Raw genomic sequence first — 113,106 nt, forward strand, 5'->3', positions numbered from 1 at the left:
TTGTAATCAATTTTACAAGTTTTTATTTATGGTAACATTGCGCCGCATGTGGCAACTGTTTTTGGACTAAAAAGTCAGCAGAGTGAGTCGCAGTTGTCTTCGTTGCTTCTCTGCTGGTAGGTGTCCTTGAGAGACCGATTAAATAAACAATTCTCATTCGATCCTAAACAGTAAAGAAAAAGCAACAAAATTGTTGCCAGCAAATTTGCCTTAAGCTCAAACTATGCGATGAACCAGCCAACCAACGAACTCTAACCAAAACAGCAAGCGTTCAATGGCAAAATGAGACTTCTGAGAAGTGTGGAAAATGTTTTTATTTTCCTTTTATCCCATTCCCATTTTTCTCACTGTGTGCGGACTTTTGGCCGTGCTCCAACGGACCAACTGACACCTAGACACATTTTTCTGTGGCACAAATCAAAAGGCAACCATTTTCACTTTCAATTACAGCAATTAAAGCGAGCAATGATAATAACTTATTTAAGCAGGAGGAGGAGGAGGAGAAGGAGGCAGCCGGCGAGGATCGTGGACCGCGGATCGCGGATCGCGGATCGGAGATCGTCGCCAAAAGCGGACACGCAGACGCATCGCAAAAGTGAAACAACAAGGATGGAAGAAAAACTAGTTCAGGCTAAAAACAGGTCCCCCTTTCCGAGCGACCTTGTTTTCACCCCCCTTGGTGCGCCTCTGCGTCGCGGCATGCGCAAATTGAATTTTCGAGAACTATGCAACACTCATACGCCCCGTGGGTCCGCTGACCCCCTTTGAGCCCCCCCCCCCCCCCCCCCCCCCTTTTCCGCCGCTGCAATTGCGGAATAAACGTTTTTTAATTGAATTCGAATTCTGGGGCCATCGCCATCGCCTCCGCCTTCTCCCATCCTCCTGAGGATCCCCTTGCTCCTGTTGCCTCGCTTGTTGTCCTCGGATCGCTGTTGTCGTCGCTCGGTTTGAAGTCATCGCTACAGTTGGAGTTCCAGTCGCCATCGCCCAGTGGCTCACTTACAACTTGGCCCCGCTGGCCATCCTTTTTGAAGCCTCCTGTTCTGCTCGTTTGTGTCTCACTGAGCTAACTGCGAAAGGTACATTAGCTACATCAACAGAAATGTATCTAGGTACGCTAAAAGCGTTTTTAGGTAATTATAATAAAAGACTACTTTTCAGAGACTGACCTCTTATATATAACATTAAATTGTTATAAGCCTTCAAAAATAAAATAATATTTAACAGTAAAATTATACATTTAAAAGGTGTAACCTTAAAGTAAAACTTTTTAAGTCCATTTCCTAAACTTCTTTCCCTTTGCTTAGCTTCTTACGTATCTGTAAAAGCCAAACTCTCGAGTTTAGGGCATTTTATTGTCGTTATGTATTTCTTCATTTGATCAGTCCTGTTTTTGTTTCCTAAAGTTTGCTGTGTTTTTTATTGTTAATTTATAGATTTTTTGTGTGGTGGCTGCTGGTGGTTGTTGCTTGGAAGAAATGCCTTTGACTTGGTTTCGTTGTCATTAAAACGCGCGATGGGACACCGACTTGTTGTTGCAGTCAATGTTTTTGTTGGGCGATCCTCGATCGTTGATGGTTGACTCTTCCTCTTCCCGACTAGCGTGGTTGATTTTAGTCGTTCGTCTTTTAAATAAAAATAACGATAAATCAAAGGTCGGCGTTGAAGCACGCAGAACCCAGCCCAAAGATCATTTCGTGGGATTTGTTCTGGCCTGTAGCCCTGATTTCCCACTTGGCCATAATTGGTTAAGCCTTTAACTGCATCCAGGAATTCATCTAAAGCCATTTCAATTAGAAAGAAAGTCTGCCACCCACCAACAGGTGGCAACACAAAGAAACAACAACCACTTTAGATACGATTGGGAAATACCAGTCGGGTACCACCGAGCCAAGTGGGTCAAAATAGCAGGCTGGCTAAAGATGCACAGACATGTAAAGGCAGGATTAGGCAAACAACATTTTCTTATAATCTATGATCAAGGAAGGTTTGTTTGGGTAGTGTTTTATTAGTTTTATGTAAGCTGAACAGTAAGTGAATTATTCTTATACCGTACCAACTTCCTGTGTGTTTAAAACCCCCAACAGGGTAACTCAGCTGCATCTACCTTATTGTTGAGCCTCGCTCCTCTAATTTTTGAGGGGCCATGGGAACCTGGTGCAGAGGTTATCCAGTTGGGCCGAGGTTTTGCGATGCCATTGTGGGTTTAATTAATTACACCCAGTTGCCGATTGCCGCTGGCTTTCTTTCTCTAATGTCTGCAACTCCATTTGCTTGCCTTATGCTGGATGCTGTAATGTAGATATTTCATTTGCCATTTGAGACTGACTTAAGCTGACTCTGACGACGTCATCAGGCCGCCTCCAAATGCGTTTTGAGGCGGGTTGCCCGAACCCGACAACTCCGCAACTCCGAGACTGCGGTCGCCTTTGCTTGCTGCACTTAATCTCGACCGATCGTCAACGTTCCATCAGCATCATTGGCATCAGTTTACCAGTAGAGTAGCTTCCCCTCCCCGAGATTGTATCTCATCAAAGGCGCACGTTTTCGAAATTACCGTACTAAGTGGGCGTCTAACTGTGCCACAGTCGAGAGGACCCAGTGAAAAATCCACAGCCTGAGCCTGTTTCCCCAGACTTTTCCAGTGTTTCCAGTGTGCGTTGTTTACCCTTCGACCTCCCACTTCGTCCCCCTTCCTGATCCCCTTGCACTCGCTCAGTCATATTTCAAGCGCTTTTTCAAATTTTCCACGCTTGCTTTATGCAATTTCTCTCCGCCCGTCAGAATTTTCCATTAACACTTGCCAGCAAGGAAACCAAAGAAATTCCTCAGTGTCTGCACAAAAATCAGAACGGGTTATTGGTATATAGTTGGATTAATAACGTCTGAATCTTAAACTGAGGAAGGGTTAATTCATCATTGAGCAATGGTTATACTAAGGTAAGTACTATGGGAAATATGGGAATGGTAAAGCGCCGAAAGAATCGCACGTACTCCGCCATCCTGCAGTGTAGTGTAATGCAGGAAAGAAAAGCCAATTTTCCCCCGCGAATCGCATTTGGCAAATCAAAGTCAAATATGTTTTATTAAAAATATTTTAATGCCATTAAGCATTAAACATCAGCCAAGTGTATTAACCCCTGATGGGATCGAGCTTGATCGCGAGGGTTTCAGTGGGGGGACCACACCGAAATGGCTTGCTCATGACCAGCGGCGAGGTCAGATTGCCTCTTCCCGGGGCCAAAAAGCCCGGGGTTTCTGCCTCTTCGGCGTTTCGCATTTCGCGCGGATGTTTTTTCCTTTTGCCTTTGGATCGGGGTCAATTTTGGGTGCGTTATCGACGGCGAATAAAGGAATCGAAAGTGGGGAGTCGAGGGGCGACGAATTCCCTTCAAGACTACGCAAAACAAAACATTACAAAAAACAGGTCGAGGTAATTCTTTTTGTTAGAAGATGTAAGCTAGCAATAACGTCCGTTTAGATTATTTTAAGGATAATTTCATTATAAGAATGTGGAGTGGGTCTGTGCTTTCATACGATTTCCTGAAATGATAAATAATGTACCGAAATCTTTAACTTTTTCCGGTGTAGTGTAAAATTGGCTGCAAGTGTTGCATGTTTGGCGGCCCACTCGATGATGACCACCTGCAATTTTTGTTCCCCACAGTGTGCCAGACGATTTCTACCTAATTTTAGTCGGTCCCCCTTCTCGGGAGAATGTGTGTGTGCTAAGAATAACGAACTGAATATAAATGGTCAGGAGTTAGTGGAGTCTGCAAGATCACGGGATTCGTGCCTCACGGTACCTTCTCTAATGCAAATCTCAGCATCTAAATCGGAGCCGTAACAAGAGGTTGGAAAAATAGGAGACTAGGGGAAAGCAGAGTGCATTCAAGAGACAAGAAAAAATGTCTGCAATGCTTAAATAAATAAAATGAAGAAATTGTAGAATCACGACCGAGAAGCTGCAGCAACTGAAGAAGCAACTAAAGTGTACAGAGTGCGAAAAGTCCATTGAATGGCAGAATACATATTTTGGAAGAATCTTTGAAGAAAATTACGGAATGTAGTCAAATTTTCCCATATTTACTTATACTATATAAGCCAACTATTTCGCAAACCATTAGTCTTTACTTTCTTTATATAATATTATTAGGGAATAAAGTGAAGGTATTTGGTAATGAGAAATACGAGAAATTAAAAGATGAAGCTTTTCTTGATTTCAATCACTATTTTTCTATCTGTTTTGAGGCATCCAGTTCTTTCCTAGCTGCTGTTGGTATGATTTCAATGGCCGTGATTCCATTATGAGGTTGTGCAAACAAACCACCCAACAATCGCCTCTGATGAGGATTTTCCCTGGATTTTCTCTCATTTTTTTTTAGCTTTCCTGTCCCTAGCTGATGAATGAAAATTGTTGCTCATAATGCGCCGTTAGTTGAAGCTGGTTGTAAGTGGTCCAGTGCTCGAGCAGTGGCCAAAAGCAACTGCCCAACCTCTTGTTCCTGTCTACTCTGCTTTTTTATAGCCAAATTTTCACAGAGGCGACGACGACAACAGCTCGGTGTTGATCTTATCGCTGCGTTTAGCATTTAATACCAAATTTGTTTTATGCAAATGAACCACAGCATCAACACTACAGGACTGTAAAATGAACACTTGGTGACAAACAGCAATAGCCAACGGCAACCAAAATCTTGTCAAAGCGTTCCAAAGTTCGTACAGAGAAAAAGATAGAACATAATTACTTTAAAATTAGTTGTGTTATCAATAAATTGCCAGTGATCAAATCTACAAACTATTCCAATGGAATAGGGTAGTTGAATAGGGTAATGTTGTATGTTTACTATTTAAGCTAAACAGATTTCCCTACTTAGGTACTTTGGTAAATTACAATACTTTTTGAGATGTTACTTATTACCGTCTTTTTTCTCCGTGCAGCATTAGATCTGAGATTCTTTGGTGGTGCATTTTTTAATTGATGCTTAACCTTGAGGGCGGAGAATCGCGGGGCAATCGGTCGGAGATTTCGTTTCCCCCATTGCTGTGCCTGCAAGTTTTCAGATCAGCAGCTGGCGATAAGAAATCCGATTTGGATTCGGAGCTGCAGCACCGAAGCTGGTTGCCAAAAAGCTGCGATTTAATAAATCTTTTTATGAATTCAATTTATTTTTTTCGATTTTTCAAATGCGGCGATTAGCGGAGATTGCAAAGGAGGAAAAGGGGTTGTTGCGTGTTTCATATTTAATCAATTTTGGGTGCTGCTGCAGTTGCAACTGCAACCGCTGTTTTGTTGCATTTGTGGCGCAGTCACACGCTCGGCTTATCTGATTAGGCTTCAATTTCTCAATTTACCAACTGATGTGGATCAGCAGGGCGGCGCGGGGCGGTTCCCGGTCGCGTAATTTGTTGTTAACATTGAACTTTTCATGTTGCCACACAAATTCGATAGTTGCAATCGCGTTTCAGTTCAAATTAAGATATTCTCGAAAAATTACAAACTCGAAGATATTCATATTTTTGAATAATCTAATATTCTTTGTTCCAGCCAAATACTTTTTTCTTTACAAAAATAGTAATAAATATATCTTAAACATCTATACCATTTAATCACCACTTTTCAATGAATTTTTCACAAGTTCTTTTGGCTTTTCCTCTAATGATCTCAAGTTGGCAATGTGCAGATCGTGGCTTCCAGAGCGGAAATCGGACAGGGTTGGGTGCTCCCAAAGCTCATGACTTTTCCGCGAATTTCCTTGGTGGCAACGACAACACCTCTCAAGCAAACTGTTTTATCCTTACTTGAGCCCGGTGCGCTCTTTCCGAGGTCGTGATTCAAATGCCAAAACTGCTGTTCTGCAGTCAAGGCCAACAAACAAAGGGCCGGGCCAAGAGATCCAGTAGCTCACAATGGGTCTGCAGCGAGAAGCGGGGGCCATAAATTAATCAAGCCTCGCATGGATTGGCTTTTTTTTTGGCCATTCGCTGTCGTCGTTTGCATTTCACAATTGTCAGGCAGGCATCCCAAACGATTTCGATGCGACGATCCTGATCCTGACTCATTTCCCAGGCCCAACTGGCGTACTTTTGCTTTTGCCCTGACTGAGATTCGTCCACTGACAGGCTTCGCCTTATTGCGTCCTCTTCCTCGCAGACTCCCTCCTCTTTGTTCGGCTGCAATTGACAGGCTCCTCTGACATTGTCGGGCCTCTGAAGATTTGTCCGCCGCCCGGCCAAAGATAATTTATGTCCATCCCCAGCTCTTTGCATACCCAATATTCAAGTCGAGCCCATTCTACTGCCCCTTAGGTCTTTGGTAATCGCTGGCGCACTTATTTTACTTTTACTTTTCCGCGCATTTCATTTGAGGCTTCCTCAGTGGCTCGTTGGGACGCGATGACTTGGATTGGCCAGGAGGTGGCTCCGAAATGCTCCGGCTTCTGTGTCTTCCCGACTCCGGCTACTGGTACTTGTCTTTTGTGGCGCGGCGGAAGCCGCAGTGCCACAGTGCTCCCCTCTCGTTAGTTTTATGTTATATGGAATCTTCTGAAATATTGATTTTGCAAAATAACGGCAACCAAGTGGGCACACTTTATCGTCATTTGAGATGAAAAAGGATTCTACAAAATATGAAAGATTTCATACAGAAAGTACGCATTTCTGACCACTGTCACTTTTTTGGCGGCGACTACTGGGTCTGCTTTGTGTTCTTCCTGCTGCCTTCCCCCACTCAAGCTTCCTCCCATTGTAGAACGCCTTGTGGAACCCCTGTCCTTACAATCCGGAAAGATTGCTCCCTTTCATTTTTGTTCTTTTGTGAAAAATAACTCTTTTGTCCTGTCAGTCAGCTTGCAAGCGAACTTGGCTCGCTTTCGGTTTCGGTTAGTCCCCTTTAAGTCTCCGCCCGTGTCTTTCCCTGTTGTATTCTGCTTTGCATACATAAATTCATCTGTGTGCCAAGTGCAACGATCCACTCGCGATTCTCGAATCCCAATCCCAATCCCATTGCCATTGCCACAGCCAGTTGTTGCACGTTGCAAGTAGTCGCTGCTGCATCTGTCGCTGTTAGGGTTAATGTCAATTGCCTTGCCTGTGCCATAAATTCGTGGCCAGGGAGAAGCAAATGAAGCTGGAGGAAGCTCATGCCGGCCCTTGTGCGATCCTCGGACCAAATTCGATCCACCTTCGATTTAATTAGCCGCATCATCATCGCAGAGATTGCTCTCGGCTTTGGTTTGGCTTACTTTCTAAGCCGAAACCGCCAAGTGTTGACCAAATAATCATTGCTGACAATCACGAAAATCCCCAAGCAACTGGCGACAGCAACTGGCAACCCACAACACCAAGTGGCACCAGCAACTAGCAAACTAGCAACGGCAACCTGAAACAGCAACAGCATTTCAATATCGTGAGCTGGGGAAAAAACATTTTATACAAATCCAACTGGAAAAGTAACAAAATGCCAATTAATTGCCAAATAGAATGTTTATCTATAAAATCGCGACAACAACAACAACTGCGTAAAGGAGTAACAGCGACAAAAACAAAAACTGTTAACTATTAGTAAAAGTTAAGCATTTGTGACCGTAACACATTTGCCAATTGCATTTGTTGCTGCGGTGCTGCTGCTGCTGCTGTTGATTATTTGAGGAGGAAAAGACAACTAAGTAAGCTACACTCGACAAAAAAAAGATGTGTACATTACCATATAATAATATTAAACTATGTTAAATTAAAAACAAAACCAAAAACTGTAAGGTTACAAGATTCTAATAAAAATGTTTGTTTATCAGTATTTTGGGATTTAAGGTAAATTTTTTATCAGTGGCTAGAGCAAAACATTTCGCTGGTTTTAAGCACAATGTTTGCTGGTGTTTTCAATGGTCGCTGGTGGTTGCCAGTTGCTGGTTGCAAGTTGCTAGTTGGGTCAGGCAGACGCTGGCAATGGTGACGATCTAAACGAGCAGCGTGCATCGCCAGGCGGCATCTTAGATGGTCTCACACAGATACTCAAGCACCAACACATTTGCGGGGCAGGGCACACAAGTGCAAATTACTGGCTCTCATACATATGCAAAACATTATCCAGAGAAAAGTCGTGTCGCCGTTGTCGATGTTGCCTACACTCTGAGAAATGCAATCCTCAAGTAGAACTGATATTGTTTATATTGTTGTCCAAAAACTTACAATAATCCTACATTGATTAATCTACAAATCTATATTAATTATTTTTATATTTTTTAGGCAATAAGATTCGTACATATTTTATCTAAATTTTCTTCTGTGGATCGTTTCTGCAGTTGCCATTGTTGTTCTTTCGTTTTGTGGCTCAAAGAAATGGCTTCGTCTTGCGGCCAAGAGGAAAGCTTAGCGAAACGCTGGCCAGGATAGGTTGGTGGAGGAGAGGGAGAGGCGCGATTTAACTGCAACTTAAATTTTAAATGCCACTTTAATAGCATCATTTGCACGCGGCCAGCTTGTTAACCCGATCGGCCAATCTTGAATATACGGACTTATCAGGGGGGTGGTGCCATCATCAACTCGTGGTTGAAAGTCACTACATAAGTAGTGAAAAAGTCCTTATATTAAACATTTGAATATTTCTTTGGCGGCTATATTTACACTCAATATTAATACTACAAGTGACATATAAATCATATAACACACATAAAAAATCGATTAGTTTGTTCCATCAAATTCTAAGGGCGGTCTTCTTACGCAGCTTGGCAAATGAAAAAGTTTCTGTCGTTGCACTGATATGTGTAATAATCCCCGGCGTATAAATAAGCACAGTTGGCATTAGAACTCTTTTTGGGTTCCCCGTCTCGCCACTTAAGATATGAAACTTCTTTCCCACAGGCCAGAGAAATGTATTGGTGCTTATTGACCAGGTTGCTAATGTCTAGCCAATACCATCTGGCTACGAGCTGTTTGCGGATGAGGTACAGTTCATCCTCGTCTTGGGGCGTCGCCAGGTGACCGCCCATCCCACGACACTTTCCTGCGGCATCGAACCAATTCTGCCTGACATGCCTCTCGATGTAAAAATACCTCGAGCCCAACTTCTGGAATTCCGGAGGGGGTTTCCCAGTTGACATGACCTTATTGTTTTCGAGTGAGCAGTGCAGGGCTTTGTTTGCATTCTGCAATGCTGCGTCCAGATATTCTAATTTGCTTTGCATCTCCCAGTCATCCAGCAAAGCCTTCGATTGGTTTAGGCTTACTGATTCTAAAGACTTTATTTTATTTACTGTGTGCCCCACGTGACCTTCAATTTTCCCGAGTACTTCCTTGTGTGGGTTTTTTAAAATAGAATTCATCAGAGTGTTAAAATCGACGAGACTGAATTCTCCGCGTTGTTTGATTCGTTCGCTTAGTGGAACCTTGGGGCAGCTATTTTCCTGGGCTTCCTGCGGATCCCACAGGACGAACAGGTACAAGAAATAAGTTGCGTACTTGAACATATTGAGTGACAATCACCAGCGAGGGCTAATGTTTCTGACTAACTGATGCTGTGCTTAGTTCCAGACCTACAAGATCTCTTTAGAAGCGGTGAATTAAACCGTGACGAGCGCAATTAAAAGTTTGTTTGCAAATAAATCATTACACAACTAGCCTAGATTTTATGGTCATCTGTGCTTCGACCACTTTTAGCTTATATATATCATAAAATACTCAAATCTTTCAAGTATAAGACGTAATAAACACTTTACTGGCGAAAAAGAATGTAGGCAGAAAAGATGCAGTGACGCTTCTGACCAATTCACCTACAATCAATCAAAAGATCGTCGGGAAAGCGGCGGATAAACCGCTCATCGTACGGTATTGGAGCATGTGGTATCGTTCTGAGAACCGACTGCCATTCCGCTCCCTCATCTTTTTTTTTTTTTGCTTAGCTCCGCTGAGCAGCTGCAGCAGCAACAAAAACATTAGAATTGCTAAAAGATACTCAAAATCACCAGCGGACAACAAGCTGAAATGTTAAAACGATCACGTTTTCCTGCAGCAGCAACAACTTCAGTGTGGAAATCCTTGCGCTGGAGAAAAGCTAGGAAAAATCTCAGCTGCCGTTGACATTCCAGGCCTCCCCCTTCAATCCTCAGCCTCCCATGTTGTTTTTTTAAGTAAAGGAGCCTCGCGCATGCTAATTTCCTTAGCTGGGAAGGCCCAACGGTTTTTTCCGACTTATAGACGGGGCCCTCGGTGGCTAACTGTAAAAGGCAACGCAAGTCAAGTGAGCGATGGAGCATGAAAGGCCGACCAGAATGTGTGTGGTTTTGATACCCTATAGAAAAACAAAGGGTGCCGTTTATGATATATTTTTATATTAAACCATTTTTATTTATTTTTTAATAATGTGCTAGTGTAGTCAAATCCTTCTATCTGCGTGTAGGAAAAATATAAGCCAACACATATAATTAAAAAAAAAATGTTTTTGATTTGTAAATGTGGACATACTATTTTTTAGGATACAGTTACTATGAGTTGTTCAAGATCTAGCATTTTGTTTTAGTTATACGTGATTTTTTAATCCCCTTTAGCTCTCTCAATATTTCGAACCCAGGAAAATTGTCATTCGAATCGAATGATTTTCCGGCGTGTTTTTTTCGCTTTGTTTGTTTCATTTGCTACTATTTTCGTCTCTGTTTCGCTGAATGTCCCCAGATTTAATGGGTAGGAGAAAAAAGGGGATTCGAGGGGAGATCGCAGGGTTCCGAAATGCAAATGAATGCCGATAATTCAAACGATAAGTTTGTCTTTTGTCTTGTTTGTAGCTACCGTTTGTTGTTTTTCTTGGGTTTTTCTTTGTTTTTTGTTTGTTTGTACTTCTGTTGGACTTGGTGTTGTTGCTGCAGCTACCGCCTAGAGCCAACAACCATTAAGAAACCGAAGGAAAGGACAGCGGGTCGGGCGGGCAGAGCCAGGACCATGATCACGATTTTCAAGTTTCGACATTTGATTGAGTTTTTTGAACTAACGAATTTTTTCTTTATTTCTTTTTCCTTTAGTTTGTTGGAGCTGTTAGTCTTATTCAAAGAGGCTTGATCTTAGTGTGTGTGTCGTCGTGAGTCTGTGGGCGTCTTGTAGCTCGCATCCATATCTTGGGTATTGCTCCTAAAGAGCGTTAATTTGACACACAGTAACCCAGATTAGCGATCGACGATGCCGCGAAACGAATGTCTCTGTGCCAGGGGTGCTTAAAACTTATGGAAATCGTTTATACGGTTTATATAGCTCAGTACTAAGGGGTTTCACAAAAAGTTTCCCATACATAAAGTTTTGGTATTCGGCTCCTGTTTTTATAATACGAGTATAAATGGAAGTGTATAGAATATTTAATGTTTAAATAATACCTTTATTAATGGTGTTTTCTCGAAAACTAAGTCATGCTCCTAGTGAGTTTAAAAGCCAGCTACCTCAAAGGAAAACAATAAATTGGACAAGTTCCCAAGTTGGGCTTCCAACCCTGATTAGAACGGGATTTGAACTCCCTTGGGGCCAAAACGCGCAACGAAAGGAAACGAAACACAAATGTTAACCCCGCGTGTTGATAAAAATATGACAAGTTGGCTGTCATTAGTCACACAATTAACATATACAAATACCGTCGAAGGGAAGGGACCGAGTGGGGCATCCTCCGACCCGATCTTCCAGCGGCGGTCACGTAGAGGAGAGGAGACACGCTGACTTCAGCAAATTGTCAATTACTCATGCGATGAGCGAAAGGAGCATCGTCATGGGCTGGGGTTTTCGGGGCTTTCGGAGTATCCGGGGGGTCCAGGAGGAAGGACCAGACTGTCCAGTTGCCGAACCTGAATCCCAGGCAATATCTACCGCTGCAGCTGGACCTCCTGTCGTCGACGACTGCCTTTTAAAGCATCATTAGCAGAGATAATTAGCGCCGTGCATACGACAGCCAAGAGATTACCTCGAAAAAGAGACTCACAGACAGAAAAAAGTATTAGTGCATTTTTATTCTTATTCTAGCTCGTCGTTTCTTAGTAATGCTGTTAATTCAACCAAATAATTAATTTCACTGAATCATTAAAATATATTTAACTAAGATTGGAGAATCATGTTGAAATACTACATAATCAAACTTTCTTTTTGCTTAAAAAAATGTCGATGATCTCCACAAAAATATTTTATTTTCGTTAACTTAACATAATGTTAATTCAATCCCACTCTAAATAATTTGCTCTCTGTGCAAAGCCAAAGACAATCTAACCTCTTCGGTTCCCCAGCAACAATTTAAGGCTAATAAATTCAAAATGTTAAACCTTTTTTCGGCAATTTTATTTTTGCTTCGCTTTGGCAACTTCGTGAGAGATTTTCGTATCCGACGAACAGCAACAGGTTGCTAAGAAACGTGGTTTTAGGGGTTAAGGGGGCTGGAAGCCCCTGCTTCTAGTTCCATTCAACTTCAGCCTAATGCGTAAATTTAGTGAATGGTCAATAAGTGCAGACGAGAGAGGAAAACCCCCGACGTTGGTGATGTGGCCGTCACAGTGGCAATGTGTTACTGTGGTGCAGTTGCTGCTGCAACTGAGTGACATGTTAATTAGTCGCTTACATGACAGCAGTTTGCTGCCAAGGCATTGCCAAAATGCTAATTTCCACATTGGGCAACCGCTGAGACGCGGAAAAGCGCGGAATATGGAAAACGAGCCGGGTTCGCGGAGTTGTGCAATTTATAATTGAGCAATTTGCCAGCGACTGATTTATTTGTGGATCCCCAAATGGGATTAAAACGGTCTGTGTCTCTCCAATGCAACATGAATCGCTGGGAAAACAAGATCAAATGTACTAACAGCAGGACGGCTAAAAACCACCTGGTTTGAGGTTAATAAATCTTCAAAAATGAACAGAATTTTTAACCTATATCACAATTTTTTTTCGTATAAAATCGGTTAGTGTTTATTACCGTTTTAGGGAGTGTGTCGAATTACTCGTACGATACTCTTAAAAAAAATAAAACGAGATTTAGTTCATAAGTAACATTTACTCCCTCAAGTTATAATATTGAATGTTCCAGCTCGCGATCTATTTTCTATACGCCTTTTTGGCCTGCGGTCTTTATGGAGTCCACGCAAGTGATGTGTGTCCTCGAATGTCAACGCACAAGGAAGTGTGCCTTGTTGAACTAGAGCCAGTGCTCCAATACATTTCCAACAACCATAATAACCACTGGAACTCTGCTAACGCAATTCAAATAAATGTAACCAGGAAACAACTGACTAAGATTGAAGGTCAGGAGAAAGAAATAAACGACAAGCTAAAAGTAATACAGGATAATATGGAAAGCCAATTTAATGCTCTAAGACCGAAGATAAAGAATGTGAAAAATATTCAACGTGATTTGGCAAGTCTGGAGCTGCAATTGCAAGAGACGAAGATAGCCCTAAACCTTTCTGTGGAAGCCAAAAAAGTGATGCCGAAAATCGAGATTCCTACCAATTTTCAGAAAATTGGCTGGAGGCATTTTTTCATAGAGAATAAACACAAAGTGAATTGGTTTGAAGCAACGAGTAAGTGCCATAAAATGGGTGGTCACCTGGCGACAATTCAGAGCGAAGAGGAATTAGATGCTATTCGTACGGAACTTGAGGTCATTCATGAGGAAAACCCTGACTTCTGGCTAGACATCAACGACATTGCGAAATGGGGCGAATTCGTTTCTTTAACAACGGGAGGGAATCCACCTTTCTTTAAATGGCAGAAACTCAGGCCTCAGGTGAAAATTCACCAACGCTGTGTTCACTTACATGGCGGCGAAATGATGGATGGAAAGTGCAGCGATAAAATTTTTTTTATTTGCCAACTTGCAGAACATTAAAAGATTATATTATTGCTGCACACTATGTAATTAATTATTGCGGATTTCTTATAAGCAGATGATCTCTTACGCTGATGTGTAGTAAATATATGCAGTTTTCTTGCATAAAAATAGATCGTTCCGGTTTGTTACCTGAATACGAGGTGTGTAAAATTTGTTTATCAGAAAAAGAAATATGAAACATAATTGTAGAATCAGTTCGTTATACTTACTCAACATGTTCAGTTACGCGGCCTATTTCTTGTGCACCTTTGTTTCCTACGGTTACTACAGCGTTTTTGCTGAAATCGATATTTTTCAGCGTCCCATAATTCCATCGTACGATCCACTTAAAGAACTTGAAGAAATGTGTCTTGTCGACGTAGTACCAATTCTTGAGAAAAATAAAGAGCAACAGAAGATGGGAAACACTGCTAACTCACGGATTTTCAACGAAACGCAGGGAGTTCTGGACAGGATCGAAGGATACCAAGAAGTCATTGAGAAGCAATTGAAAGCGCGTCAGGTCAAAACGGAAAGTTATTTTATGGAGGTGCATTCCAAAGTGGAGCTAAAGGCCAAAAAATTATCGTTAGAAAAAGCCTTACAAAAGGTACAGAATGCTCTTCAATGTTCTCTAGATACCAGAAAAGTTTCGTCAAAGCGATCACTCCATCCAGCATTTGAGCAAGTGGGTTCAAGGTACTTTTATATCGAGAGGCATGTCAAACAGAATTGGTTCGATGCAGCAAGAAAGTGTCGCGAGATGGGCGGTCACTTGGCGTCGCCAAAAGACGAGAATGAGCTGCACCTTATCAGTCAAAAACTGGAGACCGAGTCGTATTGGATCGACGTATCCGATCTCACCGATCAAGGCGAATACATCTCGTTGGTCTCCGGGAGCAAAGCACCATTTTTAAAATGGAACAAAGGCCAGCCAAAAAAGGATAACGCACAATGCGTTTGTATAAAAGGCGGACTATATCAGACATATGAATGTTACGAGCGCATTTTGTTCATTTGCCAAGCTAACCAGAATCCTGAAAAGGAAGAAGAGAAAAAGAAAAAGGAACGGGAAAAAGAACAGAAAAGAAAAAGAGAAGAGGAAAGAAGAAAGGAAGAGGAAAAAAGAAAGGAAGAGAAAAGAAGAAAGGAGGAGGAAAGGATAAAAGAAGAGGAAAGGAGAAAGGAAGAGGAAAGGAGAAAAGAGGAAATAAGAAAAGAAGAGGAAAGGAGAAAGGAAGAGGAAAGGAGAAAAGAGGAAATAAGAAAAGAAGAGGAAAGGAAAAGAGAAGAAGAAAGGAAAAGGGAGGAGGAAAGAAGAAAGAAAGAGGAGGAGAAAAGACGAAAAGAAAAGCAGAGAAGAAAAGAAGAGGAAAGAAGAAAGGAAGAGGAAAAAAGAAAAGAAGAAGAGAGAAGAGAAGAAGAAGAAAGAAAAAAAGATGAAGACGAAAGAAGAAAAGAGGAAGAAGAAAGAAGAAAAGAAAAAAGAAGACAAGACGCAAGAAGAAAAGAAGAGCAAAGGAGAAGGGAAGAAGAAAGAAGAGAAGAAGAAGAAAGAAGGAGAGAAGAAGAAAGAAGAGAAGAGGAAGAAAGAAGAAAAGAGGAAGAAAGAAGAAGAAAGGAGGAAGAAGAAAGAAGAAAAGAAAGAAGGAGACAGGAGGCAAGAAGAAAAGAAGAGCAAAGGAGAAGGGAAGAAGAAAGAAGAGAAGAAGAAGAAAGAAGGAGAGAAGAAGAAAGAAGAGAAGAAGAAGAAAGAAGAAGGAAAGAGGAAGAAGAAGAAAGAAGAAGGAAAGAGGAAGAAGAAGAAAGAAGGAAAGAAAAAAGGAGACAAGAGGCAAGAAGAAAAGAAGCGGAAAGAAGAAAAGAACAGGAAAGAAGAAGGGAAGAGGAAAGAAAAAGAAAAGAGGAAGAAGAAGAAAGAATACAAGAAAAAAGGAGGCAAGAAGAAGAAAGAAGAATGGAAGAGGAAAGAAGAGAAAGAGAAAGAAGGAGGCAAGAAGAGGAAAGAAGAAAAGAAGAGGAAAGAGAAAAAGAAAGAAGGAGGCAAGAAGAGGAAAGAAGAGAAAGAGAAAGGAGGCAAGAAGAGGAACGTAGAAAAGAAGAGGAAAGACAAAAAAAAGAAGAGGAGAAAAAAAAGAAAGAGGAAGAGGAAAGACAAAAAGAAGAAGATAAGAAAAAAAAGAAAGAGGAAGAGGAAAAGAATAAAACGGAAAAGTGTTGGGTTACTAAAAAGGGTACGAAGAAGTGTAAAATATGTTTGACAGCCAAGAAGGGTAAGAGAAAGTGTAAGATATGTTGGATACATGAAAACGGGGGAAAAAAATGTAAAACATCCAAGAAAAAGAAGAAAGATAGTTATGACGATAATAATTCTTATAATTATGGAAGTTATGGCAAACAACTTAAATGGAGCGTAGGCTGGTGGTATTTGTATTGGTGGTATGAATAAGGACAGCGTTTAACAATATTATTCTGTTTAATATAAAAAAGGCCAGAGTAAAACTAAAATAATTAACTGTTTTTATGGGCATACAAATAGTTGTATAGTATAAAATGTGCAATGCCAATACCAATTTGTTAATTAAAAATTAAAAATCTGTTTTTATGAGTAAATAATTTTCAGCATTCGAAATAGTGGTCCAAATATGGAATGCCATACCTCGTTAAGTTCGTAATTAAAATTCCAATCGAACTGTGTTTTCGAAATATAATTCTATTTTGTTTACATTTTTTGCAATTTTTGATGGTGTTACCCCTTACAAAAAATGCGAAAAAATGGCCAAAAATTATTTTAACAAAGTCGGTCAAAAAGTGATTTTGTTAATTAGTATTGGTAATTAGGAGTACAAATATGTTATTCTTTTAAGTTTCTGACCATTTTTAGCCAAGTTATACCGAAAACACCAATTGTAAATATTGAAATTTTAGCAAAAATTGTTTTTCTGTTTTTTTGCGTAAATAATTATCAGTGTTTTTGTCACAGCATTCGAAATATTGGTCCGAATATGGAATGCTATACCTCGTTGAGTTCGTAATTAAAATTCCAATCGAACTGTGTTTTCGAAATATAATTCTATTTTGTTCTCATTTTTTGCAATTTTTGATGATTATTTTGTATTTCCTGTGTGGGAAGCCTTCCAGCTGTTCCACTTCCACCCATCTGAGCCTTCCAGTGCAGCTGCACCGCCCACACAGACTGAGAAACAACTGGGTAATCAAGGAACGCGGATACATCATCAACATTTGCGACTATTTTTGTCGGGACTCCTCTAATGTTAATGTTAATGTTAATGTTAATGTTAATGTTAATGTTAATGTCCGTTGGCGGCACCGCAATTAAAAGGCACGCTCTGTTTGTTTATGCTGTTGCTCTTCTCATTGTTGCTGCGGCAGATGAAACATTAAAATCAACGACGTCGACGACAAGCCAGCCGCACAGTCTTCGTTCCAGGCCTAAACCTATAGGCCTCATCTCTGAGTCTTCTGTCTGCAGTCGCCGCTCTTTCCTTCAGTCTCTTCAGTCCTTCCCAATTCGCTTCTAACAATCAACAAACGCGCACGATTGCGAATAACTAGGGGAACTGGGAACCCGAAGCTTCAAAAGAAGGGGCGGAAGAATTCTGTGAAGACTGAGGACCAGCGAAAAAGAGCAGAGCGACAATCTAATGTCGGGATCTGTGTAGCGTAAGTGATGTCGATGTCGCCACCTACATCTGAAATAGAGACAAGAGACAACGACAACCAGAACTCTAGCGATGCACTGGAAATAATTTTATTAAACGTCTTTAGACGTTAAAAATAAGTGCACATATAAATATGTTGTTGTTCGGAAAATATTGATTTGTATACATAGTTCTTAAGAGGTTAGTAGACTTGGATACTGTGGTGTACAGTTTATGCAATATGGGTCTTAGTCTCAATTACATATTAGGTTTTGATTCATTTTCAGTGGTAACTCTGTGGCGCAAGCTGAAGTAGTTCGATGCTGTTTTTACGCACACAATAGCGCACATAAAAGCGCCTTCTTCTTGTTCTTCGAATAATAAAAACCGTTCTTTGCATTGCTTTCCGGCTGAAATTGAGGTTTCTCCTTGAACGCGTAGTCCCTTTTTCCTTAAGCTTGGCAGAGGGCGTTGATTGGCATGGCAAAGTAAATTGCATTGAATGCTAATTTCTATGGCAAAATCAAAGCGCCATTTGTGGGTCAAAGGGGGGCCGACAATGGCGCTCCATTAATAACTGACAGGACAGGACAGGAACTCAAAACTGCGGCTCAAACAACGCTCAAAGCTCAAAAGTCACCGACAGGCTACAGAAGACTGACTCTGTAGACTGAAGACTGGAGACAGTGGAGGAGTGGGCGCATTTTCGCCTGACTAGAGGCTACAACAATAAATAATAAAATGTTGACACGACAACGTCATAACCTTTGAACGTGAAAATACCTACAGAAGAGACTTAGTCGGTTGCGTGGGTTGAATACTTTATCTCATCTCTTCTTTGCAAATGCATTCAATTAGCTCCTTTTTCTAGCCAGCGCTGAGTTTAGACCTTCACGCCACCATTACCCGACCGAGTTCAGTTATGTCCAACTTGTTTTCACTGTCCGATACGCATCTTTTCCACACAGTAGCGTAGCCCAAGGGGAGTTATTTATACGACTAAATATATTTTAAGAATGTAGCAAGGGTATAAAAACTGGAAAGTTTGCTTTTGATAAGGAACAGACACACACACCTTAAATGTATGTCTTAATTTTTAAAATCAAACTTTGAAACTTCGCACCGGAATAGGGAGCAATCGCAAAACAATGGCTTAGATATCGCTGCAGGTGGCAGCTTGGAGCCTTCAATTCAAGTTGGCAACATACAAGTTGGCAGTTGCCAATTGGCAATCGGGCACACTGGTCGCCAAAGCCAAGCGGCAATTTAGCAATTGAATTTAGCAAGTGAGCATGTTGCTGGCTCATTATAGGCAGTCAAATATCGCGGCTGCTGGCTTATGTATTTGGCGTAGCCTAATCGCAAACGAAATCGAAAAGCAAACTACCGAAATGCACTCGATTGCTATGGGGACAGACCTAAGTACACGGAAAAAAACTCGAATATCGAATAATGATAACAGCATGAAATGAAATAATGAATGCATATTGATGGTTAAAGGGCTCGAAAGAAAGTATTATATATGAAATTAACACATGAATACGAACGTGCCTTTTTCTCAAATTAAGAAACCATTTTTTTTGGCTGTACTATGTAGTATGAGATTGGATGCTAGAGGTTCTCCCCGCATTTTTCTCTTGACTCTGCGGCGGCCTCACATCAAATCAAATTAAAACGGCTGCCTGTCTATTCGACTGACTTTGATTTTCATTTCGATTTGCTGACAATTTTCAGCCGTCGAGCTTAGTTTTTGTGTGTCTTAATTGGTTGGTCCGATAAGATGTGTGTTCATGTTGATGTGGCTGGCATTTGGTTGTGGTTTCACTTCTAGATGCAGATACTGGCAATTAGCTGCGAGGTGCGGGCGACGTTTCAGCCTAATGAATAAAGCGAGTCCGAGACACGCAAAAATGTCCGATCCCAGTTGCTCGATCCCGGTTTCTCCACCATCGCACCCGTTCTATCTCTTTGCATAATTCTCTCATTAGTCAGCCGTAGCCGGGCCGTTGTTTTCGAAAGTCGAAGTTCAAGTTTTTGGGTTGCAACCAGCAACAGCAGCAGCAGCAGGAGCAGCAACATGCAACAGGAGGCCGCAACAGCAACAGCAGCACAGCACCAACGCAACACCCTCGTCGTGAGTGGACCTCGGTCTGGCCAAATACGGGCGAAATAAATCAACGGGCCGAGCACTAAACGATTCTGCCCCGGGGCAAATATGAAACATAAGCCAAATTAAGCAGCCTGCTGCCGCTCACAAATCGATCAGAGCAAGCTTTTCATTTAGCCCCTTACAATATTGTTTCCAGCTCAGATACCTATGCAGATTTTTCGCCAGCCATTAGAACAATCTGCCATGTGTGTGGGCATGTGGAAAAGTGTCAACGCTCCAAATAAAAGACGGGGAAAAAATTGAAACCAAAAGTGAGCCTGGAGCCAGATCTTTAACTGGAACTGGAACTCGCCTGCAGGCAACCAAATGTTCGCCTTTTGTTATGTAAATTGTTTGTTTCTGTTACACCCAGTAATTTGTAAGGGTGTAAAACACCAAATGTGGTTTTAAAAATAAAATCGCGCATTTGTTCGCCAAAGGACCTAAGTTTCACTATCTTTAAGTACAACAAATGTTTAGTCTCACCTTAAATTTCAAACAGTTACGGGGTACTTCAGCGCGGGAAAACACTTATTTGCATACCCGACTTCTTATTCACTTTGACTTCGAATATTTTCCATACTCCATGCGAATGCAAATTTTTGGTTGCCTCAAATATTTTGGCATTTGCGCATTAATATTGCTTGCCCCTCGAGATTCTCCTCCCAGTTTCGGTGGCCCAGTCTGAGGTTGGTCGTCCAACCGGTTGCCGATCGCCTCATAATTCTGAATGCAGTTTGTCGTGGGGCCTGAGTTGTAGGTTATTGGTTATGCGGTTACTCGGTTGCTGTTTTGCCTAATACGTGACTATCATGTCATAATAGCGAGTTATTAGAATTTAATGCGGTCACAAAGCGTTGTGAACCCAGGCTGAGAGTTAAAGAGCTGATCTCCAGTCTGGTCCATTTTAAACTGGGTCGACATCGTACCGATTTTCCAGACATTAATGCAATTTCAGAGTTTGGCGGAATGATTGCGTAAAGGTGCGAAAACTTCCATTTCTGCTTGGGGTATTCGAGGTTCCCTCTAATTTAAGCAATTGTCGCTTTTAAAGTCCCATTGGCTTAATCCTTGTTTCTTGGCTTTCGCCAACTATCAGCCTCCAGCTGATTAGCAAAGACGGTTCCAACAATTTCCATGAAGATTTCCTCTTTGATCTCCGCCTGCGATTAGCTCTAACCATGGTGATCAGCCCACCAAGATGGAAGATTAGCTCTAGGGGCAGATCGATCGGGTTGAAAGTATATCCAAGATGGAATCTTTTAAAGGGTATTTGGACTCTGCAGAAAGCTGGAACTATTCACTTAATTACTATTTCTTCAAAAAGATTTAATTAACTTGCAGATTATGTATGGGAAATATGATATAGCCAGTGTTATTTCAGTGTACGCATTTTTGAATTTAATAGAGCATTAAGAGTTCGTATTTTCTTGCTTACTTCCCAGACTGTGCTCCATTACTCCCGGGTTTTGGTGATTTTTTATGTCTTGATTAAGTATACGCCGCGTGCATATTGATTTAGTTTTAGTAGAATTAGGTTTTTTACGCCTTTTGCCGAAATTGGGCGAACAGCCAGTGGCACAGCCATTATAGCCACTACGTCGGGAACACCTGCACGATTTCCCATCTGTGATACGGCTGCATTCAGCTCGAATGACTCGAACTGAGGCTCTGACACTTACATGTTCACACTTGCCGAATTGTTTGTTCTGTCCATGGGCAGACACCGAGACTGCTGTGCTTTTTGGGAGTTTCGCAATTCTTTATTTCGTGGCTCGGTATTTTTGACAACTCCAAAGAGTGGTCTGTCCTTATAAGGGTAGGCCAAAAGATGCAAGAGGGGCCAGCGATTGGGGGCGTCTCCCCGGGCTCATTTATTTAAAACGGGGTCGGCGCAGGATGAGAGGCGTTATGTTTCATGTAGGTATTGATTTCCATTTGATTTGTCGCTGCCTCCTCCCTTTCCAATCCCCGGCTGCCAAGCCAAAGCATCCGACAATATTTCACAACATTTCACCTCATTAATCAAACAAACTGCAAGGGTCCGATTTTAACTGCAAACTGAAACTCCGATTTCCAGACTCCGAGTCCGAGTTCGAGACTTTCGGCATATTTTCGGCAAGTGTCAGCGGTTTACAGTTAGCATCGCAATCGGCCTCGGGATCGGTATCGCTGACTTTTTAATTGATTAAAATGAGAAATCGTTACGATTTGTGTGCGGTGATTGTGCGGCAAGGATCTGATTTCAAGGAGCAGTTGGAGCAGGAGGATGAGCTCGCCATTGTGTTTCGATTGGTAATGACAAGTGGACGATGCTCGGCATTGAAGCTGCACGTATGAAAAAAACTGAATTTCAATTTAAGAACATGTGGTAAACTCTAATAAACTTAATAATTATTTAAATTTAAAAAATTTGTAACCAGTGACAATCGAAACAATTTCTTAAGATATATACCTTTTCTCAAGAGATTACGCATTTTCTTCCTGTGCTTTGAGCTTTCTTTGGGGACACAGGAAATGAAATTCGATACTTTTGTGCATTTGTGTTATTGTTGGTTCTGCGAACTTCTTGGCAAGAAAGACTTGCAATAATAAGCAATAAAAATTCTCTGGATTGGGTGGATTTTGTTTATGTGCCGAAGATTTACGAGCAGCGGCGGCTTATCCACTTTGATGGGTCTGTTCTCAGGCCCCCTTACCCCGAAATCATTCGTCCTACATAGCCTAATTGTGCCTTTGATGCAACTGTTTCGCATATTTGCTTTCTATTGAAAAGAGTCCCCGTCTGTAGAGTCGACCTCTGGCCTCAAAATGCGAGCCGCCGATCGCTGACAATTTTCGTACATTTCTCGCTAAATTAACTGAATTTCTGACCTCGCAAGGGAGAGCTCCAAAAAAAAAGATGCCGAGATATATGAGAGAAGTGCAGAAAGAGAGGCTCCAACGACAAAGGCGAATCGTTAAGAGTCCAAGGATCGCATAACTCGCGCCCCTCGCCTCCGAAATGTTTCACAATCTCTCTGCGCTGCAGTTTCAACTGCGAATTTCAGAAAAAAGCCCAACCAGAATCCCGAATTCAAACCCGAGCCAAATGTTGCCCATTTCAACTGCTGCAGCTGCTCTTTGGCAGGGGAAAGAAAATATGCGCAAACTGCTTGATGTCCACTTAAAAGTGTCAACGTAAAATTCTTGCCTGCCCAGTCAAAAAAACAAGGAGAACGCGATAGTCAAGTTCCTCGACCATCAGTTACCCCTTACTTAGTGAAATAGAATCAAAAAACCCATATCAAAAATGTAGCCGTAGGCATCAGAGTGGACTTAGCCAAAATGATTTTAGAATATCGATAAAAATAGGCAAGGCAAAAACAATGTAACAATTTTTAAAAATCAGATAGTCACATCAACTCGGATGGTGATCCTGATCAAAAAATTATGTATACTTTATAGGGTGGGAAGCCGTTCCTTCTACATGTTACACACTTCCTAACTAGTCTGGCATAGCCTTTTACTCTACCGGGCAATGGGTATAAATTTAAAAAACAGCCAGCAAACTCAGTGAGTGTTGGCAGTACTTACGGATAAGGCGGGCAAGGAGTGCTCTAAGGTACTTGTTTTTGACGTCGACTTCTGTGACTCTTCCTAAAGGGCATATTATTACGGAAAAAGAGCACAAACGCATTTTAATATGCCCAAGCAGATTAAAACAAATTTACATGATGCTCAAAACCGGGAACAGTATAAGATGATCGTTTTATTTTGATCATACTTTATTTTAGAAAATGAAATAATCCTTTCAAGTTGCTCTTCCTTTTCATATTGATTCAATGTTGGTTTGAGAATATTAAGGCTTGGCAGGTATCATTTCCTTATTTTGTTACATAAATTGACATTTGTACTGGTGCAGGGAATTTTTAGTTCGTTTGCACCCAACACAATTTTTGGGGCTTTTGTTATTTGTGCTCCCGGTGGTGTTTCCCCTTCTTTCTATATATGTATATGTATATGTATATATATATATTATTTTTTGGCAGTTGAATTGCGCCTTTCGCCAAACCAATTCTGCTCATTTATCTTGAACTCTTCCTCCTTCATTTGGAGCCTCTGTTTCTGTTTCGGATTCTGATTCTCCACTGCATTTCTGTTTGTGGCTTCTCTCGGCCAAGAGTTGCAGCATTTCGGGAATTTGGGTTGCTCCTTCTTAAACAGATATATGCCTGTGTCTGCCTGAATCCATGTGAGCGTGTGTTTTGGGGTATTTCTGTTGGATTCATTTTTTTCTTTTCGTTTGGGCTGCTTTTCGTTTTTGGTGGGCAACAAAAATATCACACGAGTATAATTGAGTTTGACACAATAAATTGCTCATCGCGGGACAAGAAGCTGCGGCCAATCCCCTCTACTGACTGGCTGTTGTTGTTATCGCTGACCTTTAAAGCCGCCAGCGCGCTGATTTATAAATTGATTCTGCTTAACTTTGTGGCACAGCGGGTAGCGCTCCTTGGGCTACTTGTTCGCCTCCTCTTTCGAGCCCGCATGAGCCGCAAGCAACGGCAGCAGTTGCAACACCACCAACATCAGGCGCTTTTGCTGCAACAGTTGTCCAAACTGGCCAATCTGCGCTGCCCCTTTTGATTTTGGCACATTAACACATTTGATGGTGAGGTCTGCTCGATTGTAATGCCTAAGCGACTCGTTAATGAGTCCACACAATGGGCAATCATGGCCTAAAGTCCTGGCGATCAGCAGTTTCTGCACCAAGGAAAAAATGCTAAGATTGCTAATACTTATAATATATATATCTATAGTTTTTATTTTGAAAAGTATTTTTCATAAGCTTTGGCATATAATCTTCTTGATTAAGTTTAGTTTATTATTTTTGTATATGTGTATATTTATTGTTCAAATTTTAAACTAGCATATTTTTCCTGTGTGATAACATCTCAAAATCCTTGGAATCGCGACTGACACTGACGACTGCACGAATATTTCAATTAACTGACAATCGCTTGGCCGAAACTGAAGCTCACTGAGCACACCCCCTTCTTTCGACCCCCTAAGAAATCGGTGGCGGCTTGAGGAACTGTCTTCGCATGTCAGCAATGCTTTAAGAGAGACAACGAACGCGGCAGACGACATCCGCTGGCGAGCAAAATGCGATAAAATGCAAATCTCTCTTGAAGCTAAAAGGACACCAGCCAGCAATTGAAATCTAAAAAACGAAATAAAAAACAAAAACCGTGGATGGTTACCGAAATTCCAAGCCAAAAATCCAAAGGCAAGCGACAAAACAATGGCAGCAGAAATGGCTTCGCTTGTTGCAATGCTGCTGCTGCTGCTGCAGTTGCTGTTGGTGGCACATCAATGTCACGGCGTTCGACAGAGGTGCTGGGGGTGGTGGTGCGGTGGTTTTCCAGAAGCCGGCAGACAGGAGACGGGCTAATCTTCATCAGCCGCCGTTTGTAGTTGGCGCAAAGTGTAAGCTCACACAAATCTCCAGAGAAAGAGACACGCAGGAAAAGCGCAGCACTCGCGAGTTTGGAGAAAGGGTGAGGAAAAGCAGGGAAGACAGGGAACAATTCACGGACACAGACGCGGATGCGGATAAGATGGATGCAGCTTTATCTGCTCGATAGATGGACATTTGGATAGATTGTTCTTGTTTGGCTTTGACGTTCGCCAGCAGTCTGCCACCTCCCCCTTCCAAAGGCCCTCGATTTCCCCGATCCGAGGTTGCATTATGAGATTCTATCATCGCTTCGTCGGTGTGTGTCCAAATTGCTTGGCTACAGTAGCAGATGCTGCTCCTTTTGTTCCCGCCAAAAACACAGAAAGAAATTTTGAAAGCCAAAGACCCAATAGATAAAAAATATTTACAAGTATTGGGTATATGTCAAATAAATTCTTCAAATATTACCATTGATAATATGGTTTATACTTTAATGATTTAGAAAGTTTAAAAACTTATATGAAAACAAACTGAAGCATTTTTTGTAACATAGAAGTTTTAAACTATTTTTGCCTTAATATCTTATAATGAACTGCCAATTGGAATTTCCCTTTCAAGGCAGTTTTTTTTTTGCCGTGTAGCCGTCAAAAGCACCTGAAAAAGAACAACTATTATTATATTTTAATGGCTACCTTTGTTGCAGCATTGGGATTGGATTGGGTTCTTTGAGTGGATGGATAGACGGATGGTCTTATAGTGGTTGGTTGTTCGGTTTGGAGGATGATTCTATTGCCATTATGGCCGCGAATGCGCTTGTTCGATTATGCGGCGTTTGCTTGTCAGTCTCTAATGGATTCTGGATCCTGGATCGTGGATGAGCGAGGAAACACAATCTTTTTGACTGAGATTTCAACGGACAGTGGCCCCTCTTTGGTGGGTTCATGTATAGTTTTTTTGGGGTCTTATGTCGGCGCCAGTGCAGTCTCCAAACGTATCAAATTACATTTGGCGTCTGCTTTTTTTTCTTTTTTTTTGAGCCGTCGGTACTCTATTCTTTGATGCAGTTCATCTGCGATCTCTGTGATCTCTTATTCAGGATCGGTTAGTCTCCAGCAGCTCCTCCCACATCAAGCGGAAACGGAAATTGCCAGCTGAGAACCCGAGAGGCGAAACGACCGCAGGAGGCTTTCTTGGGTCGGTACAAATTTGTATATAATATTATGATTGTTCTCTTGCCCGGTATCCCTCTTCTTGACCCTCGATCATATCCAATCAAGCCGGCAATTAGCGATAGGCAGCAATTGGCTTCCAATCCTCTCCCACCATTCTCGCTTTTATATCGTGGAAGCAATTATTTTCGCATTTGCTGGCCACTTGCGAATGCTAATGACAATGAACTGGGACTGCAATCGGAATCGGAATGGCAAAGGGATCGAGAATGGGTTTTCGGAATGAAAAGGGAGAGGGAACATAGCTGGAAACGAGCTTATTAGTGCAGCCATTGCCGTTGCCATAACTTTGGACAATAACACGCAGTCGAGCAGGGACTTCAAAGGATTCAAAAGTGTTAAACTGACATGCGAGATGAGAGGCAAAAGCAGTTGGGCAAGATGCCACGCATGGGGTCGCGGTGGTGTTGGACGACGAGGATGCGATGGGGCGGTTAAAGGCTTTGGCTATAACTGTGCACTGGGAAAAATTACACAGAAAAGTATGAAAAACTTTGGAAGGTCTGATATAAAAATATTTAACAAATAGATAGCTTCCAGCATTATTTCTGTTAGGAAGATAAATTTTGAAGATAAATGATTTTTTAAACTCACCGTTCAGTTTTCCAAAGTGTGCTTTTGGCCAGCCGCTGAGTTAAGCACCGATGACGGACCCTAAGTCCAGCGGATTGGATTGTGGATGGCGGCTTGGGCAGTGCCCGGCCAGTCAGTTTAGCGTCACCCCCTTCGCTCGACGCCCCTGCGCTGCCATAACTGACACTTGCAATGAAGACATTAGCCGCTAATGGAATTGTTATTAAGCCGCAGAAGCGCGCCTCTGGAAGAAATCTGTAAATCTGCAAGCGGCATCAAGAGACTCTGCGGATCTGAAGAAAGGCCCAAATTGATGTTCGGCGCGGATGCGGTTCATACGTTGCTGCTGCAGCTTTAATTTGCTCATCAGTGCGACCATTCGAGTTGAAATAAAATTATTTTATTTCATTTTGAATTTCATATGAGGGATTAGATCTTCCTCTTCGCTTCACCATACAGTAATCACTTTATTGTGAGCTTGATGTATTGACAAATTATAAAAACATAAGACCGGCCGGAGGATGCAAGAACTGGAACTGGGAAAATCTACAGCTGAATTGAGCCTTAACACGCATTCCGCAAATCACTTATTTTGCAATCAGAAGAGAATCCAGCAGTACTCGTACTCGCCCAGCAAGCACCACTTGCATCACCACCCGGTGATGGTCTCTGAATTGGGGAGGGCCGGGGCCGTTGGTGGCGTAGCTGTCGAAGTTTCCGATTTGACAGGCCAAGTGAAAAATGCCCAGCCCTAGAACAATGCCAAGGTACGATCTACGTGCACATACTTGGCGAGCCACTTAAAAGGCTTTAAAAATAAACCAAGTCAGAGCCACAGCTCAGGTCAGTGCACACGGGAAAAAATAATTCGAGAGTAATTTACACTAAAGTAAGATAGACATTCTGTGATCAGTAGGAAGTGTGTATGGTGATTTTTGTTTTACGATTAGTAAATTGGATTTGGGTTTGCACATTTCTGAACAGTGCATTTAAGACATGGGCTAAGCCTGAGCTTTTTGCCTTTTCCGGATAGAGCCCGTAACAAATTAAGGCTTTTCACTTTCCATCCTTGTTGTTGTCTGGTGTGTACACACCCCAAATATGCGTATCCTAAATGAATACCTAGGCAGCTTCAACAACCCATAATCATAATCATCATCATCATCGTCGTCGTCGTATTGCTGGTTGTTCCTTAGCCTCGATTCTTGGTATATCCATATCCAGGTGGCTTCGTCGTTATTTGTATTCGCTGCACTGTGAATTGACTGCTACTAATAATAACCACGAGCATTTAGATGCCCTCCTTCCTACTAAGGATAGTGCAGAACTTGCGCTCCTGCCAAATGAGTCCAAAAAAAGGAGGGTAAGCTATTCGTGGATCGAAGTTAAAAATACCCAATATATACAAAAGTACATATGTTTTGACTTTTTTACAAAAGTAAGAAAGTGTTTTAGTTAACTATACCTTTCGTCAAGTCAATTTATTTATTTATTTAAAAGGCTAAACATACAAAATTCTCAACAACTAATACACCCAACTTAAAAAAGGTATAGGCAGAGAGAAAAACAAATTTCAGCAGTTCCAGCACAGTATTGTTGATCTGCTGCAATTGATACGACCGCGAGTCGAAGACTGGCAAATGGAAATAACTCAACTGGACCCCAGAATCAAGCACGGCACAGGGACTAAGATTCGGAGTGAAGCTGCATCTTGGGCTGGTACTTGGGACTTGGGACTGGGGCAAATAATGATAATGACGACAGGACAGGCAAGGGCAATCGCACGGGTAGGTGGAGTGAAGATCCAAGGTGGAGGTGTGGTGCAGGCCAGAAATCAGCCACAAATAAATGAGTTCATGCAACGTCTTTGAAATGAAGACAAAGTGGATGTCGGTTCTCGGTTGTTGTGGCTTACGGACGCAGATTTCTCAGACGAAGTTGGGGGATGTCTGTGGGGTGTCTGGATGAACAAAGAGGCAGCATCGAAACCAGAAGTCCAGATCTCCACTTCGTGTGTGAGCGTACTGGTCAATAGTTTACACATTTTGCCAACTATTACACAGAACTTCTAAGGATTAGTGTGCACCAAAAATACATTTAAACAGAAAATAAATGTGCAGCTGCTATTGACAATATTTTAAAGTATTTTAAAGTACTCTGTGTAAACACTTCTCCTTTAATCCTTTTTGAATGGGCGGGTCGGCCACCTCTCCTCGCTTTTTTAACTGCCAAAGTGAGAAAGGTCGACCAGTACCCAAAACTCCCATCCTATCCAAGTGAGGTCCCCCGTCCCTTGCTCACAAGAGCAAATTATTCAGAAATTCCAAGGTATTTTTGATTATTTCATTTCGATTTATTTTAGTTTTTAAATATTTATTCTCTTACTTTCGTTTAGCTATTAAAAACTATGGGCTTAGCAGATAGTGGATCCTTAGACTGCTTAACATTTTTACAGTTTTTTGCTAGAACGTAAAGAATTACACAAGTAGCATCACACACAAGTGAACATACACTATGATCCATAGCTATACATGTACATACTATATATAATAACTAGTAACTAGGCTTTACTTAAAAGAATACTTAGATACATTCTTCGTTTTTACTCTTTGCTTCGTTATTTCATTTCAGTATTATACAAGGGTGTCTTTTCTTTTCCCCCATTGATTACTAAAAACAACTTTTTACAATTTTTCCCATCTCACAGTCATATAGAATGGAATGGAAATGTGAGATGCAGCCTGATCTGATCCCCTTTAAACAGGGACTAAGTGCACTTAGTTGGCTCTGATAAAACTAGTTTAGTCCTACGCTACTACTACAGTTATAGATTCTTATAAGCTACGGATACAGATTCGAGTGTATTCGGTTCGAGTTCGGTTGTTATTCTAGGCTCTAAATGCTTACAACGTATGGCTGTTCCGGCTCCTGCTGCTCCTCGCTTTTTGGCTTTGTGTGCACGCAAGTGAGTTTCAGAGAGTCTTTGTTGGCTTTGTTGTCGTTACTGCGATTGCATTGCATCCTTGCCCCACAGGAACCGGACTTAGGGTGGTTAGCTTGAATTTTAAGACGAATTTAAAGTGATTACTTTTAAAATTTGCGCCATGAAGGACAATGGGGTTTCCAATACAATAATAGGCTTTCCAGTGGGGCACATAGGCTTTGCAATCGTTACTTAATGGGTAATGTATGTTATATATACAGCAATTTAAATAAGTGTGGGTGTTTCGATGTGTGCTTCTGTGTTTGTATATGGGTGAGTGGGGTGGTTCAATTAATACTATATGGATATACAGCTCCAGTGCCCTATTACATCCGTGTTCCCACATTCCCCCGCTGACTGGGCTGAGGGGCATGACCGTGGCGGGGCAACGAGACATGAGGCAGATGCGTGGGTGGTCCCGCCCCCAGAGGCGAAATGGATGGTGATCTGGTTGCCAACGGCGATAGAGAGGGTGAGAACGAAGGTGACATTGCTGATGAGGTGCTGAAGCTGCCACTCGCCTCATGTCCAATGGGCGATCTGGGCAAATGGGCTGGGGCCAGGCTCAAATGGGGTGGCAAGCGCATTGGCAGGTTAATGGCCCTTGGTGCCACATTGGTTAGCAGGGGGGGTGGTATGTGAGTGGGTGGTGCTGAGGGTGGTGGTTTGAGCACCACACTTCCCGCTCCTGCAGAGGAATGTGAGGAAGAGTGCTTGCTCTTGGCGGACGAGGAAGCCCCACTGCCACTGTGCTCCGACAAGGTGTCATCTTTCAGTCTCGCTATTTCGGAAAACACATGCGCAAGTGGCTGATATTGCGGTCCCCAATCCAACAGGTAGTCCCAGTTGTAGCTGCCAGTCAATTCCTCCTCACTGTGAACTATGGAGCTCAGGGAACCACCCACATTACTGCCACCCACCACAACCGGCACTGGAACAGGAACTTCTCCATAACTGCTCATCACGCCATGGCCATGGGTGATAGCCGTTCCGATGGTTCCGATAGAGCCCGCAGTGGTTCCCGCGTCATCTGCACTGCTTCCTATTTCTGAGCCAGCACCTGTCACATCATTAAGTTTGGCATAGATGAGGTTTGTTATATCCGACCGTGCTGTGGCATCATCATCGTGATACAAGTGCATTGGGTGACTTGAACCGGCCATACTGGAAGCTCCTCCTCCTGCGCCACTAGGATCGTGATCTACGATGCCCAAACGAGCCAAGTACTCCTGGGTATTTTGCACAGATATATCCGATATTCGGCCATCATCGCTGCCTGCCCCAGCACCACCATTGCGGTGATGCAGTGGTCCCTCGTTGATCATACGAATCTCCTCATCCTCCCCATCATCCTCCGCAGAGCCTCGGCCACTGGAACCGGATTGTTCGGAACCGGACAACTCGGAGGTTGTGGCTGCTCCGGAGCTGCCAGCATGAGCTCCAAACGGAGGAATTTCGTCGTACTTTGGAGGGGCGAACTGACCAGATGCCGCTCCTGCAGCACCGCCCGATATGCTACCTCTTATAGGAATCGTATCGAAAGCACTGGGGTCAACATAGCTGTTGGTATTTCCCACACCCGCTGTGTCCGTGGCAAGATGAGGCTTGACCGCATTCCTCGGTTTCCGGCTTCTCATATGGATGAATAGAAAGATTCCGGCGGCAGCGCAGAGGACTAGAAGAAAAGCTACCAGTAGACCAATAGCCCAATCGCCAATGGATCCACCTGACGAACCACCTGCACTGGCGAGGTTTGTACCTGGATGTGCCAAAGGATCTAAGGCTATCTCGACAACAGCCATGCTGGATAAGGAGTTATGACGCCCCGAGGAAGCTGAGATAACTAGACTGATATCTCGACCATCCATATACAGATTACCGTCTCCGTCGCCATCCAGTTTGAGTTTCCTCTTGATTAGAACAGCTCCACTGCTACGGTTTACCTTGAAATGCGAGTGTGGAGCACTTAGTTGATAGACCACTCTTCCGTCTGGGCCACTGTCACTATCAGTGGCAGTCACTTGACCCACGACGTAGCCTTGGGGCAGGGCCACGGCGGCTGGCAGGACAAATCTGTAGGTGCGCTCTGTGAACTGCGGGGTGAACTCATCCCTGGACTCAATCTCTACCCGCACAGCCACACCGGCCTTCTTACCGCCCATATCGGATGCCAGCAGCTCCATGTCATAGCGCTGTCTTTGCTCATAGTCGAATACGAAAGCGGATGTCACCAGACCAGTTTCTGAATCCACCCTGAACATTTTCCAAGAGCTCTCGTCGCTGGGAGCAGGACCTATGCTGTAGTTTAGTTGTCCGAAGGGTCCCTTATCCAGATCACTGGCATGAGCACGGAATACGGAGCTGCCAACGGGCTCGTTTTCAGCCAGGAAATGAACATATTCAGATAGCGGGAACTTGGGGTCGTTGTCGTTCTCGTCGTGGAGTTCCAATCGAAAGGGTTGCAAACTGCAAAGTGGTCTTTGATGATGACTATCGCAGGCTCTGATAATAAGCTCGTAACTCTTGGCTCCCGAATCGTAATCCAATCGATTGTTCACAAAGAGTACGCCGGTGACCAGATCTATCGTAAACATGTGCTCATCATTGCCTGAGGTTATGTCGTATACCACTTCCGAGTTTGGGGTGTTCTCCTGATCGGCATCAATGGCCTGCAACTGCGCTATTGAGTATCTCAGAGGAGCAAGTTCGCTGATCTCAGCCTCGTATTTAGCGCTGCGATCGAAAATTGGGAAGTTATCGTTGGCATCCAGGATTGTTATGATTACTGAGATTCCTGACGATGAATTTAAGCTTGAAGTAAGTGGAGGCCCATGGGGATGGCTTAGAACCAATCGCAGTTTGTAGAGATCATTCCGTTCTCTGTCCAAGGGCTTAACCAAAACAATTGCTTTGGATTGGAGCAACTCAAAAGTAGATTCTTCGTTTCCAGCAATAATCGCAAAGGACTGATCTAGAGCATCCTGTCCCAGCTGGAGAACAACCGATCCCAAAGGAGCCGACTCGCTTATCTGCGCCCTATATTGGTTCTGTAGGAATTGCGATCGTCCGGAACCGTTGTCACTTGCCTGTACTCTCAAAAGTGTTGAGCTTTTCAAAACTGGTTTTCCTGCGTCCTTGGCTATAATTCTTACAAAATAATCTCCGCTAGGGGATACAGCCGGCTGTAATCTGGTCATATTAACAGACACAACACCGTTTGATGAGTGCACTGTGAAACCCTCCTGGGGAGGTTCAATGATATACATAACCTTTGAGTTGTTGCCCTCCGAGTCCGCGTCAGTGGCGTTGACTGTTAGAAGTTCAAAGTCCACGGAAAGACTCTCACTGATCTCGGATATGGCTGGTAGAACGGCAAAGTAAGCCGGAGGCTGTTGTGCCAGGAATACTGGTGCATTGTCGTTTTCATCGTTCACTCGCACAGTGAGAACAGTACGGGCTTCATGGGCTGCATCCGAAGCAATCACGTCGAGTTCATACTCCTGCTGGAGCTCATAGTCCAGCCGACGTTTTAGAACGAGCTTCCCGCTGTATCGATCCAAGGCAAAGATGGACATGTTTTCTATATCCACCGTGGAATCTGCGCCAAGGCGGTAGGTCAGAGCGGGGTAAGTGTCCACATCGTTGGCTGAAATAGAGGTTATTACGGCTCCGAGTTCCGTAGCTGAATAAGAAAGGAAATGGAATAATGGTAAAGGAAATGTATTACATTGTATAGATATATGTGTCATATATTAATCTCTGGAATATTTTTAAATATTATGTATTGTATAAGCAACACCTACCTTCACTGACAGTGACGAGATTGTTGGGCGGAAAAGTGGGCTGGTTGTCATTCACATCGACGATCTGCACTCTGATAGTGGCCGTACCAGTCATTTGGGGCACTCCCTCATCGGTTGCAATTATCTTGAGCTTATATATATCCCGAATCTCCCGATCCAGCACTATGTTTGTCCTCACTATGCCACTGAAGGCTGGTTCAATGACGAATGCATTGTCGTGGTTGCCATCAACGATATGATATCGCAGACGTGCGTTAGAGCCTGCATCCGAATCGAATGCATGAACTTGTGCCACAAAGGTTCCCTTGTTATTTCCCTCTGAAACTGTAGCCGCAAATTGCTTCTGCGAAAACTTTGGGCTATTGTCGTTCTCGTCTTCGAGCTCAATCACTAGTTCCGCATAGGTGGCCAGGAATGGAGCATCTGCGGTGCGAGCAACTAAGACCACATGTATTTCATTGGGTTGGCTGTTGGTCAGAGCGAAAGATGAGGACGTCAAGGCTCTTTGCGATCGGGTGCTATTATTCGTATCCTCCTCCGATGATTCGTTTAATTCCTCCTCATAATGCAAAGCTCTGCCACGGTTTAAGGCTGACATTGAGGGTGTGGAGAACCGATCGTAATCAAGTAAATGGGGCTTATTCACCCTTATTTCACCTGAGAGTGAGTCTAAGGACAAAATTCCATCTTCATTTCCTGCGCCAAAAGAGAATTGCACCTTTTGCCGCCGGCCATCACTGCGCAGTGCAACTACTTGAAGAAGTCTTGTACCTGATGGAGAATTCTCCTTAAGCATTACTCGATAGGTTTCGTTTTGGAACCTAAGAACTGGAGTTCCTTGTGGTGCTTCTCCTATTAGAAGTTCAATGAGGCCCAGGCTGGATTGAGGCGGAGTTCCCTTATCCCTGGCAATGACCTCCAGGTGTAACAGCTTTCCAGATTCACTGGCCAAACTCTGGGAGGCACTCAAGGCACCCGTGCTCGGATTTATTCTGAACTTGGCACTTACTGCTGAATTTTCAGCATTGAGGGAATACACAATCTCGGCATTCGCACCCAAATCAGCATCTAGGGCTTGAACCTTCAGCAAAGTCTGACCAGGTTGGATGAGAGCTGGAACCTGCCCTATATAGGGATATCGTTCGAATACGGGTCTGTTGTCATTAATATCCAGCACGTTGATCTGCACCGGAACCGTAGCTGATCTCACTTCATAACGTCCTCCGTCCATGGCCAATACCATGAAGTTGTAGCTCGCCTGCAGCTCGCGATCCAGTTTTCTGCAAGAAAAACAGAGATAGGCAAGAGGGAAACGATTCAATTAATGGCCCAAACACGATCACTCGGCGATGGGCGCCGCTTGCGACACTAATTAGGTATCTCTGGGACCCCCTGCTGTCTTACTACAATATATAATCGAAATCCCACCGACAATTAGCCACACGAAATGATTCGCAATGGATCCAGTCAGAAAGAAAGATCTGACGAGTGGGAGACACTGAGAGAAATGTGTTTTTATTTGATATGAAAATATATATGTTGGACGAATCATTACTAAAGAGGTCTTATGCTGAACATGTCATTCGCTTTAAGCTCTGTACTGTTTAATATTATGATAATATGATTACTATAAAGCTATAATACAATACAAATCCTATTTTCCTCTAGTGCATATAGTTGTTGGGCTGTGTGGTAATTAAGTCATTTGTTTGTGGTCTTCCCACTGGGGATGTACACTCGCATTAGCATTCGCTCGGCTTGAGTTTACTTGATCTGCGGCCTCAGTTGACTCGTCTTCTTGGCCAGAAAACTAATCCCGGCAGTCGGGACGCCCTGCCTATCGCTATCACGCGGCTCTCGTGCTCGTCTCCCCTGGAACATGTTTGCTGCCACAAATAATAAACCTAAATGATTGCAATCCTTCGCAGTTGAATTAAAGTCGCTCCAGTCGGAAGGCAGTCGCCGCCGTTCCATGCCATTCCGCGCTTGCATGTTGGCCAATAAAACGAATTTAGTGAATTACAAGCTCATCCCGGGCAGAGGGCCATTTTATGAATTGAATCAGTCAAACTGAAGTGAAGGAACAGCGAGTTGGCTCGCTCAGAGCTCAGAGCTCTGTTCTCAGATCTCCTGGGTTCTATGGTCCACCCCCCCTGTTTTTTTTAGGATGAATGTGAAACAACAGCAGAAATGCTTTCAAGGGTCAGTCATCAGTCGAGGTTGTTTTTGTTACTGTTCTTGATCAACGGGCGTGGACTTTGGGCTTGTGGTTGCGAATGAAGGGGTCGGGGTACGGTTTGGAACTGAGGGATTGGGCTAAGATATGTCCTTCACTGAGGGAAGTTTGGTTGCATGGGACTTTGTATACTGATTTTGGAACTAACTCTAAATGAATTCCATGCAGCAAAAGTTTGCATGTACTGTAGGCATTTGTAAAAATAGTTTTTAATTACTTGAAACTAAAAGGTACGAATCGTAGTTGTTCTTCATAATTTTCTTCAGTGCAGCGGTTAGCCCTAAGCTCTTGACTATGCTTGGCTTGTCCATCGCCAGTCAGTCAGCTACAGCCAGAAAAAATAAAATTAAACCTAGCAACATCGGACTAAACAAGCGGCAGGCGCATTTTTGTCTTTCCCCCTGTTTTGTTTCCCCGTTTCCATGTAGACTGCCAGGGCGAGTTTAGGTCCAGATCCGAGTTTCAATCCAGGTACCAAGTTCCGAGCTCCAATACCGATTGCAAGTCCAACTGCAAGTCCAAGACTAACAACAACGTCACGAATTGTCTCTCCGTCAGTCTGATTGTCTGCTCTACAATTCTGGACTGTGCGCTATTGCCTTGCCATGTGAAGCTTCTTGATCTTTGTTCTTGACTCTGGTCTTCTTGTGTTTTTTTTGTGCTTTTCGGCGGTGGCGGGTATTTCGTTTTTATTGTTTGCCGACAATCAGTGAAAGATAAAAATTGGTACATGACAGCGGATCGCGTTTGTATAAACGGCAACACTGACGCTACTGTCATTTCAAGTGCCCCCTGCTCGGAAACTCCCCTTCCCATTTATATACCACCCGGTTCTTCATCATCCGATCTCCGATCTTTCTCGGCCGGAACTGAGCAAGAGCTATGTCAGACGGAACAAGCAATTGTTGTCATCATTGATTGTCAATAAGCATAAATTTTGCACCAGAAGGAGCGCAGGAAGGCCACAAAGAAATGCAGAGAGAAAAACTCTCAAGATGAAATTCCTAATGAAATATTTGAAGAAGTAAGAAATATTGCCTTTTCATGATAGACCAGATATTTTTCCTTGTGCACGGGCAATAAGCAAGAAACACACTTTTGAGGACAGGGGCTCATTGAGGATTCACGTTGGACTCCGATTCGAGTTGAAGCCCCACCTTAAGCTATTTATAGGATTGTCTGTGGGAGGAGATGGCGCAAAAGTGCCCAAAAGCAGGAGGAGAGAAGGGCAGTGATGACAGGAGACGGATTCGAAACATTGTCGATGGTTGCGTAGGTTGCTGATACACCTCGGATACCTCGGATACATCGATTTCCATGCCGCATTAGCTGAGGAAATTATGGCAATGGGTTTTTGTCGCGCGTCCTTGCTTAAGATCGGTTTTTGAGATAAGATCAAGCCAAGCAATGACCCACAGATACACAGATACCGAAGAGATCACCTAAGTACAATCTGAAACTGAAACTTACCCCACGGTGGTGATTAATCCGCTCTGGCTGTCGATGGCAAACTGCCATTGCGTTTCATTGGCCAGGGAGTAAACGAGTCTGGCGTTGACGCCCAAATCCGCATCCACCGCATTAATCTGCAGCACACTGGTGCCCAGTGGTGCGTCCTCCTGCACACTGCCCGTATATTTGCTCAGCTTGAACCTTGGGGCATTGTCGTTCTGATCCTCGACGAATATGGTGATGTTGCAGTGTCCTTGCCGGCTCTTCGGTTGCCCCCGATCAGAGGCCTGGATCTGCAGGGTGTACCGGGAGTGCTGTTCTCTATCCAAAGGTCGGGCACTTAGTTCTCCTGAACTAGAATCAATGCTGAACTTGTTGCCCAGATTGCCGCCTATAATGCAGGGGATATAATAACACAATGTTACAATTACTTAAAGATTTGATTAAAGTGCCTTTAAATATAAAAAACCTAACTAATTTCAAAAATATAATTGAGTTTATGTTTTTCTTTTGTCTTACCCGTAATACTGTAAATAAGATCCGCATTCGGACCTTCGTCCAAATCGCTGGCCACCACAGTGTGGATTACACCGGGCTCACTGTTTTCTGGGACAGATAGACCATAACATGACCCTGGTCGGAATTCCGGGGAGTTGTCGTTGACATCTCCTACCGTTATGTAAATTGTGGCCACATCGAAGTGCTGGCCATTCGATGCATCTCCGATGCTGTCCGATGATCGTTGCTTTCTCACCACTGAAGAGGACAACGTCGACAGGCGGTTGGCATCCCGTACGTAGACGGGCAGGACGTAACTTGCCTGGGCCTCCCGGTCAAACTGACCCCGGGTGGTTATGATGCCCCTCTGCCAGTCCACGTGGAAAAGATCATTCGCCACGCCCGCGGGAATTTCATAGCTTAAATTGGCTGCGAAAATAGGTGTAGGAATAGTAAGAAATTATAAGAACGTGCGTTTTTTAAAATTCTTCTTCACTATAAATTTTAAAAATGGGTGCGTTAAAGTACTTACCCATTTCTGCACCGTGCAGTGACTTGGCAGTAACCTGCAGGACAAAACTTCCGCTAGGAACGTTCTCCAAAATTGTGGCTCTATAAACAGCCTGAAGAAATCGGGGTGGATTATTGTGGCTGCCTTGGACGATAAGGTGCAGATTCAGAGAGCTTTGCTTCGGCTCCGGTTGACCATGATCTTTCGCATTGATGATTAGATTAAACCGTCCACCCTTTTCCACATCCTCGGTGGCCGGTGGAAGGGACTTAACCAGCTCAATTATTCCCGTTTGGGAATTTATTCTAAAGCGACCTTCGCCATTGCCCCCCGTGATTTCGTAGGTAAGTCGTCCATTATCGCCGGAATCTCTATCCACGGCTACAATATGCGCCACAACCTCTCCAATTCTAGTTGCGTCACTGATGGAAAGAGAGGCCGTTTTGCCACCACTTGAATTGGGTGAAACAAACTGCGGGGCATTGTCGTTGGCATCTAGAACTCGTAGTCTCACGGTCACCGAAGTCTGCAGTCTTTCTGTTACATTTGAGGATTGATCCAATGCCTGTACAATAAGAAGATACTCCTGCACAGTCTCGAAATCCAAAGGAGCTTGCAGACTAAGTGATCCCGTCAAGGAATCCATGCTAAAGAGAGTCATTGCCTGCTCTTGGCTTTCATTGAGTTGGGGGAAGTATCGGATCAGTCGATACTGTAGGTCTCCATTTGTTCCTGTGTCCGCATCCGTGGCCGTGAAGTTGTGTATTATTGTACCAACGGGAGTGGCTTCGCTCACCTGAGAAATATAATTTATATATATAATATATAAATAAATATTTCCTCATGTTTTGAACATTTTTGTTGAATTTAAATCGGATTAATTAGTAAAAAAGAATTTTACAAAAAAGTTACCTGAAGGTCGATAGGATCCTGTGGCCATTCAGGGGCATTATCATTGACATCGGCCACCTCAATCTTAACCGTGATAGCGCTGCTCTGCGGATTATTGGTAGCGGTGGTGTCTAAAGCCCTAATTTCCAACCTAAATTCGGATTGAACCTCTCTGTCCAAGAGACGGGCCACGACCAGGTTGCCCGAATGACGATCGATGTCGAAGGCAGCCTCGATCAGGTCCTTGGTCAGAGGATTTAGAGTGTAGGTGACGCGCAGATCTTCGAAGGACTCCTCCACGCTATTTCGGACGACATCCGCCGGACGTTCGATGGGACTGATGGAACCGACCACATGGCCAAGGGCGGCATCCTCGCGTACCTGCACAAATACCAATTATAGATTATTTTCGTGGCTTATTAAGAGGAATATGGGAGGTGCGGTCGGTCGAAAAGCGGAGGATGATGACTTCTTGGTCCGCTCTACTTGGACCTGGTTGTTCCTCGGCGCGTATCTTAATCTCAACAACAGTGTTGAAAATCCAATCTTAAAGCAATAATTCATACTTCAAGATTACGAAGGCAGCAAACATTTAAAAATTTCATTCCCCCATCCAAAAGAAGAGAGGCACAGAACAGAGGAACCTGAATCTTGAAAGGAAGCCTGTCCAGACTCAGGTCTCAAGTCCCAAGTCGCCGACCAATGGCATTAAAAAGAAATTATGCATTCCGACCAAGTTGGCGGCCCCGAAAATCACTGCAGAAAAATGTTGTGAACCATATGAGCAGCGGGATTTGTGGGTTGAGAAGGGGGGAAGAATCTTCGAAGACACAAGAGACTCCTCACAAGAATTTAATATGCAAAACCGCAAAAACCGTTCCAAAAGGTCCTTTCAACGAAAAAATGGAACGAAACAAGAAAGGTTCTTTCTTGCAGTGGGTATCTTTTTTCATAAAATAAAAACATTGCAAATATTGTTTGGGTCGCCAAAATGGAGACACAAAAATGACAGTCACGAGATTTATGCCCCGCCAAGATTACGCAGTTGGCTGCCCAAATGGGCGGCGGTGAAGAGAAGTAAAGGAAGAGTGCACTGCAAAAAACTCGAGGGCTTTCGTTTGCATGATTGCATAATGGTTTTTCAACATTAGACTTTATTAACAAATAGATATTTTTACTCAGGAAGACTAACAAAATGAAAAACCCAAAAAGACATTTTTGAAGATAATCCCGTTTTTTTATGTGTTCAAAGCTAACTACTGACCAAAGGCAGCGATTTTTATATTTCGAATTTGGCCAAATTATTCACAGAGCCAAGTCACAAAATGGAGGATGATTTGTACTGCACTTTTATGGCAGGATCCTAAATAAAGGGGAAAAGGAAAATAAAAACCGCGGTTGATGAAAGAGAGTGGGATGTGCTGGTGGGGGAATTGCTTAATTACATCGGATTTATTGTGGCAATCCGTCGCTGAGTAATTTAACGCCAACGCAAAAGAACAAAAGCCGAAACGAGAATGCGGCACGGTATCAAAGCGAATTCAAAAGGCCGACCGAAATGCAACGAAATGTGTCAATTTTAATTGTGGCCGAAGCGGATTTAAGGGACGCGCAAGGTCTCGACCTGGGATCCTCGGCTTTTGTTGTGGGCCAGCTCTTCCCCTGCTCCTGGACAGACTGAGTTTGCCCTGCGAGAGGCAATTAAATGCATGTCAAAGCGTCGCAGCCATCAGCGGTTGAGGCCGCGTCTCAGTCCGAACTTACAGATCTGAGGAAAGCCTGGGATTCGGGGAAGCCGGGGAACCCGAAGAACCGGGTACTTGGGAGTGGAGAGTATGCAAAACATGTGCGAATCGAACGTGATAAAAATGTTAAAGGGTTCCCAAGCGAAAGGAGAGGCCAAGAAGCGGAGCAGCATGCCAAAATCTTTGCAGGCAAGTTCCTTAAGGCACGAGGCGACTCCTCCTTCAACCTCCTCCGTCCGTCGGTCTCTGATCTCTCAACTGACGTCTCGAATCGCACTTAATAGGCCTAGCTAAGATTTCCCCCTTTTGGAGGAGGAGGAGGCGACTTGTCACAGAGCATAGTGACAATTACGCGCGCGCAATGAAAACGCCGACAATGGAAGACTATGAAGACGGGCACTGTGAAAAATAGGGGGGTATAATGAAGATTTGTTTTCATAAAAAACTTCAATCCAACCAGCCAGGTTCTATATATGGCCGTTCTTTCTTTAAAACATTAACTTTTTTTGTCAGGTCTTATTGGTATTTTGAAGGTAATTTATAATGGTTTTGAGCTATGCACTTTAAGCACTGGAAAATGGCTTAAGTAAAATACATTGTATAAATGCATTTGGTCCTTTTTGGATAGTGTAATTTTGGCTCTCAAGGCTTTAAATGCAAATCGCGACACTTCCCACGTCTGTGGCACTCGGTGACATCTGCTTCCGAGCACTTTGAAGGGGCGACTGTGGGAGTGGAGAATGCACCAGGAGGTAGAGGTGACCAGGAAGGGATTCGGTCGGGCTGAGTCGTGTTCTCGGCTATTGTCACGTGAGGCCATAGCTGCGGCTACAAATCATCCGCTGCAACAAAGGCGGCAAAGCGAAGGCACTTTGCTAAAAGCAAGAAAACTGGAAAAGGCGACAAACGCGCTGCTCACGATTGTAGGGAAAATGGTCGTGTAAAACTGGAAGCGTCAAATAGACAAAAGTTTTCCAGGAAATACACCGCTGCTGCTTGCTGCTCCTCCAACAGTGCTGCCCTCTCTGTATACCATTCCAACCCATCCCATCCAATCCCAAACAGAAATGACCCTCGCATAAATCTCGCACTCACCCTGAAGACCAAGCTGGAACTGGTGAATGTTGGGCGGTTGTCGTTTAGATCCAAGACTTCAACCCGCAACATCCGTACCGTTTCCCTGGGCGGACTGCCGCCGTCGGAGGCGGCCACTCCCAGTCGGTAGATGCTCCTTTCCTCGTGATCCAAAACCACTCGAGTTCGGATCACTCCGCTACTGGGATCGATGCTGAATAGTCCGTGTCCATCAGAGTCCCGTCCCTTGACAATCGAATAGGTAATGGAGGCATTCTGCCCGTGATCCCGATCGACAGCTCGAACTCGGACCACTTCCGTTCCAGGTGGTTGCTCCTCTCTTACACTGACCACATCCTCCTGCGGATCTGCGATCTCGGGAGCGTTATCGTTGACATCGCTTACGTGGATCCGTACGGGAACGCGAGCACTTCTAACTGGGGTCCCCTGATCACGAGCCTCCACTACAAGGTCGTACAGCTCCCGGAGCTCTCGATCCAGAGGTTCTCGAGTGGAAATTTCTCCTAAAAATTAAAATGCACAAATTGTTATTTCGATATTAAGTTTAGTTTAGAAAATATTCTTTATAAAATATTTTTCAAGTCTAATTGCTTGCATAAAATATTTCTATCTCGGAACATACGCTTTTAGAATAGTAAAAACTAGTTTTAGAATTTGGTTTTGGCACAACTATAATCGTTCTAAATAATTTTGTAGCGAGGACTTATTTTGTGGCATGCGAGCATTGTTGCCGCCTAACTGGGTCGCATATGATTACTGCCTCCGAAAGAAATTCATGTCATGCGAGTGCAAGCGGAGCGGAACCTGTTTGCCAGGATTAGCTGCACGAGATTTCCATATTTAATTTAAATGAGACGAGACTCTCCATCTCCCATACAAAAGCATACGAGTACCGCTCGCCTACAGCGGACACGCACATGGATGCGACGGACAGTGGCTGGATGTCAGACCAATGATATTCCATTGACGGATGAGCTGACAGCGTTAAAACTGTTGTTGCCCGAACACTAATGGTCAGGCATCGGCATCGGCATCGGCATCGGGAACCACGTTTGAGACCCAGTCGAGATCTCGGATATCTCGGCGATCGCATTTTATCGCTTGGCAGGAGCAGGTTTGCCATGCGCTTGATCTATGGGCCAGTGGAACATATGTGCACAGCAAGAAATACCATTAAAAGTTATTTAAACGTTTAATTAATATTAATTTTAATGTTATTCAGAAGAATTTGAAAGGTATCGTATGAAAACGAACCTTAATTGTTTGGTAAAATAATATCTTCTTATGCAACCAACCAGAGTCTGAACACATTTCTTTGTGTGTAAGCAATGTGAGCTGGATCTCCAGCCTTTAGAGGTTTGAGGAGCAGTAATGAATGACCGTGGGTCATGGCTGGTGGCTTGACAGTTGCCACCGCCACCGGAGCGGCGTTGAGTGAGTTGTTCCCTGTTAGAGCAGGCTTAATTTATGGCCAAAAGGAAGCCCGACTCACCTGTGACGGGATGCACCTGGAAGCTGGAGTTGATCGGCAGCAGGCTGTATCTTATGGCGGCATTCTCACCCAGATCCAGATCACTGGCGGTCACCACTCCCACAACGGAGCCTCTCCTGAGGTTTTCCTCTATCCTAAATTCGTATTTTGATTTCTGGAACTTGGGATCATTATCGTTGGCATCGAGAACGCGAACTATGACACGTGTTTTTGCGTGGGCAGCGGGAGTGCCATTGTCCGTGGCCAAGACCATCAGTTGATAACGATCCCTGGTCTCTCGATCCAGAGGAGCACGCAAGTATATCCAACCGGAGTTGGGGAATATGCCAAAATGTTGCGAAACGTCCGAGCTACTAATAGAGTTCGTGACATTGTCCACTCCGGCATCCACAATCCTATAAGTGATCCTGGCATTGTTGCCCGTGTCCAGATCGCTGGCATTAACTTGAATAATCTGCAATTGAGGAGCGGAAAACCAAAAGTTAGAGCATGGAATACCAAAGGGGAATGCATCAATCACTTGGGACCGAGAGCAGCCAGAGGACCAGGCGGTGTGTCTGTGTATCTGGCAAACCTCTGGAGAACTCGTTTCCGATGCCAAAGATATGAAGTGATTTTATGATCAAAACTAGTTCAGGCCAGAGAACCGAAAAGAAAGAGCCAAAGAGTAGAATCAGTGGAGGGACTGGCACTTGGGAGCTAAAGTCTCAACGTCTTGGCTCAAAAGCTTCAGTCGGTAGGAACTCCTCCTGGGTGTTGAGATATTTTCAGCGCGATATGACGTCCGCCTGACAAAAGCGTGACTTTTAGTGGCTGTTAATCAAATTTATGTGGCCCATTTAGTTTGCATTACACAGATTTATTTTTCAATAAAATACCTTCAGCAGAAGCTGATGTAATGGAAAGGAGTCTTTGGCAAGATAACTAGTATTTAAGCAATATTTAAGCTTAGTGGGATATTCGAAAATGAATAGAAAATAACGACATTTAACTATAAATATAGAACGGGATGTTATTAAAGGAAAATTTAAATTACCTGAGCATTGATCGATCGCGATTCGGATACATTCACCGAATACTCCTCTTTTTCAAAAACTGGAGGGTTATCGTTGACATCCTGTACGTCCACCAGGATGGTTAAGTTCGTAGAAAGGCTCGGAACCCCACCATCAGTGGCGGTAACAATGAGGGAGTGTCGTTGGGAGCTTTCGTAATCTAAATGTTGAGACAAAATTAAGTGGCCAGATCTGGCGTCGATGGCAAAGAGTCTTTTTCCCGAATCTCCGACCAGGCTATAAGAAACTTGACCACTGCTTCCCGAATCTTTATCGTGGGCATGTGCCGCATAAAGTGGAGCTCCGAGCTCTGCACTTTCCGGTACGGAAATCCTAACCATACTGGCCTCGAATTCAGGTGCATTATCATTAACATCTTCCACTTCAATATTGACCTGGGTATGTCCATAAACCGGAGGTTCACCTAAGGTGGCTTGGATGTTAAGTAGAACCTGGGACTTTGCCTCATGATCTAGGGGCTTGGCTATGCGTATGTTTCCAGAGTTGGTTTCTATGCTGAAGTAGCCATCGGGATCGCCTGAGTATATGGAGTACCTAACCGGACTTCGATGAGCTGTAAAATAATAAAGTAAAGTTATTCTTTATAAAAATTAAAGTACACAAATACTGTAAAATCAGGCGGTACACTTTTTATGCCTTATCGATTCTCAACGGAGGAAGGTAAGGTTAACGTTCTTAATTCGCGAATGAAGAACGAGAAGAGCAATTATTTCTACCTCACTTTTCTCCTTCGGCAAGTGGACTTGAAGGAACTCCGAAATACGAAATTAGGAGCCGCTGCTCATTAAAAGCCATTCAAAGGCTTCGACAATGAGTTTCAGGAACAATAGAATCGAGCAGGAGAAGGAGAAGGAGCTCTCGTCACCGATTGACACATGAGGCAGGTAGAAGTGGATGGGGATGAGGATGGGGATGGGGCACCACATATAAAGCATGAGGCATGAAAGGAAGTGCACAGCGAAAGCAGCAAATTAAACCGCAAAATCATTTTGCATAGCCAGCGACGATCGTGGATCGTCTGGGATTCATGCCGACTTGGATTGGATTTTACGACTGGGTTCTGGAGTCTGCAGTCTGGAACTGGAACTGAAAACAGGCCCTTGTAGCGTTCTTCTCTGAGTTCAGTTCAACTCGATGACGAGGACGTTGTTGATGGGTGCAGATTTCTGCCGAAATTTGCGTTTGAAGTGCTTTGATTTGGCTTTATTGTTTTGCTCAAAAAACCCGAAACTTGGAATGCATCTGTGCGTGTGTGAGTTTGCTCATGGTGCTCTTATATTCGTTTTGGAATAAAAATATCAGAATATGTTCATTTAATAATCGGTCAGCTGAGACCACAGCAACCATCAATTCGGAAACGTATTTTATCAACACAATTTGCAAATAAATGCTTAGGGCATTAAAATATTTATATTTTCATTTAATTGTCCTGCTTTGTCCTAAATTTCTTTATGCATCATGAATGCATATTTAGGTTTCCAGATCAATGAATTAATGCGCTACCCAATATTAATCGAATCTTAAGGATAGATTGTACACATATTACTTACCGATATCTCCACTCGCAGCTATCACAGAACCCACTACCGTGCCCCTCGGAATGTCCTCCTTCACGTAGTAATTGTATCTGGCCTTTTCGAAGATCGGGGGTCGCTGCATGGCGTCGATGATGCTTAGGAAGACCACGGCGTCGGCATTGCTCCTTAAATTACCGCCATCGGTCGCCGATATATTCAGCATGTGCATGGGCTGGGTTCGAACGGATAGCATATCTGGACGGGCCACGAAAATTTCACCAGTGGACCGATCAATGCGGAAGATTCCCGCCTCGTTGCCGGCTACAATCCTATACGAGACCTGGCCGAAGTTTCCGGAATCCGGATCCGTGGCCACCACAGCAACAATCGGAGTACTCGAAGCTTGAGTGGGGGCTTTCGGGGATTCCCTGAGCGATACTTTGTATTCCCTGGGATAGAAAACGGGACGGTTGTCGTTCACGTCCGTCAGTTGCATTTTAATCATGGCAGTGGTGCTCAGACCCCCACGATCGGTGGCCAATACGGGGAATTCATAGCTACTCCTCCGCTCGAAGTCAAGTTCGCCGGCTATGCAAATCTCTCCGGAAGCGGAGCGCACCTCGAACTCGGTTAGGTGCTTGAAGCCCTCGCCGATGGTGTAGTTGACCATGGCATTTACTCCACAATCTGGATCACTTGCAGAAACCTAAAAAACAGGGAAAATAAAACCAATTAATTATAAAAGCTTTGCGTATCTTGACTGTTGCTGATTAATATGTGTAGCTCCCAATAAAATAAAAATTTTAAATAAATTTGCAATACCCATGAATATTGGCGGCATGATTCGGCTGTTGGTTATATTTTGCATATATGTACGTACAGCTACAAATGAAGTTGTCAAAATTTTAATTTGATTTACAGGCTCTGGCTGCCGTGGGCCTTTGGGGCTCCCGTTCCGGAGCTTATCTCCGGACCCTGTTCAGGGCTTAATTTGGCAATTTGTTATGCTCGATCCCGAGTGGAGGCCTTCCGCCCCCGAGCCCTCGTATCAGGCGAGTGTCAACTTAAGTTTGAGCCGAAAAACCGGGGTGAATCACTGGCAGAAAGGTTGAAGATTGCTGGGAAATGGGAGCAATGACTCCACTTAATGGTAGCCAATTAGTTGGCATTTTGCGTAATCGACATTTGCATTCTGATGTCTGTCTGCGAAGGAAAGAAAAGGAACTGGGAGTGGAGATAGAGTTTGTATGAGTGAGAGTGCGGGGGCAGACATCGATCGGATTTTGACGCCAACGAACAAGCCAAGAAACCGGCAATTAAAACTGTCATTATTTCAACTTAAATGGGAGGCAGGGAAAGCGTTTTGCTTCCCTCCTTTGAAAAACCAAACGAGTAAAGGCAGGGCATAGAGCGTCACGAATAACATAGTAAACAAGCGAAAGCAAATAAATTGAATTTGCTAAACTTATGTGAATAACGTTTAACGTCGTATTTCAACGACCAAAATTAAAAAGTTTGTTAAGCCCTATAAAATTTTTTATTATGTTAATTAAAAATTTTAACCAAAAAAGCATGAGCACTCTATACCTATTTTTTTCTCTGTGTATTTCAAGCCCTTCCCCAGGCGTAACTTAGAGTCCATGCTGATATGCATTTAAAGCTAAACGTGTCCGGGATCCCAGCACCCAGTTGTTGGGCTGCTCTCGTTGAATTTCAGCGCTAATTACACTTTTTGTAATTCTGAGTACTGGCTGCTGGGACTCGGACAGAAACCTGGCGGAGATCAGCTTAGATTGTTGCTGCGACTAAAGACTTTCAATGAGCTGAGTTGGGCAGCAGTTTAAACTCGTTTAACCCGGTCGGTGAAATTGTCACCAATGAAATGGCCGGGGGCAGTTCCAGTCCTGCGGTGGGATATGGGCTGGAACTGGGCCGTCGTCAGTCCAGAGATTGGCAATTTTATCTGTCAACAACTTGGAAGTTCTGTATGCAACTGTTTTCGGAACGCGGGATGCGACAATCTGAAGGAGGAGGTGGCAAGGGTCTGGTGCTAAATAAACGCACGCCCACACGAAATGAAGAGGAATCAGGGGTCGTGGGCTTGGAAGAAAAGAGGCAGGCTATCTGCACTTAGAGAAGAGTATTTAATAAGTTTTATGACTGTCGCACCTTTAATTTTTTAAAGTGCGATACAAAACTCTTTGAAATTTTAAATAAATTTGAAAATGAGGTAACCCTTTCCCTTTTTATAAAATATTTCCTACCCCGCCTGCGGTGTGCCAGCTGCATAAACACGCAGGAGTGAAAGGCAAATCGAATGAGAGGCAGTGAATCCCAAAGTCAAAGCCAAGTGACATCTTCCAGGCAGCCAACAAGAAAAATAAAAATCCGAATGCGAACAATTGAAGTTCGTTTGCCCAACACATATGTGTGGTTTGAAGCAGTCAAGAGTTATTCATCTTTGTCAGCACGCATTTCTCACACTCTCCTGCAGGTGGGGATGCTTAAAAGGGGGTCAGGGGAGCAGGCGGGACATTCAATGACCAATTATGGACTAACAAGGCCTCCAACTCCAACAGCGACTGCAGCTCCAACTTCAAAAGTCCCAGCTTCTGCTTTCGGCTGCTGTTGATGTATGCAAATAAGCTGTCAAAAGTAATTTCATTCAATTACCTTATTTAACGTAAAAAAGCCAAAACGAGCTAAGACAGAATAAGAGATGGTGATAAAGTGAGAGGGAGCGGGTGACGGGGAGTTGGCTCAAACCAAAGCAGTTAACAACAAAAGGATGAAGATGATTGCTGGAACAGAACGATCTTCAGCAGCCATGCGGATGTTCGTGGTTGCATTTTGATTAACACTAGTACACTGAGAAACCAATCCATTTAACACTGCCAATAATTGATTTAAAGTTTGAACAACAATTTGAAGTGCAAAAGAAATGTAATGCATGTAAATGTAAAGGGAGAATAACAAGCACCAACAACCCTGCGTGCTTTTTTTCTCGCAGTGATAATGACACGACGTTAGCAACAGAGTAAAGTCACACTACAGTTCTGGCTAATAGAAGTTGGCCAAATGTCGGTCGTGTCTTTGGTGCGGATTATCGCCGAGCCGAGTGGAGTGAGTGGCACAAACTGAAGCTTGGAGTGTCTGAATCCGAGGGCAGCGAACAGTTTTGATAAGACATCCCCGGTGCAGTGAACTTTGAGACTCTGAAACTCTGGCTCTCTGAGACTTAAACTCACTTCGCGAATCGCAGCGTGCGGCGGCTTGCATACTTCTTATGCAATTTCCGGCAGATGTGGATGATTTAGCTGGCCCCGCCGCAACGACCAATACGAAAGGTGGCTGATGAGAAATGGCTACGTGCTCACAAGTGCCGCGACCGACTTTATTTTACTCAGTGATTTTGTTTAAGCACCTTTCAATGGCCTCACTTAACACATGAGCTGGACCCAATCGTCATCAATCCTCTGCCAATTCCAATGCAAATTCGATGTGAAATCAATACGAGTCCACAACCCAATTGAGGCGTAGAAAGTGTTTGCAATGTGGTGGGCGTCGTCGCTGAGGTATCACTGTTCCATTCCATGTTTGGCTAGAGCAGAAAGCGTAAAATGTCTGCGGTTTTTGAACAGATCACAGTCCTCACACGGAAAAGAAACCCTCTAACATTACTAGGATTTAAGTTATTTTAAGTGTATGCTATTTGACATTATTAAATAATCCCACTATATTAATTATCTTTTTTTTCAGTGCGACTCTTCTGCGCCTCTGCGGTTTTATCTAACAGGTAAGTGACCAGCAATCGATTTAGTTATAAAGACATTCAGACCGCTGAGACTGCTGAGGGCTCGGCAATGAAGTCTCTTCTGCGCACCTGGATCCTCTGCGGCGTGTGAAGATTTCACACCTTTGCCTTGATTAGTCACGGCCTTCGCACCTCCCCGAACTTCCCGAACTTTTTGCGGGGCCTCCACATGGCAGCTGATTTATGTTGACGCCTTATCAGGACCCCTCAATATTTATTGCAATTTTTATAAATTATTTTTACACTCTCTCAAAAGATGCGCGCAGAGAACTTAAGATTTATATGTGAGCAGATGTGATGGGGCCGCACCACCGGGAAAGTGGTGCAGCGAAGGGGCGGAGGGCGTGGTGGTGCTGTGGTGGTGTGGTGTTGCGAGAGGTGGGAACGATCTATTTGTGTTTACTTTCTGCGGCTCGGTCTGGCCTTTCCCCTGTTTTCGTTGCTCTCTCTGTTGTCGCTGTGCATCGTCAAACACAAAAAGGCAATTCTAACAGTTGTTGCACCGCTGCACCACCAGTGTACCACCATTGCACCACCGCTGTGCCGCTTGTCGTGTTATTAGGAATTTTTAATTTTCCGGTATAGATTTCTGACTTGTACTCTGTTGCGTTCTCTACGCTGCAATGTTTTTGAACACGGAGAAAAATTATTAAAAGGCAAATGTACAAAATGTGTTCTGCATAATTATGGTAAGCCGCCGATCATATAATTGCGCAGTCTATTATAATTTCTATATCCTATTCCTATAAGCTAAGGATCAAAATAATACTAATTAACTATTCATTTCTCCCAGTGTCACGCTTTTCTCCTTGTGTTCTGCCAGAACTCTGCTCCACCTTGTCTCTGAGTGGTGCAGAGGTGCAGTGGTGCTGGGGCATCATCAAAATGCATCTAACAAGGTTGTTAGGTGTTAAATAAGTCTGCTTAAAAATTTATCTTGTACATTTCTTCCTTCATTTGATTTATGTTTGCTGGCACTTGGCTGCAGCTGTCTTCTTAGCCAATGCCCATTACCCCGATGCCACGGCCCCCTTACGGTTACGTTTACAGTTCAACTTTTGAGGCGGACTAAGCCTCAACTTTTGCTTTCGCCGCTCCGAGAAAAACAGCGTCTATTGATAAATCAAAATACCAATAGATGCGTGAGCAGGGTGGTGCGGAGAGGCGCATGAGTGGGGGAGATTCAAATTTACCCGCTGGCCATGGACTTGGCTGCAAAGCTGCGAGGATGTGTCTGCAAATGGCCAAAAACATGCGAACAACACAGCACAACTGGCCAGGGAAAAGGAGAAAAATGTTTTTGAAAAAAATCGCGAGTGGGGGAATGAATGCGTTTCTTGTGTTTTAAATGCCTCTCCGATATTTCCACCGCAGCTGCAACAAACTGGCCGCACCACCCGCCTGGATCTCCTCCTCTGCCCCTGCCGTTGCCGCTGTCCCTGCCCCAATCCCATCCTCCGATTCCAAACTCTGAATCCAACTATGACTGCGATGATCGATCGTTGTACAAGTCCATGAACGTTTCCCGCTGGAATGCGCGTCGATTACCTGGCATGAGTTCGGGTATCTGCTAGAGACAAAGTTCGTGAACTTGAATAGTCTGTTTCTGTTTGGTGGCCAAAAGCAGCCAAAGAGTCTTTGGTTTTGGCGTTAAAAAGTGTGTCCATATCAAAGGGAAAAATAGGAACAGTGCCATATTAAATGTTATGTGAATGTTAAGTTTGATTGCATCCTAAACAGGAAGATGGAAATGTTTCCGACTCTTTAAAGTATGTATATTTTCTAGATATGGATTACTAGCCCTACCAGGTGAGTAAAGTGTTCTTTCTTGTTGGACATAAATTGTATTTAAAATTGCATTTTCTTGTGCTTATTTTATTAACCCTTGAAGTTAATCAAACATTGCAGTCTGATTTAATTTTACTCCCATTCTTCTTATAGCCTAAAGGCCATTACTCTCTGTTCATGTCCCTTCTTTATTCCCCTAGTAATCGGAGGCGCTAATCAATGCCTTCCTCATTAAACTGCAGTTCCTTCGGTGGCAGATGCAGTTGCAGCTAATTAAGTTGGATGCACGCTCCAAAGATTCTGGCCTCGCAACGTTAACGAGTTGCCCTTTTCTCCACGCCCCTGTGCCTGTCACCACCTACTCCTCAGAGGCGATTCCACCCACACAGGGAATGAAATCAAGAGCGACAGGAAGTCATGCCCATGACAACAGGCAACTTCTGCCACTCTAAAGGAGGAGCCCAAGACATGTGGTCCAGTCCGGGCAATAAAGCATTCTAATTGGCGCCGCTGGAAAGGAGGCAAAGAAGGTGACTCTTGGGCTGATAGCTTTGTTGCAAAAACTTCCGGAAAGAGTAGCCATTTGCGTTGTTAGGCATAACAATTGTACAATACTATGATTTTTATATAATTTTAAAAAATAATTGTGGGAAAAAAGTTATGAAGATGTGTATATTGACAGATCTTCGGCTGATAAAGAGCTATTTTTTTTTCTTTGTGTAAGTTGCCAAGCCTAATGGCCAATGCTCGCGACGGCGCGACTTTCCCCAAAGTGGCACCCAAAGTAGGAAATTGTCAATGAGTTGTCGATGGCCATAAAGCGCAGCACCACAACTGGGCCACACACAAAGTAGTGCACACAGACGAGGAACGACCATAAGCCCAGTTTGCTGATCGGATCGGGCCTTTAGCTAAAAGCCAGGCGATAAGAATCATGATCCAGCCCTAGACTCCAGCGACTTAACTCCATTACCCGGTGTTCCGTGTTCTGCAAACTCCCACCACGATCGCTGAATTTGAATTTGGACTCGAATTCGTCCGCCCACACATGGATCGTCGATTCCCCATTCTCAATTCGCGATTCTCGATTCTCAATCCGCGATTCTCGATCGCTGATCGTTCGTTCTCTAGGCCAATAACAATCACAGTCTTCTGGGCCCCGCTTTTCCCTGTGACTTTGCATAAATTCTGCGGCGCACAGCCGGAGGAGGACTCCTCGCCAAATTGAAAATGTGAAGAAGAGCGCATAAATTTATTGAGATTGTGTAAATATTTGCCCGGAATTGAAATGTGGAAATGGGCAGGCATGGAAATTCACCTAGAACTGCTGTAGAGGTGGACCAATAAATAAAAGCCCTCTATTGTTTATGTTTCTTGGACTGTTTATAACTTATTTGAATGCCGCTGATTTCAGAAACGCATATTATTCGGTAACATATGGTATGTTTGAAAATTCTGTTTATTTAAAATATGTTTATAAAGGTGATCTTGAACTGAATGGAGGACCACGGCGGGCTCTCACTGCTTTAAAAATGGCAGACCAATTAATTAGGCAGTATTTTGTTTATTTTATTCACAGCTAGCACTTATGCACTTAGCTGCACTCACCGCAATTCGGTTTTATTTTATTGTCGCAGACTTTGGTCACTTTCGATCTTGGCTTTTTGTCTGCAACTCTGGCTTTTTCGGTTTGCCTTCCAGTTTGGGCTCGGACTTGGGTTTCGGTTTCACTCTTAGTTCGGTTTGATAAATGCGAACGGCGAGCACGTAAAGTGGACAACTCTCTGTACATGGCAAGTGCCTGGATCGCGGATTTCGGATCTTGGATCTTGGAGCGGTTAACGGTACCGGGCATACTTGTTGTGGTCCGTGTGTCCAATAAGTTAATCAAAAGTTCAACTCCAACTGCATTCGATTGGATTCGATTTGCTTTTTGTTTTTGTCTGCTGGCTTTGTTTCGTCGCTCGCCCGTGCAATTTGAATTTGCGTAATTTAAAGCAATTCCAGTTAGAGGCGAAACGCACCCACACACCCCACCGAGCACCACAGAGCCACCTAACCACCGATCCACTGAGCCGTTCCACTATAAGTCTGGCCGATCCTCCGCTTCCCAGCGGGGCCAAGAGCCGCATAAATCAAATCGCAAAGTGGTCACAGCCAAAGTCGAGGCGGTGGTAAACTGTGTGGAACATATGTGTCTTTGCAGGAATGTGGAACGCATGCGGTGCACAAGAAGAAATTTCAAAGGCAGTGGAAAATTAGAAATGAGGGTACATATAAATACATTTGTTTTGTGTCTAACCCTGGCAGATTTTGCTATTGGTAATATATTGCATACTTTTAGACATCTGCATTGTATATTACAGTTCTGAAGTAGTCTGTTTTCATGGGACCGCTCCCATGTAACCTATTTTTTCTCAGTGTGTGGGCTCGCCCGGCGATTTATGCGATTTTAAATATCGATTTTGTTGATTTTGGTAACCTGGCAGCAGGTGGGACTCGCGAAGTCAGGCTGCGAAGTGGATTACTCGGAAGCAGGCCAAGCGATAACCGCCGAAATTAATTATGATTGTGGTGCGGTGGTGCAGGGTGGTGCGGGGTGGTGCGCGGCGTCTGGGCAAATTGAATTTCACTTCATGGCCCGTCGCCTCGAAGTGTTTTTCAATGTTTATTTGAAATATTTTGCTCCATTAGGCAACCGCCAGGTTGGTTTTCCTCTTTTTTTCACTTAAATGCATTATGCAAACTCTGCAATTAAGTTGCCAGTCTCCAGGCTCCAAACACCACATCCCAAATGGTGCCGTTTTCCTCCCGTTGGTGGTTTTCCAGTCTGATTTATGTTAATGGCACTGGGGGCGGTGGGCGGAATGGGTGATCGCAGGGGGGAGGATTTGGTCTCGGGGCGTGAGTTAATTACGCGCTAACAATGACAAATGTTGTCTCGCTAATCTGCCACAGACTTCGAACTGTCCGATGGGTTCAATAACCCAGACTGGACACTGCCTATGATCCGTTTTCAGGGATCTGAGACCCACGGCGGACATTCCATCGGGCAGACAAACCACAAGACCACCGCAAATATCAATTTTATTCCCGCCATCAAGTGATGATGTTGTGTGTGCTGACAATCTTCTGGATCCAACCGCAAAAACACGCGGAAACACAATCAAAATCGAAATCATCATCATGCTCGGGTCCACTGTGTGCTTTGACCGCAAGAAGCACATGGAAACTGCTATCGTAATAAAAATGCATGACTACACAGAGAAAAAGTGCTATTCGATTAGAATTTCTTAAAAATCATTCAATCAAGAATATAAGTATTCCTTCGTTTGAGCTGTGTAATCCTAGAATATTTGCCTAGCAACCGCAGACGCAGGTCTCCAGCCGTTGGAGCCATCTCTCGAAGATCACTTTCACTGGGCTTGAAATAGCCAAGTGCAGCTGCTGTTTTGTGATACTGATGCTTAGGCTGCTGGCGGGCATAAATTGGCTAGCGCTTTGTAGTAATGCAAATATCTGTTTGTTGCCTGCGTTGGCGACCCCCTGCCAGTCGAAGTTTTGCTTGGCGAGACCCACTCTTCTGTGCAGGCGATGCCCATGCCGATTGTCTGTGGCTCTAGCTGTCTGGATTTCTGTTTCTGGGGCCAGCCATATTTTTTCTTGCTCATTTTTGGGGCTCCGTTAGCTACAAACGAGTTACAAACACCTGTCATTACCCCGGGAAAATGCCGGGGCAGTCGGGCAGAGTTTGAGTAAGAATTGCATAAGGCCGAGGCTCTAGTGCGGCTCCCATTTGGCCGCGACTTGTTTATGAAAATGATAAGCGGACGCGAATTTATGGCCAACAAGCGCAGCCTCATAATTGGTACACGCCGTTCCCCCATCGTAATTGTCTCGGCCAGCGTTTCTTTTTATTGTGAGTATTGTGAGTGGGAGGTGAGACAGAATCTCCAGTGAACCCAGTCCCACAGTCTCAGGCTCCTCATCATCGCGTCCCACAAATTACAGGGAACAAGGGACGGTGGACTGCTCCCAGTGGAGCGTTTTGCTGCCGTTATGCAATGCGCCGAAAAACTCAAAACTCGTTGCTGTGCCTAATGACGGAAATATTATGTGCGTTAAGATCATCGTCCCCTCTCCCCATTTTAATAAACCATTTTTTCAATTAGGCCGCTGGAGAGCACTAAAAAATAGCCAAGTGGTGGACAAAGACGACGCATTGGTAAAAGGCGAGCACAGATTAAGTGGAAAACCTGGCTGAGTGAATACACAAAACTAGTCTATATATCCAGAGGTTAATTTGCAGTAAAAAAGTATTCAGTATATGTTACTTACAAAATTTAAAACTTTAAAATACGATAAAAATGTTTAAATCCGTTTGAGATCACGAAATGCTATGTTAAGCATATAATTGCTATTGCATAAGAGTCAATAAAAAAGGAATTAAATAAGTAATTTGGAGTCACCACTCCCGGGATGAAATCGACTAAGTGAGCCAAAGTTCCGCTACGATAATAAATCAAAAATTGAAATTAAATTGCTGATTGACAGTAATTGCGATTACGGAAAAGGGGAACTAACCGGAGTGATCAATAAAAAAGCGATCAGAGTGGAAATCTAAACCAGTATTTAGTCGCAGTAGTTATGAAGATGCTTTTAAATAGATTTTGACAGTTGGATACCAAATGGCATCAAGCTGATTAGCGTGTGGGAATTTCGCGGTTTCAGGAAACTCTCTGTGAAGAGGTCAATATTGCATTGAGTAATTAATCAGGACACCTCAAACGCCGACCGACAAATATGGGAAAGTTGATTTAAGCGGGAAGTCGAAGAAACAACTTGGCACTTCAATTCATTTGTGGACACTGCGTTTATTTCGCTATTTGTCTTTTTTTTCGGCAAACTTTCAATTAACGAATTGTACTTTCTATTTGCTAGTTTCGGAGTGCAATGCAAATGGCCTTTATTGCTCAACTTTCTGGCCAAAAAGAAAAGAGCAAACAAAGCGAATCCAAACTGCAAACTGCAGTCCAATCGCCTTCGCCATCCCAAAAGTTGCCTTCGGGTTCGAGTTGGAGGCCAATTTTGGTCAGCGATGCGTGACTTGGACCATGTCGTGTTGTTTTTGCTGTTGTTTTTCTTGGGGGAGGAAGGGGATTCCATGGGCAGCACCCCCTGTCAGGAGATGCCAAAATGCCAAAAGAGCCACAGAGTCTATAAACAAATTTGGTCAAGCCAAAATGGAAGCCTTTTTCGAAGTGATTTATGCTAATTACGAGCAGCTTCAGCCCAAAAGCGACAGCAGCAGCACAGGAAAGGGCGTTTAGCAAACAATTTTCCGAGCTTCCAACTGCATGGAAGCCAAGCTACAAAGTGCAGACAAAAACCAAAGCCTGAAACAAAAACAGATTGTGCCACATGTGGGAAACTCGACAGCGTCGACTCCAAGTATAGAAAAGTAATTTATTTAGTGACACGCCCATTCCGATATGAAGGTTTTCCTTGGCCCGAGACCGAAACTCATACTCCGACTGGTCACAATATATAATTAAAATCAAAAGGCCAGATGTTCCAGCACAGAGAGCGAAAGGAATGCCGGGTAGATCAGCGACTCAGAAAGATCGATAGAACCTCGAAGACGGTTTATTCTTAGAGAGAAAACAAAGAAAACCAAGGGCGCAGATTGCCAGTTATTAGTAGGGAAGAATCTTGGAAATCCCAGTGCCTGGCATTAAGCCAATAAGTTGTAGCCACGAAATTGCAAAGATCAGGGAGAAGTGGTGAAGTAAGTGCCACGAAAATTAGCAGAAGCCCAGGATTATGACCATGGAATATTTATAGAGCCAAAGTGCGTCTGAAGAGATGACGCACTGGAAAAAAAACAATCAAACAGATATTTCTACAAAATTTTCAAACTTGAAGTGATGTCAACCTATTATAAACGGAAGGATGGTGATTATTATCACCTTTTCATAAATCAAATGCCTCAGAGTGTTTACAAATTGTTAATTTCCCATCATCGTTGATCTGAGATCGTGTTATAAAGGTATAACACTTTCCCAGCCCATTAAGGGGAATTTTCCGTAAGTGTACGATTCCTTTCTCAGTGTCTTAAAGCCATGCGTGGCCATAAACCCGAGTTACGTGGTAATGGGGAATCCATTGGGGCAGCACTCGAGCCAAATTACTGTACTTGCGATTGATGGGCAACGGCAGATGGAATGGCAGATTGGAGGTACAGCGAACATAAATGGGGTATATGGGGAGGCAGAGGGATTGATACCATAAAGATATCAATAAACGGAAAGAAAGTGTTGCAGGGCAGGTGCACCAAAACGGAGGTGTACTCGAACAAAAATTCATTCCGAAATTGAAATTCCTCGCCTGAGTTCGACAAGATCTACGATAATCTCCGACTCTTGCCGCCCCCTAGAAGCATAAAAACCTATATGGAAGAAGCTTAAGAACCTAAGAAGAAGAAGGGATAGAAGCAATCGATCGCTGGTAATTACCTCTTGCTATCGATCGATGGGCTAAACAACTTTTCTAGATGATTTTTCGAGGCCAGGCAGGCAAAGGGAGAGTAGTAGTTCTCGCTTCATAGTCTCAAGTGTTTGATGGTACTTAAAAAACTACATTAAAAAATAATAACAGCAACCGAAGCCGAAGTTTATTGAAGCCAGATAAGTGATCTTGTAATCATCGGCCGGCCAGAGAGCAGGCCCAAGAAAACAATAAGAAATAAAGCCAGGTCGATGAGGAAGACGAAGAAACGAAAAGTTTAAAAGTGGTCAGATCTCCACTCCATGGAGTGTCTCCATCTTGAGACCTACATATACACCGCATCCCCACGTTTGTGTGTTGTGTGTGGAGTGCGTGTGCACCGAGGGCTGACTGTAGCAGATGCGAAGGTGAGTTCCTGGGCAACGGGTATCAGGTACAAGGCATAAGGTGTGTATTTGCCATAATTTGCCATAGCGGACACATGCGATAAAGCGGGAGGGGCATAAATGAAAGCGAAGTCGATTTGGGGCAGCAGGATCGAACAATTCAAACTCCGCCATCAGAGTCCGACTTAAACTTCAGTCTCTGACAACGGCACGTCATCATCAGCAGCATCGTCAAGCTTGATGGGCACTCACTGGAAAAGTTACACCACAAAAAAATCCAAAGGAAGAAGTTCAAAATTTCGAATGTTGTAAAAGTTGAGCACCAATTCAAAGCAACGCTGTACCAGAAAATAATTTGGTAAGATGTGGACACTAAACTGACAAAAAAACGGGACGAGTTATGAATGAAATACCACTTTTTCTCTGTGCATTAGTAACATTACATTTTTGGGGGCTGAATAAATATTTTTGCTCCGTCAGATAGCAATCACAGTTTGGATATACACACATTTTGGAATGTAGGAAGCTGAGAGGCTGAAGACGCTGATGAGGGATGATGGAGACGTAGACGGCGCTCTCATGTGCGCTAAAATTGAACAAAATCATCAACAGTGATCGACATGTGAGTCAAAGTTAATAACAAAGGCAGCCAAAAGGGAGGGAAATGCGGAAAAGGAAGGAAGGATGGTCTGCGGAAAAGGGGACTGGAGCCAGTCTGGAAACTGAAAATACGAAGAGCGAAATGATTTTTAATAAGCGATAAAGCAAAACTGCTTATTGGCTCCTCCAGGTTGAGGCTGATGCTGAGGCTGAGGCCGCGAAGCCCAAAGACAAGGGCAGGAAGGTCCGAGCAGCATATATTTATGGGGATCGAAGATCTCGGAGGCGGAAGATGCGAGAGGTTACCCCTTGAAGGGGCTCCAAATTATATTGAAAGCAAATCGAAAAGCCAACAGCGGCTGCTGCCAAGGGAATTTTTCGTTCGATCATACTCATCATTTTTGAAATTGCTTTCAACACCAGTTGGCAAGGTGTGGTACACAGAGGGCTCCCCTCCCTTTCCCTTTCCACCCGTTCCGTTCCTTTTCCTTAAAGTTGGTGCGTAAAATCATCAGCAGAGACGCTTTTCTGAGGGTGAGCAGGATTTTTTATGTTGGGTGTTGCCCTCTCGAAAAGTACGCGAGGTTCGTTAGGCGGTAAGTAAGTGGGTGATGCCCGGGGAAGAGGGTGTTCTTCCCAGTTCGAGACGCGACTTCTGTGATAAGCATTTTGCGTTAATTTGCGCGAATGTGGCCTAATGTGAGCTACCTCCTAAAAAAAGGGGGGTGTACGATCCACCCCTTCCAGATGCCTTATCGTTAATTGGGGAAAGCGTTTCGGTCTTATTTCGTATTTTAAGCAAATAATAATTAACCAGAACAAAAGACTCAGGCGGCGAACTTGACCAAGGCAGTTCGGATATTTTTATCTGTCGAAGATCAGCTCAGCCGTAAATTGATTGACAGTTAAGCTAAATCATTTGTGCTGTCAATCTGGGCGGGTTTGTGGGTCCTCGCAAGGGTAAATACAAAAGAACCCGCCTTGAGCATGAACATATACACACACACACAACTGACAATGATAATCAAGTGTTATGCTAAAAATCTTTCGGATGCTCATTCAGCTGCAAGTAGGAACCTATAAAAAGGGGTTTCGGCAACATGGGGGAAAGCAGTGGGCCCAAGACAATGCGTACAAATCGTTGACAAAAACGTATAGTAGCAAAAGGCAACAAAAATAAAAGCATATATAAGAGAACAGATCAGCAAAGAAGGGTATAAAAGGAGCGGAAGAAAGGTGAGGACGCCATTCTATACACGGTCAAAAATGTGGTTGCATTTATGTATTTTTCTATATGTCGAGCTCTGGCTTATCCGCCTTATTAATTAAGCTTTTATTCAAATGCTTTATAAATGTTAAGCGATGATCTTGCCTAATAGTGACCGCTATCGCAGTTAGGAGAAGTTGAATTTTTTTAATTTCCGTTTCATTGGCTTTTGGTTCTGTGTAGCCTTCGGCGTCTTTTGGTCCGGGTCCCTGCCTCCATCCCAATCGCAGCATTTGCCAGTTTTCTGTTTCTGTCCCATAGCCCCAGCCTTCAGGTCTACATACAGATCCAGGTCTTGTTCTGGTGTCTGTCTTTGTTTGCAGGGCCCGCGAGTCAAGAACGCGGCGCATCCTTGCAGCTATTTTGCATACCAGACTGCGGCCCCTGCCCCTGCCAATCCCCATGCCCTGGAATCAGTCAGCCATGCGGCTTCCGAGCGAAAAGTCCAAGAGGCAGTCGAAGACGATGCTATCCCTACGATAAGAAATTAAATTAACGAGATATGTCAACGATGAATTCATTGCCATGGCTTAAGCGCAAATGCCGCCATTCTTGAGCGACCCCGCCGCCCCTCTTCGTGCAGCCTTTGTCTTCGTTTGTCCTTCGCTTTGCATTTTATTCAGCGTTCCATGGGCAGCGATTAGCCTCGCTTTTTGGCATTCGCATTGAGCTTAGACCCACATGGACATTCAGTCAGTCAGGGATGCTACAGCTACAGCTACAGGTACAGGTACTACATACTACAGGTAGCCCAGGTATTACGGATCCCTATTCTGTTTTGCTGATGCTGTTGCTGTTGCTTTTGAGGTTGCTCTTGCTGCTTCTGGTCCTTTCAATGTCAATGTCTGCCATGGGTTTTGCTGCCATTCTTCAATATAATGACATCACAAAAGCCCCAGGAATCGGCCAAGGGTGAAGGGGCTTCCACGATTTTAATCACATTTCTTTTGAATTAGATGCGAATTTAGCCTCAACTGTTTGTACGCCTTTTCATGAGTCAATCACTTGGCCCTGTTCTTGCTCCTCTGGTGACTTTTTCGCTTCTTCGATTTTTCGCTTCTTTGCATACCCCCAAAGAGTTTCCGAGAAGAGGCAACCGCTGTGTGGCTGCAGTTGCATCTTCCAACCAAAAATGTATATTTTATTTCCAATTCAATTTAACCGTTTCGCGACTCAGCATTCGCATTCAGATTCCCTTCGCGGCCGGCCTTTCGCTTTTCACGGATTCTCGGCTTCTTGGGAGCTAAAAACGCGGTAGAGAACTGTCAGCGCAGGTGAATTTATGTGCCCATACCCAGCTGGACACTAAATCATCGGCCGTGGACTCGCGTATCTCGCCTTGCTCCTGTCGCTGATTGTTGTCCCCGGATACCTGGTTATTTTTCTAGGAGCCCCATCCCCCTGCGCCCCGGATAAACTCTTTAACCCGACCCCGATTTTCGATTTTCGAGACACATGTTCAAAAGGAGCAGCTTGCGAAACAGCGCGTCCAATGCAAAAGCTGGCTACGGGGTTAACATCATTATTTCACCTTCTAATCAAAATCTGCAACATTGTTGCAGTGTGCATACGGGAAAATCTTTGCACCGCACGAAAAATAGATGAGAGAGAGCACAACTGTGTATACTTTCTTCAAATATATTTCAAATATGTATATGCAAACTTTTTAGACCATTTTCTTCCGTATCTGTAAGTCAAAGATATGTTCAATTGGCGGCATATCCTTTTATATGTTTTCTGTTTTATAATGTGGTACTAGTTAACCGATATCTTTTATGACGTTACCAATTTTATAGATTTTTTTCTCACTTTGGCTGTAGTTCAGTGCACAACAACTTTTGGAGGTAAAGAGAGTCTTGTTGGGCGGGTTTTGCTCAGAGTTATTTCTTTTTTTGGGCAAACGGCGGCGCCTTTGCCCGTTAAATGTCAGAAATCGTTGGGCCTCTCACGCTTCTTGGCTCTGGGTGATAAGCTGTGATCACCTCGTGCTGTTTACTGCGATTTAATAGGGTTTAGGGGGGCAGTGAATGAATTTTTGGGGAAAAAACTGGCTGACCTAAAGCGCGAACTGCTCAATTGTGTTTGGCAATCTATGTCATATTGTTCGGCATGATGAAGACATTACCGAAGGGGGGTAATGCCACCATGCCCTGAACACATCGGACTCCTGGTTGTCGATATACGTATACTTTTTGGTACCCCTTTCCCCGCACTTCATTAGCGAGCAATTTAATTTGCACACACACTCAACCGCCAACTTTGAATACAACTTGGATGCAGGAAGTGGTTGCCTAGTACTTGTACTCCCCCTTATTTGCACACCCCCTTTTTCGGGCCCCCTTGGCTGGTATCTGCAAGATTTATCAGCGAGGATGCCACAGCTGGAGTTGTCTTCTTCGGCTGCGGCTATTTAGGCATGAGCATGGTCAACAATTGTACAGGTTTCCTGCCTTATAGTCCCTCTTCCATCTGCAAACCCCTTCAAAAGTCCCCGACTCTCGGGTTTGTTTGTCTGTTTGCTTTTGGTTATATTTACTAATTGAATCGACACCAAAAATGTAAATGCAACAACAAACAACGCGCAAAACTGACAATGGCGCAGGATGAGCAAAAAGGGGTTTACCAAAGGGGCTACCAGAGAGCACGGAATTGGAAGACTAGTTTCACCTTGGGGCGAAGAGGCAGATGCGGCAGTTGGAGTTGCATTTCGCAGTTGCAGTTGCAACTGCATCGCCAGAGCTTTCAGCTAGCCACAGCCAAAAGTAAACAATGAGAAAATTTATGTTAGTCAAGTGCGTTTTTCAGCGGAAAATGAGAAAAAATACTTGCCAGGGTCGGTCGTATATAAAACTATCGCGCGTAACGAGGTTTTACTTTGAAGGAGAGATACAGTGACCAAAGTTAAATTGGAAATACCAAACGGATTAAAAAAGACCACGATCAATAACAAAATCGCAGTTTTCCTTAATATTTATGTAAATATAAGATATATATTGAGCATTGTATTAGTTCGTATATTTTCATATTGATCATTTAATCATTTGATTTAAAGTCTCGTCACTAATTGATCCGTGATTATTCCAAAAAAAAAATACGAATATTTCAATCTAAGCTCCTAAAACCACATTAATAATTTTGCCTTCAATTCTGGAAGTGTACTGCAGACAGATGTCGCGATTACAGAGGAGAATAGTAGGGAGCAGCGACCGCCTTGACTGTAGATACTGTCAGGCGCTGGCGGATCGGTTCAGATTGGATCGAATGCGAACGAACGGAATAACTTCTAACTGTACTTCAAGTCCAACTCGCAAGGCCGCTGGCCAAAAGGAAAAGAGGGGGGACTGCGGTCGTGGGGCCAAGACACGCAAAACAGGCATCAATCATGCGGCATATCAACCGCTGACGTAAGGAGCGGATGGTGGTGGACCGGCTCGAGCGGGAGGAGCATTGGCAATTTGAATGAGGCGACACCTCTGGGACGGGAAACTGGTCTCTTGTCATAGGCAAATCATATCTTCTCGCCCGTAGAACCCGAACACCTAGAACTGAGAACAAGAACGTCGGTTATGGAATAACAGTTTTCCCGTGGCCAGATAAGGTTCGCCTGCCTAATGAGGCGGCGGCTAATTTTGAGTCACTCTTCCCGAAGAACTCTCCGGTGGGAAGCTTTGATTCTGATTCTGCTGCCCACAGATCTCAGACACAGGAAGACGGAGCTGTAGCCACACCGCCAGTCACGCGAAATGCAAATGCAGGTTGACAGTGGCAGCTGAGAGGAATTCCGAACTTGGTAAGGCGTGTAAAATAGTAAAATAGCCAGCAGAAGAACTCCTTTGGAGCCACCCTCCCTGTCCAAAAGTTCGACAACCCAAAATGGGTAAAATGCCAGAGTACGGAAAATCTGCTAGAATTTGCCATTTTTGGTCTTGGGTTAAACATTTAGCCATTTGGTTTCTTTGTCTTGTACTTTGTCCACAATGCAAAATATCGCCATGGATACACCAACCTCGTGTTGGTAATTACAAACATGGCCGAATCCAAAACGAAAATACCCAATGCAGAGGCACTGCAAAAATAAAGAATGAGACGTGAACAATGCTCTAAAATTGCTGGATGAATTCGAGACTAAATGACTTATTGGGGTCGGGTTTGTTTTTCTGTTTCTCTTGGCTACTTCTTATAATAATAAGAACTCACCCACGAGCTATTGTATACTAAGAAGTCGGTGACTTGAGAATCACACACAAAGAAAAATATTATTACCTTGTGGCTGCATCATTATAAATCGGCATAAATATCAAATTATCGGGTTCGGTTTTATTTTTTGATAGTATAATACGATACACCATGAAATCTAACGATTTTCGTAGCTTCCTAATAAACACATGCCCTTTTTAAGGTGCCACGGTATTTTTGCAGTGTTGCAGTGTTGAATGAATGACCGATTGACTGACTGACAGCATTTCGGACCTCGGAGAAGAGCACTCAGTCACGTCATCATCATGATGGCCATGGCATGGCATCCGTGGCAGTGACCAACCAACAGCCAATGGACTCTGTGGACGAGGGGCGGTGCAAGAAGCCACGATGATGGCGTCCGCGTCCCAAGCGAGCCAACTGAACCACCACGGGCGGTTCATACAGCAGCCCACCGGCACCACCAAGGAAAGTAACTCGGTATTCGGTATTGTCTTTCCTGCACGAGAATGTAAAACAGCAGCGCAAAAAGAGCTGCAATATAGCAGCAAAAAATGACGAGCGCAGCAGACGAAGACAGGAAGAGGGAGCTCCAGAAAATGGCTTCCAATTTCACAAGACTTGGACTGGACTCTGTTTTTGGGTCGGCTCCTAAGATCATCATCATTGGCCCTCAGCTCTCACCTCATAAACACGGAATTGGGACGACTCTGGCGAAGAGGGCGTGGTCTTGTATTCAAGAAAGAGAGAATTGCTCCAAAAATAAATAAGGGAAGAACCATTCTCGGCTACGAATTACCAAACGAATCGAAAGTGACTTGGCCAGCAACTTAATTCGCCATTCATCATTACACCTTTTCTCTGACCATTTGGTGAAACCCATTTTGCCCTCTGCCTTCCAGAGCCAAGTTTTGTGAAAGTGGAAAATATTTAAAGACAACGTGGTATAACAAATGCCGTATGCTGATTAAGCGTATAAAATCCGAAATTAATTAGGCCCTGAAATTAAATGCCCATAGATTTGGCAGGGTGTTCAATGCTACCAGTAAGCTTTTCGATTTTATGGCTTCGATTCGATTTGGAAGCCTGAAAGAGTTATTAAAATGAGTCGTGAGTGGGTTATGCTGGGACTGATGAATGTTTAACCAGGTCTCAGAGTTTCCTACTCATCAGGAAGCAAGGCCTAGGTGTACTAAATACTTATCATGAAGCTTATCATGGAAGTACAAAAGAAACAACTACGCAGAATATTGGACTTTCATACTAATACTTATTGAACATTATATCGTGTATATTTATTCTTCCATTCCCAATGCATGTGCCTTAATGGTGGCTGAAATTACCGAAATTTTATGTTGTCATAAATCTATCCAGCTCCTCCCCCATTTGCTGTGATGGATTTTCGATATTGGATGGGTGAAGCCTTAGAAAGCGGCACCATTTCGTGCGACAGCACTTCGTCAAACGACACGCCCACACAAGCAGTTTGCCTACGTTTTTCGGTATTTGCCGGGGCTAGCAGAACTTCTGAAGTGAGCAATTACCGACAACTCATTTCACTAAACGACAAATGGTTCACCCACCACGCGGAGGAAGAGAAGTGCTGTCAAAATCGCTGACAGCAGAAGTTTGCCAGAAAGCATTTCTCCAAGCCCCTCTTTGCAGCCGGTAAGCCTGGCCTGGGTATTGATGCTAGATTTCTGTGATTTAGTTAACCGAAAAAAAGAGAATGAAATAAAAGCCCCGGGAAAACAACAAGCCAAGACAAAGAGACATAAACGTCCACCCACTTGTTGCTGTTAAAGTGTCAGTTACAATGGCTGCAGCCCATTCCCCATTCCCCAATTCCCAGTGGTAAATGGTAGCAGTAAGCAGTTACCAGGCACCTCTGAGTAGTAACTGCTGGGAACTTTGGCTCCCTCGCCTGTAAATATTTGGCATTTCAAGTTGGGGGACTATGAAATAAAGCCGTTGTATGAGGATCATGTATGTTTTTCTCGCTGGAGGAGCAGGATAGGAAGCAGGAGATACCCCATCCTAGCTCTACGATGTTACAGCTTCGGCAGCTCAAATTACAGTTTGCACACCCCCAGGCAAAGAAGTCACTGTGACTGGGATGCTGCGAGGAAGTGGCAGATCAGCCTGGGCCACCAATTGCAGTTGGCACTCAGCAAAATAACAGGGCAAAAACTGGTTATTAGGTACAAAATATTAAAATAATACAATTTGTTATTTGACGAATATCGGAGCAGAAATATCTTACATTCGTCTACATGCAAACACTTACTAGCTATGTTGCCTGTAGAGATGCTTTGACTTGTATTCAACTAAGGATTCCTAAGTGGTTCCTGGTTCCCCTATTTTTTATTTCCAGTGCTAACTGCCTCTTAGACGGGAAGGTCTTGGAGTACCCCTTATCCACTTTTAAACTTCTGACCGCTGGCTTCGTTTGTTTCTCTGCTCTGGAACACTGGAGCTTCACCAGAACAGCACCAAAAGACTTCCGTTGTCTAACGGTGCTTGTGGTTGCTATTCTCCGCCTTTTCAGCATGACAGGCGACACTTTTATGTGTCACTGGGTTAGTTACGATCTTTGGAGTCCCCCAGGGACCTTCCACAGAGAGACCTCCCTGGGGCACAATTATTGTTTTTCGGGCAATTAAAGCCTAAGCCTCTAACTTTGAAGCCAATTTACCGCGCTTGAAGAGCCCAACGAAATTCCTTTTCTAATTATTCACTCTTAGTTCGGGTGCATTCTGCATTCACTCATTACACGCATATTAAAATTTATTGCAAAATTTCTATAGTCATTTCTCATAGAAGACGAGTAGCCGCCGTTCGCGCAGTAGGAGCTGCAACAGCGTACCATCTGCTGATGGGAAGGAGCACCCTCCTTACCTGTCCTGCGATCAGATCCTCCAGCATTTTTCCACTGCCCATTGCTTGTGCAGTAATTAAAGCGATTCAATTTTCTGATTAGTTCGCCATGGCCATGAACGCACTCCTTTGGTTGGTGGTTGCCAGGTGAGTTTTCAGGGAGTTGCCCGGAGACGGCGAAGGAGATGGAGATGGAGACTCGGGAACTGAACCTGGGCTCTTTAACTGGCCACTGGACTGGACCATAAAATGCAAAGAGCCAGCAGCACTTGCTGTGAGAAAATGTTGCAGCTAAGGGGACCAGGTTGTTCGGGTTTGGCTTTTATCAGGGAATTATGGTTGAACTTTTCATGTGGAAATTCAATTGATTTTCATGCTGAATGCATAGCTTAATGCGTAGTTTAGTTATAGTTAACTTCCATGTCAAATTGCCAATTGATTTCAACCAGTTTTGTAAATATGTTTTATATTGACATCATAATATCTATTCACTTCTCATTCATAAAAATTAACTTTGCACTTGGGTCATAAAAAAAAAGGCTTTGCAAATAATTTTGCTTTTCAGTTAGTTTTACAAGTTTCTCTTCTCTCGTTTACCAAAAAAAAATGGTTCAGTGGGAAAAATGGTCATCAGAGCTAGAAATATCGTTTTGGTATCAACTTTGGCTATGTGACAGAATGTCACTATCATTTGTAGCTCCATTTTCATGAATGATCTCCCTTTTGTTAGATTTTAATTAGGAAATTCTCTTCTTTGTGGCGGTTCGGACTTCAGCTGAATGACATTTTTGTGCGCTCGCCTCGTTGCATTTCAATTCACCGAAATCGCGAAATTGCTTCGATCGTGTCACCCAAAATGGCTCCACGATTGCGTAACCCTGTCCAGGTAGCCCAACTCTTGTCTTTGCCTTTTCCGATTTCATTCAGGCTCTCAGGCCGAGAGCCACTCATTCATTGGAAAAACTGTGAAAAACTCAATCAATAGCAGAAATACCGATGCGTTGCTAAATTGCCATGCCATTTTTCCGTCCGAAAATTGAAATGCCGATAGCTCAAATTTCCAACGACACTTTGGTCCGCTTAAAAAGTGGAACTTGCCTCTTGGCTAATTTCCAAATTTGAGTTCGAGGCGAGCAATAAATTACGCACAGTTCGCTATGGTTCGGATTGGTTTTATTTCTTCCATGCTAACACAAACTAATGAGCACTTTGGCATTTGGCCTGGCCTATCGGGGTCTTTAATAAGCATTTGACTTGGCCTACGTCCCTCCTCCCATCGGGGAGAATTTATTTAGCAGTTTTTGGGGCGTCCCAAAAAATGGCAAAAAAAAATTCAGCCGATCGACAGCAACCACCAGAGCCCCGGCCACTTTTAATAATTAATTGAAAATAATAAATTTATGACAGATTTTCGACTGGCGCTTGTCCGTACCCCCTTTTTTCCCCATATGAGTGGATCGTGGCTAACGGATTTTGTGGATTGAACAACGAAATAGGCGAACACATTTTTAATTAAAGCATTTGCTCGATTCGGCGGGACAACCTGCTGTTTTCCACTCGATCCTGTTAGGCCCCCCATTCTAAGTATTTAGTGGGTGTTCCGATTGTGGAAGACTGGCCGCAATTTATGATGGGGGTTGTCCTCCAATGCTTTTTCTTGTACAGATCACAATCGAAACGAATATAAACAAAGGACAAGTAGCATAAAGCTTATCTGAATAATAGGTCTTGCATTTCACATAATGTAAAGGCTCAAAGACTGGAGTTTCATTCTGGAGTTTCTACTCGTTCGAATATAAATTTCTCTAATTATCTACCAGTCAAAGAGATTTAGCCCAAAGGCACTCACTCACTCACTTTCTTCGGATATGAATAAATTGTGGAATGGAACTGGGAACACTCATTTGCTCGTTTGCATAGCGCTTCTCGATTGGGGCACTTCTCCGAGTCGTAATTTAGATTTCGATTTTGTTTTATTAATCAATAGATGGCGAACCCAAAAGGGGACAAAAGTGGAGAAGACTCGGGGAATCCATTGCCCTCGAGTCTGTCTGTCCAAATGTTTTTGTTGGCATTTGGGCCCAATAAATTTTCCCTCCTGTTTTTGTCTCTGGCCCTCTCTGTTTGCCTCACAGAGCTTTATATCGGCGCAATTAATAGCAGATTATGCAAATCAGGTGGAGATAGATGATAATACGTTAGCTGCGTACGACTTGCCGTTTGTTTTAGCTTGGTGTTTTATCATCGAAAGGTATTTTGGAGGAAGATGACCCAAAATCTAACTATAACCATCATTATCGCGTTCTTTGAGGAATGGGTGGATTGGCCGGCCGACTGAATGTAGTGCGAAATTGAAAATTGTCTTGGGCCGTATTTGTAGATTAGGCGCGTAAATCGATAAGCGAAAAGCAATTTCCGATTGGGCTGAGTTATATGCCACACGATTTATGAATGGCGGGGGGTGGAGTGCAATTTGCAAGACCCGAGGTGCAGGAGATGATCAGCGTCGTCGAACTGGAAGTGGAAGTGCACCTTGGTTGGACAAGTGCAGTAGGAGCAGCTGCTGTCGAAAACTGAGGCAGGGCGAATAATATAGAATTAATTAAAGATGGTAAAGATAATTGATTAGGCACAGGCGATTAATTCATGCCTCGTTTGCCTTCGATCAGATAGGAACGAGAGAGAAGTAACTAGCTTGTAATTGTGACCGGGGCATCTTAAAATCCATAAACTCCCAGAAGAAATCATTAAAAATAATAAGCAACCAGATAAGAAACAGCTTTTTTATTTAAAAATATATAAAGTTATATCAAATCTTTCATTCGGGGAGCTACAAGAACCCAAATAACAAAAAAACTTATTCAGTACCCAAATAAATAAATGATCTCTACATGTCATCCTTTTAAAAGGTAAAAATGCTTAAAAGTTGAGAAGCATTCACATCTCATGTATCAAATCTTTTAGCTGGAATCGAATGGATTGTTGAACCCGCCCAATGTTGGATTCCTCATTTGCCGGCATCTTACCAAACAGCCTGTGCTGTGCAACTGTTTAACTAAACAGCTTCCTATCCATTTCCCCCAAACCCCTCCCCCTTTTTCGACGGGCTCATAAAATTTTGCATATTATTTGCCGACTTTTTGTTCTGTTCGTAGCAATCGGCGAATCCACTGGGTGAATGGGGGGACACCGCCCCGAAAGTTATGGGACGCTTTGAGCAACTTGTGTGGCTCCTGGGGAAAAAAAGCAGGGGCTGGGGGAAATGCATTTCCATCGGCAATGTTGTTATCTTTTTACTGCAAATTATTAGTTTTTTACCGCTGACGACAAAAAATGGACAGCGGCCGCAAAGAAGATGAAGAGGCGGGGGAATCGGGACCGCCGTAGCAGCCAACAAAAGAAATAAAGAGCCAAAGACGATAATTAAAACTCTAATTGTATGCGCTACCGCCGACTCGTAAGTCGTAAACTTCGGCAGCAAAAAGCAAAGGACCAAGTGGCATGCTGTGAGCGGGAAAACATTGTCAGTTTGCCAGGTGGTCAGATCCTGAAGATGCAGATGCTACAAAGTAGTTAACTCGCCTTGAACTGGACATAACCTTAATTTCAAAAGCGGTGTTCGTTCGGCTGCCTTTGAGACCCACAATGGACAGCCGAAAAATAAATCAGTTATGTTATTCCTTCTTGATGGAACCTTAAAACAGTATTCTTTTTCACTCTTTAAGTACTCGTTAAAGGGTTAATGTAAAATCCGGATGTATTCTAGTAGAAGAGAAGTATCAGAGAGGGGTTTTCTATTTTATTGTCTTGGGATTAACCTGTCTATATAATAAAACGAAATAATAATGAACAAGACTGTCTTGCTAAAATATCTAAAGCTCTCCCTGGATTAATCTACGCGTGTTGAGCAAACCGCAGAATGTCTTCTATCTGAGTCTGAATCTGTCGACACCCAATCCGAAGTAGAGAATGCTTAAAGGCCGCTTTGATCTTCTGCAGCCGAGCGCAAAATCAATTCGTCTATACCCTTCTAAGGGAACAAACGAATGGAGACCCAGATAAAGACATGTGGGCGGGGGTTTTCTTTGCAGCCACTTGTCTCGTTTTGCTTTACATGCAAGCTCACATTGTGAGTTTCGCGGTTAGCTCTGCGATCCGAGCACTTTTGGTTTCGTAGCTCTAGGTTATATTTAAGTTATCCGCAGCCGTCTGGCGTTATTTCCGAATCGAGAAACCCGATGCTGTCTGGGGCCAGGCAAGTGAAACAGAGATTCTCCGAGTCGGACAAAAGTTCCAATTGATGGACACAATGGCAGACGGCGACTGAAATTCCCCTGGCTCTAATTACGACCTGAAATTGTCTTATTTCGCATCATAATTTGATTGTAATTTTTGACCAGACATTTGTACCCACACAATCGGAATTGGATGGCCAGCACAATAACCCCTCATTAAAAGACGTAGAATTTCTCCACATTGTGGGGATAAAATAATAATTATATCGAAGTCTTCACTTGGTTCATTCTTCAAGACCCTTTTCTTTTTGGCTCCCCATTCTGGGGGTAATTTCAGTTTTAATGCCCTGCGATCCCCTGCATTTGTTTACAGCATGATTATTGCGTTGATGAAGCTAATTATATAGTGCAAAGAGAAGACGCAACAGTGGGGAAGGAGCTCCCCCCAGTGGAGATGAAATGTGGTTGTCAGGCGATTTGAAATACAAGGCAGACGATTGCATAACCTCGCAGCGGGACAACGGTATCGCCATCCTGATCACACAGATACGAATGTGAATATGCTGTCCAGTTCAATTTTCATATGCAGCGATTGAGGCGGGCGATAAAGAACGCTGGCCACAACTCTATCGATAGCAATCGATGTCACATTTAATTCATTGTTATGGCCATCATAAATCTACAACAGAGGGGCGTGGGTTTCCAGGGGGATGGGTTTCTGGTTGCTGTTATTAAGGCCAGCATTAATAAAAATGTCAACGCGGCCATAAAGCGGGAACTGGCCATTAGGGCACCTCTATTTCCCTCTCTCTGGCTCAAATTCCACCTTCCTGTATCGGGTGGATCTCCTGAAGCACCCGTTTCACCCGCTCCTCGATCGTTTTCATTAGTAGAATTTAAGATGCACATAAAAGTTCACGCACAGATGCATTCCGAGTGGTTGGCTGGTTGGTCGAGAAGTGAGCTGTGCAACCAGCTGTGCATGAGCCTGGGACTAGATATGATGCACAAAAAAAAAAAATTATTGTGGGAATATCAAATGTGATTCAGATTGAGTCAATTATGCATCTGCGAAAGTAGTAAATCTGAAGAGTTCGAGTTTTACCTTACACTAAATCATGTTTTTTTTCGAAGTCATGTCTAGCTTAGGTATTAGTTCTCTACTTTTTTCTCGGTGGAGTAACTTATAAGGTTCCTGCTCTATCCCAAAGTTCCCCTGCCTGTTGCTGCTCTCGATAGAGTCCGAAAATATTTTAATCCCCGACTTGATTCCACCTCATAAAAGCACAGATAAGTACTGAAAACGGATTAGCTTATGGATGCATCCTAAACGGGCGTAAAGGTAAGGTGGTGAGGTGACCCTAGCCGAACCACTTTTGAGTGACGTGCAACAGCGAGTGAACATGGCACTAATATGGCTGCATCTCCGAGGGAGTTCGTTGCCAAGGGGCGTGGTTCGATCTGATTTTGTTTCTGTGGCGGCTGTTGCTTCTTATTGAAGCTCTGATGTTCTTGTGTTTCGTGTCGGCATCGTTAGCTCACATCATTTGTTTGACATGTTGCTTTGTGTGTTGACAAACGTCTTGACAGGCGACAGGCAGCCACAGAACAACAAGCAAGCAACAAAACAACCAACAAAGCCAACAAGCTGAATCCGAAACAAAGGGGAGGATGAATAAAGAGAATTACAGTCACCCAATACTTACGCCTAGTTAAGCAATTCGTATGGATTCATCGCACAGCGTGGACTTACCTGAAATAAAAGATAGCATAAATGAGATTAACTGCGTTTGACTAAGTAATATTCAAATTGTGTATATCTGCTGTATTTTGGTATAGGATTAGGTAGTGTACCTACCAAATCTTTGAATGTTCAAATGTAACTTTGACCCCCGATTTTCCAAATACAGTAACATCCCAAATGTGGATTACCGAACTCTTGCGTATCCCGAGATCGAGGTGACTTTATGGCGACACTTACACCCCGTTTGATTCCGATCAGAGTGTGCACCGCAATCACGGAAATACCTATGCCCCAATACCCTGCGTTTGATCTCGGGCAACACTCGACATTTGTTCGGCTGGGTTCTGATGCTGTTGCTCTCGCTCTTTCTGTGGCAACAATGTTGCCAAGGCGTGCGCGCAACAAATCAAACGCTGACCATGCAACGCCATCAACAACAACACCAACACCAGGCTCCACAATGTACAACATTTATGAGCAGCGCCAGCTGAACTCACCTCTTCCCAGCGCAGCCCCCCTTTCTCTTTTTCGGCCCCACCTGGGCAGGTATTTCCTTTGACTGGTAGGCAACGGTAAGCAACACATGCGAACCGCACCAAAGAACAGCTGAAGGAGGGGCAAGTGGTGGAGAGAGGGGGGCGCAGCAGAGCTGCAAGCAAATGCGAGAAATGCAACAAAATTAACATCATCAGACAGAAATAATCTATAATGAACATAAATCTCCTTTCAGCGTGGTGAGCAGAAAGGTGGGAACTCCGGGGAGGGTAACAGTAACATCATGCTGACTCCTTAGAGGAAGTACAAATTTACGTTTGGTGTTGAAATGAAATGCTAGATCCAAGAACTGCAAGGGCACTGAGCGAAAAATAAACAAATAGCCAAACAAACTACTGACAGGAAGTTGCTTTTCTTCAAATTAGTGCTATAATAACTTGCAATTTTCATTAAATTAAAGCGACGCGAGAAGATAATTTCCAATGTTCTATTACTATATTTAGGAATAAAGAAATTATGGACACATTCTTACACCACACTGAGAGAAATGTAAAGGCTGTTCCTTACATCTTTAAGTTTGATCACAGAACTGCTGGTTTTATAGTCATATTAATATGATCTTAATATTAATATTGAGTAAAGATATTAACATCTGCGGACTGACTAGAGCTTCAGCAGATCGACAAATCTAAACCTTTTTTGTGTCCTCAACTTTTCTCACTGCATTCTCGCCTCGATCCCCATACACAACTTGCTGCTCTGGTCTGCTCTGTACCGTGTCCCACCGTCTGCCCTCTCACTCTCGATCCTGCCCACTGTGCACGTGTGCTGCGGAGTTTTCTTGGCCATCTTATGATTTTTCTTGGCCATCTTCGGCTGCATCGTGTTGTTGCTCGCGCTTGTTCGTTGTCGTGGTTGCCGCCGAAGAAGAAGAAATATTTTAGAAATTTATGCGTTTCTGATAAATAGAGGAAATGTCTGCAAGAAAACGATGGCAGCAAGAGGCAGCAGCAGCAGCACTCGCAGCAGCATAAAAAGCTCGGACCAACGGACAGAGCAAATTATTAGAAATATGCGAGTTTAATAACCAACTCGAGCGATCTCTCCTGCTCTGCTTTTCTGTCTCCGCATCGCCTCTCTCTGTTCAAAATTTATTAAGTTGTCAACTGGCAAAAATGTTGGCAATTTCTGCTTGTCCGCTGCTTTTTAGAGAAAGAAGTTAAAGTCCGATTCGCAATGAAGCGCCGCTGGTGGGCCCCGCTTGTGATTACTCCACCCATTCTTCGGCAGTTTTTCTCTACGCATTTTGTCCAGTCTCTTTCACACTAAGACCCATCTATTTGGTATTCCTTTCGCGAGTCGCGTTTAATGAACTTTAACAAATGTCAACAACTATGATTTGCTGTTCTTCGGTGCCTGATTTGCAATCCCCTCCAGTGGGGATTAGTCTCAGGCTTAATTTACATATTTAATTTGCTTTATTTTTGCGTCTGTGTCAGCCAAAGCAGCCAAAAACAGCTGTAACTTGGAAATTATATTTCCGTTTTCCATATTGGTTAAACTCTTGAGGTGCCTTTAATCGCCTTCAGAATGGCGACTTTAGGGTAAATAAATTAGCCATGATTTCAGTGCCTAGAATGGCCACCCGCTAGAGGATGAAGCTGATTCAATATTTGTGCTCTTTAGGGAGCTCAATTTCAAGCTCTTTGGCTAGACGAGAGCTCCGCAAATAAAACGGCATGTCAGGCAACTCGTTACTCAAAACGAAGGACTTGCCTGGGCAACGAACTCGAAATGCATTTGAGAACTAAATGTTTGCTAATTCGCTTGATTTGCGGGAACGCACTGGAAAAAAATATATTGTATGAATAATAGGAATGGTTTTAATGATGTTTTCGTAGTCTTCGTTTTTTCGTAATCTTATGTATGAACTCTACTTAATTAAAGTACGTTTTTTACGAATTGCGATATCATTGTTTTCTCTATCCGAGGTGCTGTTTAACCTTCAGCAGCTTGAGTTTTTGAGGTAAGCCGCAAAGGGAACAGTCCACAAAAAAGTTCAAACAGTAAGAAAAAATCGAAAACCAACAATACTTGGATCCGAATGCTCCAGAGAGTTTCCACTTTCGGTTTCAGGCCTCGTTGCAATGTCCTAAAAATAGCCGGAAAGCCAGGCGAGCCACTTAAGATCGGTGGTTCTGCGGTTGTATCATCAGGAGCACCACCTTGACTCCTCTGATTGCGATTCCCCAACCAGAGCGCATCCCCAGCGACATCGATTGTATTGAGTTTTTTTTTTCGGTATTTTGAACGAGTATTTTGCGCAGCGGCTTTCAGCTCGAAGCTTTTTAATTGTCGACAATGTTTGTGGCAAGTTTTTAATGAAATTCGTTTGCCCGGTTGCTGGTGGTTTTTTATGTCTGCGGCTTGGTTCTGTGACATTGCAGCGTGTCCTCCAAATAATTCATTAACACTCTGTCTTGTTAAGTTTAATTTGGGATCCCATGCCACACCACCTCTTGTTTTTAGTTTTTTGTATTATTTTCTATTTGTTGTATGGAAGTGGAATAAAAGTGGACACTTTTGTTGGCAGCTCTTTAAAGGAGGAAAATCTCTTAATCCGCCAATCCCAAGTGTATAAAATTTCAAACATGCCAACAACGATACACTTTCCTGTCCATCAACCGCCGTGCCTCTCTTCTGCCGCCCTGGCTTTCTTCTGCTCTCCTGAAGAAAGAATCAGAAAGAGCAGCCGAGGGAAAAGCGAACAACCCGCCAGAGGTAATTTGATATTTTCGTTCCCTTTTTGCTGGTTAATGAGACGAATGCACAGAAATTTATGATCCGGTAAGCAGGCGCAGTTTTGTTCAGCATTCAAATCTGGGCATCCGCACTGACCCCCCTTGCCCCTTCGCCCCTGTGCCCCTGCTCCTGCTCGCCCAAGACGCCCAAAAAGATACAGTTAGAGCGGCCCACTTGATTGATTGATGGCAATTGACGGCGCTGTCCAGCGCAGAGTGATCACAATTCGACTAACGAGAGCCCCACTGGGGGCAAACGTCATAAATCCACTAATAAACAGTAACCACGGCGCGGCCAGTATGGCAGCAACCACAGCAAATAAATTTGTCTGCTGAAATGAAGCCACAAAAAAGGAATTGCAGCCGTAAAGGAGAATGAAATGCGAAATGCGGAGACGAAAGCTCCAGCAAATGTGCATAAATAAGAGTTTAAATAAGAGAACTCCGGACGCTTCGACACCCCGAACTTTGCAGCCTGACACTGAGCACAACAGTTACTTTTCGAATTCATCCACAGCGTGGATCAAAACAGAGATGCAGAGAGAGAAAAAGCCGTGAGTATCTGAGAAAAAAGTGGAATAGTTTAAGAGGCAAAAACAACTGCGGAAACATAAACCCAGATCATTGGAATGCAAAAAAAGGATTGTTTATGGAACAGTTCGATGCGGTTCTTAGTAAAGACTTTATGTAAATTTCTCCTGGTGTACGACTGCGCGTTCAATTTGCCAAGTCGAAAAGAATTTAACGCTCGACACGAGACTTTTGCAACTTCATGCCACATAAACTATAAGAAAAACAGGCTCAGAGATCCCAGGCTGCAACCTTTTCTTCGACTCTGGGGAATTCTCTCTTATGCCTCGGCTGGCCAAATTAAAATGTTCTTTCAACTACGAACTTTCGACAATAAATTGAATTGAACAACAAAAGGCGAGGGCTGGGCGTGAGGGGGCTCATGCCCGCGGGGATCCGAGAGTTCGATGCGGTTCTCCGATTCTCCGGTTCTCCAGTTCTCTGGGCCCTGGTCAAAGACATTTGTCATGTCATTTCTGGCGGGGCAGGAAACGACATATGGAAGAGAACCCGAGAGGAGGAGGATCCGTGCCAGAAAAGGATGAGTTTATCGATGCGACGCGCAGTACCGCAAAGAGGGAATATCTAGAGGAGTTACCTTCAAGGGTGTCACAAATTCGCACTGGGAGAAAAGTGCATGGGGCAGAGTATCGGGACGGAGGGAAACTGAGGAATTGGGGTCGCTATCCACGGACGTTGAAGCGTTATCGCTTCACAAATTAACAATCAGCAGCAATAAAAGTTGTGCGTTTGTTTATGGTGAGCCCGAAAAGGCAGGGGGATGGACTCCAAAATCCAGATGAGGAGGCGTCCGATTCCTCAGCCCAGAGTTATCCTTATCGGGGGCCATTCGCTGGCCTTAACAAATTCAATTAGGCATTTTAATATCCGAGGCTACGGAGGTGTTGCACTCCGGACACTGAAATATTAACTTGCTTTAATTTATGAATTGCCCGCCAGTGGCAGGAAGTCGATGTGGTAATTTATGGAACTTCAGGGCAAGCCAAAGGACCCAGAAACGAAGTGGGTCAAAGTTGGAGAAGCCTTGTGTTGCGAAGTCTGAGCCCTCCGCATTTTCCCAGTGGGTTGTAAAGGGGTCTGGTACTGATATTGCAGAGAGACAAAATTCAAACAAAGATATGAGTAATTGAGTTCATGACGTGTGTGCATTTTTGATTAAATGTATTGTTTTTTCCACAGTGTAGGAACGTTATTTAGCTCACTGCCCGTAGGGGAAGTTCCGTTGGACTCTGACTTTCCTCAAGGGCATTTACATTTGCAGCAGAGAAAAGGGTGGGGCTGGGTGGAGTTTTGGCCCGAGTCCCGTGCCCACTTTTTCATCAATTTCCCTTTTGTTCCCTTGCAAATTGCAACTGCAATTACACGAATTTTCGAGGCTCCACAGATATTCCTGGCTTGGTTTTTCGGTCTTTTGCTTTCAACACGTTCTGTCCGCTTTCAATCAGTAATTTCTGACCCCGCTGCCTTTGTTATGGCCCTTAATCAATAACTGTGCGGATATTCCCGCTGCCCTCCCCTTTTTTTATTGACCGACCCTCGGGTTGTCGTGGCAGCCCATCAACATGCTACAATGTTGCAGGTATTATTGAGGCGGCGGCACCCTGAGATATGAGCTCATGCGTTGATATACCTTGCTGATTGTGATTTCTGCGTCTTCGTTGATGTTACACATTCAAGTCGGATTTAAAAAACTACTTTTAAAAAGGTTGACAATACCTGAAGATGGATTTGATTTATGTTCGGTCAGCGCACATACTATACCTCCAGTAGCCAGTCGAGATAAACACTTCCCATGAGCGCTTAAATCACCTAATCGCCGTAATTTTTTAGCAGTCGCTGCGTTTTGTGTTGTCGTTTTTGGTCTTTGCATAAGTCGCCTAATAATCGGGCATAATTCATTATTTATGAGTGGCTCTGGCCCAAACATAGATATCTTGATAGATCTTTAGATCTTTGGCCACCACCGACAAAGTGCCAACAACATCGGCCAGAGACAAAAGACAGACAAGCCAATGACTGTTTAAAAAATCAACGAAAAATTATCGTTTATATTTCGTCTTTGACTGGGCGCTTGTTGTTGCTCACAGTTCGCTTTTCTCATATCATGTTGGCATTAACTTCCCTTTACACACACTTCGATTGGGCCAAGTTATAAAAATGATTGACAATTTAATTTGCAAGCCAAAAACTCTTGTGGGGATTTATAAAATACTTGGCTTTGTATGGGCCGTGTTCTACACACAAAAATATGCAAATCCGTTTGGCCATAATAATCATCATCGCCAGCATTCAGTAACAATGGGCCAGATTCGATGTTATGAATGTTAGACAACCCACACGAGGAATTCTTTTTCGTCCGAAAGCTGGTCAAGTCTTCTTGGATTTGTGGAAGTGTGCACTTGACAAAATAGTTATAGGCAGAACTGTTACGAATAGAATGTAAATTGCCCTCAAAATATTGTTACATTTTGTATAGGCACAAAATTGAATAGAAGTTCCTGCTAAAATTTCTTGACCACTTTTTAATGAATTCTTATTCTAGTATAAAGGAAAGATTAAAAAACAGATTCGGAAATCTGTAAAGTTGGAAGCACAGCTCTCCGCCGGTGACGACAAATGAGACGGGAGACAAAAGACGGAAGACAGAAGACAGTAGACAGCAGATAGGAGAATGCAAGCTGCTGGCTGCAGGCTACAGCCTCCAGGCTACGGAGAATGACAGAAGGGAGCCCGAAGACTGGTCGAGATGCACGTATGCAGATTGCCGGCCATTCCAAACCTCGGCGAAAAAAGGTGAAAAAGGAGAAACGGGAGGAAAAAGCAAATCCCCAGCTGGGTATTTGGGTTCAAGCTGGGTCGGGATTTGGGATTGGGATTGGGATTGGAAAAAGCTTCGCTCTGTGTCTCCGGCTCGCGCTGAGCTCCCCTTTTTTTATTTGTCTCTGAAATCTTGTTTGCTTAAAAGTAAAAATAATTAACTAATTAAAATTGTGAACCCGCTTGTTGCGGCTCTCGTCGCAGGACTTGGATACATTAGGGCCAAATAAGCTGCCAGCCTTTGGCTGTTGATTTTTCTTTACTGATTTTTTGTTTGTCTTTTTGTGTGGCTCTGGTAAATACTTTTACAGGCAACGACGATATGCAAAAGCTATCAACAGAGCATCTCTGGCCGGGACTTTCCAGCTCTGCAGAGCTGTCTTTTGGTTTGGCTGGGCTTGGGTTTGGGTTTGTGTTTGGGTTTGGGCTCTTGGGCCTTGTAAGCTGTTGATATGCTCATTTAGAATCGCACGTTTTTTCCCCAGAAGTTGTTAAGAGTCTTGGAGGCGTCTTTTGGAGGGGGCGGAGCGATTGCATTGATTGCCATTCGCATGCAGATGAGCAAAGCAGAGGAACCAGAGACCGAAGACCTTCACAAAGTCTGACCTCAGAGTTTGGCAGCTCATCTAAGCCGCTTAGACTTTGACTTCCACTTTGGGCCATCAATCAACACACTTTCAGTTTTCTTCTGTGCCTTAGACTGTTCGCCAAACGCCATAAAGTGCTAGTGAACCCCATCTGGCGGCGTATTGATTTTGGTCGACCAGTCTGGCTTAATGGACTGCGAGACGAGTTAATTTTTAAAGAGTAGCACTTACATTTCGCCAAAATTAAAGCAGCTGCTTCTGACGAATGGACCTAGGATGAAATTTGTGACAAGAAAAAGAAAGCATTGGAGCATCGACTATGCGATGACCTTCAAGACTAATACAGACTGCAATCCTCTTAAGTATTTTTGCTTGTTTTGATGACTGAGGATATTACTATAATATACTTTAAATACACTTTGCCAATTATTATATTACGCACTATATTATAAACCTTGGCTCGTAAAGTTAGTAGTAGTAGTCACCCTGACTAGTACAATTTAAGTCGGACCCTCTTTGGCTATTTATTTTAACAATGCACCTAGAGAAAAACTATTATTTGTTTCTTCAAACCTATTTTCTTATATCCTGTAGTACTTATTCACTAAAATAGGTGTAACCTCTCTGGCTGCTGGGAATTTTTCACTTGGGCACTGGCCCTGCAAATCGCGCATCTCCTTTTTCCCGGCTGTCTCCGTGACTTGAAGGAGCAGTCTTCCTCCACTTCTCCAGTCCCCGTTCCACACTCCTACCCCCGCTCCTCCCGCGGAAGACTCGGCTCAAAGCTTTGAGTTCTTGGCGGCTATGCAAATGCAGTAGCCAATGCCCTCGGGTTGTTGTGATGTGTGCGCGCGCGTTGAGCATTTCAGATCCCAGCATCTCCATCTCAGGCCCCACACGCCCCCTTTCGCTCCGCATCTCTATCTCTCTCTCTCTCTCTCTCTGTCTTTCTCTTTCGCGCGGCTGTGTGTGTGCGCGCTTTAATTGCACGTTTAAAAGCAGCCACAGAAGCGGTATTTACTAAATATGGCCACAAAGTCAGCCACAGGAGCAACGACTCACTGTCAGAAATCAGGGGTCCAAACGAGGATATTCTTGGTAATACAATAAAGAGCTAACAACGTTTTCCAAGGAAATATATAATATAATAATACTTTGTAGGTGCGCACTTGAATATTAATTTACAATGTTGATAAAATCTACTATCGAAATGGTGTATGAAACATGAACCTTGCCCTACCAGACCACATTATATACTTGTTTCAGTGCTGAGTGGCAGCCACAGTATTGCACGCGTGTCTGGCTGCCTGTTGTCGCGTTTGGCCCGCAAATTGATGCACATTTGATGCGTCGACGTGAAATCTCTTAGTCCTTCTCCCCTTGGTTCAAATATGCAAAATGAAAGCTCTTTCTCTGCGGAACGCCTTTTTACCCATTTCTTCATCCCTCCTATACCCCCTTTCTTCTTCATTTGGGCCTATCAGTTAAGGTTTATTGATGTTTTGATAGTGATCAGAGCTCTGGGCCATATTCGCCGTGTTCTTGGTTCGGCTCGATGGCTCATCGGTTGCTTGGTGGCTTCCTTATGGTGTTTGTTATGGACCAGGAGAAGCGATTATCTCCCGATGCTTAACTTGGCCCGCGAAATTGTGTCAAAAATTATGTTGTCGTGTGGCGGCAAACGGCCATTCAAGGCTCTTATCTCGGTCTCCCCTCGCAACTTAATTAAAATATTAAGTCAATGCAAGAAGGAGACGGAGAATGGGTTCTTGGCCATGTGGTTCGAGTATACTATGGAGACACAGCGAGGTAAAAAAACTGAAATCGTATTTTATAAAAAAAACCGGCTACGCCATGATTTTCCAACCATTTTGTCTTGGCCCAGAGATAAAGAGGCAGAGAGAGAAAGAGAGATCTTGGACAAAACTATGTATTTCGCTTCAATCCGCTGAATTTCTGAATGGCAGCGACTTCAGATACATTCGCCGTGCGGCGAAGTCGTGGTGAGTTTCTCCAATTCTCACCGGTTTTCTCTCTCGGTCTCTCTGGCCTGGCATTTATGGAATGTGAGCGCTCAAAAATGCGTTAAAGGTGTTTATAAAATTAAAATTGTGCAAAACAAGTCGCGTAAACGCAGAGAGTGAGAGAGAGAGAGAAGAAATGCTCTCAGGGAGAAAGAAAGAAACCCTCTCTTTTTCTCTGAGATAGGCACATAAAAGGGCATCACAACGTTGCTTAGAAAAAAGTGAATTGAGCCAGGAGACAAAGAAAATTGGTGCACATTGAGCGCCGCATACGCAATCAAAGATAGGTGGAAAAAGGGGGACGGTGGGCTCCCAAAGCGTCGGGGCAGAGACGCACAGGGGGGAACATGCCACTTGCACCCTCCGCCAACTAAAAACCAGTTCAGTGTGTGTGCGTTTGTGCGAGTGGTTGTGCATTAGAGGAGCGACCACATAACTTGGCCAAATGGGCAGATCGTGTTCCCTTTAGCTTCCCGACCCTCCTTTTTCTTCTTCAAACGACGCCTCTGTACCAACACGGCCAGCCCTGCGTTGTAATTGTGGGAGCCACCCGAAAATGAGATTTACGTAGATTAGCCAAACAATGCGAAATTACAACATCCAATCACACGCAAAAAAAACTGTGAAATTTATTTCCCCACTCAAAATATTAACGGATTTTTGTCTAAAATCTGTGAAAGATTACTTACACATCCTTTCAGTAAAATACCGCATCTAATCCAAAAAGTGCTTGCAGATATTTCTCTCTCTGTCGCAGCAATAACATCTAATTTCGATGTTCGAGCAACTTGTACTTCGAACTTATTCCGAACCTCTTGACAGGCCCAGGTTGCAACTGCCAAACCGTTGGCGGGTGGAGAAATGCGGATCTGGAAACGTGGCTGGGGCTGGCAGAATGGCTTAGGAATCTGCGAGTGCAGTTCCCACATTCCCTCACTCTCCCTTTTCTCTTTTTCTCCCCAATGTAATTGACTGTAATTTAGTGTGTAACTGCAACGGCAACAACAAATCTAAGATGACAACAACCACACGACGAGCAAATTATGCTGTCTTTTTCCACTTTTTTCACTGCCGAAAGGAAACTCCAAATTGGGCGGAGGAGTTGAGTGTAGAAAGAGGGGCAGGCGGACAGTTTGTATTATTTAGTTTTTTTTGTTGTAATTTGCATAATGAGATTTTAATTTTTACGCTCGCATAATAATCTTAAATAGCGCGATGGAGCGAGCAGGATGGGCTGATGAGTAATCCCCTATTGCCACTCCCACTTGAACGCAAGTTCGTTGCCTAAGTCTTTTGTTTCGTGGCCCAAATTAAAGTGTAATTTGGTTAGCCATTAGTTGGTCGGACGCGCTAGAGACGGAGTCGGAGCCGGAATGGCGGCATTTGATCGCCTCTAATTAAATAGCATTTCCGCTTCTTCGGCTAGAAAATGATACGGCGGCAGTAAAGGCACAACAGTTGCTTGGAATGGCCAAGAAGCAATAGGTGCAGCCTGGTAAGGGGTGAAGAAAAGGAAAGACGGAAAGGTGGCCAAATATTGTAAGGAATTTTTCAGGTAATGGCCAGAATAGTTTTAAGTTAACACACACAGTTGCCCAAATTAGATTTACTACCATTTCTTCGCTTGGTTTCCAACAGGTTCTCCCGCAATTATCTTCGAATCCGATGCAATCTTTTCGGCCAAAACAATGATGAGCAGCTGGCCAAGTATTTCGGCATCTCACTAAAAGCGAGTGGCAGTTATGCCAGACAGCGCTTTTAGCTTTGGAGATTCGGGGACTTTGTGCAACTATTTTTGGCTTTTGCTTTTAAAATTTATGTTTTTTTTATTCCAAAAGCAACTCCCCTGCCTTAAATCTTATTCCTTCAACGACTTTTTCGTGGGTAGTTTTAAATTTGCCATAGTTGCGAGCCATAAAAAAAGTTTCCTTGTTGGCTGGTCCTTTGGCCAGAGCTTCTTGTTTCATTTTGTTTTTTTCATATAAGAAATGTCGATTTCGCGTTTTTTTTTAAATTTGGGTTGGGTTTTTGGGTCTTTTATTGTCTTCACGACCACATATTGGCTTCAATATGTGCCCGAATAACAAGAAAACCCAAAACAGAGGATTGAGGGCTCGAACTTAGTTTTTAGGGCCTTGACTTCAGACTCATTTTATGATTATTGAGCTCCCAAATCGCACCAGATACTGAAAGATCCCTTAGTATGGATGGTTATCCATCTCTTTCTCAATTCTTTAGATTGCCGAGTTCGGACCTCATCATTTCAGTTTCGGTTTCTGTTATTTTATTTTTGCGTGAGCCAATTATGCGTTTTGTGTTTTGTTCGTTTGTGGTTAATTTTCGGGGAGGAGGGTATCACCAGCATTAAATCTACTTTTCCTTCATTGTAATTAAGGAAACGTGACTTTTTGTCAGATTTCATCAAATCTCTTCGTTGTCGAGAATTGGCGTTGTTATTTCAACTTATTGTTGTTTCGTTTCTTCGTCTCGGTGGCCGTTAATTTGGTCTCTCTCACGTTGTTGTAGTTTTGATGAGATTTGATTCCATTTGATTTGCGGAAATCATCTAAGCCAACGACGGCGAAAAGGGATCATGGTAGTTAAAATAATATTACCCATTACCTCAAGGGTCCTCAGGATCTGCCAATAAGCTTGCAATTTAACCATAAATAAGAAAGTGAACAGTTACTTTACCTATCGTGAAATACGAGTATTATTTACTTCTATAGTTCTCACAAAAAGTCTAACCTATAATTAATATAGGATGGGCTTGTTGTTTATTAAATTCCTAGACAAGACTATGGCATTCTTCACTTAACATTTTTTTTGTAAACCCTGCGCTGATTTGAAATTCGTGTTGTTGTTAAATTGCTGAAAAGTTTGGAATTGCGGCTACATTTTCAGTCAGTCGGTCCTGTGTTTTTTTCCTCTACCTCGTTGTCGTTTTGTTTGTTCGTTGTTTTCTGCGAGACAAGAGAGGTCACATTTGATAGTCTGAACAAAAATCTTGTCGACGTCTCGAGACGCTCTTGTGCATATACGTTTACCTATGTGTTCAGAGAAGAATGGGTGATCGCCGCCGAAGAGGAAAGACCGAACAAAATGCCTTCGTTAGACACTGGAAAACGGTTTTAGGCCTTGTCTCTCTGTTGTTGATGCTTTTTTCAAACTTTTTTCCCCACTTTTTGGGCTGCCCATTTTGTTTTTGAGCGGAGATAAATGTTATAAAAATGTAATTACCTGATGATGAATGGATTAACTACAAAAGAGTGAGGATCCCGCATGGCCCTGGGTGCAGATGGGGAGCAATAGTTGGAGGGGATTTGTTGGGTGGTGTTTTTCTGGAGGGGTTTACGAACGGGAACTGCATGGAATTTGAGCTCAAAGATGTTAACAAGAAGCTAGCAGTACTTTCAGGTTAAACATCGATGTTTTGTATACCCTTTTTTTATAAACAAATTTTTAGGATTTTGAGTTTATGAAATTATTATATTGAGTTATTTCAGGCCTTATGCTTTTTTAATTTAAGTCCCTTACTTTTTTCTAACGTTACCAACCACGTCATTATTTCAAAATACCTTTCTAACCTAACTGCATCTCGTGTCATGCACCGCTTTTATCCAACTCCCCTCCCCCTCACGATTCCCTACGGACGTCGAAGTCGATGTTTGAGGCCTGATGTCTGATTTCTTATGTCCAATGTGATGTCTGATGTCCGACTGACTGATCTGACTGGGAGCGGGTAATTGATGCATAAGATTAGTTTTGGGGCCCAAGTACGTGGAAAATCCATAAGCGACGCTCGTTGTGTGGATTCGAGGCAGTTGGCGAGACAAACGTTTTAATGACCCACCGGAAAGTGGGTCACCATAGGAAAAACGGAAAAACGGGAGTTGGAAGTGAAAAAGTACTGAGCTAATGACTCACCTTGAGTATGCACCTGCCCACGGGTTCGTTTTCCGCGACGGATACATTGTAGAAGCTCTGGTCGAAAATCGGTTCGTTGTCATTTACGTCGTGAATGGTCACTAGGACCGTGGCTGTGGAGGAAAGGGGCGGAACTCCTCCGTCCCGGGCGATGACCGTTAGCTGCGGCACCGGTTCCGTTTCGCAATCGATATGCGATCGGGTGGTGATCAGGCCCGTTTGTGGGTCAATCTGAAACCACTGGGCATGGGTCTCGGGGGTTTCGGCAAGCGAGTAAGTCAAAGCCGAGTTTAGGCCCTCATCGCGATCGTGGGCTAGAACTTGCAGAACCGAAGTACCCGGATCGGCCACCTCCATCACGTTGGCGTGGTAGAGATCCTGCTCGAACTCCGGTGGATTGTCATTGACATCAGTAATCCTCAGAAAGATCGATTTGGAGGCGTGCAGCGGCGGTGTTCCCTTATCGGTGGCAACAACGCTCAGGGTATAGTTAGAAACTATTTCCCTGTCCAGTGGCAGGTGAACTATTACCAAATAAATACTGTTATCCCTGGTGGTCAACGCGAAGTGACCATCGCCTCCATTGAGCGTCACATTCACATTGGCATACTCCGTTTTCGAATCGGGGTCATGCACCGATATTCTAGCCACGAATTCGCCCGGTTGTGCGGACTCCGATATTTTTGGGGAGGCATCATCACTAAGGAAGATCACATTTATGGTCGGTTGGTTGTCATTTACATCAGTGACTCTAATGGAAACAAAGGCGGTTGTCTCCAGCGGCTGTTCACCATGATCCTTGGCCACCACCACCAGTTCATGCAGCTCCTTAGTTTCAAAATCCAATGCTTTATTGATGTAAATCGCTCCTGTTCTGGGATCTATGCGAAACATTTGCTCCTTGTCGCTCTGTCTTCTGTTGATGGCATATTCCACCAAACCATTCTCATCCGCATCCGTGTCTGATGCATACACCTGCAGGACACTCGTGCCTACAGTGGCATTCTCTGGCACCGTTGCAAAGTACCTGCTCTGATTGAAGATCGGTTGATTGTCATTAACATCCTGGATGGTGATATTAACAGTCATAAATCCCCGCAACGGCGGAGTTCCTCCATCTAAAGCTTCAATTAGAAGGCTATAGCCCGGAGTGGTTTCTCTATCTAAAAAACCACTGATCTGCAGGTCCAAGTACAGGACACCGTCCCTTTCCCTGTGGGATGACAACCTGAAGGCGTCATTTACATTTCCCGACACGATATTATATCTCTGGGTGTTGTAGGGTTCCAGATCCAGATCCCTAGCCGGAAGAAGAGTTCTTTTCACCTCCCTTGGGGTATTTTCTGGAAACTCTATGTGCATCGAGGCTTGTGGAAACGTGGGGGCATTGTCGTTCTCATCTTTCACTGTGACCAGCACTCGAATATTACGACCACTCAGGGGAATAGCCACTAGACTATAAGAAGATCGAGTTTCCCTGTCCAGTTTGACCTTTGTGCGGATCTCTCCCGTGGCCCGATCTATAGCGAGATCTGTTTCTACTCCTGCCTCCGCCACAATAATGTACGGCGGACCACTATCGATTCCGCCGAAGTCTCCTATATAACCAATTTGATAGTCCACGGCAACGCCTTCGAAGACTTCCAGCTTTCGCTCCCTCTCCTGATCATGAGAGGCAGCTTGCGAAGATCCCAGGAGAACGATCGCCAGTAGAATTAGTAAGCTACTTCGCAGCTTGCGCGAGGGATGCAGGGCAGGTGGCGAGTATAGCGATTTGATGTTGGATCGTCTCCGGCATCGATGGAATATTGCAAAGTCCTTCGACTCGTGGTTCCCAGTGAATGTTGCCCTCGTCATCGTTTCGCTGGCGGCTACCGAATCCAATGTGGCTTTCATGGTTAATGGATCCACTCTGGGTGGATGATCAAAAGAATACTATGAGGAGCTACGAGCGTCCTTCACTGAGGTTGCCTCCTTCCAGCATGGCCATGGCAATTCTAAAGGGAAATGATAAGAAAAATTTAAGTGTTAACTTGGAAAATATTTTAAAATATCATTGTAAAAATCAACTATTTTATTAATAACAAGGGTCTTTGATATATTTCCCTAATACTTATTTCATTACGACGTATTACGACTTTATCTGTTCTGGTTATATTGATTTCTATGTTCTAACCGCAGTCTAAATTATACAAATGCTTTTAGCAGTGTAATAGTGACAAATGAACTGACCATAATCACTGCCCACACTTCAAGCTTTAGGCCTAAACAAAAAGCCAACTTAGAGAACCCCCAAGAGAAGAACCTATAGTTGCAGCTAATAGACTGATAACTGCCCCAATGCGCTTAGCTCCGCCTGATGACCGCTATGATGGTGAGGATGGAGGTGGAAATGGAGGCTTACGCATGGTGGAGGCATTTCCATTTGGCCATTTGGGGGAATTTGAAATGCTAATAGACGACCAAGAGGGATCAGGAATGAAGACAAAAGACAGAGAAGCGGACGATGTCGATTCTACCTGCGTGCGAAAGGTTCAAAGGCTAAAAGGGTCTCGGTTTGCTTTTCGGGCCTCCTCTGCCATACTGGTTCTGATTTTGGGATTGAGTTTGGGCTTGGGATCTCGATGAAATATGGCTGGCACACACAAACGCACACTCACACATTCCGAGAGAAATCAAAGAATACAGTTCCGCGGCCAAGTTGCCATTGTTGGGTTGGATGGCCAACTTCGGACTCAGAACTAATGCCATGTGGCTGGAATAGGAATCGAAATGCTTTGAGGTCTGAGCAATTCGTGGCGAACAATTTAGTTAACAAGACCATGACTAACACTTTTTTTGAGTGGCCAAAACAACATTTGTTTCCACTGCAATTTGGAAAGATTTTTCTCGCGCGATAAGCGAAAATAAAAAAGGTAAAGGGAGGGCACACAGACGAATAATATATAAAATTATGATTATTATTTTGGGAATGAAATTTCATTTCGTGATCAGATAGAGATCTTCTAACTCCCAACTTCAAGAGCTCTGTGCAGATGATCCTGTTTGATCGTGGCCAGCAATTAAAACCGAATTAATGGGTCTTGGGAAACGAAGAGATCAAACTTGGCGTTAGAAGTCTGACGTATTCTTCCCCTCAAAAGATTGACATAGAAAACAACATAATCCTCTGAAGAAAACTGAGATTTCTGCGGAGAAATTAGCCAGCCGGTGCCTATCTTTCATGTCCATCGAGAGATTCCGCTACCATTAGGCCTCTAATAACTTTATAATGATCATGTCCCTTCCTTCCATGACATGAGGCGTAATTTAATAAACTGCAACGGTGCCTCCATCAAAAAGTCGAGGAGTACGTTAGGCCTGAACTCTGTGATACGCAAATTACCCCAGGAAAAGAGTTAGCTGCCGTTGCGGAAACGTCAGTTTGATTTGCACTTGTCATAAGTTTAGATGAACTGCTAATACCCGAACACATTAGAAAGCCCGTGGAGGGGTTCCCGATCCCGATTGCCGGCGCCCAAGTTGGACAGCTCCCGTCCAGATTCCCAGATCGGGGATCGCAGAGCAGTCCGATTTGAGTGCCAGCTGGCGGTCGGTTGCCTTGCGTGTGGTTGCACCTGAGATCTGAGATCCGTTCGAAATGACGGAGTGGACGGAGCATGAGGGCTGTGGGAATGACCAGTGGATGAAACAAAATGGAAGCTTGCACAGCGAAAAAAAGTTACTGCCAAAGAATCCTAGTAAAGTTAGTATATGCTCCTTAGATATGGGAAATTCTTCTTATATTTTACTTTCTTGAACATAACACTACTTTCTATATAAAATAAGTTACCTGGGTAAAATTTGACATTAAAGTTTTATATGCAATATTTCTTTCCGTGCGCTTATGAAAGAGGGTTTGAAGCTGACTGGGTATCTTGGGGTCTGTGCACTCTGGCGGCATCTAATATCGAATGACAAAGTTGTAATTATATTTGTGGTTCCAGTTCTTAGGTGGCGTTGCAGGGAGTTCTGAACAATTTCACGATGCCATCCCAGGGTAAACCATAAAAAAATATGTTTTTTCCAAGAGAATTTTTTGTTTCTCTTTCATTGTTTTTACGAGCGCACAAAAGCTCGTAAAACCGTACAAACAAAAATAAAGGAAAACTGAAAAATCAGAAACAAAAACAGAGCGGCATCAATAAAATCTAGTTAATAGCAAATAAAAGCAACAACAAGATCCCATAACCCCGCAGAGCGGTATAAAACGTTCACAATCATAATAATAACAGCGTAAACTTTACGGTCCAACTAATTAGGCTGGCGAATGGGAAAGAAAAGTAAGCGATTTACAAAAGGAGAGGCGCAAAGGCTCGGTCCCAATCCAATTTTACCCAAAAGCTTCTGTATGCCAAGCAACGAAGAGGACTTCTGATCTTGAAACGTCTACCTACTACATTTTGCAGCAGTATTTTAAAGTTTCCGTCAAACCCAAAATGAATGTACGGCAAGTATAATTAGCTATCTATTATACTGCTTCTTAAAACCAAGGTGAAGTTAGGGTTTAGCAGGTCAAAAAAAAATTAAGTGACCGGAAGAACAGTTTTGCCAACACTTAGTGTCTGACCGAATACTAAAGTAAAAGCTCTTTAGAGACTTCATTTACATGCACATTACACATGTAGCAGAGATTTTCTACTCGAACAATTAAAAAAGTCAAAGAAGAAAATCAACTTGTTTGGGCAGGGATGTTGTTGTTGCTGCGGTTCCGCTCGTGATTTAACTGCAAATTATGCAAAATTGTTGTCTAAAACCAGAGGCTAAGTAGGTGGTAAGTAGACGCTTTAGAGCGTGTTTAATTAAATGTTGAGTAATTTATGAAAACTGGCGGAGCGGGCGAAGAGTCAGCCAGCCCGGGCTTATACGACCAGTCTGTCAGCTAATAAGTTTCATTTAATGACTTTCTAATTGTCCGACACACACGAGACGGCTAGCTATAAACAACGAAACTATAATTGTCCGCATATTAATCGAACTCATTTAGATGCAAATCCGAAAAGTCCGACTGGTCAGATCCGAGAGATTCGAATCCAACCAAGCGTGGTTCACGTCAGATATCCAGAGCTGCGAAAGCGTGAAGTAAACACGAGTGTTTTTCTGCTAGGAAAAGTGCGAAAATGCAAGTGAAACCTTGGTAATTTCGTTTTCAATACGATGTCGGTTTCCATTTCGATTTTGTCTTGTGTTTCAATTTACTGCACTTCACTTTCTTAAGGGTCCCAACCGGTGGAAAGTTTGACACCCTTTAATTGCCAATTGAATTACTGTCAGAGTCTGGCGAGGAACGCATAATAAGCGTTAATTAGTGGCAAGTGTCAGCGGAAAAACAAGGACGCCGATGAGATGTTCTGGTTTATATCTTATCGCTGCGATGACAGCGGCTGCATGGGAGTTGCCTTCTTTAAATGTACAACGATTGAAAGGTGGAAAATGTAATACCCCACCTTAGAAATTGGCATGTAAAACAGCAATTAGCAAAAAAATACAAATTTTTAGGGTAGGATTAGGTAGGGTATTAATAGATTTACTATGGAACCGGAAGCGTGTCCAGAGGATCGTCTTCTTGCTGAATCAGCTTCCAGGTTCTGTTTGGGTAGCCAAAAGCATTTAGCAATGATTGTCATGGCCAAGAGTGTTTTAGCCATTGTTTGGCGCGTTTTATGGCAGCCATTAAGGCATAAAGCCAAGACCACAACATATAATGCTAATCCCCGATCCCGCGTTCGAGAGAGCGGTTCATCAACCCACGTCTGCACCCGTCCCTTGTCATAAACACCAAATATTTCTCAATCAGCATCCGACTTCGATGGCATCAAATGTATAACGTTCCGTTGCCGCTTATCTCCAGAGATTTATTCTGGTTCTATAACGAAGCTTGATCAATAAAAAAAACCAAATTATGTAGCCAACATATTTATGGGTCTGAAAAACAAGTGTGAAATATATAAAACAAATGCTCAACTCTCTCTGATGGGTTAAATAGTATAACATTTGAATAAAATGTCTTGATATAAAAACTTAATAACAGTGTTTTAATTGAGCTTGATCCAACATTGAAAGTAATAGGTCGTGCGTAGTATGCATTTTCATTTGTAAACCTTGTATTCAAATTCAATATTATCTGTGATTTTTTTTAATATTATTTAATTTTAATGCTGTTTATCCGCAAGATACCAGGGCCAGCATGCTTAGGCCATAAAACAGGCACGAATCTGAGATTGGTCAATGCGACATGCTCGAATTAAGATAGTTATTGGTTAGCAAATATTTATGCCCACCTGACACGAGATGGGGACGCGAGGCGAAACTACAACCTGTTCCATTATTTTCCCAGCTAGAGAAGTGTCTTCATCCAGCGGCGGACGATGAACATATTCGCCGACTAATCACAGGCCAAGTCACATTCGAATGTCCGCGATGCCAACTCGCATGAGGCTCAACAAAGAAATTAGCGCGAAGCTATCCCTCTTTTCCCTCTTCGAAGAGCGGGCGTTTGCGGCAGGTGCGTGTCTTGCCACACAGAGAAATACATTTTTACGATTTGATCTTGACCACTGACGTTACAACAATACATTCGAAGGTTTTTACGTGATATATTGTTATAATTTGGTAGGAAAGATATATTGAGGACTCAGCTGTACTATTTCATTACACTATAATGGGTTGCGTACATCAAACTAATTTTTTAGCGTGTATACATCGTCCAAGTCTAATGTAATTTTCCGGCTCATCGGGCTGAATGTGTGTGGTCCGCTCTGATGGCTTTTCCTCCGCACACACGCGAAAATAGATTAAAGCGTAATCTTTGTTTGTACAGCGCTAAGCATTGCGGCAATTAGTGGGGAAAAGGGGGAAAGCCGGCGGACACTGGAGCAATTTAAAGCGCATTAAACTGCGTTTTGCAAGTTCGTGTCCTCAGTCTTTCGTTTGAGCGCCCGCACCTTCAGACGAACACCTGCCGCCCAGAGATAAAGCAAAGATTAAACTAGCGTCTATAACGGTTAGGGCCTCATACACACACTCATACATACACAAAATGGGAAATGAAAATTATATTTTATTCTGTTCTCTCTTCACACAACTCTACTCAACTTTGAACTCGGCAGCCTTTGTGTGTCCGTTCGGTGTTTCAGGCAAACATAAGGGGAAGTGTAAATTAAGGGCCATAAAAACTAGACTCTAATGTCCGACTGCTCTGGCTTTTAGCAGCATGAAAATTGAAAAGGGCCCCCCGGTCGAGCGTTCCTTAATAATTAAAGAACGCACAGAAATTTAATTGGAATGGCATTCAAAAAGCCGAGCACGTTTCGAACTTCCTCCTCGAAAACTGTCAATTATAAACTAGCTTCTTTTTGCGTCAGAGATTGAAAATCATAAGACAAAAGAACTGAATATTTAACTGATAATTTTATTTCTCCGATTGAACTCCAATTTGGTTATTTCGGTGTAGTTTTTGGAAGTGTCACAGCTGAATGCATTTTGTGTGAAGTTTTCCAGGAATCACAGTTGGGCGACACTTTGTGCACATTTCCATTCCCTTCACGTGTCGCCCCGTATCGACAGAGATTAGAGATCGATCGCCTCAATCGTCGTCGCTCGGCAACGTGTAAAACAGGTAGAATAAAATTCCCCATGCCGTTCCCGATTCACCAGCCACAAAACACCATACAATACCACACCAACGCCAAGAACACCGACTCTATTTGTTTTTTCACATTTTCCTAGGGAGCGGACCAAAAAAAAAACGAGGCGAAGATGGAAAAGAGGAAAACTCGAACAGCACTTGAAGAAATGGAATACAAAGTGGAAGGCGAGGTAGAAGTAGATAGAAATAGAAGCACCCAAGAGGAGGCGGTCACATTCACAGAGAGTGTGTGTTTTCCTCTTCGGCAGCCGTATGCCTCTTTCTTTCTTTCCCGAGAACATCGCTTTCGATTACCAATTTGACTATTTCAAGTTGTTTTCGCTCCTGTTTCCCCAGCACAAAAAAAGAAAATGAAAGAAAACCTCTAATTAGGCTCGGCCCAAGCTTAGCATTCCCAAATTCAAACTGTTTACTTTTCTTCTATAACTCCTTCGTCTTTTAGTTTTCGAAAAGCTTCACCTCTTTTATGCCTAAAATTTCAATGGTTTATAGGGGTGACAGCACTAACTTTTTTATTAGTTTTATTAGTGCAAAAATAGTATACATTTAGAGCTAGCTTTGTGTCTAAACAAATCACTGAAGCTTGCAAAATCAGTTCTAAAATCTAAGCTAAGGTATTATTTTGTAAATATATACATATCTCTAAATTCGTTAGCAACTCATGGTTTTTTTCTAAGCTTGTTTATTCCTCTTTTTGCATTGATTTTTCCCTTCAAATTAGAGCTGTCTTTCCTGAATTTGTTTCCCTAAAGTGTTGGTTGGATTTTGGGGTGGACTTTTCATCTTTCGCTTACACTTCGTGGCCTCTTCTTTGCTGTGGTGCTCCTTTTGGGCTTGAGCCGCTGAAATGCTGCGGCGGTTGCCAATATTTTTCACCAAAGGCGCAACAAAAACAACACGGCGAAAACCCGCTGCCACAAACACAATGTTGTTGTATCTTTAGCCACACGGCCGAAGCGAGCCAAAAAGAACTCGTTTGACTTGTTGAACAATATTTCTTTTCGCCTTTTACTCTGTGTATTTGTTGTGCTACTGCTGTGTTTTGCTTATGTATTCGCTGTTGGGTTTTCTCGGCTGAATAATAATTAAAAATCACTCTTGTTGCTCCAGTGGAAATTCTGCGCGATTTGAATATATTTGTAAAAATATTTTCCACCAAACTTTTCTCACACGCGGCGAAATGCAACGGCAACGGCGACAAAAATCGGTGACGAAAACAAAATAAAACACGGCGAAGAATTTGGCTTTTGACGGTGGTTTTCAGGGGCTATGTGAAGTGATCTGATTATTGATTTGATGGTTAACTTCAATTTGTCTGCACTGCACTGGGAATTTTCTTGCACTTCGTTTCGTATATTCTTGAATATATTTATTATTAATATAGCCAGATTGTTGCGAACTGAAATCCAAATTCCGACGGCGACACGAGGAGAAGGCGACTGAGAATCGAATTTTCTCCGCTCGCTGCGATTCTCCAAAGTGGCTGCGACGAAAACACACGACAGACTGACGAAGCCTCAAGACCGGAGACTGGAGCCGGGCTCTCTCTTGCTTCAGGATGCCCGAATGCAGAAACCCACCTCGAAAGCAACCCACCTGTGGTCAAGAGATTGCTGTAATGAAGATGGCGAGCCCCGAAGAATCGCTCAGAGGTGAATAGTTTCTCCCCAGAGTGGTTTGGTCGGTTTCTCCCAGAGAACCGGAGAAGAATTTCAAAAGGTGCACACACAATACACAAAATAAAATCGACGACAGGTCCACAATTAGCCAGCGAAGAGAGCTATCTGTCTATAGCTCTCTCGCTCTCTCAGTCCGAGAGCGAACCGCTATAACTACTATAACTGCCCATTGTTTTTGTGGCGATTCCAGGCTCTTCTGGCATGTAAATTAGCTGCTCTCCGCGAGAGAGAGCTCACCTGAGAAGCATAAACCGGTTGGCAGTCATGCTCACCTGTGTGCCAAGTTGTTGTTGCCGAGTGCAGTGGAAGTGGCGGCTCTACACAGGAAAAAAACAGTTGGCTGATCATCGTCTGGATACGACTGCAACATAAATCTAATTTTATTTTCCCAATTAGTCAGGGGTTTTTATGATCAAAAATAATTGCATACAATAATACTAAAAGCGTTATAAGCGCATTGTGAAATGCCACTAAAGATGATTTGAAACACTAGTTTCTTCTGTGGCATCCTCGAAAGTAAATCGAATATAAGGCCAGATTTGCTTTGTGTACAGTGGAGTGTGGAAAAGAGGTCGAGGGGAGCACAGGGGCGAAGTGCGGGCTGGAGTGTTTGGTATGCGGCCCCCCCTCTCCCGACCCCTTTCGCTGCCATCGCACCATCCTCCTTCTCCTTCTCCTGCTCCTGGTTCTTCCCATTGTTTTGCGTTTTTCGGAACCTCAAAATTAGGCAGGAGCAACAATGTTGCGTCAACAACCGAACAATGCAAATGTTGCGTAAGTTATAGAAAAGTAAAAAAGTATTAATGGAAAGGAGTTAAAACTGAGTTATGGAGATAAGTTTGTGAATAATGGAAATCCAAGCCAAGATTTAGTTACGATCAGTAGTATGAAAAAGTTTTAAGCCCAATATTTCTTCACACAACAAGATGTACACTAACTATCAATGAAGTTAGCAACAAACCAATGAATTTATGGCCCTATTTTAAGATTACGATCAGTAAATGTAACAATTTGACGCCATTGAAATGGCATTTGAAGTGCGCTTTCTCGTTCTTCAACTTTTGACTCTGGCCGTTGTAATCGCGGCTGCCAATCAACCCGTGCAATAGCTAGATCTGAAGAACTAAATTCTTTTACTGTTCGTTTTCTTCACGAACTGTTGGAAAATTCGGCGCCTTAAGTAAAAGTTGCTACAGCAACATTAACGAAAATGCGACTCGCTTTTTGGGGCGGGACCCTCGTGGAGATGCCATAGAGCAGATTCCGATTCCGTTCCCAATTCCGCAGAACTCTTAAGCGTTCGCAAATTCAGCAATTTGTCTGGGAAACGTACACGAAAAGTGCGTGCCACATCCCAAGGAGCAACGGTGCAGCAGAAGTCGCTGTTTGATGCTCGTTTATTGGGAATGCGGTACGTTGGTGGCTCAATGAGCAAGTGGGAATGGGCATGGAATCGCCGTGGTGGATCACCACGTCGCCTGTTGCGGGAGGTTTGCTCTTTTACCGACAATGGACAATGGTTAACCATTTGGTCATTCGCCGCTTGTCAAAACCGTAAATGACGTCGCTTAGCTGTCGGCTTGCATTTGCCACTTTTCAAATGAAATGAGTTAACAGCAAGAGCAACAACAATCTTGACAGGCACTTGAAAAGCAAAGAGAGTAATGTCTGGCTGCACCGGAAGAAAACATAATGAACACAAAAGAAATGCAACAAAAATGGTGTTTATCAAAAATATTTGTACTCGACTTGATTAACCCTTTTTAACATGCTGTTTTCTGTTCATAAACTATTTATCCTTTTTTCAAACATTTTATTTGCAATCAAACAATTTTGTGTTGTGTGTTTACAAAGTGATTAGAGATCTGGGCTAGAGCGGATAAAGCTGGTCACTGCCGCCACCCACACGCAGACCTAGATCAGAGGCGTACGTGGATTTGTGGATTTGTTTAGATAGATATATAGGGGTCTTGAAAAGGGGGTACTTTGCCCGCCCGCTGCTTGCAAATCGGTTAATGGCCACGGACAGTATTAAGACTCATTCGGAGTAGAGTTGATGGATTTATGGATGGAATCCGATGGATGGACATGCTGGATAATTTGCAGCAGCCATTGAAATTTGGCACTCCGCGGCAGACAGAGAAAGAGGGATGGGACTAGCAGATCAGATCAATCGATCGATCAGCGGGCATATCCAGCTGCTTCCTGCTTTGTCAACATTTCTGGGCCCAGAACAACGTTCGACAATGCAGCTTTTTAGATTTCAACATTCAGACTTCAACGATCGACGTTCGACATCCAGCTTGTTGCTAAAAGCCCACACACAAAACGACAAAACGAAGCGAATCGGAATCCATCATGCGAGTAATATGCAAAGTTACATAGCTGCAACATCCTAGCCGGCAAAAATATGGGGGATGAGGCTGAGGCTGAGGATGAGGATGCGGATGGGGTCTGGGCTGAGCTGAGCTGAGCTGGACTGGGCTGGGCTGGGCCATTCATTCGCCTTAAAATCAATAGCAACATTGTCGTTGTTGTAGCCGCGTTTCTGCTGTTGTTGTCGTCGTCATCCTTGGAATCGTCATCATCAACAACTGCAAACAACATTCGCCTGTCAGCGGCAACATCATAAATTGTTGTTTAGCCACATGTTGCTGGCTGCGACTGCGATTCCGACTGAGAATCAGACTGCGACTCGGACTTGGACTCCGTCTCCTACTTCATCTCCGGCATTTCGGTTTTTTCAGGCTCCTCGAATGCTCTCCCTCCTTCTCAACTAAAAGTATTTCTATAAACACAAAGCCTTACAATGAATTTGGCGCTTTTGATGACTTAGTTGAGTTGAACTGTAAGCCTATTAAAATTAATTTCAAACTGGAACTCTAAAAAAATGGGAGTGCTTTCAAAATGTCCCCGCCTTACTGGTTTATCTGAAATTAATGTGTCAATATGTTTCTTAAATGCCTCCAACCTTTGAAATTATAATTCTTTAAAAAAAACTTTCTAAATACAATAAATGTAGGCTAACCATTTCAATGAATCAAATTACCAAACGAACTTTGTAAACCACATTTCTGAAACCTCTTCGTAGAGTATGCCATTTTCCCCTAGCAATTCAAGAAGATTTTCTTTTCCCCTAGCTGTTGGCTTCGCTGCTTGTTGATTTCCTGCGTCCGATAGTAAGTTTTATTTATTTGAGCATTTGCTTGCGATTCTGCTCCTGTCCGGCGGTAAACTCCCAATATAATCCTTTGCGCTGGCCATGCAAATGTGGTCGATGGAACTGGTGGAATTCCTACTCTGATCTCGAGCTGTCGACGGGCTCATCATCAAATCATAATTTGAATGCAGAATACCTTTCAATACCCCAGATTCCGCCCCCGCCCCGAGTTTTCGTGGGAAAGGAGGGCTAAGGGGGAAATGTCAATAAATTTCGCTATTTTATTTCGGTAGCCGACGCCGTCATCGTTGTTGTCGTTGTCGCTGTCGACCCCGGCGTCGTTCATTAATCTCTAAATTATGCGAATTTTTAATGAGACGCGCATTTTGTTCGATTTTTCATGCGTTCGTACGCCTCCTGCTCTGAAGATTCCATGCACTCAAAGAAATTTATATAGAGTTTTAAGCTATCTGAACTCGAATTCGTGGGAGCAACAGGATCCCTTTGGTATACACATTTCAATTTTAAAGATTTTCTTGTACTCTAAAAAAATTGTGAAAGATTCACACCATCCACCAAAGCAAGTTAAATTTTATATTTTTCCCTTACGGACGGAAATCGTAGGCACATATCCCTAAGGTGCAAAAAGTTCGCGGTGTAAAGGCCGCGGGTGAGAAAGATCTCTCTCGGATCTCGGGAGTTCCGCAACTTGTTTCGCCTTCTGTTTTAGTTTTAATTGAAATACGCTTTCGATATAAAGCCAGGTTTAGAATGGCCAGCTTGACTGGAGAAGTCCAAGCCGGTCGGCTGATAAGGCGGCGTTCCACTTACATGAGCCATGAGGCTCCAAGCGGCAAGCGGACAACTTGGGTGGGTTCTCCGGCAGTGCTAATGAAGTCGGACTGCTGCGCCCATCTGGTATAAATAATAGCACGGGAAAATGAATTCCTAAATTTGGCTAACCTTTGGCTGTGGCGCTAGGCCTTTGATCTCGCTCATTTTCTGTGAGTTCCCCCCAAAAAAGTAGAAAGAGTCTATAAAAGCGCCATAAAATACTAATTGACTTGAACTGGGGATTAATTCTAGCGGTGAATTTATGTTACACAACAAGCGAATTGAATACTTGCCGGTTTTATGCGAAATTTATTGAAATCGCATCGATTTGTCAAATGACTTATGAGGGAAACAAGCGAGCGAGCGCGGGGATATCTGATTCAAACCTTGCCCTGATCGATTATTGTCGCCGAAATGTGTAAACGCTTCCCATAAACCTAAATTATGCATAAATATAAACACACGCCATTCAGACTCAGCTCTCGGGAAACCTGAGACAAACGGCAGCTTAAGTTCGAGGTGCTGTAAAGAGGCGTTCTAGCAGTTCAACGAACCTCAAAAAATTACCCATATTTATACCTTGTACTTACAGGTATTTTGTGGTATATTAAATGACATAAGGCTACAAGAAATGCTTAGAATATTTAATTTAATAGTTTCTTTTAGTAATGGTTAGATGTAATTTTTTTTAATTCTTCGCAGAAATATCTTTCCGTCTCAAGCGTTGACCGAAGAATTTTCAGACACTTTGCCCCAAGTTCCTTTCCACATCTTTCCTCACTTTGCATTGCAAATTTGCCCGCTGTCTGGATGCAACCTGCGAGCTGCAGCGTTCTGTGAGCATTATCCTTATGGAGCCGCGGATATCGGTGGCTGCTCATATGCATATGCCACTCACTGATGCAACAACTGCAGCTGAATTCGGAGGAGCTGACCCCGCCGCATCAATAGTCAATAGGCATCAATCTCTGGCAGGAAAAACGATGTTGCATGTTCTCCCCTCCGACTCGCCTGCCTCCTGCCTTTTGGAGTCTTTGCCCGGCCTTTGTGGGATTTGTGGATTTCTCTGCGACTATATGTTGTCGCCATTTACTAGTCGACTGTATCTGTATCTGATGCTGGCTATCTACGCTCCTGCTGTGCCTTCCGCTTAAGTCTCAATGTCGCCTCCTCCGGGCAGCCTCTTCCCACTGTGGCACGCATGTTGCAAACTGATTTCCCATATTTACTGACAACTAGACAAATTTCAGGCATAAGTCAGGCCAGCAAAGACAAGGCCCTAGCTCCATTGCCAATCCCTGCATTTGCATAAGTTCGCGCATTATGTCCAAAACTCGCATTTGTTCTTGGTACTAGCCTTGCTCTGCTCTGCTCCCCTCGACTTTTTCTGCCGCATCTCGTGGTCGTCGCATAAATTATCGTCGAGCATTAAGCAAAAGTCTATTGAGCATTCCGCGAAATTGCGGTTGCAGTTAGCAGATAGAAAGAGAGAGTGCGTCTTGATTGGCCATGATCATGTCCATGATTATGGTTAACTCTCTCTTGCAGAGAAAAAAGGTTATTCTACTCCTTGAATGGACAAGCTTAAGATCAACAATTTTATTAATGTCTCAGCCGTTTTTTCCATTTTCACAGTCTTATTTGTTTAACACTTTGTTTATGCCATTATAACAATAATCATTGTATGGTTCACACATTTTCGTTCCGTGTACCACTCAAAAGATTCCATCTGATTTCCACAATTTCCCACCGTTTAGATGAATCGTTTTGTCTTCCATTAAATTTCCATTTCCATTTTGATTCGAGTTTTGATTAATTGCCCAAACAGCCCCAGCAACGACTTCATTAGCCATTGCCTCCAGACGATAGAAAGTGTATCGCAGATCGGAGATCAAAGAACGCAGATCCTACGTCTGCCCGATTCTGTGATGGCATTCTAATCAGCGGGTCGCCAACAACTTTGGCTAATTAAGCTACACAATGACATCGCCTCTCTGTCTTACCAACTAAGCAACTTCCCAACTCTGCTCCCGATGGTCGTTTGCTGCTTTTGCATATTAAATTTCATTGATGATCTACGGATCCGTAGAGTTGCATTTAATTTTTCATCGCAACGGGAGATTTTCACACATCGTCTGCAATCCCCAATCGCCGGAACATCTCCGCAGCAACTGCGTTGGTTCCACTTGGCGTATGATTTATGGGCCAGCATTTAATTGAGTTATTGTTGCACTGTATTGGTCCCTGGTTGCGGATTAACCCAGCGACCTTGTCGCCAGATGTGATCAGATAATAAAGCCCACTTAACTAAGTAGACCAAGTGAGTGAAGTTGTCACCAAATAACCACCATTCCCTTCCAATCATCTAACGTACATTCGATAAGCTCAACTTCGACCTATAAACAATTCCTTAATCGGTGAAAGTCCTTCCGACTACCCCTAGAAAAAAAAATAAGTTGCTTGGTCGGCAATAGTCTATAGTCCTTCATAAATTTAATCAAATTAAAGAGAGCCCCATTGAGTCGGGCAGCCCTCAAATAAATTGAAGATCGTCGAGACTCCAGCTCAATGCAGAAGTACGCATAAGTAAGGATTACGCGAAGGCCAAGTTTGAAAATCTCGAGTTCCGACTGGGGGATAAATTCGCAACTGCTGTTCTGCGGCTGCTTCTGTGGCTGTTTTCGAGCATATGGAGGCAACGAGCCAACAATGGCGCATAATTTTCAGTTTCTCAGTTTTGACCTCTCAATCCGCCGGCGAGGGAGAAGTTGGAGGAAGTTAACCAGCAAACTAAAGCGGGCCACTGGCCACGAGATGTGAGTGTGCGAAAGGAATGCACCGCTAAAAATCACCATGAGCATTCCAGAACCTATTAAGGAACACTACACTTTTTCACATTCGAAAATGTCAATGCTGAAATACTTTATACCACTGCCCCATTTCCCATTCGATTTTCCAAGCTGGATTTTAAGATCCCTCATTTAGCGTGTAGATAAGTGACTTCTGTGCCACCATAAAAATCAAATAAATAATTAAGTTTGTATCATTTTATTTACTGATTCAGCATTTTCCCTAATTTTTTTTATCTGCACCTAGAATTGGATGTGAAAAGATCACCGAAGGTAACCAGGGAATGCTTATTGGAGCTACATGCCAGTGCACTGGCAAAAATAGTCGTGTTGGGCCTCGGACTCCAATTGGAGATCTTCCCTCCTCGAAGCCCAATTGCGCCGCTCCTCCGTTCGTCAATTCAAATTAATCAGAATTAGGCAATTACAGAAATTACAAAAATTACATCGTAATTTTCTGGGCTCTTCACGTTAAAAGCTTTTGAAAAATTGCGCATGCGTATTGGGAGCGAGTAAGCCCCTCTACGATCCGATTCCTCCCCTTCATTCGGAGCTTGTTTGTGGTTTGCTGCTTGCGCCCAGTGGCTGCTGGTCAGGAATTTATCGTGGCTTAGTCTTCGCCAAGTTTAAAGCTGGGACAGTCTGTGCTGAAATGGATGCCCTGTGGACATTGCAGTGCAGTATGCCGCGTTCGGTCGATAGATTTCTGGGGGATTAGAAATCACGGAAAGTATGTCAGTGGAAATCCACACAATGAAGCTCATTAATTCGCTATATACTAAGATTGAAACCATCCCCTAAACAACATGATTTTATAAGTTCCATTGACAGCAACTCGGATTTTTGTTGACTGGTAAAGCTTCCTGTTTGATCAGCAAATGATGATCAGCCACTTATCCATATCGGTTAGCCACTTGCCGACTTCTGTCGAATGACTTCTCGTATCAGCAGCTGCCGTTGAATGCACAGAGTGAGCTTCGTATCTGCAAATCTCTAAATTGCCACAAATTAACAGATAATTCGCGATGGCCGAAACCCGAACGGGGAAAACAGAAACAGAAACACCAGAAGACAGCGACTGCTAAACAGATTCCGTTTGACTTCAGCGCGCAAAGGCGACGCTAATAGATACTTTGCGTGCTCACACTTACACTTACACTCGCATTCGCATTCGTATTTGCACTTTTGTATCTGTGAAACTCCAACGGCAGCAGCGAAAATCCTAATGCAGTGGGGAAACTGAAACTAAGGCTTAAGCAAAGTCGGTGCAGTCGGAGAAATTTGTTGCGTTTTCTTATTATTCAGCTATCGATTTTAAACTGAACTCAATATATGGTCCTTCAAGCCGGATTTTATTAACTTATTTTCTTCTCAGATTTCCAAACCTTAAGTTTTTGTGTACCAAACATCTTAGTTTTTTTCTTTCTGTGTCACTGGTTTCAAGCTGGTTGCACAATACCCAAATCCAATTTTCGAATTCCCACATGCGTTCATTATCGGCCACGGATTCGGATTCGTATTCGTATTCAGAGATCGGCTCTGGACCTGGACATCGAGGTGGAGACCGGATTGGGGGATTGGGAGATGGGCACTGGGCACTGGGGGACTGGGAGGCTGGAACTCAACTGCGGGTGCGCGCGTGCGCATAACTCATTTCGCACTTTGTCCGTTTCATAAGACCAATTAAAGCGCCGCGGTCCAGAGAAGCTCAATGGAGCTGAGTCGCCGTGGGGCGCCTTTTACCAGCCTTAACTTTACGCGAGCCTGTGACAATTTTCCATGTGAGCACGGCTGACGTCGGATTAAGTGGAAAATTTGACAAATGCACCGGCGAGGAGGAGGCCGTGATAATCACCTGATCCGATCCGCGGATCCTCTGGATCCTCTGCCTCGGCAGCCCCTTCCCTCCGTACAAATTTGCGCATTTGTCCAAAGCAGCGTGAACATTTCGCACAATCGAGAAACCGGCGAATCGGCGTATTGGGGAATCGGTGAGTCGGGGAATCGGAATCTCTCTTTCCCTTTCGGGCTCCAACCAGCATTTAATGCGCATTTCGTTTTCGTTTCGTGCCCAATCCGCCAGCCACGAAATTATGTCAATAACTAAGGTCATATGCATAAATTCTGAACCAGCAGCCAGGGACACCGGACGATGGACGCTGGACGTGGGGCAACAAGCTCCGGGGACCCAGAGACCCATAGAGAGGCCCAAACGAGCACGAAATCTGTAACTGCATACTAAATACTGAAGGCAGTTTGCCCTGGATTTTTGATGGTTCTCCGCCTTATTGACGGGGGTTGTAAAATCACCAATAGACATAAAACATAATAAGTATTATTCATTTAAAGTCACAATTCAGTTAACGTAAAACTATTCGTACAAGCGTCTAGTTCTTTAGCTGAGTGAAGATGCAGCTCATCAGGGTATTCGCTGTTCGCTTTAGAGACTCGTGAGTTGTCCTGAGAATTAAGCCCACCTCGTTTGGTTGCAAGTGCACGTGTCTTGCCTTTGTGGCTGCTCACAATGGAAGCTATTTACCGAACGAGGGGCTGTGGAAATGGAGAACGCCTCCACCTTGGCAGTTGAGTCGAGTCCGCATGCTAATAAAATGATATTTTATTGCTTTTTGGCGGCTCATCACAGCCAGAATGAAACTCTAAAAAGGCAATGGCACTGAATAGTAGAGGGTTATTGGCAATGGATGCAAGATACAAGGCAACTTGCATGGCTAATTGCCTTGGGAATCGTGCGAAGTCTGCAGACGCCTGCTACGCATTACCCGAGATTAAATGCCCCATTTGCAATTGACTGACTGACAGAGAGCGGGAAAAGGGGGGCCAGGAGGAAGGGGTGGAAGTGGAAGGCGGGTGGGCGGACTGAAGTGGGAGTATCTCGTTGTGGAAATTGCCGAGCGCAGATCAGGACTTGCAGGTCCCTGACCCAGTAATTGGATGTGAAGAACATGCCAAAGCGCAGAAAGCCAACCAGCAGCAATCTCGGGATTGTATTCAGATGCTGGAGTCTGCCGGAGATGCAGTCTCCGCGCAGAGACAAGCTGGGGCAAGAAACTAGCCCAAAACACGATTAACCCACATCTTGGACGCGATCATAAATTATTATGCAGCTGGGAGCAGGCAAAAAGCAGCAGGCAGAAGTCTCCGCAGGAGATGCTCGCGTGACTCCCGAAGAGGGGGTTGATCGCTAAAAGTATTCCGAAATAAAACTAAAAGTATTCCAAGTAATACAAAATACAAGACAAAAGGCTCCCAACTTGTTGTAGTCAGACATTGAGTTTCTAAATATTTTATTTGTTTCAGAATTCCCCTTTTAAATATCTCGTGAGTGGAATGAGCACGCGTTCAGCTCCGATGAGGGGAACAGATTGGGGATGAGGAGCAGGCGCATTTTTCGGCTGATTCTGCAGCTTCAATTCGAAGTTGCAGCACACGAACATGACTTTCTAGCGGATTTCTTTGCATGAGCTTTTGTGGCAAATCGAGGGGGTTTTCTGAGACGAGTTTTTCGAGGGGGGTCGTGCCAACCAAGCAACTATTTATGCGCTGTTGCCGAGGCCGAGGCTGAAGCTGAGGCTGAGGCTTCCCTCTTCTCTACATTTAATTATTTTGTTTAAAAAAGTTTTGACACCGCGACGCGCATGCAGATTTACAGTCCGACTACGATTGGGATTTCTGCGGTGTATTTTTAGTTTTTCTGGTTTTTGGAAGCGGGAGTGGAAGTCATAGGAAGACTGACAGACCGGCCAGCGGCTTTTGGCATGTGTGGTTGGCGGAGCAGGGGCGACAGCCGTGACAACAATGTTCAAATGTTCAAAGGCAAAACAAAAAAGCACAGAAAAACATTTGCCACTCAATTTTGTGTTTGCCGGACGAGCACGAGCTGCAGCTTGGCTGGGATTGGACTGCTCCCCCACCCACTAACCCACCAACCTCCAGGTTGCTGGTTGTTAGTGCCGAGTGTATCTAGATTAAGGCGCGACAATAAGTATTAAGCATTAAGTTGTCTTTGCCACGGCGCCGTGTGAAGTGCCGTCTCCATTCCGACGACTCTGGCTCTCCGGGTCAACGGTTTTGTCCACACTCGTACGACACTCGTAGCGATGTGGCACTACAAATCGCTGGTCGAGTGGGTGGCTGTAAGGTTTTCCGAGTGAAGAAAGATAGTTTTGCTTAATTTTTCTCGTATACCTAATGATGAATTAAGAACAGCCTGAATTGACTAGTTTAAAGTTCAATAGTGGGTATAATTAATTAGATCAACCTTTGCCGTGAGAGCTGGGTCAAATGCCGCCCACCCTTCCTCTTGCCTTTTTCTATTGGCTTAGTCTGACATTTTCCTTTTAATTTATGCCACCAACCGGGGAGATTACACAGATTGCGGGTTATGCAAATTATTTTGCCACCGTTGCTGCCACAAAGGCTGCCGTTTGGTATGCTTGGTTTGCTGCAGTTGTCTAAGCCCAAGTTGAAGTCGTTGTGTGGCTTTAGTTGTTTCGAGCCCACTGACAGCCAATTTGGCAAGTCCGCTGCGGGGGACAGCGCGGATAACGCGGCGTATGAGCGATGCCATTTAAGCGGCGTGTTAAAATGGTTTTAATTATTAGCCAGCGAATGTTTGTGCATTGTTCGGGGGGACTGATAAACAAACACAAAATGAAACGAAGTCGAAATCGAAATGGACGCTGCACGCATTCCTTGGCCGCTCCATTGGACCGTATAGGAATTTAAATTGCACCGCCACCGAAACCGAGCTACGGAGCACCTGCTTTTCGATTTTCGAGGGGCTGAATCGGTGCCAGTTGCTCATACGCCACGGTGGCCGGTCGAACTGGTGGGCTTCAGCTCCAGCTTCAGCTCCAGCTCCCAGCCTCAGTCAAATCGAGTCAAAAAGTTAATTACAGTCAATGCGGCAAACGATTTTCATGCACTCTTGACACCGCCCGGTACGTGACAATATGAGAGGCAGCCTTTCGCAGACGCAGTGTTTGCCACAGTTGGGTCGAAAAAGCTGGGGGCAAAGGCTGAATTGAGACTAAGTTGTAGCTGCCTCATTACACTCAGAAATATGCCCTAACAAGTAGTGTATGGCCACGATTGAAACATGAACACATTTCATGTCCTCGTTAATTATCATAATTCAAGATCAACATTATGCACAGTTTAAAGTTATTGAACATTATAATTTGCTCTGAGGACCACGAATTTATTTATTTTAGTGCAGTTCATCGATAGATTGCTCCCATCAGCCCAATCTGCACTTGGCTGCCCCAGATCCCAGATCCAGGAATTTCGTCTGCCTGGTGCTTACGCAAATGGTCAAATTGAACTGGCGGTCTAGCGTCTGCAGTCTACCCATTTCTCATTAAAACTTTCTTCGCTGTCTGCTCCACAATTACCCGAACGACTTCATCTGCTCGAGCCGCGGATTCATCCGCGGGTAATGACAGACCCGGCAAAAATCTGGCAAAACCAAATAGGAAATCATCGGCCATCGGTCAGTGGGTTAATTTCAGCCCACCAAAAAAATACTGAAATCAATTGGAGAATCCCCGAGATGGCCTGCAATTAATCATAGATCGAGGCTCTTCGCTCTTCAGCGAAAGTAACTTGTAGCAGACAAGAGGCCCTGCAGATGGGTTGTAGTTCGGATTATCGCACAGCCCACCAGGTGGTCTTCCAACCATGGACACTTTCACATGTCGCAGAGTCTTGCCCAGATGGAGGAAAAGGTTGCGAGAGGAAGGAGAATCGTCGAACATGCAAATGCCTCATCAATCAGCTCCTCCGCCCTTCCCCTTTCGAATCGGTGACGGGCTTTTGACACAAAACCCGGCTACTGTGCTACCGCTTGCACATGGCAATCAACGCGTCAAGCGGCCAGGAAACGGATCCCGATTCCGACTCCAACTGCAATAGAAAGAGATCCCCGTCTGCGGCACAGAGAAAAAAAAAACGTACACCTATTGAATTGAATGCGACATCATTTACTACCTATGCAATGCAAACGATTGGTAATGGATTGGTCATATAAATCGTATTGAATTTAGATGAAAATCGATTTCTAAACCTTGTAATTTATGTGCAATTCATCGTGCGAAAGTAACGCCCTCTTGCGCACTGTGCACCCAGCATTTTCAACCCATCTCCATTTCCATCTCCGTCTCAAACTCCCCATTTCCATTTGCCATTTGGCTTGCAGCAAAATGTGTGAATTTCTTTGGTTACCAGTAGGAAGCAAACAATTTTTGACAGCAGCCTTCGAAATGGGAACGGTCAGCCAAGGAAAATGCATCCATCCTCCGGTTCAGAGCAGTTCCACCGCAGTTCTGGGAAATCTGCACACGCCGGTCTTGTTTGTGGGTCAGCCTCAGTTTCAGCCTCAGCCCATGGAACCGAATAGAACTGCAAATGGGCAAAGACTCCACCCAGAACGTCGGGGTTTATTAGCTGCACGCTAATTTATTCCGGCAAACAGAAGGCACGGCTTCTGTTGTCGAAGATTTCAGAGCCGCAAATCGCAGACGGGCAGGCGCCAGACAAATAAATGTTGTGAAATCTGGCGATTGCCTGGAAACTTTTCCGCAGCTAGAAAAATGAGCAGCCTGATGGGTGCTCAAGGAGAACCAATTTGAACAGAGAAGAATGGATTGCACATGTCACATAAAACGAGAGGCTTTTCTTGGGAAAAAGGAACTTCGTTAAATAACACGAAACAAACTTTGATTTTAAATACAGGAGTAGGCCTTGATCCAAAGACTTTCAGTCCGTCAAAACTGTTCCAACAACCTCTATAGATATTATTTGCACTCACTTCGTGTCTGAAATCGAACGAAAACTTATTAAAGCCAAAAAGTTTTGGAAGTTTATTTATTATAGTTTTCCCATTAATTGCAAAATGTTCCGGTCGTGTGTGCCCAAGGCGATTAGCTCAAGTCGCTGTTTCGCGCGAATGTACTCGAAGGATGTGCGCTTTGGATCCGGAGTCCGGGCACTGATGATCCGGGGCGTTGATGTTCTGGCGGATGCCGTGGCTGTGACTATGGGGCCCAAGGGTCGCAGTGTGATCGTGGAGCGACCCTGGACCTCGCCGAAGATCACCAAGGACGGCTTCACGGTGGCGCGCTCAATTGCCCTGAAGGACCAGCACATGAATCTGGGCGCCAAGTTGGTCCAGGATGTGGCCGATAACACGAATGAGTCGGCGGGTGACGGCACCACTACAGCAACTGTTTTGGCTCGAGCGATTGCCAAGGAAGGATTCAACCAGATCACCATGGGGGCTAATCCCGTGGAGATTCGCCGGGGTGTAATGTTGGCTGTGGATGTCGTGAAGGAGAAGCTGAAGGAAATGTCCAAGGCCGTGGAAACTCGAGAGGAGATCCAACAGGTAGCCACCCTCTCCGCGAATGGGGATACTGAAATAGGGCGTCTCATTGGTGAGGCCACCGACAAAGTGGGTCCAAAAGGAACTATTACTGTAAAGGAGGGCAAGCGCCTGAAGGATGAGCTAAGTATCATCCAGGGCCTGCGCTTCGACAACGGCTATGTGTCGCCGTTTTTTGTAAACAGCGCCAAGGGTAACAAGGTGGAGTTTGCCAACGCCTTTGTAATGATATCCCTGAAGAAGATCACGGGACTCTCACAGATTGTCAAAGGTCTGGAGCAGTCCCTGCGGCAGCGTCGTCCCCTGATCATCATAGCCGAGGACATCAGCGGTGAAGCTCTTAATGCTTTGGTTCTGAACAAGCTAAGGTTGGGTCTCCAGGTGTGCGCCGTCAAGTCGCCCAGTTATGGACACCATCGGAAGGAGCTTATAGGCGATATATCCGCTGCCACGGGTGCAACTATTTTCGGCGATGACGTCAACTACTCCAAAATGGAGGAGGCTAAGCTGGAGGATCTGGGTCAGGTGGGCGAGGCTGTGATCAGCAAGGACAGCACCATGCTGCTGCAGGGCAAGCCTAAGGCAGGACTTTTGGAAATGCGCATCCAGCAGATTCAAGATGAGCTGGCTGACAAGCAGACCAAGCCGGAGCAGCGGGATCGCCTGCGCCAACGCCTCTCCGCCCTCACAAAGGGCGTGGCAGTGCTCCACATTGGCGGAGGCAGTGAAGTGGAGGTGAATGAGAAAAAGGACCGTGTGGTGGACGCCTTGAATGCCACCCGAGCGGCCATCGAAGAGGGAATTGTCCCGGGTGGCGGTACTGCCTTCTTGCGCTGCATTCCCCACCTCCAGGAACTCCAAATGGAGAGTGCAGATCTCAAGAAGGGCGTCGATATTATCTGCAATGCCCTGCGGATGCCTTGCCAAACCATTGCCCAAAACGCCGGAGTGGATGGCCCAATGGTGGTGGCCAAGGTGTTGACTGGCTCGGGTGACTTCGGCTACGATGCCATGGGCGATGAGTACTGTCGGCTGATCGAGAAGGGTATTATTGATCCCACAAAGGTGCTGCGGACTGCCATCACGGATGCAGCTGGAGTGGCCTCTCTTCTGAGCACCACCGAGGTGGTTATCACCGACTCCCGGACCGATGATCTTCTGTCCAAGTTGGCAGGAGCTGGCGGCGGAATGGATGATGGACTGGACATGAACATGGGTGGCTTGGAGGAGCTGGCAGCCCTAAGTGGATTGGGTGGCATGGGAGGAATGGGTGGAATGGGAGGAATGGGAGGAATGGGAGGAATGGGTGGTATGGGAGCTATGGGAGGAATGGGTGCTGGCTTCGGCGGAATGGGCGGTGGTGGTGGCATGAGCGCTTCTTCCAGCAGTGATGGTCCCTCTGCCGAGGAGATGAACGAAATGGTCAAGGCTATTCCCGGCATGGAGCAAGTAGAGGTGCGGGACATTGACAGTGGAATGATGTAGACCCCGCTTCACATTACTCGCTCCAGCTTAAATGGTGTTCGATAATTCTTGTATTTGGTGGGTGTCTAAATTGCATGTGTTCTTTTGGCGTTTCTGAAATACAAATTGGCAATCGAAAAGGATTAGAAGTGGACTAAGCAAACGGGGAACCTTTCCAAAACAATATGAGAAAGTGAATGTTTTGGCCGATCTTGGACCTTTCCCTAGGCCAGCAGTTTTCTTGCCAAAATCGCTTCCAACCGGTTCATTATGCTGGTCTGCAAAGAGCTGCACTTCCTTCACACTTTCGGTTTTTAATTGCAGCCGAAAATTTGGAACAGCGACCGGCAGAGCGAATCCAGCTGCAATGCGATGATCATTTGCATAAAACAAACAGCAATTTCTCACACATGTGCGCCGACCCTCGGTTTTTTCCCCTTATTTTGCATGGGTTGTGTTTGCAGATTTCATTTGTGGCCCGCAGCTAAAAAAAACGATTCGTTACATGAGAGTGAATGTGCAAGAAGGGGGGCCTGGAGCTGGGAGCCTCCACCAAAGCGTCACATCAAACATGCATCAATAAATAAATAATTCCAATTTGCAAATTTTTCATCGAGGCCCGCAAACGAACCGAAAATGGTGGACCCATCGAGCGTGGGCCAGCAAAAAGCCACAGCCTCTTGGACCGCGCGAATCGATCCTAGTCAGGTGGCTCTCGGCCTGGTCGTTTCGCGTCGAAAAGGAAATTGTTCATCTGGCAAACATATTGGGCACCATCGCCAAGGCACAGCAACAACTCCATTCGGCAAGTCGGAAAACTCTGAGCCAACTCTGTACCAAAAACAGACGAAAGGCAAATAAAAAGGCTATCGCTATCGCTCTTGGCCAATCTGCATGTGCAGGCAAGTCTGGTTTTTTTTTTCTCTTTTTTTTCTGACTGCGTGTGAGACTGCGGACAATGACAACAATGAGCGAATCATGGGCACTTTGCCTGTTGCCTGGGAACCCCTCTTGTCGTCAACTTCTCCTAGACGTCGACTAAACAAAAAATATTTATATAGTACTCAGAAAAAAGTGTTATCAGCCATTCAATCTAATTTACACTTGCAAAGTTAAGACCTGACAACCAATCAAACTCGTTTCTTAGATTATCTTAATGATCACATTTAAACACCGCATTCATAAGCGATACCTCGTTAA

At 44.0% G+C, this 113,106-nt stretch overlaps 4 protein-coding genes across 5 annotated transcripts; 2 read left to right on the forward strand and 2 right to left on the reverse strand.

Annotated features, from left to right (window-relative positions):
- Positions 1-8,217: 8,217 nt before the first annotated feature.
- On the reverse strand, positions 8,218-9,513 carry LOC6526333 (accessory gland protein Acp29AB). Its single transcript, XM_015197855.3, has one exon. The coding sequence runs from the start codon at positions 9,462-9,464 to the stop codon at positions 8,715-8,717; it is 750 nt and encodes a 249-aa protein (XP_015053341.1). The 5' UTR covers positions 9,465-9,513; the 3' UTR covers positions 8,218-8,714.
- Positions 9,514-12,975: 3,462 nt separating this feature from the next.
- LOC6526334 (accessory gland protein Acp29AB) lies at positions 12,976-13,857 on the forward strand. The gene has a single exon (XM_002087420.4). The coding sequence runs from the start codon at positions 13,028-13,030 to the stop codon at positions 13,835-13,837; it is 810 nt and encodes a 269-aa protein (XP_002087456.1). The 5' UTR covers positions 12,976-13,027; the 3' UTR covers positions 13,838-13,857.
- Positions 13,858-29,254: 15,397 nt separating this feature from the next.
- LOC6526336 (protein dachsous) lies at positions 29,255-96,045 on the reverse strand. 2 transcript variants are annotated; one of them, XM_002087422.3, is made up of 12 exons: positions 95,313-96,045; positions 86,832-88,828; positions 46,208-46,880; positions 44,618-45,210; positions 43,582-44,035; positions 42,090-42,592; positions 39,271-39,630; positions 38,380-39,154; positions 37,869-38,276; positions 37,368-37,740; positions 33,662-34,941; positions 29,255-33,540 (listed from the first exon to the last, which is right to left on the reverse strand). In XM_002087422.3, the coding sequence occupies exons 2-12, from the start codon at positions 88,725-88,727 to the stop codon at positions 30,185-30,187; spliced, it is 10,671 nt and encodes a 3,556-aa protein (XP_002087458.1). In that variant the 5' UTR covers positions 88,728-88,828; positions 95,313-96,045; the 3' UTR covers positions 29,255-30,184. The 2 variants fall into 2 exon arrangements, with proteins under 2 accessions (XP_002087458.1, XP_015053339.1); XM_015197853.2 differs by lacking the exons at positions 86,832-88,828; positions 95,313-96,045 and adding an exon at positions 49,423-49,919.
- A 13,780-nt stretch (positions 96,046-109,825) lies between these two features.
- Positions 109,826-112,049, forward strand: LOC6526337 (60 kDa heat shock protein homolog 1, mitochondrial). Its single transcript, XM_002087423.4, has one exon. The coding sequence runs from the start codon at positions 109,954-109,956 to the stop codon at positions 111,925-111,927; it is 1,974 nt and encodes a 657-aa protein (XP_002087459.1). The 5' UTR covers positions 109,826-109,953; the 3' UTR covers positions 111,928-112,049.
- Positions 112,050-113,106: the final 1,057 nt, after the last annotated feature.

The sequence above is a fragment of the Drosophila yakuba genome, chromosome 2L (genome assembly GCF_016746365.2).
Source record: "Drosophila yakuba strain Tai18E2 chromosome 2L, Prin_Dyak_Tai18E2_2.1, whole genome shotgun sequence".
In the NCBI taxonomy this organism is placed as follows: domain Eukaryota; kingdom Metazoa; phylum Arthropoda; class Insecta; order Diptera; family Drosophilidae; genus Drosophila; species Drosophila yakuba.

What these genes read in the sequence shown, in the direction of transcription:
- LOC6526333 (XM_015197855.3), bottom strand. Translation starts at nt 9,464, where the DNA reads ATGTTCAAGTACGCAACTTATTTCTTGTACCTGTTCGTCCTGTGGGAT.
- LOC6526334 (XM_002087420.4), top strand. Translation starts at nt 13,028, where the DNA reads ATGTTCCAGCTCGCGATCTATTTTCTATACGCCTTTTTGGCCTGCGGT.
- LOC6526336 (XM_002087422.3), bottom strand. Translation starts at nt 88,727, where the DNA reads ATGAAAGCCACATTGGATTCGGTAGCCGCCAGCGAAACGATGACGAGG. An exon ending in TCTTATTTACAGTATTACGG is followed by an intron (nt 37,741 to 37,868) that starts GTAAGACAAAAG and finishes CCTGCATTATAG; the next exon opens with GCGGCAATCTGGGCAACAAG. An exon ending in GGATTAATCACCACCGTGGG is followed by an intron (nt 34,942 to 37,367) that starts GTAAGTTTCAGT and finishes TTTTTCTTGCAG; the next exon opens with AAAACTGGATCGCGAGCTGC.
- LOC6526337 (XM_002087423.4), top strand. Translation starts at nt 109,954, where the DNA reads ATGTTCCGGTCGTGTGTGCCCAAGGCGATTAGCTCAAGTCGCTGTTTC.